The following is a 144,179-nucleotide window of genomic DNA, read 5'->3' as shown; positions in this document are numbered from 1 at the left end:
AAAAGGCATTTCCTCATATTGAACTTTTGGTTTCACCTATTTATTTTCCAAAGGGCTGAAAATAGATTCTGGGATACTGCCTATTCCTGCTGAGAAGTAACCTTAGTTAATTTTTTTTGTTTTATTTCATTTTTGTTTTAGTTTCTATCATAACATTTTTATTTATAAATCAGCACTCCTTTGCAGTAACTAAACTTACATTCTGCATTGGATCCTTTTAAAATAAATTGAATTTCTGAGATTATGGTCATCAAGGTATACAATTATGTGAATAATTATAATGAATATAAGTATATATTGACCATCAAGGACTAATAATTGTATCTGTTGTGAAAATAGATATTTTCATAGTCTCCATGACTTTTTTATTTATATCATTTTGGAGTGATTTTTTTAATAATACACTTTTTTAACAAAGAATGTGACACATCAGTCATTTTTAAGGCAGAGTAATTTTTAAGCTTGTCCCTGCAACTGACACAAGTTACATCCCTAGGCTCACCTACAGTCAGTTTTGACAGTTCATCTGTGGCCACTGGGACAATTGTAGATTCTCTTTCTAGAGAATGAATCATTCTTCTTTTGTCCCTGAATCCTTACCTTTCACTCTAGTTCTTTTGAAAATTTCATCTCACCATGGCTTATAGACACTGAGATGTCTGAATGGGGAGGTTTCTGTTGGTGGATTCAATACATTTATTCCAATTTGAAAAAAAAATCTCTTGACTTGGAAACCCAATTTTGAAAAAAACCTCATTTAGGTAACCTTTCTGTGCTATTTCTCTGTGACCAGGCCAATGATGACGGCATGTGACCCAAAACCAAATTTCTCTAACAATATATTGCCTGTTCATATATATTGCATGGTGTACCTCCAGGGGAAGAATTCAATGCTGGGGTAAAGGGAGGTAGGGGGAGCACAATCTCTTTCCTGCATTATCAAGCTCAATTTTGCAGTTTTTATTCTAGACAGTAAATTTCTTGAAGGAAAAGGTTGTATCATATTCATCTTTATATTTATCCTAGTATCTGATATCCATCATGAGGCATAGCTAAACAGAATGTATTTTATCACCTCAAAAATTGAGATAACTAGAATTAGAATATTCTATTAAGGAAAAGGATTAAGGATGTCATTACAGAACAGAAAATTATAAAACATAAACATACATATTTAGGATAGGCAGATACAGTTTTGAATCATGACTCTTTTTATTACCTGTCTGACCTTGGGCCACTTATTGAACCTCTTTGAAGCTTCAGATTTCTTAGTTACTGAGGTGGGAATATCAATACATGGCAACAGTTGAGGACCAGACATTATATCATTTATCTAATACTAAGTTACAAAAAATGAAAACTCACTTCCAGGTTTCCTGATTTTTACTGTGTAACACTGAAATTGTCATTCGATACTTTAGGTACTTACAGAGTAAAGGCAGGGATAAGAAAACTCCACACTAGTTGTGATAATCCAGTTCCAGGGTGACATAGGGAAAGGAAAAAAGATAATGCTGGGAAGTTCATTCTGAAAGCAAATTTAAATGTCTTAATATTTGTGTCCCCTCCAGATCTATTTGTTGAAATCCTAATTGATGATGTGAAAGTATTTGGAGGTGGGACCTTTGTGAATAAGATCGGTCCTTTTATAAAAGAGAATCCAGAGATCTTTCTAGCCCCTTCCACCACATAAGGATATAGTAAGTCTGTACTCCAGAAGACTTCCCTCACCCAGTTAGTTATGCTGCCACCCCGATCAGGGACTGCAAGCTTTCAGAACTGGGAGAAACGAATGTTATTTATAAGCCACCCAGATAATGCTGTTCTGTTGTAATGTTACAGAACACACACACACAGGACCAAGGGGGGGTACCATATACTATTACTGAAAGGACCCCCCACTAGGTTTGCACTGTCTGCCACCAGAGGAAAGATGTCTCTCAATGCTAGAGATTTGTGAAAAGGAAAGGAAATGTTTATTTAAAGCTATACAGACTTAAAGTAGTGACCTAATGTCTTCATTAAAATATTAAAGTCTTTTAAGATACCAGCAGACACACTCACAGCCCTTCCTTCTCTCTCTGCCCTTATCTGGGGTACTGTACGGCAGGAAAAGTTGCAGTTTGTGATTCAGGCTCCTGGCACCATCAGCTGTGTTGCCGTCAGGATCTCCAATTAATCCAGAGCTATGTGGCACCTTCTCATTGTCCACCAACAAAAGTCCTTGTACTCCTTTTCTTCCAGGCAAAGTCTCTCCTGCTTCCTACACCAAATGGCAAGAGAGAGTACCCCAAAGCCGCGTGGTCCTCATTCTCGTCAAAGCTGAGTGGTTCTCTCTGCACTGCCACAGCCACATGGTGATTCTTCTCAATGGCTGCCGAATCCGGGTTTAAATCCCCCAGTCAGTCTTCTTTTGCAGCCTCATTTCCCACTCCTCCTACAATCAGTTACACCTGCCAGCATTTCTGTATTTCGAGTTTACTGGGCTGCCATAATGAGTCTGGGCAGGTGTGGCCCCTTGTCATGGAGCCAATCTCCTCCAAGCTCTCACTCAGGTGCTGTAACCTGGGGGAGCTGCCCCCCAGTAACATCTTGGGTGGAAGTCACTTCCATCCCCCTGGCTCAAAGCATGGCCACAGCTATTTACATATCTGTGAAACCAAAAAGGTTAAAGGTTATAGATATGTTAAATGACCATGCCATGGATTAGCTGCAAAGCTGTTGCTGTACGAAACAGCTCTGCATGTTCCTGCTCCTGTGTCTCTTCCCTCAACTCACACCTGTGTGGGGAAGGGGTGAGGACATCCTATATATCTTTCTAATATTTTCTGACACCTTGAGTTCTGGACCCTATTCCAAATCCCTATTTTGGGGCCCCCCTCTTGGCTAAACCCCGTTTCATAACAGCTCAGAAGAACTAAGGTAGACCCAGAAAAGAATTTAAAAAATTGAAGGCAATGTAATTAGATGTTTAATACTATATCAGTTGGTAAATAAGAATTCATATTAGGGAAAAATTCAGTGCAAAAATAATATGGAAAGGTAACAGATTTTGAAAGGACCAAATCAGAGAGATTATTTTAAAATTAAATTAAATGACATAGATATATACCAAAGTCAAATCTATGAAATAATTTTTAGTAAGCATGGAGAAAATAAATGATTGAAATTGTTAAAGCAGTTTAAAGCAATTAGTAATGTTCTTCAAATGGTTAAACACTTTTTCTAGAATTAAAAAATTTGATGCAGATGTGATGTTGATTTAATTACACTCAGGATTGGTGCTGGCTTTACCTAGGATTCAGCCTTGAGTATGAAAATATAATGCATGTTGATTTTTTTAAATCAAAAGTTTAAGGTAGAAAGTTTATTTTTCCACTGCTTATCAAAAATAAGAGGAACTTTACCTTATTGTATATAAAATTATAAACTTCAAAGTAAGTTACCCAAGAGCCCATTTAATTATTATTCTGTTCATTAAATGTCTCTTTCTTTTTGCAAAATTCATCACAGTAATGAGGAATAGTACAGGTATACAATAACAATGATGGTTGAAGACAAAAGTAGTGTTAAGACCCATGGCTATAGTACTATTTAAGAGAATGACCAGGATTTACTATTTGATTATTATCCTAATCTGCAGACTACTGTATCAAACGGCATTCCAAGGATTGCTTTATTTTAGGCTCTACCTAGTATCTTTTGGGCCTTTGCAAATCTTTGTGTTACACTGCAAAAAGCTAGGCTTACAAGATATTTTGTTCAAACTGTACTATAAAAACAGAGGAAGTAGTAGCTCAGGCACTATCTTTGTCAGAACTCTTCTTGTGATATTATTGTAGGAGTTTCCTAATTAAAAGTTTAATTATAGCCCAGGTTCAATTCGACCCATTAAAATGGTTTATGGTTTAGGGTAGTTTATCAGACTTATATTTCCTTGCTTTCTTCCTTTCTTCCTTCCTTCCTCCCTCCCTCCCTCCCTCCTTCCTTCCTTCTTTCCTTATTTTCATTACCCAAGGGCATTTTTTTTTTTTTTCATTGCTTTTAGAGAGACAGGGAAGGAGAGCTAGAAACATCAGTGTGAGAGAGAAGCATCTATTGCTTGGCTCCTCTGTGAGCCCAGACTTGAGGATCCTAAGCTTTGGGACTGGGTGGGGGAGGGGTTGCATGCAGGCCCTCGCACCTGGACAGGGGATTGAACCTGTAACCCAGGTATGTGCCCTGACTGGGAATCAAACCTGCAACCTTTCATTTACAGGATGATGCTCCAACCAATTGAGGTACACTGGTCAGGGCTCTATTCTTTCTTATCCCAAAGAGAGTTGGGATAATATTGACAACCAAAGCTCTCTTCTTTTAAACTTTGTTGGGATAATCTCATACCAAATTTAAAAGAGGAGAGCTTTGATTGTCAAAGAGATCTTTTTGCATCTACTGTTTTGGGGCTTTCAATAAAATTTTTTCTGTATGGCTTTCAGTCAGTTGTACCAGTCATTTATTTCTTCAGAATTTCTCTTGATCAGTAGTGCTCGTAATACCAGAAAGAGAAAGGGAATCTTGCTATACAGTAGGAATGGAATCATTGTTTAAAGCTGTATCTGGTTGCTGGCCCGAATTTTTGAAGTACTCCATCTTTTCTAATTTTTTTTTACATCAAGAATGTGTATTTTTATGGTGGAAGTGGGTATAAAGGGAGGTAAATGGTACTTGAAAAAAAGTGCAATAAAAATAAACTGTTAAAAATCACATACATATGTTTAGAATAAAAACTTGGGCAGAAATATAATGGAATGTGAACAGTTAAAAAAGTATGTATATTTTTATGGTAGCGTTTTATTATTTTTTGAAAATGTTATGACTCTTCTGGTTAGTAAGGACTCAAAGTATCGATTGTTAAATAATTTTCTTACAGAACACCAAACTTACAGAAATATTGGAAGTCTGGTACAAATAATGATTTTCTCCTTGAACCATTTATAAGTTACTGATTTGATTCCCTATTATCTCTAAGTACTTTAGTGTTTAAACCCTATAAATAAGGACATTCTCTTACATAATCACAATGCCACCATCAAAACTAAAAAAATCAACTTTGATACATCTTAAGAAGTCTCAAATTTTATTTGTTTTCTCATATTTCCCAAATGCATTCTTTATAAGAAAAGATCCAGTTCAAAATCACATACCACATTTTGTTGTTTTGCCTTTTTTATATATATATTCAGTCTAGAACATTTCCACAATTTTTTTTCCCCTTTATGACCTTGACGCGTTTGAAGATTGCAGGCCAATTACTTTGCACAGTGTTCCCTCAGTAGGAATTCATATGATGTTTTCTCGTGACTACACTCAGATGAGCCATCTTTTTCAGGAAACCACAGAAAGAATGCTTTGTTCTTTTCATTGCATTTTGTTAGGCATTGCATTATTTCAATTTGTTTTATTACTAATGCTGTTGACTTTGATTATTTGATTAAGGTGGTGTCTGCTAGATTTCTTCACTTGTAAAGTAACGCTTTTCCCTGTGGGAAGTAATAAATATTTTGTGGGAGAGTACTTTGGAACTATGTAAATATCCTATTCCTCAAAAATCTGTTTCTTAATTTGCTAATTTTGATCTATATAAGCTAAAGGCTTTCAGTGGTATTTTTGTGCTCTAATTGTCCCTGACCTGACAGCACTATCCCACTTAAGCTGGCTTTTCTGTTCTTTGGGTATATTCCATTATTTGAGTACTTCTTTACTTTGTAGTATCCTTTACATTTTCCCCAGCTTTATTGAAGTATGATTGAAAAATTTTTAAAAATGTGTATATTTAAATTGTACATGATATTTTATACACGTGTGTTGTGAAATGATTACCACAGTTAAGCTAATGAAAATATCCATGCCTTGCTGTTAACATTTTTGTCCTCTTTGTTTGTGGTGAAACTTAAGATCTACTCTCATAGCAAATTTCAAGTGTGAAATATATTATTAAGTATTGTCACCATTTTATACAGTAGATCCCCAGAACTTCCTTGACAACTGTCCTGTGACCAGCACCTCCCCATCTTCCCTGTGGCTCCAGGTCTGGCAACCACTTTTCTACTCTGCATCTCTGTGGATTTGACACTTTAGATTCCATATGTAAGTGAGATCATGCACAACGGTATTTCTGTGTCTGTGTCTGGCTTTTCTCACTCCGGAGAATGTCCTCCGGGTTTTCCTGGTTTCTCCTAGGACATACAGGGCCTGGCACAAATAATGCCTCTTTTTCATTATAAAATCTTTTATTGTAAAATCATAAGCATATAATTCTGTAACATAACAATATCACACTCAAGCACACTATAGGATATTTTAGGTGAAGTGTTCAAATTAGAACTATAAATTATTAAACTGGTATTATTCCTCTACCAACCACACTCAAGCAGGCCTTACTTCTGTGGGACCCTGTATGTTATCTTTAATGCACCAATGTCGCATCTTCTCTTTTAACTCATCCACCACATGGGTGCACTTTTCACCCTGTTCCAACTCTGCTGCGCCATGTGTGGATGTCCTCTTCATTCCACTTGGGATCTTACACCCTATTTGAAGTCACTCTCCAAGACGACCTTCTCACCCTGCTCAGACTTGGACATCCAGTGCTAGGCTGCTCTCCCTTACATATGTCCTGTTGGCTCCAGTTTTTAAAAAATATTTTTTATTTTAATTGTTGTTGCAGTATAATTTTCTATCTTTTACTCCCATCCTAACCCACCCACCCAGCCCTCCCCACCTCCCTCCCATTTCCACCCACCCCTAGTTTTTATCCATGTGTCCTTTATACTTCTTCCTGTAAACCCTTCCCCTTTTCCCCTGAAATTCTCCTGAAATTCCCTCCCCTCTCCCCTCTGGTCATTGTTAGACTGTTCCCTATTCAGTGCCTTTGGTTATATTTTGCTTGTTTCTTTGTTTTGTTGTTTAGGTTCCTGTTAAAGGTGAGATCATATGGTATTTGTCTTTCACTGCCTGGCTTATTTTGCTTAGCATAATGCTTTCCAGTTGCATCCATGCTGTTGCAAAGGGTAGGAGCTTCTTCTTTCTTTCTGCTACATAGAATTCCATTGTGTAAATGTACCTTAACTTTTTGATCCATTCATTTACTGATGGGCATCTAGGTTGCTTCCAACACTTGGCTATTGTAAACTGTGCTGCTGTGAACATTGGGGTGCATAGGTTCTTTTGGATTGGTGTTTCAGGGTTCTTAGGATATAATCCTAGCAGTGGAATTGCTGGGTCAAAAGGCAGATCCATTTTTAGTTTTTTGAGAAAATTCCATACTGTTTTCCACAGTGGTTGTACCAGCCTGCAATCCCACCAACAGTGCACTAGGGTCCCCTTTTCTCCACAACGTCTCCAACACTTGTTGTTTGTTGCTTTGTTTATGATGGCCATTCTGACTGGTGTAAAGTGGTATCTCATTGTGGTTTTAATTTGTATCTCTATGATAGCTAGTGATACTGAGCATCTTTTCGTGTGTCTCTGGATCCTCTTGTATGTCCTCCTCTACTCCATTTAAACTCTTGGTTCTCCCTGATGGACCAGACTGCACACAAGAAGATCATTCTCACCTTGGAGCTCTTGACACCTTCCACTAGGCCACACCCATGAATGGACGCCTTCTTCATCTTGCTTAAGTACTGACATCTCACATCAGATCCCCTTTCCTTAGGGATCACTACTTATTCTACTTGGTTCTGAATACCTATGTTAGTCTTTGCCTCTTCTCTCTTGTTTGGATGCCTTCCCAGCTTAGGGCTCACTCCATTTCGCCCCTTCATGTTGATGCCCTCTTCACTGAGTTCAGACTCTGACAATCCATCATAAGGAGACTCCGTCTGTGGGCACCCTCCTCACTTCACCTGGGCTCTTGTGTACTTTCTGAATTACTGTGGGTACCCCTGTCACAGCTGGCAGACACAACTGCTTTGCTGTCTTCTACCTGTTTGTTTTTTTCAATTCCTATTTTAGAAAATAAAAAAAAAAGCTTTCTTAAGAGAACAGGACAGAAAATTATGTTTGAAATGATGGAAGTCAAGTGATCTTCTCTTTATAGAGTAACCAAAAGATTATTTCAATATTACCAGTCTGTATATTTAACCTATTATTTTGTTTATAAAAATTTGATCTTAACCTTTTTTTGTAGCACATAGATTTGCCCTATTAGTATCTCTTAGACACTCATTAATTTATCTTTAGGCATTAGTACAATTAGCAGAATTGTATTTTGTAAACTCCCTTTTTAAAAGATTATCATATTAAGTCTACTTTGTGTCCATGTATAACTAGTGTGTTTCCAGCAATGAAACACACACACACACACACACAGGAGGTAATAGGAAAGAAAAATACTGTAGGCAGTATATTCCATGACAACAAACAGCTTATGATTCTACTCGGACTTGCCTTAGTTCCAAAGGAGGAACAATGTAGTACATCATATAAATGTTATGGCATTATATATTCAGATAGTAAGTATAGTAGAATTTCAGGGAATACTATGACTTGTGGGCTGGAGCAGTTGAAAATTTTTATAGGATTCATGACACTTCAGTTGGCCCTGGAAGATAGATAGGATTTGGTCAGCTGAAGTGACGGGGGAGAAAGAGGAGGTGAATGTCAGGAAAAGCACTGAGGCAGAATAAACAGTAGTGCGTGGGGGATGCAAAGGAACTCACTTTGATATAAATAGTAGGCTTGCCATAGGAGGTTAGATTGGTAACTAAAACAGGACACTATTTCCTGGGCCTGGAGCCTATCAGGGTAAGACATGTGGACTTTTTTCATAGTCACCAGAACAGCAGAAATACCTTGAGCAGCACTGGGACATGATGAATGTGGTGTTTTAGGAAATTTAATCTAGAGGGTGTTTGGGCTGTGGGTGGAAGGTGGTGTGATGTAGGCAGTTAAAAATGACCTGTGTTTGGGGCCTAGAATTAGGCTAGAATACTGAGGATTAAAAAGATAGAATAAGTCAGAGCTCTTTCCTGGGACAGCTGAGAATAAGATGAGACAAACAAAAAAGTGGAAGGTTTAAAAATGGCTCCAGAAAATTGGCAAAATGAGTGGGCATTGCATTCTCCAGAAGAAACATCATAGAATCTAATATTTTGCATTTGTCTTTGAATTCAAAAATTCTTTCTTTAATTTCCTTGTTTTGTAATTATTTTTCTAATTTTGTAATTAGAAAATTTTGTAGTTTTCTAATTTCTAAATTTGTAATTTCCTGACATCTCCTGAAAATTTACAAAATGCCCAATAAAAAAGCAAAACAAAGGGAAAAATTACAAAGAAGAATTAGTAATGAATGCTTAGGAATACACATTTTTGGCAGATGGCTCTACATGCAGTGCAGTAGTTACCAATAGGCAGGTTCTAGATGTTATGCAGCCTTGGTTCCCAGCCATAGTCCCAGAAGCAAAGGAGAAATTTGAAGTATTTTTCATAAAAGGTATTGATTGGGAAGCAGGAATGAGCCTGTAATTTTCAGAGAATGCTCAGACCAGCTGGTAACCACAGATATATATCAGATAGGGAGTGCTTTGCTTAAACAATGGTATGGTAATTTCTTTGTATAAACAGACACATAACAGAAGAAAAGTATAGAACTTCCTGTGTCAGTCTTAGAAGATGCACACAAATATCAGTGTTGAGGAAATTTCCAGAAATCATTTGCAAGATTTACAGGCAATTGGCCAATTTATTTTCCTGGTATTTTTAAACCATCATATATAGATCTACATAGACCAAAAAATACTCTGCTTTCAGAATGCATCAGGGACTATATAAAACCTACATATGAACACATAAACTTCATTTTGAAATATGATTAATAATAGCTGAGATACATTTTGCTCTTGGAACAAAAAACCATACAAAATAGAATCAATATGATTGGCTATATATTCTTTGGTAGTTACAGAAACGGAATATAAAGTGAAGATCAGATGGGTTTCAGCTTGTTTTTTAGTTTTGCACATTTTCAGTTGCAACTGAAAAAATACATTGCCAGTGACGATTTCAGGGGTGAAATTCTACTCACCGCTTCATTCCTTTGGGATCTTCTTGTGCCTTCACTGTAACTAAAAATATCTGAGCCTTGCCTTTAGTATATTTTGTGAATCTTAAAAGTATCACAGATTTAAGCAAATTCTGACATTTTTCTCCCTCCAAGCTACGTTGCTCACTTACATAAAACATAGAATTGAATCTTGGATTTTGGTTATATGCTGTCATTTATGGATTGACTTCAGTTTCCACAGAAATCTGAGCTGGTTTTATGGACCAATTCACTTCAATACATTCAGTTAAAAAAACAAGATGGAAAAGCTGAAGTTCACAGATTAAGAAAAGCCTTGCTTAAATTTGATTTGGAATACAAAGTAGATTTTAATCTGAAACAAATATATTTTCCTCTTTATTGTCCTTAATATTTCAGTGCATTTACCTACTAAACATCAGTTTTAGTCCCCTGATACTTTGAGCAACAGAATTGGCTGTGGCTTAAATAATGAAGGAAATGATAATACTTCTATTAACAAATAACAGCAAAATGTATTGAACTGCTACCATATTCTAAGTTTCTACTTTAATTAATTCATATTTAATTAAGTTATCACCAAAGCCCTATGAGGTAGGCAGCATTGCTATCCCAATTTAAACACGGAATGGAAAAGATGAAAACATGGACTCAGGCTCTGACACTGTATCTGAGTTCATTTCCCGAACCCTATACCATGCTCTATTGATATAATTTATGAAGAATTACCTTCCTGAGATAGAAAACAAACAAACAAGGATATGTATTCCTGAAAGCCAGATAAGGGAATCAAGGCTACAAAAATATCAGTTCACACACAAAATATCAAAACTATCAGACAGACCTCTTAGATGATCATATTTAATGAAGAGTTCTTTACTCATTCCCATCGCCTGGCACTTTTTCCAAAGGAAGAAACCTTCTCTATGATCACAGAGCTTCTAAAATGTCAGATTCATAATTTGAACATAGATCTCTGACTTCTAAAATCTATGTTCCTCTCAGGAACCCAAGAGTCAAAAAAGGAGTTGAAAGGAGCAGCTGAGTCGCGATTGGGAGAAATGGGAAAACTGTACTGTGATGAGGGCAGGAAGAGAAAGGAGGAAGGAGGTAGGGCTGGGTCTGGATGTTAAGCTGAAGACATCACTGGCAGGAAGTGACCATATTTCTGGTAAGAGACAAAAGCTTTCAGCAACCTTGACTCATTTATGGAGCCCTTTCATTGAATGTTGTATTATTCCTCATCATACTCATCCACGTACATTAGGGAAAATGCACCACTATCCCTGAAAGAACATTTTTTTCCACCTTAAGTCAGCAGATCTAAATTTGAGGTTCTGGCTCTACCAACTACTGGATGAATAATAGAGGAATATCACACAAACACACTGAGCAGCATTCATCTCTCAAAGTTGTGATAAGGAAAACTCAATGATGTTTGTGAAATGGCTTCATAAAAGTGGGTCAGTCCTGTTCTACATGTTAGTTACTGTTTCGACTAGTTACCTCGATTTCCAGCCTTTTCCTTCCTGTTATATCTGCAGAGCAGGACATTTCTATGTCAATTGCTAAAGGCTAAGGCCCTGATTATCAGTTCTTACAACCCCTGGCACCCAGACAAACATATAGATGTCTCTGTGTGCACATGTGCACGTGCATACACACACACACTCACCCCATCTTCAGGAATTGGGGAAGCAGAACTGTATTGTTTGAAAAAGTCTCCTGTCCCCAGAATAGTCTAATTTTTCTGAGGTGTGCCAGCCTGCATTAACCAAATAATTAGGTCAGGTTTAACTTTAAGATGCAGTATTTTAAAGCTTTAGAAAAATCTTTATATTTTGCTTCTTCTGTAATGTTTAAAATGTATTTAATATAGAGCTAATCTTTTCATGAATAAAAATGCTTGAAACCCACATGCTGCTTGAGTTAGTATATTAAAATATCTTAAAATATAAGTGATGTTACTGTTATAAAGGGAAGCGGAGTTCTTGTGGGGTTGCAAGGAAAGAAATTTCTTGAGACCCAATGGGAGGATGGGGTTTTGTGGTAAACGTTATTGACCATGTAAAGTTAAGGGGGTTCCCCTCCTGACTTGCCAGTGTCCCATATGCGTTTGTCTTGCTATGGAAATGGTCCAATCTTGTTTTTAGTAGGGCCAGAATGAAGGCTGCTGCCCAGAGTCTTTGCTCCATATTATGGGCCAGCACAGAATCTGACTAGCTTATTATGTTTCCATTTGCATAAATTGTGCTGCAGTATTCAGGCTCACTCCTTGACTCTGTGTGTGAAGTCTGCATGGCCATGGGCCATGCGACTGCTAGGGCCACAAGGCTGTGGAGGGGACAGGCGAGTGCACTGTACAAGTGACGGTCACTGGGCAAGAAACAGAGAGTTTCTCTGCTCTTCTGGGATTATTTTAGCTTGGGCTTGGAATGGACCAGGTGCTTTTTTAAAAAGCGCCAGTCTACTTCCTCAGTTTTCACAGGCTTCATAGGTCCATACCGGCTAGTTAGACTGACAGGTCAATGGTCCAGCACTTTTTATCCCTGTGCTCCCCCAATACTCCGCTACAGGAGGTGGACGGGAGGAGTGTTAATCCCCTTGGCAGAGCAATGCCATGATCTCCTGAGGTGTAAAACTAGCTTCCTGGTGAAGCGAGCAGATTCATGCTCCCAAGTTTATTAAGCTCAATGTCTAGTTTCCTTTGCTCTTTTTCCTTATCAATAATTAGCTAGCAGTGACTGTGACACTGCTATAGTTTATCACTTTGTTGGGAAGTTGGGGTCAAGGGGAGAGAGGTGTGGTAAAGATAATGAACAAGTGACATTTCTGTGTCCCAAATGTAATTAGCATTCTCTTTCCTTCCCACCCATGTAAAGGCCATTTGTTCTGTGTGAACATTGCTACAATTCTACCCAACTCTTCACCAACCCTAGCTGATTCCTACATTTTCTTTAGGTCTCAGTGTACAGTTTAGTGGCTTTGGGAAGCCTTCCTGCTTCCTTAAATCTGAGAAGGTGAGATCGATCCTACCAAGCTCTTGTACTCAAATCATCTTTTACAACTTGAGTATTTCAATTTTAATTGCCTAATAATGTCTCTGTGTCTTTCACTGGATTTTATGTCTTTGTGGGAAGGTCTTGTGTTTTGCTCACTGTTGTGATCTTGACCCAGATGTATATAGGTTGGGAGGGAGGATGTGCAGATGGTTATTATTAGGTTTTGGTTTATAAGTTAATTTTAAAACTGAACTAAAATTTAAAATATCAAGATATTTTACATTTAATAAAACCAGCTTTCCAGTTCCTTTTGTAGAAAATAAATATCAGAGGTTCTAACAACGGGGCCATCTCTCCAAAGCTAGTTCAAGATAGATAACCTTATTCATGTTTGATACCACTTTTAAATTTCCCACAAAGGAAGGCTGTTTTAATGGAGATAATACAGTTTGGGTTTTTAAAGGAATCAGTCATCTATTTTTTGTGGTTTGAAACTAACCATTATTTAGGAATGTGGATTAGTTTCTTCACAGTGATCAAGCCACCTTTTAACTCCTATGTGGAGTAGATAATATGATAATGTTCTTTGGGATGCTGTAGTAAGATATTTTATATGGAAACTGAGTAATCCTTAGATGAAATGAATAATGTAATTATGGATAATTTATCTAGAAAGGACACTAATTTTTCTTTGAAATAGTGGATAACTGTATTTTGGAGTTGTGTTTGGATGTCTGAATAGGAGGCCAGCACGTTAAATTTTCTCATGTGTCCACATGATTTTTCCTCATTAATTATTATCAAAATCAGTGTCTGTTAGGAAAATGGGTATTGCTGATCATTGTTTGACACTAGAGATTGGCATGTAATAGAAAAAAGCAGTTTTTTTAAAGGTTACTAGTTTTTACTGTTCTGTTTTGTGGTGAAGGTTAAATTAAGTATTATTCATATTTTTTTATATAATCCACTTTCCCTGGTTTGTCTGATATGAAATGTCTACTGTGACCAGGCCAGTTTCCAAGCTATTCTCTAAAAATATCATACTCATTCCTTCCTTTTGGACTTCACATATTGTCTCTAACTAAAACCATTTCATATCACCTCTTTGGTTGCCCAGATCTTACCTAACCTCTCAGGTCTAACATAAAGTTCTCTTTTCACACACCCTTCTTTGATAGAAGTAGTGTTTATATGAGAAAGGATGTGGACATTGGAGTTGTATAAACCTGGTTTGAAGCCAAATATTTTTATGTGGCTGTGTAGACATTATTTAGCTTCCCTGATCTTCAAATTTCCCATAAAATTGTCAAAATTGGAGTTTTTATGAGAAAAGAATGTTATAGCATGTTAAACATCTGATGTATCTTAAAGTGCCAACAAGTGTTTTTCTACAACACTTAATAAACCAAAGATTGTAAACAGCCCATAGATGTATACACCTCAGTGGTGTATCTGTTTGATTTACACAATGTGTTAAATAGTTTCCAACCCTAAAAAAAATGAAATTTCATGTAAATATGTAAATTCTGGTTTCTGCTTAGAAAATCAGAACATCCCAGAAACCTGGACTCCCGTTCCCAAATAAAGAATAATCATGGGCGCTGAGTAGGCAGCTTTTCTGAGAATCATGCTTCACTTTGGCACAGTATCTAACTTGCCTTTTGCATTTATTTTCTTGGCCTTTTTTGGACCTGCTAACTATATGAATTTATGATCCTGGAGTTAAAAAATGTATTTTTGTATTTGAATACTTTCTACTTTTATTTTTTTAACTGTGTGTACCTTATTCTATGATTATATAAATCTCATGTATTTCATTTTATATATAATCTCTATATATGTTTATATTCTCTAGATAGAATATATACAAACATATATATGTGTATATATGTGTGTATATGGTCTGTCCTGAAAGAGTCCAGTCGTGTACTATGAAGAATAGAGACATTTATTGAAGAAGATATAAGATACAAGAAACATTGTGCATAGGACAATGATGCCTCACTCCCCTTCAGAGTAGGCACCTTGGGACCTCACACAGTTCTCCCAATTACTGTCAGCTTGAATCTAATCAAAGGTCTGAAATCTCTTCCCTTTCAAAGGTGATTTTAGTTTGTGGAAAAGCTCGAAGTTGCAAGGTGCCAAATCTGAGTCACGTGGGTGATTTGATGTTTCACCAAAAACCTCTGCAGGAGACATGACACATGAACGGGTGTGTTGTCATAATGAAGTTGCCAATCACCTGTTGCCCATAGGTGTAGCCTTCTGAATCATTCAAATAGTTTCTGTGGAGGAATCTTCGAGCTTAACACAAAATTTGGTGAAGAATTATTCTTCTATTTGCTCAGTCATTTTGAATGCAACAGCCACACAGTACACATGCTCACTCAACAGTGTCTACAGCCCCCACTGACTAGTCCAGTGAAGTCATCATTGTTCATGCATGTGCATTCCAATTCAATCTCCTTAGCTGCCAGGTTACATTGATGTTGTATAAACCATTCTTGTTATATTAACAATGGCTGTACTTTTGCTGGACAGACCTCAGGTAAAGAGACTCCTTGAGGGCAGACATGTGATTTTTAAAAATTTTATGAATATCCCCATTATCTACTAATAGTTACACCACATTTTAAGTTAATAAATAGTAGTAAATTAGAATATGAGGTGAAAAGGTATATCTGTATCAGTGGAATTCATTTTATGTTTTATTAGTATTTCTTCCATCTCTCAATGAGACCATAAAGGAGGAAAAATGAAGAGAAAAGGCAGGGGGAAAAGCAGCTTCTCTTATTCTTTCTTATTCCCTGTGCTTTTTCCAACTCAGGACTGGTTTTTCAGGGCCATTCTTCTGTTCATGGAAACTTTGGTACTACATACATTCTGAGAACTCTTTGTTTTGATCAGTTTTTACTTCTGTAGCTCTCCCCCTGGGAAACTGTACTCTCCCTTTGTTTAATTTAGCTGTTAACATAAATATGTTGAAAAGCTCCAGTATTTCAGTTCCTGCTGTGAAAATATTTTGTAAGCAGCAGGATTAAAACACGTTTTTTTTCTCCCAGCTGTATAGATCATAGGAATTTGAAAGCAGCAAGCGAACGTGTAAAACTTATGCAGTATACCACTCAGGCTTAGAAAAGAGAACCGTGTGCCTACAGTTTTACCTCAAGGTAGAAGAACCTCAGTTAGGACTTAGCATTTGTGACTCCAAATTAATGTTTAAATTTTAAATAGAAATTCGGTTTTTGTGATGTTTGTAAACAAAATAAAATGGATTCCACTGAAGTAATGTTCTCCACCTTACAATCCAAATCAACTTGTACTTATTAAACTTAGTATGTGGGATAAGTTTATTCCCCCTAAAGCCGTATGGGGTATTATTATTATCCTCCCTTTATAGTAGGGGAATCTGAGGTCTATAATGTTTAAGTAACTTGTTGAGGGCTAGATGGCTGGTGATGGTGAGGTTTTTACTTCTGCTCCTGTGTCCTTAACCTCTTGGCTGCAAGCTTTATCATCATGTGCTTGTCTTCCATACCCTGTTTTATGTTTGTCATGCCCGTGCATAAGAACTGGTATGATGTTGACAGCATTTTTAGTCGCTGTACCTCTGATTGCTTGAAGTTTAATGATTACACAGTTATAGCAACCTATATCTCCATTGTTCAAAGTATTTCTATTCTTCTTCATCATTTCATCTTATTTGTGAAATTCTGAAGTTACTATAGTTATGATTTGCTTCCATTGAATATATCCCTTACTGATTCTTGCCTCTTAAACAAATAAACAAACACACACTTCAGCTATGATGACTTTGAATCAGTAAAAAAATATTCTCTTAGTAACTTTGCCTCAAGACATTTCTCAATTATTCAAAATATCTCTTTTCTATAACAGTACTTAGGTCTTCAACTATTAATTTTGCCCTTTCTACTTAAAGGGTATCTGCTAGTATGAAAAACTGTACTTTCTTTCTATTCAAGCAATAATTTTTTAATTTTTTTTCAGATTTTATTCATCTATTTTTAGAAAGAGAAGGGAGGGAGAGAGATAGAGAGATAGAGATAGAGAGAGAGAGAAAGGAACATCAATGTGAATGTGTGGTTGCTGGGGGCTGTGGCCTGCAACCCAGGCATGTGTCCTGACTGGGAATCGAACCCGCAACACTTTGGTTTGCAGCCTGCGCTCAATCCACTGAGCTACGCCAGCCAGGGCTAAGAAAGAATTTTTTGTTCAACATTTTTAACACTATTGGCAGGAGGCAAAAAGGTTGGAAATTGGACTTTGTGATTGAAAAGAACACAAACAACATGGCAAACAGTGAGTCCATGTAAGGTGACCTTGAGCAGTGAAAGGCAATGGAGCCGAGGCGAGTGTGTGGAGAGAAGAGTGTTTGAGCCAGGTGATGCTAGTAGGCTACGGCTTTGGAAATCAGTCCTGTCTAGTCCTCGTCCTGGAGTCACATCCACTGCCTGGTCCTTTCATTCCACAGTGATCTGTAGAAAATTGGAAGAAGCAGATAATTCATATCTTGGGGCTATTTTTGGTATAATATTTTATATTCTCTGATAAACCAAACATGACTGTGAATATTTCAAAAGTATATAAAAGTGTGAACAAAAGTATTGTTACCCCCACACCTAGAGAAATCCATTGTAAATATAGTTAATTATCTATTTCTCTGGGTCCATGTATTTAACTGTCTAAACAACTTTTTGTTGTCTCTATATGATATAAGTTCAACAGATTTAGGATCAGATTGCCTAGGTAATTTTCAGCTTATTTTTTCTCACTGAATTATCAAAGTAGCACATAAATCAAAGTAGCACAATATACATGACAAATTTGCCATATGTTTAATATTGTTCAAAAGCCTGTTTTAATGCTTTTGTTTTGTTTTCTTCTGTGATGATTAGCATATTTTGTTATTCTCCTGTCACCCTGTTCTTTATTTTAATTAGGAATAAGTATTGAACATTCTTATAGAGAAAACTTTGATTTTTTAATAATGAAGTAAAACATATATAATTACTTTGCTAAGTAATATTTCTTAATTTCTTTAGGAATCAACCCTAGATGTAGGCTTTATAAGTTACATGTATGAGCTTTAAAAAGCAAACGACACACATTTTTCTTTCATTTTCTTATGAGAAAAATAAAACACAATAATATAAAAGCTTTAAAAACAGCAAATTGATAAAATGAAAAAATACAATCAAATGACTAGATTTTACTCTAACTCTTGGTGTGTATAGTTTCATAATTATTTCTTATTAAAATATTACTATGGCTTATTTCACTTAGCTATAGAACATGACTTTCTCTCTGAGTCATTACTTTTTCTCTGTACTTCTTAAGTGGCTTTATAATATTCCATCATAAGAATATTATTATTTTGATGACTGCATGTTATTGAATACACAAGTTATTTACAATGTCTTATAAAATTTTATAATAAATACCTGTTCTTATTTATTGACAGATTTTGTTCCTGATACTAACTTACACTTGTTCCTTTCACAGATATGTTTGGAGTGATTACTGTTTGTTAAGGCACTATGCTGGCACAGGAAAAATAGCCACTAGCCTCATGGAATTTACAGTATAGAACAGCACTACGTAGTAGAACTTTCTGTGATGATGGAAATGTCTGCCTCATTAAATGAAGTTATTTTATTTTAACTAATTTAAATTTAAATAGTGACTTCTGGCTCATGGCCATTATCTTGGATAGGGCAAGTATAGAATTTACCTGTTCATATTATCAAATCTGCCAGGTATCTTGACTGTTGTGTACTGTTAGAACTTTCGTAGAATCTGTACTAAGATATTTTTTCATATATACTGTGAAGAGAAATATTTTGTATTATTTTATTGCAGAGGTTTTACTAAATTTAGTAATACTTTTAAAATATTGCAAATACAATTGTGTGAAAGGAAAACTAAACTGATAGGTCTTTTATTATATATTTTTCCATTACTATTCACTCCCCTTATATCCTAGCCTCCCCATAATCATCACACTGTTTCTATGCCCATGAGTCCTTTTTCCTTTTTGCTTAGTCCCTCCACCGCCAATCTCCCACCTGCCTTAGCTGTCATCCTGCTTCTATCTAGAAAATAGGTAGTTTTGCTTGTTTAGTTCAGTTCATTTGTTTCTAAATATGAGTGAAATCATTTGGTATTTGTCTTTCTTTGGCTTATTTCACTTAGCATAATGTTCTCCAGGTCCATCCATACTGTTGCAAAGGGGAAATTTTTCTTCTCTTTTATAGCTGAGTAGTATTCCATTGTATAAATATCCCATAGTTGTTTTATTCACTCATCTGTTGATGGACACTTGGGCTGCTTCCATACCTTGATGATTATAAATAATGATGTAATGAAGAGAGGGGTGCTTATGTTCTTCTGAGTTAGTGATTTGGGTACCTTTGGATATATTCCCAGGAGTGGGATTGCTGGGTCAAAAGGTAGATCCATTTTTATTTTTGAGGTATCTCTATATTGCTTTCCACAGTGGCTGCACCAATCTGTATTCCCACTAATAGTGCAAAAGAGTTCCCCTTTCTGCACATCCTTGCCAGCACTTGTTTGTTGATTTGTTGATGATAGCCATTCTGACAGGTGTGATAATATCTCATTGTGGTTTTGTATGCGTTTCTCTGACAGTTGATAATTAAGAAGAACCAAGATTAAACTTCAGGTGATATACCACTAACATAGTTTTTTCTCCTTCCATCCAAACATCTTTTATAAAGATAAATTTTTATCGTAAATATCAACCATTAGGTCAATAATAATTTTAAAAACTCAAATGTTTTACTTTAAGATAACTATCTTAAAGTAAATGTGAAGAACTTAAAAAGCTGTTTGTTGATACCTGTTGGTGCATATGTTAATATAGATTGTGCTATATTTCTCCCAAATTATTAACAGGAACTAACATTTTAATTAGTGGTCTAAATTTAAAAAGAATCACTCTACATTCTACTCAGCATAGCTTGCTGTTTTGTGATTTATGTGATTAAAATAGTTTTAAAGAAGGAAAGGTCACTTGAATTACCTACAGTTAAAGCATTTGATTATTTTATTTTTCAGTTTTCTCATTCCATTTATATGAAAACACATAATTACGTAGAACTGCATGTAACATACTTGTTCTAGAATTGATATGGAGAACATTTAAATTCACAATTTGTAAATAACACAGAATCAATTGAAGTAAAAAATATCATTAATAACACTTGTGTAACTTTTTGTATAACTCTGACTTTGGAATTATAGTAATGTTTTCTATATCCCCTAAATAAACAATTGTACAATTAAAACACCTAAGGAAATGGGAAAAGCAATAATACAAAGTTTAAAAAATAAAACTGTATTATAAGTGAATAATGTAGCCACACTAAATAAAGTAGGGATAATAATAACTAATTACTGTGAGGAACAGAAACTTAACTGGATGCTTTATGGATGAAGACAAAATGTTGTACATAAATGTAATTAGTAAAAGTGTTTCTAACAGGATTGGGTTAACACAACATGTGTTTTATACACACATTATGTATACTAGAATTTTTATGTATATACTACATTTCAACAAGTAAATAAATATACTTTAGGTAATGAGATACAGGCTTGTCCTAGTTGCAGAAAGAAGTATAAGTAAAGAAAGGTGAGGAAGCTAAAATGAGTCCTGTGGCATTGGATTAGAATCAGAGGTACCAATATAAAATCATTGTTTTAATATATGTAAAGATCGAGAATATAGTCGGTTTTTGTTACTCAAAATAATTGTGATCTATGAAGTCATCACCATTAATGAGCTAGAGAAAGCAAATCATTACCACTTGGGAAAACACGGTTGGTTTCCTTTGAGCCTCTGTTTACAATATTTTCATCAACCAATCAATACATATGTAGCCCTGTTTAATGTGTGTTTCTGTTTAAAGACGTCTATTTAGTATATATTACTGATTTGTTACAGTACAAAAGGGGGTCCAAGGGCAGCTGAGGCAATATACTATTACCTGAAAGGAACCCCCCAGGTTTGTCATGTCTGCCGCCAGAGGAAAGACATCTCTCAAGGCCGGAGATTCATGAAAAGGAAAGGAATTTATTATTCATTTGAAATAACACAAACTAAAGTTCGCCACAGATGCACATAGTCCTCCCAGCACCCTCTATGTAGCAAAAGGGAGCACTTCCAAAGCCTCATGGTCCTGACTCTCACCCAAGCCTCATGGTCCCAACCAAGACATCAAAGCTGCGTGGTCCTAAACAGATGTGTGGCCCCCAAAAGAGAGACGCCCATGGCTGCTGTGCCTCCGTTTAAATCCCAGCGCTAATCTTCCTCTGCAGCCCCATTTCCGGCTCCTTTCACAATTGGCCACAGCTGCCAGCATTCTGGGTGGGTGTGGCCCTGTGGTGTGCAGCCAATTATCTCCAAGCTCTTCTGGACCCTATTACAAATCCCTATTTGGGGCTCCCCTCTTGGCTGCACCCTGTTACAGATTCATTAACAGACTCATGAACAGAGTATTATAAATGTGAGGTATACATACATTTAAGAAAGATTAATAAAAACAAGTAAGATAAATATTTTCCAACCCACTTATTCATGGGTGGCCAGAGACTATCCCTGCAGCTTAGGGCACCAGGAGGACACTGACTTTTTAAAAATCTGCCCCTGAGGACATCTTAGAGAGGTAGGGAGAGAGGGAAGCATTGATGTGAGAGAAACATCGATTGGTTGCTGCATACATTCCCTGAGTGGGGATGGAACCCGCAACCTAGGTGTGTGCCCTGATTGGAATCTAAACTTCAGCCTTTAGGTTATGGGACAATGCTCAAATCAACTGAGCCACAAGGGGCAGAGCTTTTTAAAAAAAAATTCTCACTCAAGGATATGTTCATTGGTTTGAAACGAAAGAGAGAGAGAGAGAGAGAGAAACGTTTTGAGTGAGAAACATAAATTGGTTGCCTCTTGTACGTGCCACAACTGGGGATTGAACCCAAAACCTAGTTAGGTACCCTGATGTGGGGGACCTTTGTCCTCAGAGCCCCCTGTCCACCACGGATGAGAATAAGTCTACCAAGACATGATCTGCTTGGGGAGGAAAGGTGGCCCATCTCTCACAGGAGAAGGACCTAGAGCCTGTTCCTCAATGGGCTTTTATTGAGTTTGTTTACACAAGAATTCAGGTAAAGCTCATTAATCATTGCCAGGCAGTAAGGATCAAACAATAGATAACAAAGAAGTCTCAGGGCCTATTTTGAGTCAGGGTCAGATAGCTAAAGGGCTGTAAAAATTTGAGGAACAAACTTACTTCTTGCTGGGACACTTATCATTTCATTGAGAGCATTCTAAACAAAGCAGGTTTCACAGGATTTTACATATTCTTTCTTAGGCCTGATCACCCGGGGAACCCGCCCTTTCCAGCACAGGGCTGTACCACCCTCTGTCTTTGTTTCAGGCTTAGGTGGAGCAAGGGAAGTAAGGCTGCCAGGAGATTAGGAGCTTTCTTGCAGACAGAATGAGGACTCAGGCTTTGTCAAAGCCGAGGGGTGAGGGTCCATCACCCCCTTTTGCTGTAGCCCCCAAAGTCCTTCCTTGGGGGCCTCCCACATGATCGTGCCTGTCTTAGATCATTCCCCCCTTGGGGAATCTTACCCGTCATTGGCTAACCGACCAAGCATTGGGGGCCAAGTAGGGTGAAGTAAAAGGAGCAGAGGGGGTGCTCCTGCTAGGGAGATAAGCTTTTGTCTCCTTGGTGGCTTACAGTCCAAAGGTCGCTCCCTCAGCCTTAGCCTTGGCGGGGGGTTACAGCTTCTGAAACCAGGCAGGGCGGTTCCCAACACCCTGACCAGGAATCAAATATGCAGCCTTTTGGTGTATGGGATGTAGCTCCAATCAGCTGATCCACTGAGCCAGGTGTAACCTACTCTTGACAGGATGCCTTTTCATCACAGGGTGCACTCACACACACACACACTCATCACAGAACAATTTAAACATGCTAATTCTACTGTGTACCTACCTCTTTTGGTATGGGAGAAAAGTGGAGTACTAAGGGAAACCCCACACAGACATGGGAAGAACATGCAAACTCCACACAGACAGTGGTTCCAGCCTGGAATCAATTTTTTTCTCACCAACATTATAACAAAATGATGTTGAATAAAATGATGCTATTCAAGGAACGGCTGTATTTTATATTTTATGTAAGCTACTTCAATTATTTTGGAAGTGGCTAATCAGTCAAATAATGCATATTGACCACATACTATGTGCTAAAAGGTGTATCAGTGCAAAGCTAATAGGAATCTCTTTTATGGAGGAGTTTATATTCAAGTGAGGATCCGCAGAAAAAAGATGAATAGAAAAGCTGTTAATAATAACATAAGTTGAAAATTTCTCCATGCCTTGATTCAGTCTTATACTTTTCTTTGCCTCACAATGCCAAGGACTGTACTGAGAATAATTAAGAATGCTAAACAGAATGAACTGAAATATAGGAGCAATTTATTTTATCTTTTAGCATTTTAATGGAGCAAAACTGGGGAAAAGCTGATTGATGGTTCAAGAGGCAGGGCAGTATTGCTACGTTAAGCAGAATATATGCACATATACCCACAACTGAGCCTTGAATAACACAAGTTTGAACTGCATGGTCAACTTATATGTAGATTTTTAAAATAAATACTGTTGGCTCTCTGTATCTGAGGGTTAGATTCAGCTAACCAGTGATCTAAAACAAAATCCACAGATGTGAAGGGCAGCCTGTATGCACTGTTCTACATTGTATTATGTAAGGGACTTGAACATCTGCAAATTTATGTAACCACAGCGAGTCCCAGAACCAATCCCTTACAGATACTGAGGGAGAGTCAACTGTAGTTAACTGTTTTTGGGAGTCAAAGTTTATACTCAGTTCTTCAACTGTTTGGGTATTCACAGTCCTTACCCCTATGTTCAACGGTCAATTGTATATCTTCACACACACACGTGAAGGATATTGAGGACATAAAGGAAAAGGGACTAATATTGGATAATATAATTATTATAAAACAGGAACTTTATTATTATTTTTTAATTTAAGATTGTATTTTCAGCTTTGGGTTAATTAACATTAAAAGGAAATATTTTTTCGTTTTTATTGAATTTATTGGGTTGACACTGGTTAACAAATTACACAGGTTTCTGGTGCATAATTCTACAATGCATTATCTGTATTGACTACATGTTAGGACACAAAACAAGTCTCAATAAATTTAATAAGACTGAAATCATATCAAGCATCTTCTCTGACCATAATGGTATGAAACTAGAAATCAAGCACAAGAAAAAAAAAAGGAAAACAGAAACATGGATGCCAAGTAACATGTTACTAAACAATGAATGGGTGAACAATGAGATCGAGGAAGAAGTTAAAAGATACCCTGAAACAAATGAGAATGAGAGCACAACAACCCAGAATCTGTGGGACACAGCAAAAGCAGTCTTAAGAGGGAAATTCAAGGGATCATAGGCCTATCTCAAGAAACAAGAAAAATCTAGAATAAACAAACTTGACACTTAAAGGAACTTGAAAAAAGCAATAAAGCCCAAAGTGAATAAAAGTAAAGAAATAATGAAGATCAGAGCCAAAATAAACCAAATAGACTCTAAAAACACAGTAAAAAAGATTAATGTAAGCAAGAGCTGATTCTTTGTAAAGATAAACAAGATTGACAAAGTTTTAACTGGACTCATCAAGAAAAAAAGAGAGGACCCAGATAAATTAAATCATAAATGAAAGAGAAGTAACACCTGACACCAAATAATTACAAAGGATTGTAAGAAAATACTATGAACAGGCTATGTATAAACAAATTGAGCAATCTGGACAAAATGAATAGATTCCTAGAACGGGGACTTTAAATACTTGTTCATTATTTATATCCCATTTTCCCCTCTATGTAACTCAATGCTCAATACAACTTCATTGAGTGAATGGGGAAAAAATGATCTGGAAGCATTTTAGGAAAAAAAGAATGCTCACTCTTGATAACTCTAGATAAAAGCTGAATACTAATCACATTAGGGCATGATACAGTCTTTTATTGTGTCATAGTGCTTTATTTGCATACAAATTATAGATGAAAAGCAGCGGGGCAGCATCTTTCCCTGAGTTATACCTAGTTAATTCAGAACCTTGCACATAATGCATGCTAATTAGATTTGGTTGTATTGATTAAAAAGTGAATTAAATGCCAATCTAAACATGTGTAACAACAATGAAAAGTTTAGTAATTAAAATGAGCTGACTTTTATTAAGTATGAGCCAGTTTTGAAATCCCAACTTTCAAAGTCTTATAAATAGTAAAAGTGACACTACTCTGGCACTAATTGGGTGTCCCAGGAGCATAGCTGCATTGTATGCCACTTACTTAGCTTTGTATATTAACCTCTTCCTCCTCTTAAGGAGACCGGAATGAAGGTGACTAGACCTGGCTTTTCTTTTCTCTTTTAAAGGTCATATCCTGTTAGCTGGCTAGATTATAAGAACCCTCTGTCTCAAAAAAATCTTCAGGGAAATTCATCCTTGCTAAAAAAACAGCCTTAACTCTTTCAGTGCAAGGACTGGTATTGTCAGTGAATGACCATCTAGAGCAGAAAGAGCTGAATGATTTCCAGCATCTAGCAATTTCCATACAGAATCACTGCCTTTTATCCCTTTCTCCTAGGAAGGGGCACAGTCGAGGACCCAAAAGTTGAAATTGGGTTGTTCCTACTTGGTTTCTCGAGTCCTGTTCAGTCAAGGTTACCTGTAAGCCTTTAGTAAGTCAGCAGATTCAACTTTCCCTTTTCTCTTTATCATCTCTTTCAGATTTTTCTGAGGAAGCTGAAGATAAGCCTCTCAGAAGAATGTGTTCCTTGTGGTTTTCCTTTACCTCACTGGCCTCTCTTTCGTGGTCTTTTTTTCCTGGCTCTTCCATATCTCCTTGGCCTCTAAATATTGTAGTAACCTGGGGCTTGCACTACTTTTCTGTTGGTACATAACAAGTTAACACAAGTTTAGTGATTCCAAACAAGACTTTATTTCAGAGTCTCTTTGGATTAAAAGCCTGGGCACAGCGTAACTGGGTCTTCTACAAGACTGCAGTGGTCACGGTGTCACATGGTGCTTGGGGTATCATTTGAGTGCTTGACTGCAGAAGGTTTATTTCCAAGCTTAACTCATGTTGTTGGCAGAATTTATTTTCTTGTGGCTATTGTATGGAGGTCTTTGCTTTCTTGTTGGTTGGAGGTTGGAGACATTACAAGATGCCAGGTACAGACTACCCTTAGTTCTTTGCCAAGTGTGTTCTTAACACAGGTGCTTGCTTCCCCGAAGTCAGCTAGTGAAGGAAAAACTCCAGCAAGATGGATGCTGTAGTCTTGTGTAATAATGTGATCACACAGTGTATTTCATATGTATCCTATCTGTTGGTCAGAACCCAGTTACAGGTCCTGCCTGTACAGTAGGGAATGTGATTTATACAAGGACATGACAACCAGGAGGCAGGAATAATGGAGCCACCAAGGAGTCTTATCTGTCCTAGGGTAGTCTTTTGCCCTATATCTTCTCTGTCTGCACTCAATTGTTGTATCTCATGGATTTAAATACTATCAATGAGTGGACAATGCTTCATTTTTATATTTAGAACTTGATATCCATATTTAAACTCCATACTAATACAGTCACTGAAATGTTTATATGTTCTACTTGGGTGTGTCTGATGGACATTTCCAAATTTACATATCAAAAGTCAATATAATTATTTACCCCAGTAATCTGCTTTTTTCATATTTTCCCAGTCCTGCTTAATGGCAGCCTTATCCTTTCAGTTGTTCAGATTACAAAGCTTTGTGTCATCCTTGACTGTTTTATTCTCTCATACCCAACATACAATTTATCAAACCTTTTTAAAAAATTACCATTTCTTGGTTACTATCTTTATATTCAGGTAGCACTAGGACCTGATTTAAAATATAGGTCACTTGGCAGCTCTCTGACAGTCATTCCAGTCCTAATGGGGAGTACACTCTATCTGCAATTTTTAGCAACTGGCTCAGAGCCTTCTTCTAACAGGATGAATCACATGGAAACCAAATACCACTGCTCTCTGATTTTGCTGTTGATCAAAACTTACATAGCTTTTCTTTACCATATACCAATTGCTTCCTATCAGATGTTGCCTTCTCACCAAACAAGGCTGCATTTGCTTTAATGAACCTCTTGGTACTTGTTTTACTCTAAGGACCTAGGTGTAACACATATAATGGTAGTCACTAGACTCCTCTGCTAACAGACAAGGTCTGTCCAGAAGTATCCAGCCATATGGTATGAAAGATAGATATCTATTGAACAAGATACAAGAAACATTGTACATAGGACAATGACACCTCAGTCCCTTCAAAGTAGGTATCTTGGGACCTCACACAGTTCTCCCAGCTGCTATCGGCTGTCTCATCATATTTTCTTGAATCTCTTCTACAGTCTGAAATCTCTCCCTTTCAAAGGTGATTTTTAGTTTTGGGAAAAGCCAGAAGTTGCAGGGTGCCAAATCTGGGCTGCAGGGGGACTGAGTCATCTGGGTGATTTGATGTTTCACCAAAAAACTGCACCAAACGTGATGGATGAGTGATCACATTGTCATGATATAGCTGCCAATTACCAGTTACCCATAGCTGCGAACTTATGAATCATCCTAATAGTTTCTGTGGAGGGATGTTGAAACTTAACACAAAATTTCATGCAGATTTGTTGCTCCATTCTCTCAGTTGTTTTGAATGTGACGGCCACACAGTACACATGTTCATTCAATGACATCTACCACCCTTACTGACTAGTACAGTGAAGTTGTCATTGTTCACACATGTGCATTCTAGGCCACTCTCCTTGGCTGCCAGGTTACATCCATGTTGCACAAACTGTTCTTGTTGTATTAATAGTGGCTGGACTTTTTCTGGGCAGGCTTCATACCTTCTGTGAAGTTTTCTCCTCTGTGGCATGTCTTTTCATCCTGTGTTTTTACCTTCCTTTTTCCCTATATCCTTAAAAACTGTTAAAATATGTTTCTAGATAGGTAAGGTATGGCTTTCCATCATTCATGTACACTTTGGTCTAACATAGTTAATAAATGTATTATTTTCTCTAGGTATATTTTTACTTTGTACCATTACTCTTATTACAAAATGAATTTTTTCTATCAGCAGGATTTGAGACATTCATATGCTTGTTAACTTGATTTAGGGCACAGACAGTAGAGGGGTGAACCTTGGCTAGAACCATCCCTATTGTAGCTTAGGCACAGGTGGAGGGTATCTCATGGAGGCAGTTGATAGGAAAAAAGTGATCTCATCTACACTGGTTGAGAAAAGTTTATAAACTCATTCTCTACCACTGTAGAAAAACTTGTAGCTCTGTCCTCCTCTTTTCACATGCTTGGAATTCTTCCCTTTCAACTTTGTTATGTGTTAAGTTTATTAAGCAAACATTATTTGTCATTTACCTTCATGTCTCAGTAATTTAACTCACACTTACCTTTTGCCTTTTTCTATTTTTTTTGAATTCTCACACTAATTTTCTGATTATATTTTTAGGAATCCAAATCTTGAAATTTTGGAAGAGAGCATTTGAACCTCACAATTTCTACCAGGTAATGAGAAAATATGAAAAAGGCCCATACTGACCAGATTAGAATTTCACTTTTGGATGATTTCCAGAATCCCTCCTTTTTTTATTAAAGAAAAAGAAAAAAAGTTGAAGTTCCAGTAGGAAATTTTGTAAGAAGTAAAATTGACAATGAGACCATTTTAAAAAGTTGTATGTACTCTTAAGCACTCTATTATTCAGAATTATCCCAGCAACAGAAAGAGTAAGATAGATACCAGGCTAAAGAGGGAAATGTTTCCAAAATAAGATACCTAATATCAGAAAATGTTTTACTTGATTAGACCTAAGGGTAGTCTTAACGTAAACAATTGAATGCAAAAGAGAATTGTGTATTATTGCTAGCAGAAATTTTGGAGATAAGGACTTGATGAAAGTACTACATGCATAGAAAAACCTTTTGATTTGGCCAGCTGTTACACCATGTGTTGTAAAATGTCATCCATCATTTCAGTGTTAAGATCGCCCCCTGGTGTGAATACAATCACACCATATGTTTATGAGAAATGTTTATGAGAAATTTAGACATCGTTTTTAGAATCTCATTTTGCTGTTAGTTGGTGATGGGCACTTTTTTTAATGCTATTTTGATTTGGTCAGTAAGGTGTGTGACTATCACCATAAGTAAGCAAAAATATAAGTAAAGTTTTTTTCTTGCCTTTATCCATTGGTATATCTGTAATCAGTGGTCAGCTTAAAAGTAGAATTTGGGAATACATAGTTTCGAATCTTTTTGTTTAAGTTAATAAGTAATATGTTACTTAGTACATGTGAAATTATATGCTGAGTTAAAATATTACAGGATAATCAGTTTGGTGGTAATAACTTTGTTAACTGTCAAATTGCTGTGAACAGTTTCTTTTTTGGTAAACTCATGGCACTTTAATAACTAAACATGAAAATTCAGATGTTACATTTTATTTTTTAAATATTCATGGTGCGAAAAAAGTAATTCAAGCTTTGACAATTTCTTACAACCTAGCAGCCCCCCCATAGCCACAGAACTTGCAAAAATAATGTGATCTCTTTTAATCATAAATAGAGTTCTTATCTACCCCTTAAAATGACCCCCACCTCCATAGATTCTCATTCAACACTGGCAGCAGAGTAACTATTTCGTAACTGTCATTTTTCCTTGCATTAAAGTTTTAGTTCTTTAGGAATCATTAAACTATCTTTACAAAGTAAAAGCATGCATAATATTTTAAACTATATTCCTGTAAATTTGATTATTGAAATTATATTTCCCTTTGTTGTCTCTTCTCCACACTGAATTATCTTGATAGTTTTAACTGTTTAGCATAGGTTCTAGGTTCTAAACGTGATCATTTGCTGGTTTATAATACTGAGTTGTTTGCAATAGACTGAATTTACTTCATTTTCTTCTGTATGCTCTTTCATTTAACTCTGAAGCCTCACATTAAGCACAATATTTATATTAAATCCCAGCTTGTGGAAAGAATATCTTCTAAAATGTAGAAAACAAACAAAAAATCGGAGCACTGCCATAGTAGACATGTTTGAATTCTCGTTCTCATAGTTACTAGCACCGTGACTGGACCAGTCACTGACCCTCTCAGACCTCCAGTCTCTTCTGTAAAATGGAAATGCAAATCCTACTTCACAGGATATTGTAAACTCATTCTTTGCGTTAATACATATTTAAGAGTTACTCTCGGTCAGATTTGGGGCTGCGTGCCCCATGGACATTTACTTTCACAACAATTCTGTGAACTACATGCTAGGATTTCTATTTTATTGATAAGCCTTAGAGAAACCTGGTAAGTGCAAAAGCCAAGATTCTAATCAAGGTCTTTCTAACATAAAGTAAACTCATAACCACTCTGCTATGTATTTGTTTTAATTATACTTACTCATTTCTGCTGCTTTGTTGTTTTCATTGTTCTGAAGGTCAAATAATTTCCCAATGCATAAACATAGAGAAACAAATCTTTTGAAAAAGTGGAGGTAGATCCTTTAATAAGGATGTTCTTTTCGTCCAGAAACCAGAGTGACTTTGGGTATTCATTCTATACAATTTCTTTATACCAGGCAGTACATTAAGAAATTCCTTGTTATTAGCATGGTTGAGATGGTAACAGCAGTGACAAGGACTATTGGGTTAGTGAACCCTAAGGCACCTTTATGTAAAATATAAAGGCAGGGTAATAAAAGGCTAATTATAGAAACTCTTGAATGCTACTAACCATTTCTATTGGTTTTCTCTGGACGTGGGGCCATACTCTCTTCCTATTTGCCTAGTATTTAATTACTTGCATTGACTCTGTGAACCCTGCATTATTTTCCTTATGATTTAAGATTTTTTCCTGCTATTTTAGATAATAGCTTTTATTCTTTAATTGCTATAGAGGCCAATGTAATAAGTTTCTCATTTTGCTAATGATTCATTTTGAAGTCTACTAAGTAACTCACCATGAAAACATGGTAGGATCAGGCCTGTTTTTTGCTTGTAATATCTGATGTTTCATATTATTCCCTTCGTCCTTGAGATTTGCTCTAGGAAGTAGGTTGTTTAACCATGATTCAAGAATACATTGAATGCCACTTGGTTCAGTGGCATCAGTTTCAATGGCTGAATGACTCTCTTCCTGTTGATTTTGTCTCCTGTTACTCTTGGATTAGGTGTATAGGCATAAATATGAACAAGTGTGTGTATGATTATATCTTACTTATGTAGCACCTTACCCCAAACACACACTATTCTTAGGAAAGTTGGCTCACTTATCATGATTGAATTAATGAATGAATAAAGCAATAAGAATCATCTTAGATTTCCTTCCTTATTGTTTGCCCCATCACGACACTTGTTCCCCATGCCTGCCCACGACACACAAACAGTATTTCTTTTTTTTACCGCAATATTTCTTGAATGTGTTCTTTAACTTACTTAATGTTTGTGGAATTAGTCCCTATTTTACCCAAATCCTCTGATTTTTTTGGGTTAGGCCTTCATTTTTCACTTGAACAATTGGAATAGTCCTTTAACTGAGTTCTCTCTCCAATGTTACCTCCATCCGATGGAGATGTTACCTCTCTCCAGTAAGTTTTTCTCAGTGGGACAGGATAATTTTCCTAAAGCTGAGAACTAATAACAACTTAAATCCATTCAGTGTCGTTTTTTGTTGAAAATGATCCTTTGGTTCTTGCTTACCTCTCTTATAATTTGCCTCACTACCATTGTCATCACTCTTTGCATCCTGTACTTTGTGCCACTGAAAAAAATTGTACATCCCAGAATGCTTTTTACTTTCCCTTCCTGTGCCTTTATGCACTAATGCTGTATGCCACTAGCACCCTTCTGCACATTTGGTGTGCTCCATTTTCTTTTAGGACAATCTTTACCAACCAAACTCCCACTCCACAAGGACACAGGCAGTCTGAGTTAGTGCTTCTTTAGTGGACCACTGCAAAACCCTGTGCTCAGTTATGTCACTGCAAAATTAGGTTTAAAGTGGGCCCATGAAGGCAAGTGTTATGTTATATTACTCTTTCTATCACAGTGCCAGACACAGAAAATGCTTGGGAAAACTTTATTTATGAAGCCCATGAAGAGGCTGAATGGGGTTAGAATTCCCGTGAAGCCCATGCCTCAATCAGGCTTTAAAACTTATAGATCAGAATGCCTGTTTCCTGTCAGCCATACTGGGCAGGATGGTGAGGCAACCATTAGTTGACATCATATGCTCTCTCATCTACACTGACTCTTACATTTACATTTTCATTTACATTGATTTTCCCAGTATTCATATACTCACTACCGCTCTGCAACAGATTCACTGTGATTCACTCAATGGTCATTTTCCTCTCCTTCTTACTTGAGAAGTCCTGATATTGTTGCAGGCAAAGAAAAGAGAGAGAAAGAGAAAGCAAAAGAGAAAACATAAGCCCCCCATTTTCTCATCCTTCTTGTTGTTAGGGGAGACAATTTACCATAATTATGTCCAGTAAAAGATAAGGAGAAACCTGATAGACTGTCTGGGAAGGTTTTGCTTTCTTGATATAGATGTCGCCTTATCTTCCTTCCGGTCCTTTCTCATTCTTGAAACTCACACGTGGTGGCTGGAACTGGGGCAGCTACTTTGCAACATTAAAAGGCTAGGATGTTAACTGAGAGTTTAGTGATGATATCCTTGAACTTCCAAATTGATAACCAGTAATTTCCTTTCTTTAGACTTCTCTTTACATGAGAAAAATTTATCATGTTGTGTTTAAGCCATTGTTATTTGGATATTCTGTTTCATTGACTTAGTTTTCTAATTATTACTTGTTAGTATGACAGTTAAAATGAATTCATTAGAAGTGTAACTCTCTGAGATCTCTACCTGCATTTTATGTTTGTTGACAACCATGTATTTAGACCTGCTGTCACCATGTACTATCCTAGGTCCTAAGATACAGGGACTGGAACACTATTCCTATGTAGATGGCTTACAATCTCATGTCGGGGGGTATAGAAACATAAAATTAAGTACAACGTACAATACAAAGTAAGATATATAAGCAACATTCCAGTGTATGCAGATAATCTAAGGGTAAGCAGAAAAGAGTATTTGCAATTCAATTAAGCTCTCTTAAAATACTAAAATTTTTGAAATCAGAGACATAAGTCTCTCGTTTGGAATTTCAGGCACTCTTGATCCTTGTGCCTTTTCAGTGACACAGTGTAGGTGGTCCCTTACTTTTATGTGTCAGCCTTTGCTGCCTCTTAGTAATAATTAAAATGAACAGCCTAGGATACCAGAGATAGAATCCACACTTTGAACTGCTGACAGGCTATCTTTGAAAAGACAAATTGGTGAAAAGCAATCTGTGGAGAAGGAGGGGCAAGAAATGACACAGGAAGTTGCTAAGTATTCTGTTGACACACAGAGTAAAGCAGGAAGCCAAGAGCTGTGACCAGAAAGGCAGTAAACAAGAAACTGCCGCTCAGTGGTTGAAAAGCAAGTTAGTGGAGAGAGACATGAAAACATCAGGCAGCCCGCGGCCCTGAAACAAACTCACAATGAATGAGAGAGGGAACAAAGCTCTTGAAGAGAGCACAGAAATAGGCTGCTCTACTCCTGCACTTTTGACAGCGTCTGTGGGGAAAGCCAGAAGCAGACCATAATAAGGACACTATCTATAAAATCATAGAGACTTAAGGGAGTTAAAATGAGAAAGTGGTCTCAAAATAAAGCATAAAAATTCTAATCGGTTGATGTTTTAAAAAGGCACTAAATACTCTAGGAATTTGATTGAAAAAGAGGGTCCAGGAACATTGGCATTGCTTTCAGTACTTGATCTTGTGATATTTTGGGTACAGATTTTGAAATGGAAAAAAAAAAGGAAAGGAAAAGTCAACATGGAATAAAATTGCATGGGACTGGGCCAGATGCCATTCAGAATTGTCAGTACTTGGGATAAAGAGTAGAAGGAAATTTGAGCATATTACCATTTCTTCTAAGTGTGACACATAGGGTTTTCCCAGATGAAATGAAAGGAAAGCTGCCAGCGATCCAGGTTTGAATGATAAGGGCTTAATGTCTCCAGGACGCCAAAAACTTTGAGGGAAGCTATGAATACCAGTAAGGCATCAATACATGTTTGCGTGATCACAAAATACTCCCTACTTTCACTCTATGCAGGAATAATGAACTGAGATATCCTTTAATGTATGACCGCTGAGGTCTGATAGAGAATTATAGATACTCTTCTATGACATAGGTCCAATTTTCATGATAAAACAGAGAGCAACTAACATAGATAACAGGTGTTTTGGCTTCTATGACCATATTCCATTTACACTCTTCATCTGCTGAGGAATGCTGATTAACTCACCTAACTAAATTTGACTTGAATGGTTTTCTGAAATAAATATTATATTGTTTGCATTTTTACATATTTTCTATCTATGTTAGATCATGTATAATATTACAATGTATAATATAGTATTGTAAATTATTTAAATTATTTTCAATGTAAGGCACATAAGTAGTTCATTCATGATTTTTTACTTTGCAAATGCTACCTCCAAGGCAGCATAATTATTCTGAATCGTGTCAAATGCCGTAAAATAGGGATGTGACCTAATACGGTGTGGTACCTTAGTACTTGTTGTTAATTTGCCCCAGAACTCGTGATAAGCGCCTAAATGAAGAGTATCCAATGATGAAGCATTTTCTCTTTTGGGGGGTGGGGTGGGGGGTAGGGAGCATCATGACTCATACAAGTTCTATCAAGTGCTGACTCCCAAGCCAGCACCGAGTGCTGAAACATTTTTTCTGGTCAAAATGTGACCAGTACAGGGTTTGCCGAGTTCTGAAGCTGATGAGTGCTGAGGTGTGACTCCACCTTTTAACTTTCCTTCATAATTTGATGCTGATCTAGTATGTATAAATTTATCTAAATTTTTTGAAACAATTTTTCGTGTAGTTGGCAGGCTGCTTTGCTTCATCTGTGAAACATAGTAATATACTTTCAAAGAGGGTAATGTTTTCTAGATTTATTTTCTAGCCATCTAGGATTTTCCTGTGTTTACACTATTCATGTAATCTTTGTAATATTTCAGCCTCAGAATGAGGAGTACTGACCTCCTTTACCTTTCTTCATTTATAAATAATAATAATGGTTTATTATTATTAATGTTCTTCTCCATACATTACCTTGTTACTTGGTATTTCTGAAATTTGACAACAAACAGCATGAGGCAGTATAAGAATACATAAAACAGAATGTTACAAAAAAAAACCCTTTTGGGGTATTTAATTGTCATTATTTTTTCTAAGAGCCCCATCTCATCCTTGTGATGAATTGTATTCCCAAAATCATACATTCTTGATTTTCATTAACAAATGTATGGTTATAGTGAACAATTAATATTTGATGAATATGACTTGATGATTACATTAGAGATCCAAAGAGATTAGGGGCACATAATAATCAAGAATTAGTTATGCATTTGCAAAGGAATTTGATTTAAAGTGGTGCTTTTCAATTTTCCAATATCCTCATAAGATTATTTATACAGGAAGAGGTTTTTTTGCTAATAGTTTTCATATATAGAGAAGCCAAGTTAATTGCTTAATAATTTATATGTGTACTTCTATGTTTGGATTATATTTCATTTTTATGTTACACAGGGTCCCCCAGGTGAGTCCCATGCATAGCAGTATACGAGAACATTAAAAAATATTCAATAATATTGTGCACAGTGACAATTTTTATGATGAGATGATTCATGGAAATGGGTTTAAGGTTCTGTGTTGAATTCAAATTAAATATAATTGCAGAGTCTGTGCTGTGGGATGAATGTTTGTTTCCTTAAAGTTCATGTGTTAAAATCCTGACCTCCAATGTGATTTATTAGGAGGTGGGGCTTAACTTTAGTGGAGGTCATGATGTTGGAACTCCCATAATGAAATTCTTATTAGAAAAATTATAACTACAATCAGTATAAGAAGAGGATGAGACTAGAGTTCTGTGTGAGGACACAATGAGATAGGAAACACAGCGAGCCAGGAAGAGGGCTTTCACTAAGAGCCAGTTCTGTCAGCACTTTGGTCTCAGGTTTTCAGCCTCCAGAACTCTGAAATAGATTTCTGTTGTTTAAGCAACAAAGTCTATGGTGTTTTGTTGTAGTGGGCTGAGCAGATTAATGCAGTATGAATTAGAAGCCAGGAACAATTTGAAAAACTTCAGATCTGTTTGTAAGGTTGGTTACTAAACTCACAACCACTTTCAAGTACCACCTTCAGTAAAGCTGGTAACCAAATAATTGGTGGTAGGCATTACTGAAAATATGATCTGTTAAGAAATAAAATGTTTCGGAAAATGTAGTGCAGATATTTTTTACAACTAAATTTTAGTATGGTAAAAACATGGTTAAATAGAATGCCTAGAGAACAGTTTTCTAATTAATTGGATCTTTGATCAGAGTTGAGCTGAATTTCCTTTGTGATTCAATCATTGTTGAAAATGTTCTTCAAGTAATGCTGTCCTTCTTTCCCTTAATATCAATCATAAGTGAATCTTTTGTACATTTGAAAATTTCTACTCTGAAGCAGATTTCTCATTCTATAGTATTATAAAGGGATTAAGATGAAAATGTGCATTTATTTGCAATAGAATTCTTTAATATCATTTTTTGCATGTGTGTCACTTGCCATTCTGTGTCATTAATGGAATATAGAAAATTCTAGATAACCAAAGTTTTCAATTCATATTTTACTGGAAAAAAAACTACAGGTGTATTTCAAATCTCACTTGTTAAATGTATTTTTCAGTAGTTCAATTTACAATGAAGAAATTGACAATTTCATCATAGTACTCATTAGTCTGGGGAAAGTATGTAAAACAGAATTTAAGAAATTGACACAGGCTAAAATAAACCATATGATTTTACTTATATATGGAAGCTAAATGAACAAAATAAAACAAAATAGAAACAGACTCATAGTTGCACAGCATAGACTCACAGCTGTCAGAGGGGAGAGGTTTTGGGGCCTAGGTGAAAAAGGTGAAGGTATGAAACAGTACAGATTCGTACTTGCAGAATAGCCACAGAGATGCAGTAACGTTGAGATAATGGAGTATGAGACCAGGTGGGTGCCTGAGGCAGCAGAAAGATCACTCTGTCGAGTTCATAGTTTCTAGCCACTTTGATGTGCTTCTAAAACTGGTACAAAATGGTATTGAATGTAAACTGTGGTTGAGAAAAAAAGATGTATTTGTGTATCTCAAAACAGCTACTTCATTTTTTTTATGATTGTAAAAGCAATCCATTTTCATCATAGGATGTTTACAAAGTTGAGGATCATGTGTTTGCTAATTTTGCTGTAATAAACAATGCTGCATCAAAGAACTTTGTACATACCATTGTGTCTGTGCGCAGACATACCTTAAAGTAGAAATTACATGCATTTGTAATTTTGATAGATGCTTCCAAATTTTCCTGTAAGTTATACTGTCATACACATTTCCACTAGCAATATGTGAGAACACCCATTTCCTAACATCATCCTCCTTCAACGCAGTGCGTTTCTAATTTCTGGAGTCTTTACCAATCTCTTGAGGGGGGAAACAGATGTTTTCATTATACTCTTGACTTTATTTCTCTTATTATGATTGAGAATTTGTTCACGTTTAAGAATAATTCGTATTTTCATTTTGATGAATTAATAGTTTATATACTTGCCCATTTTTGAAGGATTTTTAAAAAGGATCTGGAGATTTGTACATTGCTTGTAATATTAGTCGCCATTACTTTTTTTGAAATTTGCTTGTCTTTTGATATTATATACCTGTAGGATTTTGCCATTCATTACTTTTTAATTTAAAAGTCTATGTTTAGTGGACAGAATCCTTCTAAGTGAGATTATTTAAATTTTTCGTGGCTTCTTTTAGTAACTTTATGGACATTTATTTTATAGACTTAAGTCTTTGAGTTATTGAGAATTTATACTGTTGAACTAATGAGGCAGAGTCATAATCAAGGTGAAAAAGAAAAGGGTTGGAAGAAAAGTTAGAGTAAAATACTTGTGAAAGAAAGATGGGTGAAAGCATGCAGGTTGGCAACCTAGTTGTCCTGACATCTTTCATTTAAAAATTCCATCTTTTCACATGAATTTGCAGTGCCACCTTTGTCATATATATAGCTTCCAAACAGATAATTTATTTTCAGACTTTTTTATGCTTTTGACGTTATATGTATTCATGCTTAGCACTACACTGATTTAGTTATTGTAGCTGAAAACATTTTAATGTTTGAGAAACTGCTATTCACATATTTTTTCTTGTCTTTTAAAATAAATTTCCCAGATTCTTTCTTGTTAGTTTTACCATCTGAACTCTAGAAGTAGCATATCTAACTCTCTAAAACAAAACAAAACTTTTTGGCATTTTATAATTGAGATCATATTACATTGTAGTTTGACTTAGAAATAATGATGTTTATGATACGGAGTACCCCAGAATATGTGTATATCTTTGCATATTTTGTTTTCAATCATTTTAATATTTTCTTCATAAACAAGTCACATATTCTTTGTGAGGAAATTTTTCTTGTCCATTAATTGTTTTTTCTAGATTTCTTATGCATTTTACTTCAGTTATTCTCCCAACTTTTTGTCACCTTCCCTGTGACCTTGCTTGTCAGACTACAGTTTATAGCTACATAATTCTGCCCCTCTTTTGAACTGGATTTTTTTTTCATACTGAAAATATTTTCATGGAATTCCAATTTGCCAACCAAACAACGTATCTTTACCATTCAGCATTATTTTGGTGCACACTTCTCTCATTTTTCTTAAACTGTTATCTATAATGATGACTATCAACATGGACAGAAGTTTCTCACAATTTACTTATTTTATCACTTTTCATACAGTTTCTCTTCCAAGACTGTTAAATTCACATGATTATGAAGTAACATAATCATCTCATAGTTATCAGTTCTCATCAGTTTTTCTGTATCTTCCTCTACTTTACCCTGCTCTTCATAATTTGATGAGCTTTATTACTTCTTTCTTGAATCTTTCCATTATGTTTAGTGTTTTTGAGTGTTTCTCCTGAATCTTAGTGCAAAACGTATATAATTTCTAGTATTCTGTATTTTGACTCCACTCTTTCTTTACTCTCTTACGCAGCTTCAGCTTTTCTTATGAATTCTTTTTATTTAAGAATATGCCTCCCACTGCCCAGAGAAACAGTGGGAGCCGTGTGTTAAAGATGGTAGAAACTCTTTGGCCAAAGCTCCAAAATTTCTGCAGAGAAGACCATCCCCTCTATCCTACACCCTTACTAAGCTTTCCATGAGCAAGTAATAAACATTTTGTGTTAAACCACTTAGATGCCAAGGTTTTCCTGTTATAGCAGCTAGCGTTACTTTAACAAATACCATTGTCTTTTGAACATTTCCTTTTAAATGTATCTTAGGCACTTCACACTCATTATGTCCAGAATATATTTGTTTTATCTTCTGCCTACCCTGATTTCTGGAAAGGAAGCATTCACCTGTTTCCTCTCTACTACTGTTCTGGATACCAAATGTGTGGGCTATTTTTTCCGAGCACAATTTACTTTTTCAACACAAACTCAGTGGCCTGTAGTTCAATTCAATTCTGAAACTAACCAGAGTTAGCATAGACCCCATAGGCTAAAGATTCAGTCCCACAAGACTGTCCCCCAATTCAGAAGTTGATTAATAGCCAGATGAATAGACAGAAAGGGCAATACAGGGAGAGGTCCAGAAGGGTGTAGCTGCCGTTCCCGTGGACTTTGGGTGTACCACCCTCTGGACAGGTAGATGTGCTCACCAACCTGGACAATCTCCAAACTTTTTACTTTTGAGATCTTTATGGAGGGTTTATCATGTAGGTGTGATCCATTATTAACTCAGCTTCATTCCCTCTCTCTTTTCCAGAGAATGGGGGGTTGGTGTGAAGTTCCAAGACTAATCTAACTTGGTCTTGTGACCCCCTCCCATCCAAGAGCCCACTAAAAGTCAACTTACTAGAACCAAAGATGTTTCTTTCAATCATTCCAAGGGGTTTATTAGGAACTCTGTGTTAGGAATTAAGATCAAAGACCAAATATTAACAGGAACCAGGGGTAGAGACCAATATACATATTATTTCACACCAGATCTTTCTCCTTTTTTTCTTCCTATTAATAAAAATTGTGTACTACCAGTCACTTAGACTAACAAAATTAGGCACTTTGACATATTTCTTATCTCCTTCACCCACCTGCTTCCCATTTCCTAGAAAATCATCCTCTCCATTTTCCTAGCATCTCTATTTCGGCTTTCATTACGTCTTAATAGGACTGTTGTCATAAACATTTTATTCCATTCTTTTCCAAGCTTTTCTCATGCAACTGATTATATTCTTGTTTCTGATATGCCATTACTTTTTACCCAAGTTCAAATTAAATTCTTTTATCTGTGATCTGCCTTCCAACTTAATTTTGCTGTCTTACTTCATACAGCTCCCCTATTGGACAGTATAGTGTGTGAACTAAAGTAAGTACTTGCAGTTCCTTTGCTCACTCTTTATTTTCCTACCTCCTGTTGTTCTCTTTACTTGGAGTATCTTGCCTCTCCATCTCAGAAAATCTGAATCCTCCATAACTTTAAAGTTTAGTTCAAATGTTATTTCTATCAAAAAGCTTCTTTGATCCCCATCTTTAATAATTTATTCATCCTCCAAAGCATGGCATGTCATTTATAACACATTGTTTTCTTACAGTTATTGTGTGTCTTACCTCCTCCAGTGAAGAAAGAGCTTTACGATGACACTCTTCCCTTAAACAATTTTGAATAGTATTTTACCTGGAAATAAAGTGAACATGCAAATATATGTGTCGGTAAATTTTTTGCAAAAGAGTTAAAAGTGGGGGCATGTTGTAGTAGAAAATAGATCTTCAAAGGATTTGTAAATAGCTTATTCACAGACACCAGGACATACACTTACTCCATGGTCACCAAATGATTATTATGAAGTGAGAAACATTGTTACTTCATAATGTTCAAAAAATGAATCGTAATTCTTGACATATTTTTCGATTTAAAACAAGATGTGTCTTGGCAATATGTTACACATCATGAAAAATAAATAATATCCTCTTCAGAGGGGAAAAAAGTAGTGATGAAATGATCCTTTGATGTTCCCCAAGGAATGCTGTATCCATTTTGATGGGCAGAAAGACAGTAATCCCAAGCACATGCTCGGAATACTGCTGATGTCCTCGTATTTCAGACTGTTGCTTGGGGAAGGAGCGATAGTTCAGATATAAGATATATGGACACAACATTGCAAAAATGTTGAGAAGCATAGATACATGTAAACACAATTTTTCCCCTCATGTACAGAGAATTAATTTTCTCTGATGTCAATCTATTCAAGACCTCTCTTTTTATTTTTGCACAAATACTTCTTTTACTTGATTTCTCCTCTCCACTGATCTTCCTCTCCACTCATACTCATGTTAGATTTTGAGTTAAATGTACACTTGAAAATTTTATAATGTTACTCTGTATATGTATGTGTCAGTAAGTTTGTAGTTTATGTAAAGGACTTTGAATCACTTCATTCTTTTTAATAGGTTTCAACTAAATACTATTTTTCTTATGATTTATTAATTGTAGTCTGTGCATCTAATTTTATTTTTCTGATTGTTGCCTTGACTTCCATCTCATTCATATACCTCATTTTACTCATCTTATCTCTTATGATTAACAGAGGAGAGTTTTGTATGTCATAGGTACATACAGTTTCACTAAGTCTTTTCTGGTTGCTTTGTAGAATCAGTTTACAGTCCTAGAAGCAAAACCTGGCATCTTAATTTCACCTACTGTGTTCTCTCTCTCTCTCTCTCTCTCTCACTGCAGTTTCTCTGGAGAATCTAATACACAGATCTTGCATATATTTGGATAATTTATATGTAAATTTTGGGGTACTGTTTCAAATGGGGTACTCTTTAAAATTTCATTGATTCTATTCACTCTTTCATATTAAACTTTGTCCTTAAACCTTGCTAAACTCAGCAGTATTAGGATTCTTGTAGTTAGGTTCTTTGGGGTTTCTTCCACAGACACTCATGTATTGGTGAATGGAGGCAGTTTTATTTATCCCTTTCCAATTAATTGTATGCCTTTTACTTCTTTTTTTTTTTTTGGCATATTGCAATTGGGCAGGACTTCAATCAGCAAAGAATAGGAGTGGTGAGAGAAGATATACTTGTCTTTTTCCTCATTTTAGGAACAAAAATTCAGTCTTTCATAATTTTGTACTGTTAAGTGAAAGTTTTCATATGTTTGTTTCATTAAATTAAGGAAGTTCCTGTCTTTTCCTAGTTTGCTTAATTTTTTTTTAAAAATTATGGATGGGTATTGAATTTCATTGAATTTTTTTTATATTTATTGAGGTAATTATATTTTTTTACATATTTAGTCTACTAACATGATAAATTACAGTGATCCATATTTGAGTATTGAATTAACCTGAAATTAATGGAATGAACTTTATTTACTTGTAATGTGTTACCCATTTTATATATCACTGGATTTGATTTACAAATACCTGTTAATCATTTTCCCGTCTATACTTATGAGAGAGATCTGTCTAGAATTGTATTTTCTTGAAATATATTTGTCTTATTTTCGTGTTAGGATAATGCTGTCCTCATAAATTAAACTAGAACTTTTTTTCATATTCTGAAAGATATGGTGTATAATTGCTTTTATTTCTTCTTTGAATGTTTGGAAGAATATATCATTGGAAATTTCTAGGCCTAAAGTTTTCGTTTTGGAAGTTTTATTCCCTATAAATTTGTTCACTAAACATAGGATTATTTGGGTTATCTGTTTTGCATTCAGTGAGTTTTGAGTTTGAGTATTTTAAGGAATTGGTTAATTTCATTGGAGTTGTTGAATTTCTGGGTATAGAGTTTTGTAATGTTTCCTTATTGTCTTTGAATGGCCTGTTGTATCAGTACTGATGTCCCCATTTTCATTCGTGATGCTGGTAATTTGAGTCTTCTCTCTTTTTTCTTTGTCAAACTTGCTATAGGTTTTTCTATTTTATTATATTTCCTAAGAACCTGTGGTTTGTTCTTTATTTTTTTATTGTTTTCTGCTTTACTTTTATTGGATTTTGCTTTAATCCTCATACTTTCATTTCTTCTGGCTTTATATTTAATTTTCTCCTCTTTAGTTTCTTAAGGTAGAAACTTAGGTTGCTGATTGTATATATATATATTTTTTGTAAGCATTTAATGCTTTAAATTTCCCTCTGGTCCCCGCTTTAGCCGTGTCTCATATATTTTCATATGCCTATTTTTATTATGTTTTAGTCCATCATTTAAAAAAATTCTCTTGAGAATTCCTTTTTTGGTTTATTAATTATTATAAATGTGTTGTTTCAATTCCAAATATTTGGGGATTTTCTAGGTATCTTTCTGTTACAAGGGTTAAGTTTGATTCCTTTGTGGTCTGTAAATGTACTTTGTTTTATTCCTATTTTTAAAACATTTGTTCAAGTTTAATATATGGAATATGATATTTTTAATGTTTCAAGTGCTCTTGAGAAAAATGTGTAATCTATTTTTTGTGAATTATTTTATACATATCTATTAGGGCTGAGTGGTTTATAGTGCTTTTAAAGTTATTTATATACTTAAAGATTTCCTGGTTAATTATTTTCTGTATTACTGAGAGAAGAGTGTTGCAGTTTCCAAGCATAATTATGAATTTTTAATATTTTCCTTTCAGGTTTATTAGTCTGTATTTTACATATTTTGAAATTTTCTTGTTTGGTTCATGTACATTTAGAATTGTTTCATCTTCTCAGAGAATTGATAATTATGGGATGTTTCTCCTCATATCAGATAATTTCCCTAGTCCTTAAGACTATGTTGAAATTAAAAAGGCTACAACAGCTTCTTTTATATTTTGTTTTCATGGTACACCTTTCCCCATCATTTTAGTTTTAGACTATCTAAGACTTAATTTTTAAATTGGCTTTCTTGTGGATAACATACAGTTAACTGGGTTTAGCTTTTTCTCCCCAATCTGATAATACCCATCATTTTACTGCTTTTTAAAAACCATTCATATTTCAAGTGATTTTATATATAGTTGAATCAAAATCTACCATCATGCTAGCTGTTTTCTAATTATTATATTTGGTCTTTGTTTGATTTTTATCTCTTATTGATTATCTACCCTTCTCCTCCTTCCTCTCCTTTCCTTTCTCTGTTACATTTTTTGTCTTAGTATTTATAATATACACTTAAAAATAATCTGTGTCTGTCTTCACGTACAGTATGTCACCTCATGTGCAGTGTGAGGACCTTGGACTAGTATATTCCCAGTTCCTCCCTCCCATCCCTTGTGCTATTTGTCACACATTTCTTTTGTACATATACTATTAAACACATACTATATTCTCGCTATCATTGGTTTAAATAGTTACCTTTTTTTTAATTTGTTTTTTTTTTTAAGATTTTTATGTATTTATTTTATTTTTAGAGAGGAAAAGGAGGGAGGAGGAGAGAGACAGAGACAGAGAGAGAGAGAGAGAGAGAGATCAATGTGCGGTTGCTGGGGGTCATGGCCTGCAACCCAGGCATGTACCCTGACTGGGAATCAAACCTACGACATTTTGGTTGGCAGCCCGCGCTCAATACACTGAACTACACCAGCCAAGGCAAATAGTTACCTTTTAACACGAATAAGAAACATAATAAAGCACAGAACATTCCTATGTCTCTAGGTCCTCAGGGACTTCACACTTCAATGCTGTCCCACTGCTGGCCTTTAGGATTTGTTAAATATTTCTGGTGGACACTTCTTAACCAACTTACGTGGCATAGGATCATGTCTGTACCAGGTAAACAAATGTTGGTCTTTGTTTCTCCCTGCAGGCACCTATTTCTCTCCAGGGTTTGAATGTGTTGTTTGTATTGAGACCGCAGTTCTCTGATAGGTTAAAGAAAATTGTTAATGTGCAGTTTGTTGAACTTTTGCTTTTGTTGCATAAAAGCAGGAGTGAAGATCTCTCTAGTTCTATTCATTGCTCAGCTGTTATTTTTAATGTATTATTGTATTCCGTTATCTGATAATTTATCTCTGCATTTATGAACATTCTTCATTTAGTTTTAGAGTCTATGTTTTACTAAACCCATGAAATAAGTGGGGTAGCATCATTTCTTTTCCTATGGCAATTTATATGAGATAGATATTGCCTGTTTTTTTAAAAAAATACAATTGTTTACAAAAATCCAGATATTTTTATAAAGGAAAATAAAAGGCAGGCAGTTTCAGTAAAGGAAGGCAGTTTATAAAATATAATCTCAGTTTATTTATTTGTTTATTTTTATCTAGTTAATTTTTTAATCTCCATGTGAATTTTGCATGGTGCTGTTTTCCTGCCTGTGACTATGAGTGAGCTCAAATTCATCTAGGTCATGAAAGGAGAAAAAATTCACCAATAGAAAATAAGGTACTTTTCCCCTACCTTGTATCCCACAGCTCTCATCCCACCTGCATTCTTTTCATGTTATATTTTGTTTCCTTAGGGGTTTCTCAGAGTTTGTATGTTGTGTTTTGGGCTTTTTTAGTGAAACCCTCACACTTTTGAGTCATGTTCTATATTGTGTGTGAAAGGAATTCAGTTCATGGTCATGGCCTCTTCTTGAGGAACAGAAGCTCCCATATTTTTTACTAAAAGCAATCGAAGGAATTGAGTTGAGTACTTAAAGTGCACTAAACACTTGGCAATGAAAAGGAGGTATAAGACATGATTTCTGTTTCCTAAGCTTAGTTTATAATATAGTTAATCAACAAAGACTCTACCCATGATAAGCCCAATAATTGACATTTGTCACAATGATTATTACTTAACTTACACATTTGAAGGACATTTCAGAGTTTATGTTGTTTATGCTCATTATTCAAATCATTCTCCTTTCTGTAAGTGTGGTGTAGTTTATTGTCCAAATATCAAAGATTAGGGATCCTGGTGTTCCAATGGGTTAAGTGATCTGCTGAATATAAAAAAGTAAATGGTAGAGCTACCCACCAGATCTGCATATTCCAAATCCAGTTCTTGTGTCACTAAAAGCATGACTGCATTTGATCACTCTTTTTGCTTATTGCGTTGTGTGTTAATTTACATATAGCCTATAACATGTAAAAGCAAATATATTTAAGGTTAGTTTTGGGTTTACTGAAAACTTCAAAGATTGTTGCTGCCAAATATAGTTCATGTTTTCCTCTAGGAAAGTAATTTCTGTCAGAAGAAATTATCTTTGTTAACTGGTATTATTTTCTTTGATGAGAATGGCTGAATCATCTCTAGAGCATCGTTCAAAGTGCCTCTTATGGCTTTTAGCTCATGATTTTCTATTGAGGTTATGTGAAACTTTGTTAAAAATAATTAATTGATAATCCATACTTGAGTTGATTTCATAGCAAAAGAGTGTCAACTAAACAACCAGGTACGCAATGCAGAGGTTTTTGAGTAAACAAGGTCAAAATAAGGTAGTGGCCCTAACCTTCGTATGCATAAAGCCTACTTGAAAGAACTTGTTAAAAATCAGATTTCAGGCTTCAATTGTATTAATTCTGGTGTACTTTGTGTAATAGACCATTGAATAAAATTAACTTTTACCTTAGATTAGACTACCCCTTGAGACACATTGCTTAAATGCTGTTATATTTTATCAGGAAGCAAATCATCAGATTCATTAGAGGATTATTTTGGTCTGAGTACCTAGTAGTCAACCTTGAAAAAACGGTGCAATTGCCTGTTGGAATGAAGGCAGTTAATGGAAAGATCTGGAATTTGGCCCTGATCATCCTAGTCCCTATTTGGGACTGGATTGGGATATCCTGTCACAACTCTGCTTTAGTTTAGCATTTAACCATGGCTTGTAATTTTTATTTGTTGCTTTTATTGATTTGTTTCCCTCTGGACTATAAGCTTCCTGAGATTGATGTGCTACTCTACTTCCAGCCCTTAGTACCGCTGCTTAATGAACATATGAAGCAAGAATGAATGGAGTGTGAACCTGAAGTGGTATTGCAAAAGGGGCTTTTGATGAACAAAGGTAGATCTGGAAGTTCTCCAAATCACTTTTTTTTTTTACAGTTTTTTTTTTCCCTGTGAGAAGTGGTCATTTCAAATCCCTGTTATTACAAAAAACTATATCATTTGTCAGCCAAAAGAAGCTAATGTGTTTTTAAAAGGCTTTGTTTTCAAAAGGGCAAAATTTGGGGTGGTTGTGAACATGCCAAGCAACTCTGAAAACATTTTATTTATTTAATCATTCATTAAAAATAGTTATTGAATATCTGTAATATATAAAGCACCAAATATACATTAGTAGGTAGAAATCACAGTCTCTATTTTTGAAACTTTCAGTGTTTGGGGAAGAAAGAGAGCCAGGTAGGTAATTAAAACACAATGAGTGCTGTCCACAACAATGGCACGTCTGAAGTGGTTAGTATAGGACAGAGGGTCTGTGTTTGTGGTACAGACAAGGTGGATTTGCCATTGGTGGTACATTTTGATAACAACAAATATGTGTATCTTGTTAGAGTGCATTAATCTAGTAATGAGCACATTTTTATTATTTTGGTTTTCCATTCTACTGAAAGTTGGTTAAAATCTAGGAATCTGTCTTTTGTGCAAAGTATTCTTTACAACATTCTTTACAAAGTTCACTGCAGTACTTTAAACATAGTGGACATTTAACAACAACAGAAAAAATGTTGAAAAATTGATCCTTTCTACATTCTGGATGTGCCAAAGATTAATAAATCAGTTGATTCAATAAAGGCTACTGAGTACATGCAGGGGCATTGAACAATTGAGAAATGACATATAATTTTTCCCTTTACTCATCCAAACTTGTCCAGCCATTCTGGATGTTTTCATACAGTCCGTTCTGGCAGGGATGTTGATGCAGTTCCCCTCCCTGGAAGCCGCTGCACAGTACTTTGTGAAGAAATCTCCCTTTTGCAATTTTGAATGTTTCTGAAATTTAAATTTCTAATCAGGTCTTGTCTATTTTCTGCTAAGAAAGTCGTAGGTTTCAAAGAGTCATTCAAACGTCTCATAGACAAAGCAAGTTCTGAAACTGAGGGAGAAAACGGGTTTGAAGGAGGTCTTTGGTAGGGTGACAGCTCTTCTCAACAGCAAAGATCTAATCCATGGACGTGATTTGAAAATCCAGCCTCTTCCAGCTGCCCTGGTTTGAGAGTTTTTCCTCATCTTGTTTTTCTTTAAATTTAGTGAGCCTGACTCTGCAACTGGATTTTAAGCTTTTCACGCTCTTTTGCTTCAACTTGTTCATGTTTCTGCAAGAGGGGAAAGTATTTCATAAAGTGCTATTTACTTTGTGACCAAGGATTATGCCTTGATTAGGCAACTACTCAGAATGTTTAGAACCTGTAGTTATATAGTGAATTAAAGTTACCCAGTTAAAGAGTGTCAGAAGAAAAAAAATGTACAGTGAAAATGTCAATATTGAGTTTATTCACCATGTTGTAGTGGAGAGGTCATAGACTTAGGGGACTGATGGGCTGAAATGTGAACTTTGGCTTGGCTATTGACGTTGTAGCTACATACTTAAATCCTCAGTCTGTTTCCTCATCAACAGAAAAGGATCATGATTCTACCTGTACTACAAAGCGATGTTAGAATGAAATAAAATAATTCATGCAAATCACTTAGGAGAATGCCTGGCTCTTAGTAAACATTTAAATAAGTGTTGGTTACTTTCTTTTTCTATTTTCCATCCATACACATGTCAAACAAAATAGACTCTAGCAAGAAAGGTAATATGTTATTCGTTCACTATTTAATCTGTATAATTGAGATTTAAAATGTGTTGCTTTCCTTCTATACCCATTTTCCTGTCTTTCTGTTCTTTTAACTTCCCACTCAGGAGCTGCTGTCAGAGGTAAGGTTGAATCACTCTTTGTCTCCATTACACTAAATCTAAAAGGCAAAAGAAGCAAAATATGGATTCTACCATACACTTTTAAAAGGTTCAAAAATAAGCTACAAGGCCTTCAGAGGAGGATCTCAATCAGTAAATTGTGACAGTGCAGCAACTTATTACCTGGATGCCTCTTACTGTACATAGGCAGTTCTAGTCCACACGCAGCAGGATTAGAGTGAAAACAAATCATTGAGATATGTGATAGTCTCTCCAAGTGAATACTGTGAGAATTTGTGATTTCTTTACCAAATTATAGTGTATTATTTTCTGCCTGTGAAAAACCATCCTAATGCAAATAGAATATCATTTTAAAATTAAATATTTTTGAAATAATGTTTTCAAAATTTGATTGAGTTCCTACTGTGTATAGGATATTTTGTTATGAATTGCAGAGGCCTGAAAAAGAACCAAACACCAATCATCATGTCAAAATGATTACAATATAGTAACAGATATAATAAATACTAAATTATAACAGAGATCATTTTAAGAATTTCTAATAAAACAGTGTGAGAATTCAGAGAAGAACATGATTACTTAAGGAAGGGTACAATTTTTTTGAAAGATGGTGACATTTAAGATGGCCATCAAAGTATGATAGATATAGAGAAATGAATAGGAAAAAAATGGCATTCTAGGCAAGGGAACAACCAAAGCAAAAAACTGGAGGCTAGAGATGATGAAGCATATGCTAACTAAGGTAAAGATTTAAGCATGAAGCTTGGTGGAAGAATATGATCTAAGGTTTGACTGTATTATAAGGGCATTGAGTATTAAGCAATAATTTTTTTCACATGCATTTATGACTGCATTAATTCTACATATTGTAGTAGCAGAATGTAATTGTTCATACTTATTCTGTAACATTGATTGATTATAACCCCATCATTTAAAGAGTAGTTCAACTTCAGCCCTAGCTGGATAAATTTTTATTTACTATTTGAATAATTTGCGTACCTTTGAGTGACATTTTCTTAAAGCAAATATAATTTTTTTGGAATATACTGAAAAAAGAATAAGATTGTTAGAATTTTTTGTTACGAACACATACAAATTCACTACCATCTAAAATATTAAACTCTTGGTGCATTCATAAGTAATGCTAATAACTTTCAACTAGCGTCCAGTGACGTTTATCTCATCAGTAATACATAATGTAAAAAAATTGACAAATCTTACATTGTGTTCTGTCAAAACTGTAACAGAACCATTGGGTTTTATTGTTCTGGGTTCCAGTGATTGCCATCGATAAGAACTGTGATTCCCAATGCCAGGGTCTTATGAAAAGGAAAGGAAATTATTTCTTTAAAAGTTATACAGGTTTAGAAGAATGGCAGAATTCTGCCATTAAATCTCACTCACTTTAGAAACTGAAAAAAACACCTGCAATCACACAGTCTTGCCCTGTCTTACCAAACCAGGCCAATCAGAGGTACTATCTCTCAGGAAAAGAAATAGAAGTCTGCAGCTTAGCTGGGTGGATTCCCATCTATATCCTGGTTTCCTCCAGTTATCTCCTCAGCTAGCTAGACTCCTGCTTTTAATCCCAAACTGCATCCTCATGGTGGGCTGGGGAATCCTTCTGCATCCTTTCAAACTGTGTGGCCAAGACCCTGCATTGCTCCTACTTGGTCAAGAGGCTTGTTCCCCAGCTGCATGGTGAAGAGCGTGCATGAGAGGGAGACCCTTTCATGGCTCTCCTACTCTCCTTCCCCCATGCACCAGAGCTCCAGCATGGCTGAAAGACAGAGTGTGGCTAAGAGAGAGTTCCCTATCCACTCTCAAACCGCATGGTTAAGCTCCAGTATGGCTGCCTGGGTTTTAAATTCGGCAATGGATCTCCCTCTGTAACCACATCTCTGACTCCTCCCACACTGGGTTACACCTGCTAGCAGTCTGGTTTCTTCTTCCTTTCTCTGTTGCCATTGTTTGTCTGAGCAAGTGCGGCCCCTTGATGCAGAAGCCACCTCAAAGTTGCTCTTGCAAGAACAAGTTGCCCCTCCAGCTACATAGCATTATAGCTTAGAGTCATACTCATCTCCTTGGCTCTGAGCAGGCACAGCTTTTAACATTACTAAAACATTGGCTATGTTCTCCAGATATGCAAAATTACCCTCAATGGCTCTGCTCTGCTTCCCTCATCCATCTCCCCATTTTGGGGGAACTCTAGCTCAGTATCCCATTGCAAAACCATTAATTGTTAAGAACCTTATTATAGCTCATCATCATTTATTAGTATGAGTCATAACTCTTACTTCACATACACATCTTTAAAGAGGGAAACTTTTCTAAGGTGCTTGGATTTAAAAAATAGTTCATTTCCTAAAGGGCACCTTTTGTTTTACAAATGTTCTATAGTTTGCACTCAAGTCAACTATGCATTTAGTAACTTTTATAGATGATTGCATCCAGGAAAGAAACAGTTAAAGAGACCCATTACAGATCTATCCACCTGGTCTATCCACCTAAAAGAAAGTGGAATCATATTTTTACTTCACACAGGGAAGATTATCCAGTGAACTGGAGAAAGCAATATGGAAGTCTAATTCTGAAATAAGCTGTGCTTCACAAGTATGGTATCAAATGACAGACCAAGAGTTAGGCAAATAAGGAGTATTTTTTTAAGTTTGTCATATGACTAAGGAAATATCAAATTTACTTCAAAGTTCAAATTCAACCAGTCATTTGTTATGGAGATTGCTGATTGCTGGTTGCTGGCCAAAATTCATGTTCTAGTCTTCTTTCTGGTTATACTGGTAGATATTTGCCAAGCTGTCTTACTAAAAAGCATGGCTGTGTGACTGAGTGCCAGCAAATTCAATGGGAACAAAAGTGACTCATGCTACTCACAGACCTAAAAAAGAAATAATACTTCTTATGTGTGTGTCTCCATGCTCATTGGTCCTCTTGGTGTCCTGGAATTGAGACTATATTTTGCACGAGGGAGGTCAGTCTCACTGTTTACTGCCCAGTGCGTTCAACTGGGCAAGAAATAAGTTGCTAATGTGTTTAACTCACATTATATTTTGGAGTGTTTGGTTATAACCAATAGGCTACCCTAACTAACGGATGCTTATTATAATAATTGGATAGAATGCTATTCTGATTCAATACTGAAAACAGGGAATCCATATAATTTAGGTACACATTTATTAAAAATAAGAAAAAAAAACAAAAAGTGAAACCAACTCATGCTGGTTACCTGAAGCTATGGAAGGGTATTTATTTGATTTTATTTTTTATCCTATGGAAGTCAGTCCTTAGCATTGTGACTTTACCCTTCCATTTAGAGGCCCTCAGTCATGCTTATTGCCATTGGACTCTGTTGGCTATATGAATATAGGCATGAATTAAAGGAGGATAATTAAGACTACTACATTAAAAGCCAGTATGAATTCAAGTAACATACAGTAGCAACAAAGAAATAAAGTGAATACACAGTGATAAGAAGAATGAATTTGAACCAAACAGTTATTTCTTAGGCAAATTACAAAGGCACTGACAATGCCTCTTATATGTGTGTGTGCATGTGCACATGCCTGTCCATATGAATTACATATACATGCTCTGCCAAGGATTAGGAAGCTAGAGATGAATAAGAAGACCTGGACCCCAGGTGAACAAATTATAAGGAGAGTTAAGGGCTTATGTCTTCCCATCCACTGAAATATTCAGAGGTTACATGGAAGGGTATCCTTTCTGAGGTATTTTCTTAAAGCAACATCTATTAGAAGCAGAAAGGAGTGACAGTATATAAAACATCCCATTAATTATGAAAATCCAAAAAGTACCTGAGAGTATGGGGGGAAGGAAAACATTGTGTGAAGGGAAATGGAGAACCAAACAGGACAAAGAGAAGAACAAAAGTTAACATCATTAATGTACTAGATTTGAAAGTTTTTTAAATCTGGGTTCAACCCATATATTTCCCATTTGCTTGCCATAATGGTGCACTTCATCAGTCTTAATTTTAGAATTCTCATCTGTGAAAAAAGAGTAAGCATTCTTGATGTATTTACCTTACAGGATTGTAAAGCATGTAGAGTAATAGATGTGAAATAACTTTGCAGCGGAAAAAAACAGTCTCACATACACTTAAATAGTTTTGGAATTATATTTAAGTTATATTTTGAGTCTTTTTAGAAGGATATGTGGATGATGTTTTTCTTACAGAGAGCTCAAAAGTAGCAAAGGCAAGATTCAATAGAGAAGGTAGCTTTAGAAGGTCTCATTCATCTCATTCTAATTTTTTTTAAATGAGGAGGGTTTAAACTCTAATAAATATTTGAATTTCTTTATGAACAACTTTATCTCTTGGAAAGCAGATAAAGTAACTGCCCTGACTGGCGTGTCTCAGTTGGTTGTACATTGTCCCACAGGGTGAAAGGTCACTGGTTCTACTCCCATTTGGGGCACATATCTGGGTTGTGGGTTCAGTTCCCTTTTGGGGCCCATAGAAGAAGCAAGCACTGATGTTTCTCACATTGATGTTTCTCTCCCTCACTTTCTCCTTCCCTTCTCTTTCTAAAAATGAATAAATAAAATCTTTTTTAAAAAGTAACACAGGTTTAATTTTGGCCAGTGAACAATAACATTGCCATATCAAAGCACTGGGAACATGAAAAAATGTGTCCAAGTTACCTGAAATAATGACATTATATTTATAAGTGCTAAATATTTTTGTAAGGGGATTGGGAGAAAATGTAAAAGTATGATTGTATGGTCTGAGAATTTTAAAGGAACATTGGCTCAAGACAGGTGAGAATCTTAAAAATATTGAATCCAGTGAAATAAAATATTTGGGGAAGTTGCAAGCATAATAACTGGATCATGGTAACAGGACAAGGAGCACTAATTGAACTCAGATTTTTAATAAAGGATTTAAAGAAAAGATGAAAGGAGGCTCAGTTACCACAGAGTATCATGAAGGAAGCAAACAGCCCATAATGAGCTACAATTTGAGAAAAGTGCTAAATACAAAAAAGCAGAGAATTTTTATCTGTAATAAGAAACGTTGGACAGGATCCTAGCTAGGTAAGGATGTTGTGATGTTAACATATGAAAACAAGAAGTTAGATGCATGTTGTGGTCTTATATGAACTGCATCTTCTCCAACAAGTAGAAATTGGTTGAAAGTCAGATTCTCTTAACTCCACATAGCATATTTGGAACCACTAGAAAAATTACATCTAGGCAGATACAGGTGCAATGAAAGGTGGGACATGCTAGAGATTTGTAATAACTAAACATCTGATGGTTTGGCTCAGGAGGTATTAAAACGTTCATTGCTAGAAGTGCCCAAGTAAAGGTTGTGTTTATAGTCTCGTTAATTTTATCCAATATAACTGAGTGGAAGCTTGAGTTAGAGTATATTTAAATTTCCTGCCAATGCTAAGATTCTGCAGTTCTAATTGAGATTAAGGTCAGTTTATTCTAGAGTAGTTTTGCCAGATTTATCAAGTAAAAATATAGGATACCTGATTAAATTTGAATTTTAGATAAGCAATGAATAATTTTTTAGTATAAATGTATCCAAAATATTTTATCTGGCAACACTTTTCTAGAGGGCAGCATGACATTTTTTCAATAAATCTCTGGTTTGATTTTCGCTTTTTCCTAAGGATATAAGGAATCGTGAATGAAGAAATTACCAGCACAGCCCAGATCTCCTCAGAGACCTGACTTCAGTGGCTTTGTCAAGATTATTAAGTGCTAGAATCCATAGAATCACAAGACTGAAAGAAACCCCTCTGTGACATCTGGGCAATTTCTTAATTTTAAAAGCAAAATGGACTATTTACTTTTTTTTTAAGATGGAGCATAATGAAATAGAAAGTTATTTGCCACACAAAAGAAGTTTATGGAACCTTCTTTATTATAGGTCATTCAAAACCACATAAAAATAATCCTACCAATGCATGAAGGAGTGGAAGGCAGGCTACTCAAGTTACCTTTTAAATCTGGAAACCTAATTTTTTGCCCCACCAGAATCCCCCCCAAGTATTGCATAATCCCTTCCCAAGTTTATGAGACTAAATTCTTCAGCTCATCAGTCCCTGATGTTCCAGTAATTTCACTACAGATAGTTGTGGGGATAATTGAAGCAAGCCCCATAGTCCTCCAATTTCCTCTCCCACAATTTCTCTACAAAATAACTCAAGCATGAGGCACTTTGCAAATGTGACAGCCTAGTTTTCAGCCTCTCCTGTGGTTAGAAACTTGTGGCTAACCTTTGGAGAACTAACTCAAAGTAGGAGTCCCTCAAATAGATCGTTTCTTGAGTAACTTAGATGAAATGACAATAATGTTGGAGTTGGTGATTACCTGAATTATAATTAGAGTTGTGTGCCCAAAAAGGCCATGGATGAAAGCCTGTAAAATTCTCTATTCATGATTTTTTCAACATCAGCACTTTTGTAAAACCAGTGTTCATTTGACATTTTATGAAAGAAGCCACAGAAACTAGCTAAATAAACATGTTCTTGTCATATTGAAGGACACCTTCCAAGAAATGTCCTGCATATTCAGCCTAAGTTTCTTGTCTATTCCTGTATTTCTCCTTTAGACCAGTAGACCTGCTCATTTATCATGCAGCCTAAGCAACTTATTATAACCCCAACAATTTTTTGGGCTTCTGGGATTCTGCTCCTCACCTAAGCACTGGGCCTTTACACCAGGGCTGTTAAACTCATTTTCACCTGGGGCCACATCAGCCTTGTGGTTGCCTTCAAAGGGCCAAAATAATTTTAGGACCGTATAAAGTTAACTACTCCTTAACTGTTAAGGAGTTGAAATTACATTCGGCCCTTTGAAGGCAACAGGCTGATGTGGCCCCTGGTGAAAATGAGTTTGACACCCGACTTTAGACTGACACTGACATACCACACTTCCCTGGTTTACTCTAGTCACAAAATGGAAACCACCTCAGACTGAACTTTCTTTACAGCGGTTCCTTTGCTGATGGTTGTTGGCTATTAAAGGGTTTCCAGGAAAGTGCCGTCTATACTCTGTTGACATTGGGCCTGGAGCTCACTTTTCTAAGAGTAAGTATATCTGCTCTAAGCTCTAAAGCCCTGTGCATACAAATCATGCATTTAGAGCTTCTTGAGGCAAATTTTATATAAGTCCCTCAATCTTCCCGGCAAAGGTGCAGTACTTCTGTGTATTAGTATTAGGTCCTTAATTTGGGGCCTCGGTGGTTCCTCAGTCTGCTCACACTTACTCATTTTCAATCTAATCTGTCAGATGGAGTGGGGAAAATTAGAAAATCCACTAAACTAGAGTTCCAAGGTGAATCTAACTCATTGATAAATGAGAGCAATGAATGTTAAAGAGAGCATTTATGATCTGGTTTGGGTGACTTCACTGCCAAATGCTTCATTTGGGTTGTGCAATCCCATTATACCAATGCCTAATGAATCATATTCTCTTTGGCTTCCTGGAATCTGGAATGGGAGTAATTGATCTTGAGAACTTCTTGCAAAAATACCTGGTTCAAATAATATAGAAGTAACTTACTGACATCTAATCTTGGTGTAGGCCCCTTATTAGATTCTTGGTTAGCGTCTGAAGGTCAGGGTCTTAGACAATCTAGTTGAGAACCTAGTAGAATCTGAGCAAAAGTATTTACTATCTTAAAGCATCCTTGATCTTTCAAGGACACAATAGGAATTCTTACTACAGATGTGGAAACCTAATTCTGGAAATTAGGCATGTTTACTTGGATCTTTGTGCTGAAATATTTCAGGAATTTAAGATACTCTTTGGTTCTGTACACATTTGAACTATATTGTATTATTTGATCAGTATATACTAAAGGCAGAATTGAAAATAGCTGTTAATTATAATACCATCTTTTTTCATAGCGTGTAGTAAAGAGTTGGGTGTATACCAATAAGCTGGAACTTGCAGGCAGGAGGGGCAGCAGATAGAGAGGTCCCCTTTTCTTTCAGTGTCCTGTGGAAAGGAACACTTGGGTAATAGTGCAGCTATTTGCTCCATGAGTTTGGGTTCCAGGAGAGGGATTCCAACACCTGTTGCTTTCTTGAAATAGGGCAAATATGAAAATGACGTTTTATAGGAAAAAGTGAACAGTTTGGGCTTAGGTGCTAGCTATTTAATTAGCATTAGAAAACCTGTTGTCCAGCACTTGGAGATTTTTGAGAGTCCCAATCCCTTTGGGAGTTTAGTTTTGAAGAAAGTGAGTGCTTGGTGCTAGCTAGCAAACGGAAAAGGAGTCCCGAGGAAGGTCCCAAGGCTGTTTCCTAGACAATTATATCCAATGTGAAGTAAAAGAGACAAATTGGAAATTTGAAGGTTAGTCAAAAGTTACCCACAAATCTATTTAAAACCATCACCTTCATTCAAAATAGCATTATCTTGTTAACATTAGAATTATAAAATGCTGTGTATTCTTGATACTATTTCTATTCAAAACCTGGATAGTTTTGATAATTATCCAAAACCAGGATAATTAGTACAAAATATTCAGACTTCAGACATTAGTTGGGGCTAATGCAAAGTTTATAATAGAATTCCACTCCCATTAAGGAAGTTATGGAGAAAAAAAGAATCAGAAAAATGAGAATAGGCTACAGTTTGACTTATAAGCAAGAAGAATCAGGTGTTTGTCAACAGAGTATGGAATTGATAAATGGTTCCAAATGATGGTCAAGTGTGTGTGTCCAAAGGTCGCCTGCTCGTGTTTACCTTAGCAGACCCCAGGAGACTGCCAATGCATTGTTTTCTTTAAACAGATTTGTCTCAGGAATAGTAAGAGACTTAGCTTGAAAGTGCCCTGAGGATATAGAGAACTAGAATAGGTTGGGGTGACTCTGACCATCTTTATCTGACCTGGCACAACCTTGAAGTGGGGTAGTAGTGACAATGAAAAAGGAAAAAAAAGTAAGATAAACATAGCAATGATAAAGTGATAAATTACCTATGCACCTAAATTTGAGTTTTGACAGTTAAGTGATCCAAATTATTGATAAAAATATTCAAAACACTTCAAATGTTATATGTATGAATAAAAGACTCAGGAGTCTGATTCTTCAGGAGCTATTTAGCTGACCCCCTCCAAATGAAATAAAATTCATACATTTAGGGCACAAACTATGAATCATCTATAGAACCTAGCCTTAAGCTAGGGCTTAATAAACACTTGCCCAGTTAGAATCACAAAGAATAGACCTAATACTGAGAAATTGCATACTCTCTTCCTGCCTCAAATATCCCTCTTTCTTTATTGTCAAGTGATGTTGTTGGTCCAAATATGTGATTAGATGACAGATACAAAAATTATAGACATATCTTTTCACATAAAGTTACTTTGATTTTAAGATGTCATTGTCAAAACCAGAATTGTTTTTTGCTGTCCTTTTAAAGACAGACTTAACAAAAAAAACCTTTTGATGAAAAATGTACAATAACCTTATTTTCTTTAAAATTTCATCAAGTGTCACCTGCATTGGTATTGTGTGCTAAACCTGAACTTTCAGAACACTAGTAGGATACACTTTAAATGGATCTATAAAAATAATTCTCCGAAGAGTATATACTCTGACCAGTTTACAGAAACCAATTCAGGATTTACAGAGAGAAAAAATAAAAGTCTGAAAGTGATGTCTTCTCTTAATGTTCAGTAGGGAAAGACTGAGGAATGAGGCTTTAGTGGTTCATTTGGATGACAGTTGATTTTTTCCCCCTTGGGTTGGGATAAATTTATAATCCTACATTATTTTATGTATTTTTCTTCAGTGTTCCAAGATCATGACATTACAGTAAAATGCTCACCAGAAACAGCTCATTCTAAGATTTCTATAGTAATGCTAAGCAGTGGTAGATTAATGAAATTGACAGATAATGCGGTGGCATTTGCTCATTCTATAAACAATTTTAGCATTCTATGAGATTTAGTATTCTTCATTTTTAACTGATTTTTGTTTTGAGATTTTTTTGGTAATTGTTGGTTTTAACCAGCACTCACATAACAAGTTGGAGAGGCACAATATTCATCTGTTACATTCTGTGATTCAATAGTCTTATTTACTTGTTTGCTTTTGAACTTTTCTATAGCTGGGTCTTACCTGGTAGAAGTGCAGGTAGACAATTGACTAGTTAGAGGAGAAGCAAGCAACAAAAGGAACAGAAGTAAATGGCCTCAATAATCTTTACACTAGGTAAACAACCTCCTAATTTTTGAGCATTGATTGGATTCACAGGTCATGAAATGGAGTCTTGTAAGGTTTTTCTGTATAAGCCTGAACTTAATTTTGCTTCCCAGTTAAAAAAAAAAGAAACCACATACTAAGAACACACCCCTGGGGTGACTTAGCTGAGTCAACATGGTGCTTGTTAGATATGGTAGCCTCCACACCTAAGACCTAAGTTTCTCTCTCGTTCTGAGGATAAATAATTTTGTTCCATGGATCGTTCATGGGCTGACTTAGGTCAATACACTTTTTTGCTTTGCACTAAGATTGATAAAAACCGTATTTTCTGTGAATTTCTCATAGTTTTCTGCAATATTTCATTAACTGGGAAAATATTAATTTAGTATTGGCTTTGCTTTAATTTTAATATTTCTTTTTTGTGACAGTTCTGTCATGACAGATAGTGATTCTCATGACTCAGTGGGTGTTTACTAGTAAGTGTTGACTACTTAGCCTTACCTGTACTGTCATCTAGAAGAGCTACTCATACACAGTGTTTGATTTCATATTCTATGTCCCCCAACCAGACTGTGAGGCAGGGGCTGTGCTATTCACTTCTGCATCACATAACCTGCTGTGTAGTTGGGGGTGTGAATGCATAGTACATGATAGTCACAGACTTAGGGAAAGCTTTTCGGCTTTAGTCACAGCTGAGTTTTGTTATTGGAGTTACCATATTCTAGCCATGTAACCATGGGTAGTCATTGAATCTAATCAAACTTATTAAATTCTTACTTGGGTAGTGTGAAGAATTACATGTAGTGATGTAAGTAAACTTCTAATAACAGTCTGTGCATATAAGTTTTAAATGAATTGCAGGTAGTAATATCTGTTATTCAGTTGTCGTTTCTGAATTGTTATGTGAATGACTTCTGGGCTATTCTTGGTAAAAGTTATTCTTTTTGTCAAAAGAGTTATATCAATGAGTGTATGTATTTCCAGTATTTACAATGCAAGAGTAACATCTAATATGTGTTTTACATTGTAGCTTTGAATATATGTAATTATGAAAACTTAGTATAATAAGAACATATGCATGCTACCTTAAATATTATTTGAAAAGAATGGGAGTATACAAATAAATAAACTAGGCAAAGGGGCTGTTGAAATATTACAGTGAAAATTTAGTCCCATTGATTATTCTGCTGGCTGAACTAACCGATGCTAAAAATACTAGCAGATATTTTAATGCTGATGGAGCTAATTGATACATCAACTCATTCAATGGATCATCAGCTGATATGATTAAATATGCAAGACATAAGTTATATTTAAAAAATGTCTACTGATTCTATATGCTTCATTTAATGCATTTGCATAAAAAGCACATTTTTTAATTTGAGTGTAACGGTAGGAAATTGTTTAAGTAGGTCACTCATAATTGAACTTGATATACGGTGTTTATTTAATTTTTTTGTTCTAGTCATCAAACATTTTGGTTGGGTAGTTATGAAAAATAATGAAACTCAAGGTCTGCATGCCTTTACCTGTAACTGCAGTCTGAACGGAGAAAATACTGATACCATAGAGAATTCAGAAAATAATCTGATTTTCAAATGCATGGTTATTGTGTACTAAGAAAGGAAAATTAATGAGAGTAAGAGGCATTGTAAATCATTTTAGGAGAAATATAAACAGAAATGATAGAGACAGGAAAGTTTCTAGAATTGTTCATGGATACTCTGCAGAATGCATCTGGAAATAGTCAAAGTAAGTGTTAGAGAATTTGATTTTTAAATCACACCTGTCACACATGCCTTTTCCCCATTGGACACCGACGTTAACCACAGGGAAGTGTTCCTTGGGAGAGATCTTTTGCCCCCCAAATCAATGAATGACAATGGTGTCAAAATTAGTAAGTGGTGACAATAATAATAGGTCACATTTATTGAACATGTACTATATTCCAGGTACCATGTAAGTACTTTTCTGGTTTATTTATTCATTATTAATTGTTTGCCTACTGAGTCTTGAACACTTACATGCCTACTTAGTCTTGAATACTTAAACCCTAAAGACATAACATAAAAAAGAAAAAAAAGGTGGAAATCATTGTCCTCATGGAGCTTATATTTTATTGGGGGGAGATAGGTAACATCATGTCATTTAAACCTTTGGTTTTTGAATCAACTTTATGAAGTTGGCTCCAGTATTACCGCCATCTGCCACTGAAGAAATTGAGACATGAAGAAGTGCAGTAATTTGCTTTAAGTCATATGGCTAGGTAACACCCTGCAATATCTTAGTCTACGAAATTATTCTGCTTTTCCTAGTCTACTGCTTCTTAATTTATAAGTCTATGAATTTCTTCAGAAAACTGAAGCTATCTGCCTGCCAGCATTTGTACCCACATATTATACCTTCATTATTATAATGCATATGAATTCTCTATGTATCACTCTGAGGAGAGCCCCTCCATTTGTACCTTGGATCCCTTTCTTGTCTAGTCAAAGACCTTGTTCTAGCAATTTTCTCCATTTATCTTCTACATTAGTTTTTCCTCTCTCTCTACTAGAACTTTCCCCATCAGAGGACATACATGTTATTATTCCTTATTATTGAAATCAGTCAATCAATCCATCTCTTTATGAGTTATCTATACTACTATATCCAGTCATACTTCACTTTTTCTTTAAATCATTGCATTTAGACTCTTTTTCCCCTTTTCTCCACTGAAATTTCCTTGACTAAGTCCAAGGGATTCTATATTGCTAAACCTATCAGTCATTGTTAGTTCCTATTAACTTATTAATAGTTTACACAAATAATAACACCCTTCTCCTTGAATTCCTTCTATATTTGTCTTCCAGTTGACCCCATTCTTCTTTTTTATTTTACCAATAGGTTCCTTTCAATCTCCTTCATCAGTTTTTCCTTATCTAGTCACTCTTCTAATGACAGAATAATGCATAGCCCAGTGCTTGATAATTTCTGCTTTGCTATGTTCACCTATTGGTGATTTCATCTAGTTTTAGATTTTAAATACTTTTTATATAATCTCTGATAGATTACACCATTGTACTCAGTCATTCATCCCCTGTGTTCCTGTAACAAGACTTTGCATTCTTTTCTCTTGCAGTGTGACTAGCACTGAACATTGTCTCCCTGTAGGTGGAGTATATGTCCTTTCTCTGGCTTGATAATGTGATTGACTGGGTTAGGCCAAAGAAATGTGAATGGAAGCAACAATATGGGAGTTCTAAGCAGAAACTTGATGTGTAAACAGTTTGCACTCTTGTGTTTTTCATAAGAAATAAGATTAGTATATCCTTCTGCTGGGATGCTGAAATAGAAAACAGAAACAGAAGTGCAGCATGAAGCCCATAGAGCTACCAAGAAGTAATGTGAGTGAGACATAAATATTTGTTGTTTTAACCCAATGAGGTTTGGGGGAATAGGTTTGTCACTGTAGCAGAGCTCCCTAAGTGCTATATTTAGCTAAAACTTTCTTTTCTCCACACCTACAATATTCAAACATTTACTGAACAATTTTTAACTGGATGAGTATTAGACGTCTCAAACCTCACATACACAAAACCAAATTCCTGTCCTTACCTCAACATTCTCCCAGCCCCTCTCCCATGGATGCTACCCTTTCACTTGCTCAGGCAGAAACATTGGCTTAACCTTGATTCTTCTCTTTATCGTTACCCTCACCTTCCAATCAAGAATCACTGTTAGCTTTACTTTGAAAGTATATTCATAACTCTGCCATTTCTTAACTATCCAAGTCTAAACCACAATTATTTATTTCCTGGGTTTGAAAGAACCTCCTTGGTTCTATCTTTACTCCTCAGCCTCTTTTCACAGAGCAGTATAGTGCGAAATTGTCATTCTTTTGCCCTTACTATTCATTAGCTCCGCATCTCATTCAGAAGTAGACCAAAATCTTTAAAATGACAAAAACATGAATATGAATTGAAGGGGGCAGAGATAGGATTAAATGAAGGAAGACTGACAGGCTCCATGTATTTGACAGGATGATATGATTAAGTTATTCTCCTGCTGTGGGGCAGTATTCTTCAAGAAGAAGGAAAAATGACCCAAGGTATTTCAGAGATGGGCTACTGCCTTGGTTTCAACAGACCAAATGACCTCCAATTGAAGCCTTGGGGCAAGGACCGCCCTGGATAACCTTAGGGCAGACCGTGGAGACATTACTGCAGCTCCAGTGTGGATCCTGAGGGCAGAACATCAAATCAAAGAGGATTATTCTTGAGCCTTAAAATCTGGTGGAATCACCTTGCTAGGTTTTAGACTTTTCCTTAAAGCTATCTTCCTTTCCTTCATTCTTATTTTTTTCTTTTGCGGTGAGAATATATATCCAATATCTGTCCCACAATTGTATTTGGAAAGAAGATAACTTGTTTGGTTTTATAGTTTTACAGCTAGAGAGGAATTTTGCTTCAGGATAAGTTATAACTCAAGTCTCATTCATATCTGATTTAGGTGATCTTTAGATAAAACTTTGGACTGAAGACTTTAGAGTTGATAGTAGAACAAGTTAAGATTTGTAGGCTGTTTGGTTGGAATGAATATATACTTTATGTGAGAAGGACAAATTTTGGGGGGCAAGGATGCAGAATAGATGGAATTTTCATGTTTCCTCCAAATCCATATGTTGAAACATTAATGCCAATATGACAGTTCTTGGAGTCGGGGACCTTTGGGAGGTTAATAACATTTAGACGATGTCATCAGGGTGGGGCCTCCCTGATGGGAATAAAATCCTTTTAAGAAGAGGAGAAACCAGAGTACAGACAGTGAGAATAGGCCTAAAAGAGGACTCGAACCAGAAAGTGGGACAGCCAGCACCTAGTTCTTGGACTTTTCAGCCTCCAGAACTGTGAGAAATCAATGTCTTATTTTAAGCCACCTAATTTATGGTATTGTGTTATAAACTAAGACGTATATTTTCTTAAACTGTAATGAAACTCCACATCATCTTTTAAGTCCCCAAAATGTTTTTCAGAGTTTGTTCTTACCTTGCTTGAGGATAAATTTCAGGAAAGTATCACTTCCAAATCAGTATATTTTGACACATCAAGCAGAGATATCCTGGAAACTCTTGATGTTTAATCATGTAGACATCAAGTTGAGCTACTACATAACCTTTTCTTTCAGCCTAGCAGATGGATATCTTTGTGCATCGGAACAAGTATCCTTTAATGCTAGGGTAATTATATTAAAAATTTATGGTTTTTCCCCCTTGGAGTAAATTTTCCAAAAAATAATTCTTATTGCCATAAAATGCATTTTTCAGATAGGTTAGTGTCTTTAGTTCTATATATAGTACTCCCCTTTCTTCATGGTTAAGCATACTAACAAATATACACATCATGTTCACTCTACACAATGCAGCAGTCTTTCTGTGCCTTTAAAATGTTAGTATTTAATATGCATCCAGTGGAAGAACAAAAATGCTAAGCGGAAATTGGGGTGTCAACTTAAAAATAAGGTTGACTAAGACTACCATATTGTGATCTGTTACAGATTATTTGTTTTAATGTGAAGGTTAAAAGAAGGAAAACAGTGTATAATACTTAATTTTAAACTAGCTATTGTATGGTGATCAAGAAAAACCCTGTATCTATGAGATAGAATTCTTGGAGATCCTCTTCTGCTTTGCTAGAGGAAGAAATGGGTATGGTTCACAATCTTTACTGAGTTGTTCCTGGTGCAGCAAGTCCAATGGCTTGTTTAATTGCTCCATCTCCAATTGCTAAATGAATTGGTTGAAGAAAGGAGGCAGAAGTCCAAGAAGCATTATTGTTACAGGTGGGCACAAGTAACCAGGTTCTTGGTGATTGGGACAAAGACTGAATTGAGCACACAGAGTTTATAGCAGAGGACATGGGAGCAGGCCAAGTCCAAGCAGAGGTTGACCTCATGGGCTGGAGGGATTCTATTATTATAGGGTAGACTGTTCCTGGCTAATTTTGGCCGGCTTTTATTGCACCTATACAAGCAGTTGTATTGCTTTCAAGCTACTGCACATGTGGTCTCCCATGATTTTCCTTGATTGGCCACCAGAGAAGGGGTCACACAGTGCTACTGAATGGATCCCCCCTTTTCCTGGGGTCTCCCTGTATTCAGTTCACCTTGCTCACCACCAGGGAATTATAACTTTCAATGTCAGAGATTGGTGAAAAGGAATTACTTTTTCAAAAGTTATACAGCCTTAAGAGTAATGACTTAATGTCTTCATTAAAATCCCAAAGTCTCTTAAAATACCCACAAACACACACAATCCTTCCTCCCCCCCCCCCCCTTTCCCTTGTCTGGGGTACCATATCTCAGAAAAAGAAATAGAGGTCTGTGGCTCAGATAGCCCCCAGTTCTTCCCAGTAGTCTGTGCTTGGATGGTAGGCCTCCCTCGGTTCCCAGCACCATCAGCTGTGTCACCAAGATCTCTAGTTCTTAATCCAAAACCACATTGTACCTTCTCATGGCCCACCAGCAAGAGGCCTTTCACCCCTTTCCTTCCAGCAGCATCTCTCCTGCATTCTTCCAAACTGCTAAGAGAGAGCTCTGCATCACTGCTACATCTTGCTTTCTGGCTTCCTAAGCTGTGTGGCAGAGGGAAGCCCAAAGCCACGTGGTTCTCCCCTGCCAATCTATGTGGTTCTTCTTGTCATGGTTGCCATGCCCAGGTTTAAATCCCAGTGCCAGTCTTCCTCTGTAGCCCCATTTCTGACTCCTTTCACAATCGGTTACACCTGCCAGTATTCCTGTATTTTTTTCAGCTTTTCTGAGCTGCTGTAGTAAGTCTCGGCAGGCGTGGCCCTGTGGCACAGCATGACCCTGTGGCACTCTAAGCTCTTACACAGGCTCTGTAACCTGTGTTGCCTCCCAGTTACATCTTGGGTCGAAGTCACTTCCATCTCCTTGTCTCAAAGCATGGCCAGAGCTATTTAACATATCCATGAAACTGGTCAAAAGTTATAGTATATTAAAGGACCATTCTAGAGGTTATTTGCAAAACTGTTGCTATGCAAGACAACCCTCAGTGGCCCTGCTCCATGTGTCCCATCCCCTCGTTCAGACTTGTGGGGGTGAGGACATCCCATATTTTAATATTTCCTGGACACCCTGAGTTCTGGAATTCATTACAAATCCTTCTTTGTGGGGGTCTCCTGGCTGCATCCTCTTACATTATTACTTACTCTTTTATCTTTCTTCTCTGTAACTAATCAGTCACCAAATTCAGGAAAGGCTAATAGTTCTTGATCTTCTCCCCTTTTCTGGATTCCCATTACTACTACCTTAAACTCTTAATCACTTCCCACTGAGTTTACTGCAGTGTTCATCTTACTTCCCTGTCTACCCTTTTTCATGTTGTGCATACAGTTATCTTTCTGTAACACATACATATTATCAGACTCCTCTCCAGCTTGAGATTTTGTAGTGGCCCTTTGTGGCCATCAGGATCTGGTCCAAACACCCTGACAGGAAATGGTGAAATAAGTCCCCTAAAGTTCTGTTTTTGCCAACATGACTACATTGCTGTTTTATATCACATGCAAATCCTTTTGAAAGCATCTTATCTCCCCCCACCGCCCCTCAGGTTTCTTAATGCTGCAAGCATGAACCTTTGTCTTTCTACCAGATAATCCTTCACTGCCCCACAGTCTTTCAGAATCAGGGCATACGCTTTCAACCTGTCTGTAGTTGTCTCTTGTCAGGTTTCTCCAAAGGGGTAAGTATAAGCTTTGCGAAGTAAGAATAGTATGTATGTCTTATTCACTGTTTTATCTTTGGAGCACAGGAAAATTCCCTACACACAAAAATATATGCTCAGATAAATATTTTCAAATTTAAATAAATATTCTACAGCCTTTGCTAAAATTTCCAATTATTTTCATATGGGAGAAACTCCCAGAAACTCAGTTTTTCCAAGCAATGCAGTGAAGAATTATAGACCAGAGAGTCTCCTAAGGTGCAAACGGTGTGTTGGTGATATGTTCTCATGGGGACTTCCGGCAAGATGGAGGAATAGGTGGGCGCACCGTACCTCCTTGCACAACCAAGAACAGAACCACAGTAATTTACAACAATGATTTGCAGTCATAATATCAGAACTGTCAGAGGATTTATCTAAATGGAAGTTGGACAGCCTAGAAGTTGAAGTAGACCCGTACATCCAGACTGGTAGGGGACTACGAGCCGAGCGAGCAGGCGTGGGGCTGGCGCGGATCGCAGGCGCGCGTAGGTCGGGGGAAATTTGGCGCAAAATCGGCGCGACAGCAATCCGGGGTGCGGGAGCCCAGCGGTGCAGCAGTGATCCCTGTATACGCAAGCAGCGGCTGGGGGAATCAGTGGGGCAGCGACTGGGGATCAGGGCAGAGCTCACAGCCCAGAAGCCCAGGGAAGTGTCTGACTCCAGGAGAACGGAAGGGTCACCATTGATCCCTCCTGTCCCCGCTCCCACCCCTGCCCCCACATATAACGTCACAAGCTAGCGACTGGGGCGCCCAGCCCCGGTGAACACCTAAGGCTCCGCCCCCCACCGTAACAAGAGTGACCAGACCAGAGAAAAAATAAATAAATAAGTAAAATAATAGGAGAGATGGGGAAAGACGTAAGACATGTTTCCAGCAGAACAGATCAGACCCCCAGGACTCATCCTTTTGAGTGACCAAGAAATAGCCAATCTATCAGATGCACAGTTCAAAACACTGGTGATCAGGAAGCTCATGGAACTGGTGGATTTTGGATCCAAATTACATGAAAAAATGCAGATTACCATAAACGGGATGCAGGAAGACACACGGAGAAGAACCAATTGTGAAAGGAAGGAGTCTGAATCTCAAAACAACACAGTGGACCAGAAGGAAGATAGAATCAACCAAGCAGGAGAGCATGATGAAATAAGAATTAAAAAAATCGAAGAAAAGCTTAAGACCATCGAGGACACCTTTAAACGTTCCAACATCCGAATTATAGGGGTACCAGAAGGGGAGGACCAACAAGTGGAAAAGTTATTTGAACAAATAATAAAGGAGAACTTCCCCAAACTGGCAAAGGGAACAGTCTTCCAAGAAATCCAAGGAGCGCAGAGAGCCCCAAAGAAGTTGGACCCAAGAAGAAACACACCAAGGCACATCATAATTACACTAGCCAAGGTAAAAACGAAGGAGAGAATCCTAGAAGCAGCAAGAGATAAGGGGACAGTAACCTACAAAGGAGTTCCCATCAGACTGTCAGCTGATTTCTCCAAAGAGACCTTACAGGCAAGAAGGGGCTGGAAAGAAATATTCCAAGTCATGAAAGACAAGGACCTACATCCCAGATTGCTCTATCTAGCAAAGCTCTCATTTAGAATGGAAGAGAAGATAAAGTGCTTTTCAGATAAGGTCAAATTAAAGGAGTTCATCATCACCAAGCCCTTACTTTATGAAATGCTAAAGGGACTTATCTAAGAAAAGAAGATAAAGAAAAGACATGTATAGTAAAAGGACAGCAAACTCACAATTATTAACAACCACACCTAAAGCAAAACCAAAAGAAACTAAGTAAACAACTAGAATAGGAACAGAACCACAGAAATAGAGGGCACAAGGGGGGGCTAGCAGTAGGGGTGGGAGGAGGAGAGAGGGGGAAAAGGTATAGAGAATAAGTAGCATAGAATGTAGGTTGAAAATAGATAGGGGGAGGGCAAGAATAGTACAGGAAATGTAGAAGCTAAAGAACTCATAAGTATGACATATGGACATGGACTAAAGGGGGGGAAGGTGGGTGGGAGAGGGGGCACAGGGTGGAGGGGAGTGAAGGGGGAAATGGGACAACTGTAATAGCATAATCAATATAATATATTAAAAAAATAAGTCAGATATGTTCTCATGGAAGAGAATGAGTTATGGGAGGGCAGGGGTGGCAAGAGTAAGAGAGCAAGAACAAGAGCAAGAGCCTTTATTCTGAGGACTTATGTAGTTGGTGGGATGGGGGAGGGGAAAAAAGTTACATCGATTGATAGGTAAAGGTGGTGTCAGCCTTCCAGGATGGGAAGAGAGTAACCAAAGGTATTAATGGGCTTCTTCCTGTAGACACTGTGGGCCCTTTTGGGCCTTTCAGGCCTTGGGATGAAAGCACAGTTTCAAAGGCTTTCTCTCCCAGATAATGGAAAAATATGTAGAATTTTAATGACTGCTGAGTCAGTGGGTGGGACAGGTATCCCTCTTCCTCCCTGCCTGTGTTTCCCCTTTGGCTGCTCGTTTTACCATAACAATCTCACCTTTTGAAGGGAACTTGGAGATAATATTGACTGTTGTCCTGCCTATTATTTGGAATTTCCACTGTTATCAAGCCTCTTTGAAACACCTCACATAACAGGGATCTCTCCCTTCCCAGGGAAGGCTGTTCTTTTATAAGACAGCTTTAATATTTATAGTCTTTTTCATGTTGAGCCAAAATCTACCTCTATAGTTCTATTATAACTTGTCTTATTTTTGCCCCATTGAACCCCATCTGCTCTTCTTGCAGACATCATAAATAATGGAAGGTTTTTGGTCTCTATGTATCTTGCTAGTATCACAGATTTTATTTTGTATGTGGCAAAAAAAGAAGACATTCAGGAGCTTCCTATTATACACCCATACCTAATGCAAGGGGTTCTTCACTGCAGTATTGCCCAATTAGACAAAAGCATTTAAACAACATATTTATCACTGAACAGTAAAATATTATGCTAATAAAAGTAGTGCACAGTAATGTGCATTATACTTCAGGGAAATATAAAATTTTGAAAAGTGGGCATTATGCTTTCCATGATGAAAGATTTAAAGTCATCCTAAAATACAATGACTTTCTGCATTTGCATTACAACACCAAACTGAATAGAAATGATTCTTTTAACAATATATAACTAAAACACTAAAATTTGGCTTCATAAACCCTGATGCTCTGGTTTGCAAAATTCAGTTTTATAAGATAATGCTTTCCATAACATACTGGAAGTCATATTTGTACCTCCCTATAAAGAATACAACATCTTTTTTTTAAGTCATTATCTTAAATAATACTAAAGAATCTGGTTAACCATGTATACTTGCAGCTTAAGTATCAATCAGTAACATATATTGTTTAGGGTTGCAGTAATTATGTGGTTGAGGTATCAAAGCAGAATACTAAAATTTATAGAAACCTAATTTTATTTCAAAGCCATGGAAGTCAGTTATCTATTTGAAAAATTGAATAGTGGATCTTTATTTATATTTCAAAGTAAAAGTAAGCTGTCTTTGCATATAGTGCCTTACGTTTCTGATTAATGATTTGCTATGTGAAGTGAGTGGTGAAAAATGAAAATTTTACGTTTAGGTAAAACTCTGATACATTTAAATTGTTTCTGTTTTCTAGTCAGGATCGGCCTTAGGAAAAATGGTTCCTTTAGCACAAACAAGTTTATAATCAGCTACCATCGTTACCTACCAACAGTAAGAGTTGGGGGGATGATAGGTCCAGGTAAATACTGAGCTTTCAAGATCATGGAGGGATAAAAGACGAGCAGGATGTATAACACAAGAGGAGAAAAGAGAAACAATGGGTAGACTCTATACAGCCATCAATCCAAACAAATGGTACTTTATACATGGAATTAGAGGAAATAGACAACAGTTTACTAATGGAAAAAGAGTAAGAGAGATCACTTTCCCTTTAAAGTCAAGTATGCCACTTCGTGCCAATACAGTAAAACTAGCCACAAAAGATTTAGAGTGGAGAGTTGGTAATATACATGAAAAATTAATAAAACTAGAACACAGGAATAGTGCTGAATATAGTCAGATAGGGAGTTAGTATAATTTCTCTGACTTTGAATAAAAGGTCAGGCAAATTGAAAAGCCAACAGAGTCATGAAAGTGTTATGAATGTGTTGCTAGCCAAGGCAAGTAAGGAAGATGATGTTTTCTAAGAGAATCACTTGTAAAAATGGCAAGCCCCTTCCTACAAGGGAATAATGGCTATTTTAAGCTATTGAAATCATTAAAAGGGTGAACCTCTTGACTGAAAAGTAACCACTGCAAGAATAAAATAACCAATTCTGGATCCGATTTTCTAGAAAGAAACTGTTGATGGGCTGTCCACGAATTCCTGAAAATCCAGAGACTGAGAGCAAAATCCAGGCTAGCCCAAAGAGAACAACTGAATGAAGTTAGGAGGCCACATGTTTCCAGTTACTGTAGGATGTATAGCTTTTTCTGGGTCATGAAATTAAGTTTAAACATTATCTTGCTGCAACATCTATCTTAGTCTTTTTAGGATGCTTTAATCAAATACCACACAACGAGTCAGCTGTAGTCAACAGTTCTGGAAGCTGGAAGTCCAGCATTTGTCTCCCAGAGTTCTGAGATCAGAGTGCTGACACGGTCAGGTGAGGGCCCTCTTCTGGGTTGCAGACTGCGGACTTCTCATGGTGACCCATATGGTGAAAGAGTTTAGGAGTCTCTCTGGAATCTCTTTCATAAGACATTATCTCATTCTTGAGGGCTCCACCTTCATGACTTAAACACCTCCCCAATGTTTCCATCTCCTAGGACCATTACCTTTGGGGTTAGGATCTCAGCCTACAGATTTGGCGGGGGGAAACACAAACACTCAGGCCATAACAGTGTTCTTCTAGGTAAGAATTTTACGGAAGCAGTCCTTTGAGTGAACGGGGCCCCCAGATGTGTTCCGTTTGCCTCATTTTTGGAAACTAAATCTACTCCTTTAAAATCAGGAGTTTTACATTTGTATTCCAGATGTTCAGTTTCTCCTAAAAAATTAGATCCAGAAACCCAATTCAAAATCCAACAAGGTGATGGTTAAGCATAGTTGCTTTTTGTGGAAAGAAAATTATTTCATTAGTCTACCATGGTTTCCAACATAGCTTATATCATCTCCTAGGCACTAAAGCTGTGGGCCAGTTCTCTTCTTTATTGTGCTTACACCATGTGGGTTTTTATTGTTGTTGTTGTTGTTATTGTAGTGGAGTATTTCTCTGTGCCTATGTCTCTATTTAGAATGGAAAAATCAAATCAACTTAAAAATATGTTTTGTATTTCATGTGTCTCAAGAAAATAGAGGATATCTATATTTTTGTTTAAGTGTAAGCATTTTCTACATAATTCTTATGAAAACCTTCAACCAATTTACCATTTTTCTATTACTTTTTTAGCTTCTGCAGACATTAAATCCATGTCCCATGCTGTAGACTTATTGATCCAAAATTAAAACAAAACAAAAATCCCTCTTATTTAAAGCTCATTACACAAGCTTCTTAAGTGATTTGGTTTCCTAAGGCCTCAGAGGAGATGTGCACCCTGAATATGGCACCAGCAGTAAATCATCCTGGTGTCCAAGAGTCGGAGTTTGGACAGTATGATTTGAACATCTGAAACCTAAACAACCTGCACAAGTTGTTGGAAACAAATAATAAACCTCTGTGAGGATAAAGATCAGGTACTAGACTGTGATCCCTCCACTCAAACACCTAAAGTAGCTGACTGTTCTGTCCTTTGGCATTTAAGTGAGAGAAAAAGAACTTCGGTGGTTTTATTTTTTTTCATTTTAGCACTTCTGAAAGCAAAATTATCAGATAACCTGTATATATTTAATGTGGCAGTATATTCTTTATGAGTTTCTACATCAATGTTATTAAGTTGATAGCATCTAATCAACAAAACAAGCAAATGAGCAAATACAGAACCAGAGACTTGGAAATAAAGAACAAATTATAGTGATCAAAGTGGATGGGGGAGAAGGATAACAGGGCAAAGAAGGGGAAAGGGCAAGTCAAGGAGCATGAATAGAGGACTCATGGACATGGACAATGTGGGGGGATTGACTGTGGGAGTGGGGGGAGGGGGAGAGTAGAGCAGTGGGGAAAAGGTGGGACAACTGGAACTGAACAACAATAAAAAAATTGATAGCATCTAAAAAAGAGGAAATTGGGAAATATTCATTGCCTGAGTATATACACTAAAAATAAAAAAAAAAAGCTAAATAATTCTGGCATAGTAGCACTTTGAGGAAAGAAACCAGTCTGGAAACGTAATCTCTGAGATCAGTTCAGTTCAGTCATGAGGCTGACCTGAGTGTGTTGTCACTGGCCATGTTTTTCATTTCACACTATTTTCTGTCTTCTCCAATATACTGCCAGACTTTGAATTACCTTCCTCATGAGACTGAAATATTGGCTTAAATAAAACTTGGACAGAGACTCCATTTGCTGCTGGTGTCATCAGTCATTTGTCTGATTTGTGTGTGTGTGTGATGACTCCACTCAAGCACCTAAAGCAGCTGACTACTCTGTTTTTGGCATTTCTTTAAATGAAAAAAATACATTGTATTATTTCTAAATTTTCCATGCCAGCATTTTGGAGATCAGAATTATCTGACAACCAATATAAACACTTAATGTGGCAGTTTTTTAAAAATCTCTAAATAAATGTTCTTAAATTGCATATAAGTTTATATATTCATACATACGTGTATGCAACTTTGTATATAAATATTTGAATTCTCTGATGGTTTCATCTTCAGTTTATCTAATTGAAGCTTTGGTTTTCCACCTAAGAGACCATATAGAACATACACTCCATACCTGCTTTGTGCTGTATCTGTTGCCTCTTAAATTCATAGGACTTGCAAGGGTTGGAAGGTTACTGTGTAAGTACATGTCAGGTATGTTTAAATAGAGGCTAAATTTGGCTGAATAATGATCATATTCATGAACTAATAGAAGCAATATGAGAGTCCTCAATGCATGACAATTTAAATGTAGTTCTCTGGAAAATATATTAAAGAAAAATGTTAAGACCAACTAGACCACCTGGGCCACCATTAGTAGGAAGAGGATTCTACCTTGGGTCTGCTCTAAGACCATCTGACACAAAGATAACACACACACACAAAATAAAAAAGAAGAGGAAATGTCTTTCCCTCTATGTTTATGAAGTTATACCCTTTATAGAAAGGGAAATTGAAACAATCAATTTATATATACAGCAGTGGGCAAAAGTAGGTTTCCCTTTATATGTATATGTTTCCCTTTAACTGATATGACACATGAAAACTGTATAACTTTCTTTTTATTCCCCATTCCCTTATCATCTCTATTATGGCCCTATAGCTGGAAATCTATTTTCACTTAACTCTATCAGAATTTATTCACTCAGCAAACATTTATTGAGAACTTTTATTGATAAGTTATACCAAAGGAGTTAGGGATTCAAATATGAATGAGAGAGTCCCTATTCTTAATAAATTTATGATTAAGTGGAAACAATCAGAGGGCCAGCATTGTTAATAAAGTTTAGTGTACACAATTATAGAGCTAAGAGAGCCTTTTTGTTCTCTCCTGTACACTGTATTCCTCTGTTACCTATTGTACACTCCTACTCCTATTAAACCTTTTATAAACCATTTATTCTTAGACTGCAATAATAATTATTATCCTTATTTACATATGATGAAAATGAAGCTAAGAGATTTTGCATCCTGCCCATGGTCACACATTAATTGAAGAGCTAAGACTAGAATTTCCTGGATCTACATCCAGGATCAAACTGTTCACATGGTTATTTGTAGTCTTGCCAGAATGTTTTAAAAGATATAGACGGTAGATGAATAGATGACAGTTGTGATGAAAGAGATCGGTAAAGTGCCTTAATGGATGATGGAATTTTTAGGTCTCTTATAATTCACTCTTCTCAACAAATTCTGACCTATAGTTGGAATTTCTGATTTCTCCTGGGCTCTCTTGATTTTTAATCCCTAATATGTCCAAAGGTCTGAGAAGGGTGTAAGAAAAAGCAATTCATCATATTGGCCAGCAGAGATCCATATTTCCCTGGAGCCAAGCAATGAATCTTTGAGTTTCAAATATCTAGGATATTGAGTCTAAACATTCAAATTTCAGGCATAAAACTAAAAGGAACTAGTAGTCCCCAGAAAATGCATTTTCAACCTAATTCTTTCCATAATTTCATAGTAAGAAACAGTGGTGCCATAACACATCCAGGAACAGTTCAGCTCTCTCTGTCCTGGGACAAGGAGGACACAGTAGGAGTGATTGACCAATTAAAGCAATATAATCTATACATGGAAGGAAGAGGAGACTGTGTATTTAGTAAAGGCCACTTCTAATGTGCATCTGGAATCTGTGCCAGCTCTTTAATGGACACCTTGGCAGCAGGGAAATGGCAGGAAACTATACTGCACTCCAGATGCTGCCATTTAGGTGGCCCTCTGCTACTGGCTCTGCTGACAAGCCAGTTGAACACACAGAAGCAAGGGCTATTTTTTAGGGAGCTCTGGCTTCTGCTGGCACAGCATCCTTTTTAAAATTTTTTTCCTACTCACTTAGAAGACTCTGATTGAGAAAGAGCTGAGGCCTTGCTAAGAGAACACTTAGCTTGCTCTGTAAGTAACACACCTGCCTTCCAAGACTTTTTCCTGTGTTTGATTTGCAGCCTGCTTGAGTGACTGAGAAATTAAGCCAGAGTGGTTGTAAGGATCAAAAGAAGGAAGAAATATCTAAGAGGCCCTGTTGGAAGACATATTTTACTGTAATTTGCTACCATTTACACTCACCGGTGTAATTCTGCATTTTCTCCTAGGCATCTGAACACATCAAAACCCTTTTTCCATAATTTTTCTTTGTTTCTCTCTACTGAATTTTGAAGAATTTCTTCTTAGTTACCCTGCTTTTCACTAACTCTTTAGTCATGACATACTGCCATTAAATGCATTTGCTGTATTTTTAATTTTAATATTTATAGAAATTATTTTTGGTTTCTTTTCTTTTATAAAATTTTATTTTATTATTTTGTATTTTTTCCATTGCCATTTAGTCCCCTTATACGCCCCTCCCCCAGCAGTCAACAGTGTTGCCCATGCACATGAGTTCGTTTTTCTTTTTGCTCAATCCTTCCCTCCCCAACCTCCCCTCTCCACCTTAGTGTCATCCTGCTCTCTATGAGTCTGTCTTTGTTTTCCTTGTTAGTCAGTTTGTTCCTGAGATTACACATATACATGTAATCATATGGTATTTGTCTTTCCCTTACTGGCTTGATTCACTTAGCATAATGTTCTCCATGTCTGTCCATACTGTTGCAAATAGTACATTTTTGCTTTTTTATGGCCAAGTAGTATTCTGTTATGTAAATGCCCCATAGTTGTTTTATCCACTCATTTGCTGATGGACACTTGGGCTGCTTCCACAACTTGTACTGGTAGATAACACTGCAGTGAACATAAAGGTGCTTAATGTTCTTTCAAGTTACCTTTTGGGGTTCCTTCAGCTATATTCCCAGAAGTGGAATTGCTAGGTCAAAAGGCAGATCCATTTTTAATTTTTTGAAGTATCTCCATACTGCTTTCCACAGTGGCTGTACTAATCTGCGTTCCCACCAACAGTGCAACACATTGCTCATAGCAATATTTTGTCAAAAAAACAGATAAGCAAATGGGACTATATCACACTAATAAGTTTTTGCACAGCAAAGGAAAACATCAACAAAATAAAAAGACAATCCATAGAATGGGAGAACATAACCCCTGATAATGGGTTAATATCCAAAATTTATACAAAACTTACAAAACTCAACACCAAAAAAAAAAGAAAAAAATTAAAAATAGGGCAAAGGGCCTGAATAAACATTCACCAAAGAGGACATACAGATGACCAATAGACATATGAAAATATGCTCAATGTCATTAATCATTAGAGAAATGCAAATTAAAACCACTCTGAGGTATCATCTCACACCTGTCAGATGGGTTTCTTTTCAAACCTTCCTAGTCATTCTTTACAGTTTCTACTTAACAGGGTATATATTAAGGCTTTTAAGTAGCCTTTAAATGTGACAAATATGTTTAATTTGGAGACAGTCTGTGATAATTCCATTATGTGAAGTATTTAGGATTGAGTTTCTTCTGTTACTTCATTTGGTTCTTGCTGGTGGTGACCTGTTTCCTTTGCGTTTGGTACTTTTGTCCATGAGCTTTGCATTTCCCTTAGACTTTTAATTGTGAGATCCACTGAGATTTGAGATAAAAGTTTATTCTTCTATGGCTCTGGGATCTTTAGATTATATTCTCAATTTGAAGGTTTTCAGACTATCAAGACAGCATGAAGTGGGTTGTAAACTTGGAGGAGGGCTAGCTTGTGATTCAAAATAGTAATTATTTTTAACCAGTGTCCTCTAGATACTTTCAAGTTTTGAAGGAGTTGTTTTTTTGTTTTTTGTTTTTTGGGTTTTTTTTTTGCTGTTTTCTGCAAAATGGGTTATTTCTGATCCACCCTTTCCCTGAAGACAACCCTTTGGCATCTCTGATGTAAGAAGATAAATTTCCTGCTTGGAGAGTGTTGGGCTTTGGTTGCTATCTTCACACAACATGAAACCATGAACACTGAAGTTCAAAATCATCTTTTGGGGAAGAGACCTCAGAATAAATGCTGTCTGAACTATGGTTATTTGGGTTCCTCTGTCACTAAACCTCTGCTTTGAGAAAAAAATATAAATATATATATACACACTTTCATTTATATGTATACACACATACATACACACACACACTTTCACATGGATCCTGCCACATTATTATAAATAGAAATCTTAATCAGAAAGACTCAAGGAAACACATTTGGATTTATATACAGCTGTTATTCCAATTTATTTTTTTTGCTGAGGTAAAATGTCTCTTTATTCTTTTCTCCAGGTAATATCAGCTTTACTACCTGCACTTATGGGGATAAAAATATATAAAACTTTCATCAGTAAAAAATACATAGAGATTATCTGAACACTTTGGCACTTACCATGATGCAGAGACATAAATTCACTCTCATCCATCACCTGCCAAAATATGACTGAGATGATGGCTAATTGAGAAAGACCGGGAGACTCTCTCCAAGGGCATGCCAACCACCCACTTCTCTTGATTTGTTTACAATAGTCAAGACGTGGAAATAATTTGTGTCAGTTGGCAAATTAATCCGTAAAGACAATGTGGTGTATATCTGTTCATCGGTAGATTATTCAGCCACAGCAAAGAAAATAAATCCTGCCACTTGGGACAACATGGAAGAATCTGGAGGGCATTCTGCTAAGTGTGAAAAGTCAGACAGAGAAAGATAAATCCTCATGATCTTGTTTTTATGTGGAATAAAATTTAAAAACCCTGAACTCATAGAAATAAAGAGTAGATTGGTTTTTGCCAGGGGCAGGAGATGCGGGGAGAGGGAGCTGTTGGTAAAAAGGTACACAGTTTTCAGTTTATACGATAAGTTCCTGCTGAAGCATGGCTACTATTTATTTTCCCAGAATTAATTCCAAGATTTTCTTAGTTATTCTCTCTGGTTCTTTAATGTAAATTACAGAGTTATAGGTGATACTGCAACATTATGAATTCTGAAGTGAATGTGGGAAATGGCTTCACTTTATATATTATTAATTCTAAAAACAATTAAATTCTAACTATCTTAACTCTGATTATTTTGTGCCTATTGAGTCGTAAAAATTGGGTACATTTGCTCTCAAACAAGTATGTGGGTTATCTGCTATTATTCTTAGTAACATTAAAAAGAGATTTTTATGACTACAATATTATGTTCAAGAATAATGAAAATGTATTATAGAATTGGCAAAAAGCCAGAAGGAGCTTTATTTCAGCGTGATGCTTACATGCCACCATTACATGTGCTGTTGTTACGAATGTGCCACTAGAGTCTCTTGATTTATACATGATCGAACCTGAAGGTCATCTTCAAAGATTAAGTGTTTGAAAAACTAAATTTCAGCCTTGGTAGTTACAGAAAAGCCCTTCATAAACCTTTCCACTCCCACTTCTTTTTATCTGGTTATGCCTGATTAAGAACTTAGCTTATTCACTCATTGCTCCAAGGAAGCTCTCAAAAGCTCTTTGGGTGGGAAAGGTGCCTCTTATCTTTGGACATGTGGCATCCTGATATCATATATTTTATAACATTTTTCACACTGAAACCTTATGATTATCTGTCTATCTCTCCTGCTAACTGAGCATTTCTGGATAGAAAACTAGCATTTTTAGCAGAATGCAGTCACATAATAGGAGTTTAATTGAATCATGTTTAAACAACAAAATAGCTGCAGTGGTATTTAGGGTTTCCTAGAGAGTCTTCATTATTCAAAAAGCTTGAAAGGGTAACTTACTGCTTTAGCCTTTCAATAAGTAGCAGAAAGAAGAATACACATTGGCCCATCCTCACACAATACTGGTTGCTCCTTGCACTGACTTCTCTGGGCCAGTGAAACACATTTATTGGAAACTGTTAATATAGAAACAAAACATTGGAGATGGAAATAACTAGAGAGAATCTAATCCACTGGTCCCTATCATTTAATGAATAAATCTTTGTTTTCTTCACTCCCAGTGGACCTTAAATTAGATAGAATTTTTCTTTCAGTATAATGGACATCTTTTTTTCCCCATTCACTATGCATTCCTCCTTCTCCTGGGAAGAGCATCCTGCTGCTCTTAGGAAGCTAGCCATCTTCTATTCTCAATTATTTTCCTGATTCTAGAGCAAAGGAAAGGATTCAGGTCTCTCACCTCTTTCTAAATATAGATCTCTGTGCCTCTTTTATAACTGACTTGCCTTAGAAGAATGCATATATATGTATATATATGTTTGGTTCTTCACCTCTCCCTCAATTAGAATGCGAATTTAAGAAAGGAGTAGTGGGATCTACATACTTACTATCTTCTCTCCATCTTTCTGTTTCTACCCATGTTCTTGCTCATCATGTTTATAATATCAAGTCATAAGTGAATGGTGACCAAAAGATGACTGGAAATGTTAAGGGCAATTTAAAGCAATGCCTGGCTCTTTCAGATCTTATGACTTGGATTACATGAATGTGATAAGGTACATTATCTATATAAAGAAGTCGCCAGTGCCTTGGCCAGGTTGGATCTGTTGCTTGGAGCATTTTCCTGTACACCAAAATGTTGTGGGTTTGATTCTCACCTAGAATGTGGGTTCAATCCCCAGTTGGGGCACATATGGGAAAATGTTTTTCTCTCACATCCATGTTTCTCTCTCTCTCTCCCCGCCCCTTTCTTACTAAAATTAACATATCCTAGGTGAGGAATTAAAAAGGAAGAAGCCCACAGTTCCATCATCAGCAGTGTTCTAAGTTCTGTAAATTGTATGTGTAATCAAAATTTTGGCCTATTTGCATAGAAATCGTACTTTTCCAATTAAGAAATATTCAAGTGGTTATATTATGCTAATTTAGTTTAAGAATGCCCTTTTCATCTATGAAATTTTAGACTCCATTTAAAAAAAGAGAAACTGGAGATAACCTCTTTGATAGTAGAATTTTAATTGGCAATTTTAGGATTTCAGCACAAGGATCTGTGTTCTGAATTTCTGTTTAGATGTGTTTAGATGGGTAACCTTTCTCAGGCTTGCTTTCTTCTTTAGCATCCTTCCCTCAGGAACCTAAAAACTAACATGAGATAATCCGTTCACTAAAGTAGGCACTCTGCTCCAAGGTTTGGCAAAGTGCATGCTGCCTCTTTTTCTTCTGCGGTACCTACAAAGAAAAAAAAAGTAGTTTACCAAAGTCAGACCCTCTGGCAAAAGTCTTTCTCACTTCCAGATAATGATTCTAAATTGGAAGGAAAAAAAAGGTAAAACACCAACATCTTGTTAAAAGTTTTTTAAAAGTTTCTACAAGTTATGAAAGTGAAAAGAAAAACAATTACACTGAAACACAGAACTGGCTTGGTAAAACAACTTGCAGAGCTATTACGGTTACTACTTCAGGGCTCTAAATTGTTCTCATCAAATGGAATTTCTCTGGAAATGCTCCATAAGTTGCCCAGGTGATGACAACAACAAAAGACTTACTCGTAAAGGTTTTATTTACAGCTATATTTTGAGCAGAGCTTAGGAGGAGAGAGATAGTCCAAGTTGGAAATGAAAAATCTGTAGACTTCAGAAACAAGGAGAAAAGAATTATTTTGCAGCACTAAATATTTCATCTGAATTTGGAATCTGAGCAGTAGTAACTCGGGAATAGACCATTACTAGCCTGATTTCTGGTTAGAAATAGCAAACAGTTTTCATGAAAAATGGAAATATTTTATATTACATGTGTCTTTCAGAATTAACATGTCTTTGATATCTAGAAGTTAAGCATTTTAATTTTAAACACTGATACATAAATCTACCAGTGACATACTAAGATGAAAGGCAGAAATTGGTTGTACATTTTCAATTCAAGATTTAAATGAAAGTTTCAAATTATGCAATTAGAGGTCATCTATTCAAATGTAATGACCACTGAAGAAACATGCAATCTTTCTATTCATAGAGTGTTTAATGAGTAAAGGTAGATGCGGAGAGGGGAGAAATATCTGCACAAATATTAAGACTGCAGAAATTAGAATCTCATAATGAAGGCCAGAGTTAATTTCTCCTGTGAGTGTTGTTACCACTCTGTACTCCTTGAGTCATACGTTAAATGTCCCCACAAGGACACGATTAGTTTGTGAAATACCTCCTGGAACTATTAAGCCACTGGAAATGAGTACAGTGATGTTACAGCATTGAGAACAGAGACACCCTTTGGAATTCCCCAAAGTGTGTTCTGGAAAACACTAATTCAGACATATGTCCTCGGGTTGGGGGGAAGTAAGGCATGTTGAGCTAAGTTTGGAAGGCAGGACATGCCATCCTTCTCAGACAGTCACTGTGTACACAAAGAGGCATGGAAAATAGCTTATTAAAGGAAAAATTTCACTTTGTTACCTGTATATTTCTCAAATTTGGATGAAATTGAAGCCCCCTTCTTTTTTAAGTAACACCCATTAACATCAAACAGAGCTAGTGAGGTAGAACATCTTTGGGGAAGTACTGATATAAGGCGATGTTATGATTGGAATGATGTGAAGCTAGTAAAGCTAACAGATGGATTATGTATTTCAGTCACTGGAATGGAATATCCTTTTTAAATTAATAAACTGAATTCCGACATTTTAGTTAATATATGAGGTTCTGAGAGTTCCATTGGCATGAGGTGGATTCTCAGAGGCTGTTACCATTCGACGCCCACACAAGAGCAACGTGGTTTGTCTGTGAAGCTGAGGATTGGATGCAGAAATACGGTGACTGAAGAAATTAAGGACTGGCTCATTTTAAGACCTTACTGGATGAACTGTTCAAGTGCAAGTCCTTATTGTTTCTCAGTGGAGCGTTTCCAGCATTGCCCTGCAAAACATTCCCCACACTCATACCGGAGTAATGTCTAAATTGCGAATTGGACCATGTAACTCACATTCCTAATGTCTTTTAATGACTCCATATCATTTTTTTGATAAAATTTTTAAAGATTCTAGAATTTATCATATCCATGATCTCATTCTTTTCCAAAATTAGGTTGTAGAAAATGTGCATTTATCCAGATATTTTGACTTGCTGGATTCACCCTTCTAGCGGGACCTGACTGTGCATCAATCCTGTGCCATTGAATGTAGCCAATTTCCTCAGAGCAGATGTCCATATTATTTTTACATTCCCATCCATTTCAAACGTTGGGAATTGGTGACCCTGTTATTTCAGGCAATGTGTTAATTTTTAGAAAGAGGGCTGTTGTGGTTACTCTTGTGAAGAAATTTGCTGGGCCTGCTAAAGTTTAATAGAAAACAAACTAAGAATTATTGCACAGTAATGCCACTGACTTGTAATGTGACAGGAAGAAAAGCCTATAGAGGGAGAAAATGACACAGCTGAAAGCACTTTGTGACTAAAGAAAATATAATGGGTACTTAATGAGTGAACCACATTAATGTGATAAGGTTCATATAAGAAACTGCCTGAATGAGTGTTGTGATTATTCCCAGGATGGGGATTATTGAACACTGTCAGCATTCTACACAAGATAGAAACTGCCTGTTCATTTAAACTTTCTGGGAAAAATGTGAGGGAGAGGACATACTTCTGTCCCATCATTTTTCAGGCAACATTTGCCGTTTGAGGACAACTCACAAGGTGTTCATTCTGTTATTTCTCCCTCCTGGCATTACAATTCACCACTGTGATCTGCCTTTTTATTAGTTCAGATAGCATCCATTTATGCAACTTTCTAGGCTTAATAAAGTGACATAATACACAGCCTTAAGCAAATGGCTGCACCATCCATCAATTTAGTGACTCAGGAGATGAAGCCATTACATATGAAATAGAACCATTGTTCGGCATTTCCACCAGCAGCACTGCTTCTTGCAGGGTTCCCATATTTCCCGATATGAAAAGGCTGAAGGCTTAAGTAGTCCTGATGTGAGCCACTTTGCACTGTGTACACTTAATCCCTTCTTGAGCAGCCTAGTCTTCTGAGAAATACATAAATGGATGGAAGACACTGCAGGTTTGTGCCTTTTCATTTCAAGAAGATTGCCTTTTTCTTGTTTCTATTTTGTGTCGATATTCAGAAGCTGTAAAAAGAAGAGTAGAAATAAAAGCAGGTGGAAATGCTTTTATTACAATTGAGCTATGAAGCATGGGAGCCTTAGCTTTCCACGTGCATCATTCATTATACAGCCAAATACCAATATAAGTAGTGCTTTTAATGCTTTTAAATGTTGCCAAATGTTTCTGTTGACTAACATTCCCAAGGGACCCATATAACTCTTTCAGGTCACTCAGGTACTGCTTTCTAAATTACCATGGTGGTGAATTCAATTACTACTGTACTTCTTCAGTGGCCTGAAAGAATAAATGGCCTTCCTAAAATATTTCTTTTATCTTTGGAAAGGTCTAGAGTGTTAAAGAGTCAGATAGGACCTTAGAGAATATCTGATGCAGAATTTGATAAACTTGTCCGATGAAAAGACTTTCCTGAGAACTTGTTTTAAAAATACAGATTCTCAGGCTACTTCCCTGGATTTTCTGTTACTGTCAGTTTGACATGAAGCCCAGGAATCTATATTTTGATTCCAGATGACACAGGATCAGACAGGTTTAGGAATAGCTAAATTCCACTTTTTTTGGTTTATGGACGAGGGAGCAGATGCTCTAATAGATTAAGTAATTAATTCATCTAAATTGCGCTGCAAATATTTTTGAGATTAGTTTAGGAAAAAAATCTGATGGGATCTTTTATGCATCCCATGGCTGGGAATGGGAGAGTGTGTGCTCTAAGAATTTAAACCTTTTGTATTGAATAGAACAATGCCATTTCAAAGATTGTGGGGAAAGTTGACAGGGGACACTGTTCTGTATACAACAGCGGTTCTTAACAAGGGATGAGTTGGCTCTCAGGTGATGTTTGGCAATGTCTGCAGATGTACTTCTGGTGTCACAACTGAGTTAGGTGCTCTTGGCATGCAGTGCACAGAGGTGGGATGCTGCTACACACCCTGCAGTGCAGAGGACAGTCATCTGAGACAAAGAATGACCCAGACCAAATGTCAGGAGTGCACAGGTCAGGAAATTCTGATATTCACTCAATCCCTTCTTAACCATCACCTCCTTGCGAGATACTGCATATCTCATATGTGGGCACATTTGAGAAGTAGGACACACTTTGTTCTTTTCTTCCTGAAGTTATGTAAACAGCTTATATCAAAGCTAAGCAGGTCAGTGTTAAGCTATACTTAGATTGGATGAAGTTGATTTTTTCCCCTTAGAACCATACAGTAAATACTTTTAGGATTCCTTCCCCTTCTACTTAAGTATCTACACCTACCTAATCCTGGAGGACCTCGATGGTGTTTGCTTTGAACTTGCTGTAGTTTCTACTTAGTTTACCCAACCTCTAATTCCCTGGAGGTAGCTACAAGCTATGGTGTCAATGCTGCTGATTTTTAACACAACCTGAGACAGAGTTTTTGGCCAAATCTTAGCCCAGAGGTTAAGTGAATGGAATGTTCAGTTTACTTAGAGTAACTCTTTTTCCTAAACAGTCTGATTTTATTTTCTAATATTTATAATTCTGTCTCCTTTCCGTGTCTTTTGCCAGTACTTAATTCAGATCCTCCTCATCTTTTTCATGAACATTTGAAGCAAACACTTAGCTGACCTACTAACTTTTATGCCACTTTTGTTGTCTTCCTGCCCATTCTCCACCGACCAACTATCTTTGTAAAGTGCTTGTCCTCCCATATTTTTCCCCACTGCAGACATTTCCTGATTTAATTGATTGATAATGTCTCCTTATCTATAAGAGTGTTTCTCAAACTTGGATTACATATGGTATATTTTTAAGGGGAAAACAAATTATTTCCTAACACTTTTACCATTTTAAGTTATTATATTATAAAATCACTTATATGTGTGAACATAAAAAATTCATTCTATTTATGTTTAATACAACTATGAAACCAAAACATATTTTCAAATGAAAAATGAACCAAACTGTGTAACAAAGAAAACTCAAATATGCAGTATTAACTCAATATGACAGTTCATACTGTCTTGAAACTGTAACACTGCCTGCAGTGGCATACATATAGTGAACGTGGCATGATTTGATTGGTCTAATTCTTCATTTGGTCTCTGGCATGGACACGTGATGTAAATATAAAAGCTTCCTCCATTCTTCTCACAGCCTCAGGGCAAGGGAATGTTATGCACTAAGTACAACAAAAATGCAGGACAAAAATAAAAACAGGCACTAGAAACTAATAAGCTACATAGTCCAGGTCTCACATTATTTCATTATATTTTTTTATATATATAATTAAAGTAAAAACAAATTAAGAATTCTTATTGTTAACTCACAGGAAAGGCTGCATTTGAGTGGTGTTTTCTCAAAAATGAGAAAAGCTGACCTATAGAATTGAGTCCAAATGCCATGGCAAGGCATATAGAGTTCTAATGCACTGTCCTTTCCTTGTCCCTCCAGGCTCATCCTTGGGCATTTGCTCCTTCGACACCTACAACCACCAGTGTTAGTGACCTCACTGGATGGCCTGCCCCATTCTAAAACCGAGTTCTCTGAGTTTTTGCTTGTGTTACATCATCTACGTATATTCTTCCAGTTTTGTGTTTTCTGTTTCTTAATTATCCTTCAGAGTCCAGCCTAGCTTCATGCCCTCTAAAAGCATTACTGGAGCTCCAGGTTGAAATGTACCTGGTACTCTGTGGACTATGGGCATGCCATGCCCATCTCTAGCCCATATTCTCCCTTAGGAAAGGGGATCCATTCCTTTCCTCATTCTATCAAGCTTCTCAAGAGCAGGCATGGTACTGGTGGCAGCCAGCCCAGGCCCTGATGCATAGCAGTCATTCAATAAATATAGAGTAAATTGAACCGAACCATTTTCAAATAAAAAGCCATCTCTGGCAACCACACTGGGTGATTTTTTATTGTTTTGTTTGTTTGTTTCCAGTACTCAGAATTGAATATACTTTAAGAAAACATGACCCAATTGACAAGTACACTGGATTTAGATTCAAAAGACTTGAATCCCCGTCTTGTCCTGTAATCTGTCTTTTTATATAAAGTGCAGATACATGATTCTCATTTCACACCACTTTTGCAGATGTGCGAAATTCTGACATGTATTCAGTAAATACTACTTTTCTTTCTGTGTTACTGCTTTACTTTCTGTATTACTGCTCTACTTCTTTACTTTTATGGCCTTTAGTGATTTGAAATTATTATTGTTACCAGTGAAGCTTCATATCTATAAACTTCCTTATTACAGTTAGATTGAGGTCTAGTAGTAGTTGTTTTTCCTGAAATGAGCTTCAAAATTACCTACAAATAGATGACACAATCAGTCTTTCCTTTTCATCCCTATACGTTAGTCCACTTCCTTGAACTGTTTATATTTATTCAGTGCACATTTCTTTTATTACCACAGGCATGAGAGGACCTTTACTTTGTTCTTATTACTTAGAGATATCTCTCTTCTGCTATCTGTTTGTAGTCTGTTTTCATCAGAAAGCATCTACATTAGGAAATTGTGGCTGATACCGGCCAGCAGTATCTATCTCTGCTGCAGATGCTCGTCGAAACACGAGAAAAACATACACAGAGACAACCAGGTCCTGTGGGGAAATAGGGACAGAATGGCCACTCTCTCTAGTGGGGAGCACCCCGTATCCATTCCCAAGCAGATTTTTATTGAGAATACAGACTTAGTTTGTGGATTCACAGTTTGGCAGAAAAGATCAAAAGAAGTAGGTGACTTACAAAGGTGCGGACACAGCCCCCACTGTGATTCTGGGCAGAGTTTGGAGTTTTATCACTACAGGACCTAAAAGGCTAATCTCGTTTCCTGCTTGTGCCTTCATATTCTAATTTAATAGCATCCTCCAGCAAACAGATCTCACAGGATCTTGCATATTCTATGTCCCAGGCCTGATTACCCCGGGGTCCCGCCGGGGTCTGGTCTGGGCTGCACTGCCCCTGCTATTTCTGCAGGCCTGAGTTAATAGAGAAGACAAAGGCAGCCAGGAGACTTGGATTTCTCACATCTAAGAACAAGGACTCAGGCTTTGACGAGACCGAGGGGGCAAGGGTTGATGTCCATCGCCCCTTCATTTCCACAGCCCTGAGTCTCTTCCCAGAGGCATCTTTGTGATCGTGCCTGTCTTAGGTGATTCCCTCCGTGGGAAATCTTACCCGTCATTGGCTAACTGATCAAGCTTAGGAGGTCAGGCACAGAACAGGCAGCATTCATGCCAGAGAAATAAGTTTTGTCTCCTTAGTGGCTCCTGGTCTGGAGGTCTCTCACTCAGCCTAAGTCACAGGGGGTTATAGCTTCCTGAGACCAGGCAAGGTGGCCCCCAATAGGAAATACTTTTTTACCTGCATTTTTTAGTGAATTTCTCCTTTTCATGCTTCCGTATGGCTATTATAACCCGTTGCTTCAGTTCTTTCAGTAATAGGCTTAGGGCTTTCTAATAACACAAAAATTGTTGAAGTAAGTTATGTGGAGTTCAGCAATGTGGACTGTTTTACCGGTGGGTTCTAACCGGTGGGTTCCTAGCTCATAGGTGTGTGTTAAACAAAAGTATGAGGTAGGTATAAAAGCAACAGAGACAGATGTAGCTAGTGCTGACAAAGAAAAACAAAACAAAAAAAGAATGAAAAGCCTGTATTTTGATTATTATACAATGAAATGGCAACTACAAATGACAGAAAGCATTGTTAAAGGAAAATTCTAAGTAATGGGCATTTATTGGTACAAGAAAATTCAGACTAGATAGAAAAGAAAAAGATGCTCAGATATGGGAATAGCCAAAGGATGAACTAAGCTATGAAAGGATGTGATCAGTTTCAACTTAACATTTTGAGGATAGGCATAATGAAATCAATTTGTCATAAAGCAGCAGACATGAGTCAATGACCCAGAAGAGATCCCTGTTATCGCACATCATTCTCTGGCTATGTGTCATCCTAAAGACTGAAGCGACGTGTGGAACGAGTGTGTTTGTATTGGTTAAGGCTGCACCTGCTGTACACTGACCCAATTCGCCTTCGACCCACCCTCTGAATTCAGTACAAATTTAAAACCTTGGCATCTTCTGGTGGAGAGATTCGTGATTAACAGGAAAAACTCTGAATATTTGGAACCTCAGAAGAAATACGTTTGTGGTTTTTTGTTTCGTTTTGTTCTGTTTTTGCTCTGTTGGTCATAATCACGAAGAGTACCATTTTACGATCTGGTGGGAAATAAAGGAGAACCTTAGGGTCTTGTTTTCTAAGTTGGGAGTAAAATTATTTGAGTTGGCAAATCGTGGTGAACAGTCATAAGTTTACAGGAACTGACCTCGGGCCCTTTTGTATCTATGTTGCTTGCATGTGGGCTATAGTTAACATATGTCATTGCTAGAGACAGAGCACTTTTTGACAGCTTGCACAAAGAAGAGACACTGACAGATCTTCTCCATTCGTTTTTTGCTTCTAGATCTCTCTCTCTATATGAATCTTTAAACAGATATAACTATTTACAAATAAAATTACTAGGGCTATTATAACATGTACATTGACTTTGCAGCTTTTAACTGGTTCTCAGTGTTTAACTTTTCATGAAGATACCAAATTTATTTATATTTCTCATTGATTCAGAAAAGTTGTTTCCATGCTTCGTGTCTATGACTGCTCATGCAAACTTAGATCCCTTGCTCTGGAAGACCTTACAGTCTACTGGAGGAGAATATAAAGATAATTCCTAAAAGAATGACAAGGCAAGCCACAGGCTGGGAGAACATATTTGCAAAAGACATACCTGTTCAAGGACTGCTATGTAGTTCATTGATCATAACAAATGCACTCCTCTGGTACAGGAGGGTAAAGCTATGCATATGTGAAGTCAGGGTGTACATGGGGACTCTCTGTACTTTCCATTCAGTTATGCTGAGAACCCAAACTGCTCTACAAAATAAACATTTTAAAAAATAATGAAGCCCTGCCAGGGCGGCTCAGTTGGTTGGAGCATTGTCCTGCACACGGAAAGGTTGTAGTCTGATCCCTGGTTGCAGTGTGTACAGGAGGCAGCCCACCCCTCTCCTCTCTCACATCTGTGTTCCTCTCTCTCCCTGCCCCCTTCCTTTTTCTTTAAAAACAATAAGCATATCCTAGGGTGAGGATTAAATAATAATAATAATAATAATAATATAATAATGCAGTGTATCATTCTGTGTAAGAAGAGAGGATTTTAAGAAGAGTAGTAGTCTAGAAAAGAGGAGGCTTATCTAGCCTAAAGAAGTTTTGGAGAAAAATTCATAGAAGCCATGACTTTAGACAGGGATTTAAGGGACAGGTAGAATCTTACTTGTGGGTAGGTGCAGGGCAAGAAAAATTTTAGGTACAGAAGGAAGGAATAGAAGAAAGGGATTAGTAGGAAGGGAGAAAAGGAGGAGGAAAGGAGGCAGAGTATGACAATCTGTGAATGCTTTGTAATTCTGACTGAAGTTAGGATTTATTGAGACATAGGCATACCATTGGACTAGTGGGACAAGTTGGGGATGTTAGCCACTTTATCAGCCATGCTGGAGTTTCTCTCTGGAGCAAGCCATTGGCTATTTGCAAAGAATAGAAAAGCTAACACGTATTATGTGCATGCTTTGTGGTTATTTTGTTGTGGATTATCACATATAATCCTCACTACACCCCTTGGAGTTAAACATTATTGTCTTAGTTTGCCACTGAAGAAACTAAGGCGAAGAGAGGTTGAATAACTGCCCTAGTACACAGGGGCAGAGCTGAGCCTCAAATGCAGACATCATGATATCAAAACTCAGATGCTGGCCACTCTTGGAGAGGTAGTGTGGGACAAATGTTCAAGGAGGGAGGAAAAGAATGCAGATCAGATTTCATTGCTCATCCTTTGTCTTTTCAGGTCTCTCTACAAGGAAATTGACCAGTATCTGCAATCAACTGCAATCTTGTCACACCTTCATGATGTTGCCGTTGACTAGAAATATACTAAGAAGTCTCAAGAATCAAAGCATTCAGCAAATTAGGGCAAAACACAGCCATGGAAACCACTCCCCAGATTTTCATGACCAATATGGTAATACTATACTAGTCGTGGAACCACTTTCTGTGCTGTTGCATGGTTTTTACCAAACACACAGATTGGAATAGAATGGAACCTGTTCCCTTTGGCAGAGTTACCCCCCAAGAGTGGAAGGATCAGTAACCATCACTGTTTGTAATACGAATTGTTTCAAAATCAATCTGTCATTTAAGCACTCCACTGCTCATGTAACTATGACATAATTTAAAAATTAAAATACATTTGAAACTTTTAAAACTCATTGAAAGTGCTCATTATAATGTCTGGAAATGCTTTAAAGAGTGGGTATAAATCACAGAAAATTATGAGTAACAGATATGTGAAAATAGAATTAATATAGCATGTGTTCTGCTGGTTTAATGATTTATACTAGGTATCCTTCAGTAGATGTACACACATGTACTTTATTAATTAATCATCTGGTGGTTCTATTGAATCTTCCTTAAAACATATTCATGATCTGACAATTATTCACATCTTTAATCTTTTTCTTCCTGGTCTGAACCACCATCTCTCACTGGGATTAGTATAAAAACTCTTCTAGCTGGTCTCCTTGCTTCTATACTTAATGTCCCCCTACACCTGCCTCATCTACCCTGCCACACACAGTCTTTCTAAGCATAGCAACACAGTAACCAGAATGATCATTAAATACTAGCGTAGTGATATTACTCCTGTTTTTCTAAACCCACTTTGTTTTCACTGCAGAGTTACAGGTAACATCCTTCAAAAGGTACAACAAGGCCCTTTAAATTCTGCGCTGGTCAGTTCAACTCCTGCATCAAGACTTTTCCACTTTGCTTTTCCTTCTGATTGGAATGCACTTCCTCCAGAAGTACTCACACTCTATCACACTTCTCAGGGTCTTGTTCATATATCATCTTTTTAGAGAAAGCTTGGCTACTCTTTTAAAATTGCAGCCCCTGCTTAGGCTGGGCTTTGTTTATCCTGGTAACTTGCTTTATCTCTGTAGAAAGTATCATCATCTGGCACACAATATATTTTATTGTTTATTGCCTGTGTCCAAAACTCCATAAAGCATAGACTGAGGATGTCTTTTTTTATGACTTCATCCCTATAGCAGACAGAGCCTGAGAGATTAGGCTTTCAGTAATTATTGGTTGAATTAATGGGTACCTTTAAATAACTCTGAGTTTCTCTTAGGGTGAAAATGATGAACTTGTTTACCACCATAGGTTGCAATGATTATAAGGGGTCATATTAGTTAGTTACCTATTGCTATCTTACAAATCACCCCAAACTCTGGCTTAAAACGATAAGCATTAGTTCACAGTTTCTGTTTGTCAAGAATCTGAGGATGACTTCGCTGGATGTCTCTGGCACAGGATCTCCCACTTCCGCAATCCGTGTGTCAGACAGGCCTGTAACATCTCAAGACACAGCCCATGGAGGGTCCACATCCAAACTCTCTAGCTGGCTATTGACGGGCCTCAGGACCTCACTGGATATTGGGCTGGAAATACCCGTTCCTTGTTATGTGGGTCTTTTCATAGGGGAGCTCACAATGTACCAGCTGGCACTCCTCAAAGGGAGAGTGGGTACCAAAGCAAGAAGTCATAGTCTTTATAGCCTAATCTTTCAATTGACATTTCATCATCTCCACCACTTGAAGTGAATTTTTCTTTTTCCACTAGAAATGAGCTATTAAACCAAGGCCATACAAAAGGGGAGGATTTTATACAAGGGTTTGATTACCTGAAAGCAAGGACCATTGGGGATTATTTTATAGGCTGCCAGTCACAGTTGACTGTGAAGACCAACTGCTTGCCTAAATGACTAACTTCATGGTAATTGTGTTGTTCCTCGATCTCATATGTATTACATATTCCTATCATTATTCTCTAGAACATTACATGTTCTTACCCACTTTACTATGTGAAAATTTTTTAGGGTTCTTCCTGAGAATAGAATTTGCAGGTCTTAAGGAATACCCATATGTAGTTTTGTAAGTATTGCTAGTTATAGTGGTTAAAATAGTTTACATTCTCACAAGCAATGTGTACAATTTACTCTTGCTATACATCCAAGCTCAGTCTTAGAATTTTCATCATTTTAATAATTGCTACTTTTATGACTGTGCAATAGTAGCTTTATTTGCTTTATGCTTTGATTTGTAGTTCCCGATCACTGAAGAGGTTGAACATCCTCTGTTAGGTTTATTTTTTTTTATTTTATGTGACTTTTTTGTTTCTTTTCCATTTTTCTATTCAGTTGTTTTTCTTGCTTATTTGTATAAGCTTTTTATGTATTCTGCATACTAATTATATTAGGGTTTACTATGGTATGAGCATTATCGAATACAGATCAATTACTGGAATTAGACCTAATGCTTAACTAAGTTGACACTTAGAAGCCACAGTAATCTACCTCTTGTCAATGTAAACTGACATCAATGTATATATTTTTTCTAATCATACTTATATTTCAAATGAAGACAATAGCAAAAACATGCTTTCACCTAACATGATGCAACTTTTCCTTATAAAACAGCTCACTGATTTTATCTCCCAGAGAGCACACGAAGTCCCTTTCCCATGGAAAGGTGGCACTCTCAACTTAAATGGAAGCATTGCTGTGCTTCCTAAGACTTGCACAGCAGCAAAGCCCAAAGTCATGGGAACAGAAAGTGAAATATTTCTGTAGTGGATCACTAGGGGTAATTGTGGAGCAGCCACACTGAATCTGAGTCCTATAAATCTGGCTTGGGGAAAAATAGCACCATATATTTGTTGGTTATTTAGAGCATGTCCAGCATCTTAGAAGACACTGCCTCTGCCTTGCAAGGTGATGCTATCCAGCCATTGCTGCAACTAATATTTCAGAAGGTCATTCTACCACTCAATCAGTGATGGGAAGCATGGTGAAGTCAGTGACTCCCATAAACAAGAGCCCATTAATGCTCATAATAAACATGAGCCATTTAACTGCTGCAAAATAAGTCTCTTGGTCAGAATCTGCTCTGTTGTACGCCATGGTGTTAAGTCATTTTGCAAATTTGTGATGATGATATTCACAGAAAATTCACAGGGAGAGAAGATAAATTTACATTGTTAGTAACTGTATATTCGAATGAGACCAAAGTGACACCTTTCCCATGATGGAAATGGTCCAGTGAAATCAACCTGGTACTGATGCCTACCTGCTTCCTTTCCCTCCCCCAAGGAATGCTGCAAGTGGAGGTACAGGATTGGTGTGTCCATTTGGTAGAATGGGCACTCAACAGTGATGTAGGCAGACTATTCTTTATGAGTGCAAATCTACCTTGTTGAGCCCACATAACCTCCATTCCTGCTGTCCAGAGCATTTTATCTCTGAGCAATTGTGAAGCTCAGTGCTGAGATATAAAGTGATAGCCATAAGAATACATTATCTTGTGCACGTGATGATCGGTACTCCTCTGCTCAGTATCCTTTTGGTGAATATTTAGATGATACATGAATATCTTTTCACTCTGTGTTCATTTAGAGGAGTCTCTTTTTTTCTAGACTCCTTGTCACCAATTTTCCAATAGCATTTCTCCTCATTCCTTGAACAACCTGCCAAGCCTTTAGCAGCTATTTATTATGTGGTATAGAATTGTACCTCTGGACATTTCTTCTTCCAAGCAAATGAGCAACTACATACACTATTCAACCTACTGCCCACCAGGCAGATTTCCCCTCTTCTTCAGGGTCAACCTGGAATTAAGTTGTTTTTGAAACTGCTCACTTTCAGCTATGGTCAGCATGTTTTGTAGACACAGATCTGATTTCTGTCTTCCACAGTCACCTGTTAATAGGAAACTTTCTGTGGGGCTATAGGTTTACATACCAATAAACCGTAAGTTTAAAGTGATATGCAACTTTTCCCAACATACGACTTGTGAACAGTGGAGCCAAGAGTCACACTTTAGAACCTGTTAACTTTACTCCCAAGCCAGACTGTGTTTAGTCTTTCTTCAGGCACAAAGGTTGGACTTTCTGGAGAAGGGTTCAAGCTGAAGCTAGAGAGGATAGGAAGCCATTAAAGGTTATTGTGAAACCACAGCAGGGAAAACATCATCAAGAGAGCATATCAGTGACGAAGTAGGGATAGGGGATGCATGTGGTATGTGTGAGTATTTAAAAGAGCAGTTTCTTTCTTTCTTACCTTCCCTCTAAATTTTCTGATTTGAAATGAAGATCAAAGTCTACCTATTTAAGTTTATGTATGTATATCTAAGTGTGTGTGCATGTTTGGAGAGACAGAATGTGTATGTGTGTATGTAATACATAATCTATACAGATAAAGAATAGCTATACACTCACATACACATTTTTAATAGCATAATTTATTTTAGGGAATATATGTATACACATATATGCTTAAAACTGTTATTAAAATTTATGGCCACTGCTTTCTTATGATAAATTTAAATATTGAATCTTTTACTATTTCTAAATTTCTCACTAGGTGTTATATTTTGATCATGATCATATGAAAAACATCAGATACAAGGTATTTTGTTGTTCTCTGTGTGTCCTAAAATTAACTTTGAATACACACTTCTTGGAAAATTATATATTATTATTATAAGGGAAATATTAGCTGGCAATTAGTGTATACATTACCTTACTGTCAGAAGAGAAGTAGTTCATTTTGATACATATTACTCTTTTTTTGGAAAAACTGAAGTACTAGAGCTACATTTTCCTACTGGACTGTGAATATGTATAAATAGTAAGTGAATAATGAATAATTAAAGTTTTTTATTCTGTGTGCTTTAACTTAATAAAGGATTGAATATTTTTCTCATGTGAAGCTTATAATAATTCTGTGGAGTCCATGGGCTGGTCATATATTATATAGAATAGATGTTTACCCAAGATTATCATGGATTTGGTTAAGTGACATGGAAGTCACTTAAAAATTAAGTAGAAACAATCCACATTGCTAGGCTTTTGGTCTGCTGCTGTTCCACTGAGAATTCCACCTGCTTTCTTAGATAAGACATCCCTGATCTTATCCCAAGTGTTGATGGTCAGTTGGTGAGTAAATGGTGGCTGCATGCAGACAAATGGAGGGGTTTGTAAGTAAGAGTCAGGCTGCACAAGAGGGCCAAAGGGTGTGTGTGTATGATCAGTCTAATTTACATGCAGGCACTTTAGTCTAATTTAAATATCAGGTCTAGTGTTTACTAGTTGTTGCTTCATGATACAACCTTTAGATCATAACAATGACAAGAACTGTAAAAAAAAACGATAAATTCTTAGCTATAATGAATAACTTTGTGAGAGTCTTTACTCATGTCCTTAACTGATTTAACAGATGCACTGTATGGTATCTTTAAAGATGTGATATAAAAATGCAGGGAGATTGCACACCAGTTATTAGCAACCTTGTTAAAAAGAGATTTCAACTATGAATTCACTGTTTCTAAGATAAGTTCCTGCTAATTGTGGAAATTGTTGAAATACCATGATAGTTCCTCATTTGCTACAAGTATAGAAAAGTGCGTAGATGTACAACATCACGAAATTTTTCATGTTTTGCAGTAACAGCAGTTGCTTTCCTGGGGAATTGACATTAATTTGAGCAGTATCTCTTATTTTCCAATAACCTTTTACATTACAAAAAAATCTGCAACTTCATTTTCTTTCCCTATCTGGAAACCATAGAAACCAATGTGAAATTATAGCTAAGAAGTTCGTCACTGGGCTATCTCAAGCTGATCTCCATGGAAACATTTCACATTTTCTTGAAATGAAAGATTTTCCAATCAGACACACACCCATAACTGATGGGTGTCTGACAAGTATAACAACAAAAAATATATGGATGTTTTATTAGATAATACATGCAGGAGTTTTAAATCTACTTCATAAATGAGAACATTTAAATGGTAAGTGTGATGTCAACTACAGACATACAGTTTTGAAAACAATGTTCTGTCACTCTTTAAATACTCTTCTTCCTTGATGTTTACAGTAAAAGCAAGTTCCTAAAAGAGTATGGACTTTCAGTTTGCAAAGATTGATATTCACAGTCTGGCTCTGCCTCTTTCAGCTGGCTCACCTCTCCCACTTCCTCCTCATAAAGTTGCGGGAAAGAACACCTGATATACAGAACTTGCAGATTAAAGGAGTTAAATGTTTAATTAAAATGATAAATTTGTATCAGGCAAAATGAGTAAATGAGTGATGGAAGTTTGATGATGAGGATTTGATCCCTTACTGAGTGGTTAAAGAATAGCACTGTTCTAGGTGATAGAGACTAAATAGGAATGCACATTCTTTAATGTCAAGAGCTGCCACTGTGATTTGCCTTTGCTAATACAGACAAAGACTAACCCTAGTTTAAAAATCGGATCTTAAAAAAATCTGATTTCATTTTTGAAATTGTTTGGAATTTGGGTCACATAAGTGGGCTGGTGGAGGGGTTCCATTGTATTGTAAGAGTGGGCTCTAAAATCTGTAAGGTAAAAATTGGATGTTCAAAATTATTTTAAATCACATAAAATAGTACTCATTTAATGTAGTGTTCTGTTATCTATGGAACGTATGCAGAAATATACATTTACCAAGACATATGCATGACAAATGCAGCTGTACAGTAGACCCCCACAGAGTGTGAGGACATGCCCTTTTGTGAGAGCAAAGGGGAAGTGAGAAACCTCGGAGGAGCATATAAACTTACGGAGCAGAGCAGTAGATGGAGTGTTCCTCCCTATATGCATTCTGTTATCTTTTTTTGTCTCTATCATTCTGTCTATGATCCAGTCTCAATATCTCCCCACCCCTGTCTCTGTTTACACTCTGTTTCTGTCACTCTGTTTCCAAGTCTATGTAGTTAAACCTGATTAGGTTAACTGCATATATGGCATGACTCCACCATATTACCATGTAAACAATATTAGGCAACATTTCAACTTTTTTGGCTGAAACACGTGCTGAATGATGAATTTATGACAAGTTTCTATGAATTCAGATTTTAATTCTTCCAAAAATAGAGAAAACAATAAGAACATACATATTTTCTGGGTTAAGAAGCCATATGTATTCATAAAAGTATTTTAAGCATACAAATTACATTGATTATAACATTTCTCAAAGTACTATGAAGGAAATAACTGAAGATTCATGAGCCATATGACAACTTATGTTTATCTCAGGGATGTTACAAAACTATGTTTAAAAACTTTTCTTTCCTCAGGTGGAGATAAGCTTGCAGTTCTATCACAATTTCAAGTGCATTGTATTTGGTCACACACATTTTACTCAAGGAAACACATTCAAATGCTAATATGTATAAGGGGCATATAATAGAAAAACACTTAAGTTCCAATTCCTTTTTTACTCTTTTATTATTTAACATTTTTATTGCAGTTACTAGTTTATCAAAATTATCAAGAAAAGCACAATTAGAGGCATAATTGGAAAGCAGGAGTTGACATCTGTTCGCAGGTGGTTGAATTAATATGTGGGAAACTGATAGAATTAATGGGGGAACTACAAATAATAAGATCATTTTAGGGTGATATCAGATTATACAAACAATATTCAAAAAGATGATAGGGATGAGTCAAGGGGAAAATAAATACATAGAATACATATATGAAAACTTAGGTCCAACAATGTATATGTGTCTATATGAACAAATGAAACACATACAGTATTCTTGGACAGCAAGACTTAATGTCATATAGAATTTAATCTTCCCTCAGGTAATTTATAACATTAAACTTCCCCCAAGGTAATATTTAAAAGCAATATCTCTTTGGAATTTGGCAGGTTAAGATAAAACTCATTTAGCAGACCAGTTAATAATTGGGACACGTGAAAATTCCAGAGACAGTGACTGACTGTAAGTTGCTAAAACATTTTCCAGAGTCTCTCTTTCTAAAGCATTATGATGTTGTGAACAAATGGAAGGAAAACCAATGTGAGAGAGTAGGGAATTTATAGATAGACCTTATTTTACAGAAATTTAATAAATGATAAAGACACTAAACTGGAGAAAAGGTGAACTTTTAATGAGTAGTGTTGGGATAACTAGGCAGCTATGGAAAAAAATAGATAAAGTGTCCATTTTTAACACTCAAGGTAAATTCAAATTGGTTTAGAGCTATAAATTTAAAAAATTAAATTATAAAGCAAGAAAACCTGGGGAATTTATAATGAGAAAAAATGTCCTAATTGTGAGTTAAAATCTATATGCATTAAGAAAAATTGTTGATAAATTTAACTATATTAAGTATAATAGCTTTGCATTGCAAAAATCCAGTAAGTAAAGTTAAAAATAAAATGACTAATCAGAAAAAGTGTTTTGAAATTAGGTCAGTGTAGAGAGTTACTATTCCTAATATATATAAAAGCCTTTTGAGGGAGAAAAATAAAGAACAGTGGACAAAAGAGATATGATCAGAGTTCACAGAAAATGAGATGCAAATTGCTCCTATATATGAAAATTCACAACTTTCCATAATAAAAGAAATGTGCTAATTAAAGCTAACTGATATATTCTTTCTCGCCAATCAGACTTGCAAATATCCCAAACTTTGACTGTATGTTGATGAGGCTGAAGGAAAACAGACACTGGCAAACATGGCTATTGGAAATGCAAAATAGTACATCTCCCTAGAGGAGAATCTGGCAATATTCTGCACTTACCCTTCGACCCAGCAATCTCATTTCTGGAAATCTGCCTTAAAATGCACTGGCAAATATGTGAAAGCATATATGCAGAATGCCGTTTATGGCAACACTCTTTTGTAATGCCCAAATATTGTATATAGCCAGTTACTAAACTCTTGTCTCTGGGCCTCTAGTGACACTTGTTTGCCTCCTTGCTTCTGTTAGTCTCCGCCTGCAGGTGGCACTACCGAGTACCCCGAGACTGGTGCTCTGAACGGGGAATGAAGGATGCTGGCCAGTTAGCCTTTCTGCTTACCTCTGCTCGCTTTGAGAATTACAACCGCAGCACCCCAGTGCCCGACCACAAGAGTTTGTTCCCTCCTGATTTAAATACTGCCTTTTATCGCGTACGAAATGCTTTTGTCAGGGGCTTGTCATGTTGCTTATACAATTCATTTGTAACATCTAGAAACATCTAGAAAAACCTGAACTTTTTAATAAGTAATGTTGGACTATTTAACCGTAGGAAAAGCAGATACATTGATTCCATTTCTGGCACTCTTCACAGGATCGGTTCCAAATTGCACTGAGATTTACATATTTTAAAATGAAATCATAGAAATGGAAAAAAGCAGACACTAACCTATCAAATGCATATAATAGGAAATGACAACCGTGACAAGGGAAAAAAAGGGGGAAAGTTTTAGTTATTGAAACTCAGAAGCATAAAGAGGGGTCAGCAGAATGGTACTTGGGCCTCTGAAGAACCAGCATTGCATGGTTGGTGCCGGCATCTTGGAGGTTGGAGTCTCGCAGAGCTGCTCAGACCTCCGATGAAGGGCAGTCAGCGGGCTTGTTATCTGATAGAGCATGACTACGAGTCTGTCTCTGAGAATTAGGAAAAAGTGCTTAGGGAATCCACTCCCTTTAGAGAACATTAGGAAATTATTTCAGTACTTGGAATACTAGAATATACGTAAAAAGAATCTAGCATTCATGCTGCTTCTCTATGAATTCTAACAGGATAAACAAATGGGGAGAAGTTTGTTTCTTTTTAGTATTATTCTAGCTTATAGTAAAAACAATGAGAATTAAAATACAGCCATTCCAATGCAAGAATGGCTTTAAGCAATAATTAGTGACTACTGATATCAAAACAAGGGAAAGTCAGACATTATGTCTGCTGGTGGAAGAATCCACACTGTCGATGAACTGCTATTGCCAAAGAAGAAAAAGATTACATATAAATCTACTAATTTACAGGAATAAGGAGACAGAGCAATATTTTGGATACCATGTGGCTACAGTAAAAAAAAAAAAAATGACTAGGAAACTCTTTTGACCAAATATCCATTTTCTTCTGCAAATAAATGTCAAAGAAAGACATAGTGTGTGGGAGTGTATATATGTGTAAAATGAAATGATAAAATGTCAATCTTATGGACCATCCTTGGAGTCTGATTCAAAGAAACAAACTAAAAACATAAGACAATAGGGAATTTGAATACTGACTGAACATGAGATGAGTTGAGATAATTGTTTTGGATGTAATGGTATGGCCGTGTTAAAAACAAAAGAATGTTCATATTGGAGAGATGCACCCGAGACATTTGTAAATACAATACTGTCTAGAATTCACTTCAGGACAGTCCAGTGTGTGTGTGAACGCTGGGCACAGAACGAAGTGAGAGTGCTTGTTTGTGGAAAATACTCAAATTTAGAATTGTGTGCATGGGATTTCATTTTCTATTCTATTTTGTATTTATAGCTTGCTTTTTAAATGTGCCACAATAAAAATAAATACATTTAGTACATTCTTTTATAGTATGCTTTGTTGGTAATCATAGTGATTACTAATGACGAAGTGCCTTTCATTTGAGTACTGTGATGTTTTGATCCCTGTAAATGCACTTCAAATGTATTATTTGTCTAAGCTTCCTCAGTAAGCATGTAATATTTTTATGATTTTCCCATTTGGTTTGATTTCAAAAGCCGTTACTCTTTCACTGCTTACTTTTCTGCCATTGTACTAATTAGTGGAAGAATGATAAAAAATTTCAGTTGCAACTTTATTAGTGAATGAGTACTTTTAATACTGATAGTTAATTATTAAATAACATTATTGTATGTCAAAGTTATGTCTCTCCTGTTAGATATATTAAGCCCTCCTTTGTTACTATTAGAAATAATATGATACTGTGTGAAGCAGCCTTATATGCAAATCTTGGACCTGCACCCTTTTAACTTGGATCTAGTACTTTTAAGTAGGGTTTTATGAGAGACATTATTAGGCATAATGGTATATATCATCAAAGTGCTTTTTAGAAAGATTTTGCCAGCTTCCACCATTTGCTCAAAACAGTTTTAGCATTATATGTGTTTAGTATACTTCAGTCACATTGGTAAGCTCATTTTTTAAAGAAACAAAATTAAAAACATGAAAAATGCCATTTCATTTGTATGTTTTCATTTACTTGATTAATGGTATCAGATATTTTAAATATAAGATTCTTTTATGTGAATGTGTGCATGTGTGTCTATGTACCATCCATATATTCTTACATGTCTTCTTTTGACATTCTTGTCTTTTTAAACAGTAAGACTTTTTTCATATAGCAAACTGCCAGTTCTGTTAGTAATATATCCTGCAAATGTTTTACTTTATTGTTTGCCTTTTAGATTTGTTCAGAATATTTTTTGACAGGTGAAATTTCATTTTTGATGCAATCATTTATCAATCATTTCCTTTGACCTTTTCCAGCGAGCTTCTTTGTTGGTGCAGTCTTTTGGGGTCACAATGTCAAAGAAACATTCACAGAGTTGTGCATTAGTTATGTTTTTGCGATATAGTTCACCCTTTTGTCCAAAATAGTCAGCTGATTTCCTTTCATACTCTTCAGTTTACCAAGCTCTGTGCCAACTTGGGTCAGGAAACGCAGGCTGTAGTGCTTGCGCTCTAAACGGTTCAAAGCTGGACCCCCTTGCCCAAAGCTATTTTGTAGGCTGAATTGGTGGAAGAATCCTGGCTGTCAAAGAACCTGACCTCAGCAGGAAATTCCTGGCATTGAGCTGAGGAGCATTGCACCATTGATCTGGGGCTGGGGACGTCAGTGTGTGACTAGAGACTCACGAGTGTCTTAACTGAGCAAACACACACGTGGCTTCGATGGAAACAGGCCATGGGTATGAAAGGGAGGGGGGTTTAATGAAAAGGCATCAATATTTTTTAAGCAGGATTTAATTTTTGTTGGTGTTTCTTTAACGATGGCATTAAAGATACTTAGCAAAATGCTTGAGGAATTTCATTCACAGTCATAGCTTATCTAAACCACTGAAATCCTGAAGCTTCCTCTCAATATTTAATTCACATAGAGTATGTATTTGACTACATTATTTCAATGACAACAAAATAAGTTATTCTCATTAATACTTCAGAATTAATTGCCATTTCATAAATTGCCATTTCAGTTTTTACTACTTACAGAGTGAGACTTAAAGCAAATGCAAATTTAGGAGCCTGACTTTTGTTTGGAAACCTTATTACATTTTGAAACACTTCTTGCTATTTTTGAAATTACTTTTATATGTAGTAAAATAATACAAGTACATGGTTTTTAAAACTCAAGCAGTGTAGAGAGGCTTGAAATAAAAACTATAGTCTCCCATACCACCTTCTCTCTTTAGAATCATTTCAGTTTTCTAATTGTTTTTCCATTTCCATTTCTTCTTGTATCTATACATCATAGATTTAGACTGGTATTTCTTGGTTGATCTAATTCAGTTATTATCTATGCATGTCTTTTTATGATAAATGAATATTTAGCAATTCCTTTCTTGTACTACCCTATCCTCATTTTGGGGATTGCAAAACCTTTTCAAACATTTGTGAGATGGAGTTAAAATTCTCTTTTTTTAAGTTGTCTTCAATTCTTTGATGATTGAAATTAACGCTGTGGTAACTTCTTCATATTTGTTTATCGTGATCTTTCTCTGAGTGTGACTGGCAATGCTGTGTCTACTGATGGGCCTCAGCAACAGTTCAATGCCAACAGGCTTAATTTGTGGTGGTGTGAAGAAGGAAACTTTATTCAGTGCAATTGTGACTTTGAATGGCTGTGAAAAGCAGCCCAGCTACAGAACAGATCAACTGTGATACAGTAAGGCTCTGAGGCAGCCCTGGGGCGGTGACTCTGGGGCCAGGTCCCGCTCCCACTAGATAGCCCTGCTCTGCTCAGTGGTCTGCTTTGAGCTGTGCTGTTCTCCATTCTTACCAGTCTGCCCTGGCCTGCTCTGGCAAGACATTTTGGTGTTTCAGTTCAACCAGGGAAAAGCAGCCTGCAGCCTGCAGTCTGGTTGAAAGGGGAAATGTGCTTCCAGAGCCAAGGGGGTCCTGATTTATGTCGACAGAAATCCCTGCCCCTGGTACCTGAGTGGTCTGTCATGCAAATGAGGACTCCAAATCTTTGCAGTTTGATTGGTCCAAAGGTACTATCTTGATTGGTCAGAATAAAGCCTTTCTGGTTAGTCAGAGCTGCATGACTCCAATTGGATGGAGGAGAGCCTCAGTCCTATAGATTGAAATAGGATTCCAGAAACCCCTTTGTAAGGGCTGGCTCTGATGGCAGAAACACAGCACAGGCAGGCAGTTCAGTGCAGGCTTCTCCCTGAAGGGCAGTTTGCATGAGAGACTCCTGTGTAGAAATGGCTGCCAGGCTGTGTTTTGGTTTTTGTTTAATTTTAGCCCAGTTAACCACCAGCAGCCCTCCTTAATAGGTGTCTTCTTTCTCAGGGTTCATAGATGGGTGTATGAGTGGAGCTTATCAGCTAGCAGACTTTAGAATAATTGACGAGGGTGGGAACTGGATTTTTTCTGAATTGTTAAATTTGACTAATTTTGCTTTTGAAGTAATACCACAACCCTTGTTTTCCGCAGAGGGGAGCTACTCAGGTTCATGAGGAAGCAGGCGCCCCCTTCCCCCCACCACTCAGAGGGATCGCAGGCCTAGAAGCTTGGGGTGAAGGGAGGGGAGGGCAGACCGTGGAAAAGTACACAGACATGTTATCTGGAAACGGGGCGGGCGCCCACCTCGGGGTTTCTGAAAGGCGGGGGTGGAGGGTTTCTGTTTCCATAGTTGTAAGTGGGTGGCGGAAAACCCTAGGCGACTTGAGTTGATTGGTGCACCCTAGACGGTTACGCGGAGCGCCCATTACGAGAACCGTGAGATGAGGGGAAAAAATACGTACTTAGCGTCCCTGAACCAGGAGCTACAAGTTACTTTTAAACCTAAATTGTATTGGTATTTTATTTTTGAAACAAATATACAATCATGAAGAAAACTAGTAGTACTCAGAAACGTATAAAAAAGAAAGTGGTCATCCACAATGACACCATTACCTATTATTTGTTTTTTTAAGTGATGTCTCCTTTTATTTCTGTAGTCTATAGCTCACATCCATCTTTGTATCTGACATTGATCTCAATATATAGTGAGAATTTTCCATGTGCATAATTACTTATAATAAACCTTAATTGAATTATAATTCTCAATTTATGCATGATTATATCATAATAAATTTTCTATTCCCTCATCATTTCAATTCTTCCCCATCACTGATAGATGTAATGCTACAATGTGAATTCTTTACATAAATCTTTACTCTCATCCCTAATTATTTCCTTGGGATTTTGTTTTAAAAGTAAACATTCTTAAAGACCTTACAAAATATAAAATTTCACAATTTATGTGCCAAGTTTCTCTTCAAAAAATATCAATCAGTAGTATGTAAGGGGTCCTCCTCATTAACCACTCTACCTAATATAGTACCAATTTTAAATGCCAATATTATAGATAAAAATTGCACCTTGTTTTAGTTGATTTTTATTTAATAATAAACTAGGTTGAAGCTTTTACATTTTATTTAGCTGTTTTTGTTTCTTTCATGAATTATTTTCTCGGATCTTTTGCTGATTTTTGCAAACATGTATGTTGGTTACATGTTAGAATTCTGTATCAAACTAGAATTTGTCCCATGTAGCAATACTCCTATACAACACTAGTTTTTTTTGTAAATTTTGTTGTATATCACCTGCCTGAAATGTCCAGTTAGCTTTTAAATTTTCTGTGGGTACTGTTCATAATCTGCATATAGTTATGCACATTGGCAAAATTTTAAAAAGAAGCCATAAACACAATTGAAGCATAAAAAAAGAAACACATCAAGATCATAATAGTTACATTGTTCTCACAAGAGAGAAATCATTGGAAGACAATTGCAAGAATGCAAAGAAGTGCAGTATCTAGTAGGGCACTTGGTGAGAGGCTGTCACCCCATAAATCCTTCCTGAGTGCATGGGCCAGGGGACTCTGCAGACACAGCTGGTGATGGATCTCCTCCTTCCCTCAGCCTTGTCTGCCGCCTGGTAAGTAAATGCCACCGATTTCCCTTTGTTTTAGTTTTCCTGTTTACTGAAGATAGTTGTATCTACAATGAATGCTCCTTCAAGGTGATGTACTTATTAACTGATGCTGTTAAAATGGTCTAAACTCTTCAGATTAGAGTTAGACAAATACAGGCAGTTCTTACAAAGTTCTCACACACTGTGAAGGTTATGAATTCACATTTAAGGCAGATACAGTGCAAATGTTAGTGCTTCTTTAAGTAAAAGGTGGTATAAAATACTTCAAAGTGTTTTAAAGTTACTTTTTTGGCAAGAATTCTTTTCAAAAACATTAAATCATAAAATCACTATAAGAGTCATATTAAAGAAATTTTGAAAAAAAAGGGGAACAAAGTTTTTGCAAGGCCTGACCATTCATTTACATTGCATTTTCTTTAAAAAAAAAAGATTTTATTTCTTTATTTTTAGAGAGGGAAGAGAGAGGAGAGAGGGAGAAAGAGAGAGAGAGAGAAACATCAATGTGTGGTTGCTGGTGGCCATGGCCTGCAATCCAGGCATGTGCCCTGACTGGGAATCGAACCTGCGATGCTTTGGTTCGCAGCCCACGCTCAATCCACTGAGCGCCAGCCAGGGCTTACATTGCATTTTCTTAACTGTGAATGGATATCTGTTTGTTGAAGGCTTGTGGATAGCTCAAACTAGGTCTGAGAGTTAGTAAACTTTCAGTAAATTTGAACTGTATGTGCAAAAATAAATATGACAAAAATAATGAGGTAAAGGATAATTTTAATTGTCAAAATTTATTATATGAGCTTTTTTTGAGAACTTATTAAGCTACGAGGACAGTACCTATGATATTTGTATCTTGTGTGCATTCTTACCTTTGGGCAAATTCCTCTCCACTCTATGTAAAATTTCTGGCTCCATGAGAAGGAACACAATCTAGCCTGACCTGGAAGAATAGTCCTCACTTTTAGGAACAGTAACAACTACAGAACTTTCCAAGGGACTAATATAGATGTTGGTGAAAAAGGGATTATAGTTTTTTGTGGCACTTACATATCCATGCTGATAGATTAACTATAGAATTAAACTGTGATTTTTATATAATAGTGTTGGCAAGTATGAAAGATAGGTAAATTTAATTATTATAATTTCTAGTGTCTTGGTTAGCAATTTTTATGAAATCAAGAGCTTAAGAACTAAAATGTAATTGTAGTTGAAGTTATATAATTTAATACATTTTCAATAAAATGGTAAATTTAATTAAACTTGAGAAGTTACTATTCTATTTTTTGGAAAGATGTTCCTTCAAGCAATGTGAGCTATCTATTAAAATTAAGATGTAAAATGCAAACTATAATTAGTATCATAGTTTAAAATACAATTCCAGGATTTAACATTGGTTGCCAATGTAAAGAATTTTTACCATATTTCATGCATATTTCCTTTGGACCTTTATACATAAAATTTACAACAAATATGAATTTTTAATATTGCTAAATGTTCTACAGTCTCCTTTGAGAAGTCGGTAATATGACATTAATTCTTGAGTACCTCTGGAACTGCAAATTGGAACACGGAGGGAACAAGAAAATGGACGCTTGGCACTAATGAGAAATGCTGTTTCATTATTTCAAGTATGCATGCTATGTGAAAGGACATTTAACTTGACAAGTTCATTAATTTTTTTTATTTCCCTAAGTGTGTCCACAGTGTAAATCTTCATCATCCTCCACAGCAAGGTGCCTCCTTGAAGTCAGTAGTGACACAGTCTCCACATCTTCCCATCATTCAAATGTAGTTCCTTTTGTTCCCAAAATATAAGACAAGGGATATGAGAAACACACAGTTCGTCTTGTGCCAGTCTGAGTGCCAGATCAGACTGACAGAGATACCTGTGCCTTTCTTAAGAGCGTGTGCACTTTTGTTCTCGTGTGTGTGTGTGTGTGTGTGTGTGCAATATTCAGGGTTGTCTAAATTGTATGGTTTAGCACAGGGTTCCTCTTGACTCAGTCAGTAATGCTTGGAGGAACACTCATTGTTGTATTTTTACCTTATGTGTCCATGTTGCTGTTAACCAGTGCAGGGATTATCATAGTAAGAGGAATAGATTGAGGAGAACATCATAGGTTCAGTTTAGAACAAGTTACTTTGAGATGGTGGTGGTATATTCAAAGTCATAGATTTAGTTGAGTTAGAAATATAATCTCAGCCCCTGAATATACGATTGAGTTTGCAGTATAGACTTAAACTGTCATTTTGTAGTTTCTAGGGGAAAAGAGGATTTCAAGATTTTTCCCTCACCTTCTCCTCCTCCTTTCCCCTAGAGGAGAAACCTGTGTATCGATGTCAGAGACCAAAGAAGCTGTAACAAGCAGTAAGTGAAGTGAATCTGTGGGTTAAACGGCTAGCCCCCATTAAATTGCTCTCTCACGCTTCCTCGACTCGTACAGTTCAGTCGTGTGGCCATCTAAACAACCCAAGAGCCTCCTTTTCCTTTTTTTTTTTTTGCATACCTTGCTCTTCCTGCCATGAAATTAGAATGTAATAATACTTAAAAACCAACTTGTTTTAGATTGAGAAGGTGTGTGTGAGAGGAAAGTTTGAGTAAAATAGAGAAAGTGACTGGTCAATTTTCAAAGTTTATAACTTAAAAGTGTTACAAAATTTGAAGTTCAGGATCAAATATAGCTTCTGACTAAAGTACTTTCCCCCATTTGTCTTCTTTACTGTGTATAAATCTTAGGGGAGGCTGATGTAATTTAGGTTAAAATTTCAGTACTCTCGGCTAACCAGTCCTTCTGAGATAGTGAAACCCTGCCGTAATATTAAATGTCAAGATAATAGGTAGTAAAAGTCTTATACTTCCTTGCATTACTATTAATTAAATTAAATGCAAATGGTAACATTTGAACACATGTGCCATAAGAAGTTTCCATTCCAGTGTAGGCCCAGGTTCCGAATATCGACACGAATAGGAGCATTCCCTACGTATTGCTCAGCGCTTTGTGTCCCTCACCTAACAACATGCTGATGGAATACAACACTGTGAAACAATGTCAGTGCTATATTTTTGCATATAGGACGTATAATAGTAACTCCAAAAAGTAAAATTTCTAAACAAAACAAAAAGCACTTCTTACATTTCATTATTGCCAAATTGTTTTCCCAAAGAGGTTAAGGCAATTGGTTCCTTTCCCTACTGTATGAGAATGTTGTATTGATATTACTACTTTCACTTTCATTGACCTAGAAGGTAAAGACAGTATAAAATATTTTTTCAATTGCATTTTGTTGATTATGAGAGAGTTTATAAAGTAACACTTTATGTAATCTACTTATTTTCTAATGACTTGTTGAGTTATTCTTTTAATTCATAGAAATGCTGTATATCTTTAAGAAACAAAGTTCTATTATTAGTTTATTATTTGCCATTTTTCCTGTACTGACACTGAGTAATTTTGGTATATGCAACACTAACAATATTTGTTCTCTATGCATTCTTGGATGCCTGTTTCATGAAAAGTATCATTTCCTACTCTAAGAAAATGAATAAATATACTCATTTTTTCTATGTCCCGTGAGATTAATTTTTACATTTTCTACTTTGATCTCTCCAAAAAATATTTTCATAGAAGAATGATGTTGGGATAAGCTTTATTTTTTCCAAGTGGCTAACAGTCATTCTAAACACTTTAAGAAAAAAAATCCATCTTTTCTTTATTGAAGTGAAATGCCACATTTGCTCTTTGCTAAATCCCCAAATGCATTTGCTTTTATTCCTGATTTCTCTATCCTGTTACTTTGATCTGCCTACCTTTCTTATACCAAGAAAGATCAAGGGAACAAAAATTATGAAATACAAAAGATGTAAATTTCATTAATAAGATAGATTTTATATAAATATGTTTCCCTGTATACAAATATACATAAAACCAGCAAAGGTTATGCACAGTGTATAGAAGAAATGCAAATGCCTTATAAAATTTTAAACTATGCCCAACTGCAGGTAGAATCAAAAGCATGCCAGTTAACATTACGAAAGCATTTCATTTTTGCTCTATTGTGGTGGAAAAAATTGTTTTGTTTAACAGATACACCCTTACTGCTAATGGAATGTAAATTGGCACTTTTCTTTCATTAACCACTTGATAATAACTATCAAGACTGAAAGTGTACATATCTTTCAACCCAATAATTTCCTACAGATATACTGCTATACACTACAAAGTACATGCACCACATGGAGTATTATTTGTAATATCAAAACAGCAGGAATAGTCAGTGGCAAGGGATTTTTTTCAACAAAATATTGCATATTCATACAATGTAATGATATTGGCATGGTGAGTTAGATATCTGTTGATAAAGAAGAACCCTCCAATAACTGGAGGGTTTTTCTTTAAATTAAAAAAATTAATGATGTAAGCAAATACTGAAGAGTTTGCAAGCTAAATTTTTATGTATGTTAAAAGGTATACCTCTCATAAAAAAGGTATACATATAAGTGGCTGTTATGAATATAAAATTTCTCAAAGAATATGTGAGAAAATATGGTTATAAGGCAGTTCTACTTTCAATTTTTTTAACTCTGTACTGCTTTTCTACACTGGCTACACCAGTTTGCATTCTCACCAACAGTGCATGAGGGTTCCCTTTTTTCCACATCTTTGCCAGCACTGATGAGGGAAAGACAGGAGAGAGGGAGAGAGAGAGGGAAAACTCATGGATATGGATGACAACATAGTTATTGGTTATTGCGGGAGCTGTGTGGAGGTGGAAGAGGGTATAGGGGAGATTAATGGTGATGGAAAAATGAAATTAAAAAATATATAAGTAAGCGCGGGCTGCAAACCAAAGCATCGCAGGTTCGATTCCCAGTCAGGGCACATGCCTTGGTTGCAGGCCACGGCCCCCAGCAACCTCATACTGATGTTTCTCTCTTTCTCCCTCCTTTCCCTCTCTAAAATTAAATCAATAAAATATTTTAAAAATTTAAAAAATATATAAGTAAAAAAATACTAATAGCTGCCTCTGGTCAGCAGTGAGATGGGGTATTTCCAACATAATTGACAAAGAGTTAATTTATTTACTTATAAAAAGATTTTATAAGTAAGAGAGGATACCAACAACTTTTAGAACAGTGGACAAAGTAAACCAGCAAACAGTTCAGAGAGAAAAAAAGTGAGTTCACTTGGATAACTCTACAAATATGCATTAACATGACATTCTGCTTTCTATCGATGAGATTAGATGTTTGGCAGTACAAAGTGTTAGTAGATTTTCTTCATAGTTTGTAATTTGGGATTACTTTAGTTCCAAGAATAACTGAATAGATGTGTGCATATGATTTTGTCAACTTTAACCAGAAATCTTTGGCTTCCTGTCTGCCCCCACCCCAATCCAGACAGTTTCTCTGACCTTCCAGAAGGTCAGAGAAGTACACCTCCCGAGCTCTTTCTGCCAGTCAGATTTGACCAGAAGAAAGCCTTGAGATAAAGGGGGAGTAATCAGAGATTGAATCAGTTTCTTGTCCTACCTTCTACCCTACATGGCACTGTCCTACAGCAGTTGCTGAATCTCTCCACAGTGAAAGAACCTGCAAGTTGGACCCTCTTTCATAAGTCCATCTCTTTCTGAGCTTCAGGAACACTGTCTCCCTTTTGCCTCTCTGGCCCAGGGGTGATACTGGCTGCCCATTCTAGTGAGCTGCTGGGTTCCCTCTTTCTCTTGTTTGCTATCTTAACTCTTCTAACACTTCTGATAATATTCCCTTCAATAAATTCTCTTTATTTAGAACATTAAGACAGGACACACAAAAAGAAATTTGCAAATAAACACATGTGGAGGTACAGGCAAAACCATAAAGTATGTGTACACAAAAAAATGAAGAGAGAAATTACTAAACAGTTAATGATACCATTTGTCAATAGCATTAATAAATCTGGTGTTCAATACTAGGAGAACATGGGTGAGTTGGTGGTCTTTTTTATTGATTTTTAGAGAATGTAAGGAAGGGAGAGAGAGTGAAAAACATTGATTTGTTGTTTCATTTATTAATGCATTTTTATATGTGCCCTGACCAGGGATCGAACCTGCAACCTTGGTGTATTAAGACGACACTCTAACCAACTGAGCTACCTGGTAGGGCTATGAGTTGGAGGTCTTACTATGAATTATTTAAGCAGAAGATTAGGGGCAGAAGCAATAGACTGAGTTGGTGAATATCGGATTAGAAATGGTTAGTATAAATTACTCTCTTTAGAAACTTCAGTCAAAAAACTCTTTGTTGTATTTATTCCATATAAAACTGTGTAATCAGTTAACCTAGATCACTAAAATACTGCTCAGTTCATTGTTTTTGTTTGGATGTGACATATTATACTTTATCATTTGAAATTAAAGCCCCACTTATGGGATATAAAAGCAATAGAGGATATATTTAGAACATTTATCTTCAAGATTATTCTTAAACCACCAGTCACCAAACTGATTCTTAAATATATCTAGAAAAGGCTTTTGTATAATCACTCTATAATATAATTCCCTAATGTTCTTCCAAGACAGAACAGTGTCCCTGAAATTGTATTATCCTCTATAGAAATCATTCTGTTATTACGCCCCATATGAAATATTAATAACCATCTACCTTACTGTTTAATGGAATGATGTCAATATCTAAAAAAATCAAGCATCATTATAATATCTACATTAGAGTTGATAAATAAAACATAAACAAACAAGGTAATGGAACTAGCCAGTGTCAACACTTGCCAGGAAAAAAAAAAGGTTCAGTTTAATGGAGAGTCTAATATCTTTTTTAATGTTCCTGAGAGGAAAATTTTTGGATAGCATTTTATTTTGTTGAATTACAGCTGAGTCATGTCAATTTGTATACATTTTTCTGTACCAAAACTAATACGAAAATAGTTTTAAAATGTAGTGTTTTCTGGAAATTAAGCACTAAAAATAAAATGAAAACTTTTATAAGATCTTATGAAATGCAGACAAAATTCTAGATTCTGGCAATTTTTTTTCAGGTGTAAGTTTGAAGATTGTAAACATCAATTAACACCAGACTTTTCCAAACAATTCTAATTTGAATAAAGAGTCATTTCTATTTGTTTTTCTAAAATGAGTATTGAAATTATATTAATGGCAATTAGAATTATCATCAGATTTAGTAATGAAAAAAAGCATCCCTCTTCAGGGGAGAATCATTTCCCATATTACTTAACTCAAGCACAACATCAGAACATTGTGTTTCCACCATCCAAGTCACAAACATCATACCATTTTATGAAACCCAAGGGAGTATGAAATCCACAGGCAGAAACAGACGGGAAGATCACTTGACCAAAGTGACACTGAGGGAGTCAGGTAGAAAACAGAGCCCTGTTGCACGAGAAGGAGAAGAACATGAGACTGAAGAACACGTTTTCAGAATTATAAAAAGAGTTGAATCATGACCAATGGTTTGGTGATTCCATTCTGCCATAATGTGCCTACCCAGTCATCTAGATGTGGCATGGCCTGTTGTGTCAGAATGGAGAGTTTAACTTCCTGTGAAAACCTGACTAAAATTCTGGTGGGACTTGATCATTTTTCTGCCGAAAGGCATGGAAAGTAAGGTCATGCTTCCACGGAGTACAGGAGGTTTAGTTGGGAAAGAGCTTACAGACCTAATCTGTGCTTGAGACATGAAAACAAACCCAGAGTAACTCAGCACAGAAGGGCTATGCAACATAAATTATTGTAACAAAAGAGGAAACTTTTTTGAAACCTTGGATGGATGTTTAAATCTTACCTTAGTGCTGACAGTTCTGAGATAACTTCTGAGAAATTTTAACACTCTATTTCTCACTAGCTGTCCCTCAACGAAAAAAAAATGTTTATAATTCATCTCTTCTAAATCAAAATTTTGTCTAAGTTCTTCTGGGGGTGGGATTATGTATGATAATTGATTTCCTTTTTTGTGGTAACATTGAAAAATAAGCTATACTTCCAGGACATGAGTCCTAAGGACAGGTTCGTCAACCAGTTTAGCTGAAATTATCCTGGAGCAGCACTGTCCGATAAAAATATAATGTCGACCACACACATAGTTTTAAATATTTTGGTGACCATATATTTTTAAAAGTAAAAAGAATTGCAAATAAATTTAATAATAGACTTTATTTAACTCAATATATCTAAAATATTGTTTCAATATATGACCCATATAAAATTGTCAATGAAATACTTAAGATTCTTGTTTTCATAGAAAGTGTTTGAAATAACAGTATTTCTTTAAAGTTATGGCATATCTAATTCGGACTGGCCACACCTTGTGTGCCTAAGAGCTACTTGGAACTGATGATGGCTGCATTGCACAGCACAGCACAGGAGGGTCAGAGGCAAAGAGAGAAGAAAAGGAATAGTCTGATCTGGGCAACGGATGAAATCCTCCAGACTGTGAGGACTGAGGGGTGCCGGAAACCCGTTGGCTGTCTCTGTGTACTCAGTTATCTGGTGAGATTTCAGAGGCGGAAGGCTACACAACAGCTGCTGAGGGCTGTTGGCCAGGATAGTTTTATTTAAAATATGCTTTTTTTTTTGTATCTGATTGTTCTTGAACAATTCACACCTGTTGCATGAGTTTTCACCACTTCAAATAAAGAGATTTTTTAACTAAAATTTTTAAATAGAGTATTAGGCACTCGACACTTCAAATCCAAAACCCCTTACTTCTGGCTCAACCTGATGTGGCCTAAATTCTGGTTCTCGACTCCTGTTAAAATAACCTACACTAAGACAAAAAATGAGGAGATTACCTAAATCAGAGGAAGCTTCATTGTAAGAAATTCTCACAATTTCTTACAATACACAATTCCTTAAAATACATCCTGAAGAATGTATTTTATACTGTCTCTGCCACGGGTTCAGGAATTGGATTGGATTAGATCATTTTGGGTTATGTGGCCATTGGAGTGTGCAGTGGATGTTTTAGACTGTGTGCCTGCAGAAGTCACATTGGGAGAGACAGACGCACCCAGGAACGGCCTCTGCCTCATGTTAGTGCCCAGACCCAACTCACTGGTTCCGGACACTCACATAAAAAGCGGCTAGAGTGGCGGCACCTGTTTAGCAGCGGCGTGATGTACTGCGGCAAGAACGGGCTTTCAAATGAGGATACTTTGACGTGGCTCTGAACTCTGCAAATCTAGTTAGCTACCTTTGGGAAAGTCAGTTTTCTCCAAAAGGAAGTTAATGACAATACCCATGTCATGGGAATGTTGTGAAGCCCTTTTCTTCACTAAGTATGCTTTGGGACCATTAATGAGATTTTTAAGGACAAGGGCTATGACTTTTCTTCTTTCATACATATCTGGCACAGGTAATCAGCCCGTGTCAAAGCAAATTAAAAACCTGTGTGCTGGAATGTTACCAAGTATTACTTTTTTAATGTATTTCAAAGCAAAAAGGTAAATGAACTTTTTTTGGGTTGATCAAAGTAGAAGCTGTATTAGAACAAGACAAGTTACTGAAAATGACTTCTTTGAGTCGTTTCCAATTCTTTTTTTTCCTATGCAGCCTAAATAGAAAGGCAAAAAGGAAGGGACTTCCCATGACAATTTTCAGCAGGGATGCATCGGTAGTCGTGCGGTTGTTGTAAAATACAGCTTAGTATTTTATGGCAGCTTAATCCACTTTGCCTTTCATCTGTGCATCTGTGAAAAAACAGTGACAACATGGAAAATATTCTAAATCAAACATATGGAGTGCTGGAGACTGCAGCCAAATCCTGTCCTTACCAAACTGCTATTGAAAGAAAGTAGAAATTCCAAGGCTGGTTTTGAATGCTAGATGGTTGTAATGTACTCAGGTAGGCACTCCCTCAAGTTGATTATTTTTAAAATATCTCCCAAACAGAGATAGTCACATGAAGCATATTTTCTGATTTTACCAAATGTTCAAAAAAGGAAAGGACTTTCAATATATTCATATATAAAGAAACACTAGAGCACACATAGTTAAGAGTGTATCTGAGCATAAGTCAAGCTCCATAGATTCAAAAGTAAAAGAGGCTTAACATGAAAATGTGGAAACAAATTGAAGACATGCTGTCATGTTACAATTATTTATCTCAGTTTTTATTTGTATATGTGTGGTGTGTTCTGTTTTTAATGTGGTGTCTCATGAATACACAGAGAAGTGAAGATTGGAGTTGATGAACTGCTCCTAGCACCAGGACCATGGTGGTTTGTCAGTGGGAGTGTGACAAAGCATAATATACATCAGCAGAAGGGGCCAGCACATAGGTTATGATGTGAAGGGCACCCCTTGGGGTTGTGCACTGGAGAATCACTCAATCTAGAAAGATGTTGACATCAAATAAAGGACGAATAGTAAGAAGCTAGCAAAATTCTCTGGTAAGTAGAGTGGGAAACTGAGACAGCTAAACAGACAGCCCAGCAATTTACAGCCGGATAATAAATCACAAGACCTTATCTTCCCTAACCAGTGACAGTTAAAAGCAAATGGATTACACATTCCAGACCTTGCCAGAGCAGACCCTCAGTCCCGATCCCTCTTCTGTGATATTCTCTGAAGTTGAAAGTGACTCGAGAATTACCTTGATATGATCATTTTGTTGAATCATCATATTACAGGGTACACCTAGAAAGCTGATGAATATTCTATTGAGATCCTTCTTGAGACATTCTCTGAAATTCGTACCTTTAGAAAACAGATTAAAACTCTCAAGAGAAAGGATGCCAGCACACTCTCTCCTTGGAGCATGCCAGGGTCTTCCCCCACTCATGACTCAAGTATCTTTTCTCTCTTTCTCCTAAGCTCCAAGGGTCCCGACAAGGGTTGCAACCAGGGGAGCAGCAGGCAGTGACAGCTTAGCCTGGGCTAACCCCCTGAACTTGTCTCCAAGGGCCCTCCCTTTGCCTATGTGAGCCAAAAAGCAGCTCTGCCCAGGCTCACTTCCATTGCTTTGATCTTGCCTCTTCTAGCTTAGGCCCTTGCTTTGTTTCACTGTCCCCATTTTTAATAAGGATGCCCTTAAAATTACCTAGGCTTGTCTTGTGAAATCTTTCCTGCACCAAGTCAAGAACCCGCACATTCCAGAAGATGCTGGGGCAGACCTGCCTTGATCCTGGTCTCTTTCCAACGACAAAATGAATTTAAATGAGGGTGTTTTTTTTTTTTTTTTTTTTTTTTTTTGTGAAGAGACAGTGATGGAATCATTTAGAATGACCATATGGTGTAAATTATTTGATTTTCTATATCTGTTAATATGTGCATATTCAACAATCTTAGACTAATGTCCTCAAATGCTAGCTGCATTATAACCACTGGAAGTCTAATATTGGGGAAGAGACTGAGAACTAGTTTCTAGGTGATATGCATTCAGCTATTCTAGGCATTACACAATGAAAACCACTTTCCTTAGACTGATAATTGAAATAATATACATAAGCATAAATGGGTTAAACAACAGGATTATCTTTACATTTGTACTATTAGTTTTATAATCTCGGTGTAAATGCAAATATTTTTTATGTAATACTCTGAATAGAAAATGACAATGTTGGTTACTAGATGTTTTCTCTACCTAGCCTTAAATATCTAAATATTCGGCATCATGTAGACAATTGCTTTGATCCCCTTACATTTTATCTTTGTTATTGTTCAGATCAGCTTGCTCAGTATGAGGTCATATGTCTAATAAAGTTGTTCAAATGATCATTTTAAAACAAGTTGGACTGACTCAGTTTATTCTTTTTTTAAGTACTGTGCTTTGTATTTCAGGCTGTCACTTGGTGCCTGTTAAAGGTGTGTGGGCTTTGCAGTCAGGCTGTTTCCAGCCCTAGATTACTTAAGACATAGGTGAAACACAGAGGAATTGGCCTAACTTTTGCTCCCCTGTTAGGGAGAAATTCACACCTTTTGAAAAATATTTTAACACTTTAAGAAAATGCACCAAATGATATTCTGTATGTTTTTTTATAAGCAGAGAAACAAAACAAAATAAAGCGGTAACAATGACTTTATTATTTACCATATTGATTGTATTGTTTATTATCTCTGCTCAGCTTAATTCAATACAATAATTCTATTTTTAAAATATAGATAATCACATAAAATATACCAAAACAGAAAAATTCACATGAATTACACAGACAGCAGGATTATTGAACGTGTGATGTGTTTAGTCTTCAGGATCCTTTGGTCAATCTCTTTGGTGACTCCGGAGCAGAAATCCACTGAAGCTTTGCTCACATAAAGACAAGGACACACAGATTCCATAGAACGAACTCCACAGAGGCTGAACAGCTAGGCCTTAGAAAGTCAGGAATTGGGTTGGCTCTGTGTGCCCTGAAACTGGATTTTGTAGACCTTCACTCTAGTTTCTCTTATTTTCTTTTCACTTGATTCAAGGTTTTTGAGTTTTTTAACTATCTCTGGTTAGATATTGCACACACATTATTCGGAAAAACCATGTCCAGGGATTCTGGCATAGCTGAGTTAAAACATGAAGGCTAGATGGATACTACAAGCAAGTGATTTTTAGAAACATTCTTAGAGGAAGCCAGATTGGTTGAGCCTTTACACTGTAAGTAGAGCTGGTGATTCATGTGCTGACAGAGTACCTAGATTATAGAAGGAATACTAATGGGGAGTAAATGGCCTGTTGAGAATGGGATTAAAATTTAAACACATAAATTGATGAAATCACAAGTAACAGGAAATAAAGCACAGAATCCACGGGGAGAGCAAATGTGTCTTACAGTGAAGGAGTATTTCATATGGAGGGAAGTAGACAGGACTTCCTAGGAGAAATCAAATAAACTCAGTCCGTTGGAAATGCCTTGAGGTTTATGACAGATTTTTTACTTTTATACTTCACAGTAATATTGTGTTATAACTTTAATAATCCTATTATCAAATGAATAATTTAAACCCCATGTATAAGCCTACTGTTACAGAACCAGCCAATGATGTCCAGAACAGCTGGGGGGTTCGATTGGCCGCTGCCAAGAAGTGTGACTCCCAAGACGAGAGCTTGGTGAAAAAGGAAAGTGGTTGTTTATTTAAAGATTATGGAGTAGAATAATGGCAGATTTCTGCCCCCAAAACAAAATGATAAACCCTGCCTCCCTCTGGCAAACCAGACCAGTTTCAGAATAGGCCACTTAAAAGCACCATCCTTCAGAAAAGCGGAAGTCTGCAGCTCAGTGTTCCCTGCCGCATTTCAGCCCCCAGCATCTCTCATGGGTCTGTGCACCGGCCAGGCAGGTCCTCCACAGCACTGCCAACTCTGCCACCATCTTCTGTGAAAGAATGGCACTCAGGGTGTTTCCGACAGGGCTCCAGACCCCCGGACCTCTAGACATCATGGCAGATGGATGGACCCTATGGCTGGCCTCCAGACAGACCTCCATACCTCATGTGACTTGGCCCCCTTTCACTTTAAATGCTCGGCTCAGAAGTTGCTGGGTGGATGAACTTCTGGGTCTTCCCTATGGTGCATTAGTGTTTACCATTGTTGTCAGCTCCCCAGCATCTTTGACCCTCTTTTGGGTGCCATCTTTACTCAGGGCAAGGGTTCCCTGCCACATACAGGCATCCCAGGGTGGGCACCCTTGCAGCTCACGCAGGCACCATATAAGCTCGCCGCCCCTTTGTGTCATGAGTCACTCTGCTGGTGCACCCTTCCCACAGTCATGTACACAATTTTGCCCTAGAAAGCTTCTGCAGCTCTTCCCCTCAGGAAGGCATGGGCTGTCCATCTGCTTTTGTTATGCAGTGTGCCTCAAACACTGTACTTCATGCCTGGTCATTCTTCCCCCGCCCCCATCCACGTGCCATTTTGTAAAATTTGGGGGAGGTGGTGGGGTTCCCCTATGTTCAGAGGAGCTCTGTACCCCATTACACTATTAATATCATCTATGTTTGTCTGGTTACAAGTATCTTGTTAACTGCATTATATTTGCTATAGGAAGCTTCACATTTAGCAATATATGGATTTTTCTATATAAAAATTGAGCTTCAAATTCATACTACTGACCCATTTTTAACAGTCAAAGGAATAAAAGAAATATACCTTGTTAGCTATACTTTTCAATATCTAAAATTTAAGTATTTATTTGTTGGTGATTGAGAGTAATAATAAATATTGAAACTCACTAATTAAAAAAAACCTTTTTATGTAGTTTTAAAATCAGCTGATTTTAACCAATCCTCTTTATTGACTGTAATCATAATTTGTAATGAGAACGTGTTTGTTCACCAAGTGGAATTTTTTTCACCTAACAATCCATTTAGAATTATTGATTTATTTAGATAAATTAAATATTAAAGATTATGAATAATTTTCCATTCTCAGAAAAACAAACTTCCCTTTTCTATTATTTTCCTTAACCAATTTATATACTTCATTTCCAATATGTAACAATCTCTCTCTGTGATCCAGTGCCACATGTTACTCAACTGTCTACACTTTCTCATGCATTGGGTGGAGAAAGTGAAATAGAGGAAGAGAGAGAAGAAGGAAAGATAAGTTGAGGTCAAATTTCTAAATTACTTTGGACGCCCTTGTAAGATGTTTGTCCTTGAAATGTGTTGTGCCTCGCATTTTATTTTAAAATATTTTGGGTACTATGGCCTCATTCTAAAAACTCATATTAAAATGTTTCAAATGAGATCATGGAATCCAAAGGTTGAAGAATCAAATGATGCTTTTAAACTCCAGTATTTGAAAAAAAAACAACTATCTTTTTCAGTACAGAGTCGGTGAAGGTTTTTGAGCATGAAATATGAACAGAGGTATACTTCTGAGTTATCGGTTTTAGGACTTTAACATAAAAAGACAAGTTAGAAGATTGTTGCAAATAGCTAAGAATGACTTAATGAGGGTCTAAGTCAGGTCAATGGCAATGAGAATTAGAAAGAAGAAGACTCAGCAATTCAACAGATACTTAGTGAGTGCTTACTATAAGTCAGTCATTATTCCAGTTATTGAGAATATGGTGGAAAAATATACGTGTTAGCTTTGATTATGTTAACTTAACACACCCCAGTCTGAATCATTAGCAAGTGTGGGCCTTAATACCAAAGTATATAATAAATCCATTTGTTTATCTGCATCCCATCTGCCTACCCTAATCTAAGGCACTATAAGCTCTCACATGGACTCTTGCTCTAGTCCCCCAACTGACCTTGTTATTTCCAGTCTTGCCTTTACATAGCCTTTATCCATACACTCCATACCTTTTAATTTCTCTGCATCACACTTCAAAACCAAACTGTTTACCTGATATGGTTCTCTTCTCACACCTGATCTCAAACATTCTACTACTGGCTAGTAACACTTTATTGACTTTCTTTTTAATCAAGCATATTAAGCTTATTCCTACACTAAGGCATTTGCACTAGCTATTTATTCTGCCTGGAATGCTCCTCCTAATTCTGTGTCTGGCTGCTCCTTTCTTATTATTGAGAACTCAACATAAAAGTAACCCTCATAGACACCTTTCCTCATCATCAATGTAGAGTAGCAAGCCAGTCACTCTCATGATTTCATATTACTCTCTTTTTACTGCTTGTTTCTCATAGTATTAAGCAGTGTGAGATGTTATGATTAATTTATATTTCTTATTGATCTCTTTCAATAAAATAAAAGCTCTGTTCTGAGGATCATGTCTGTCTGTCTTGTTTATTGCCCCATCTGTAATGAAAAACTGGATGAAACACAATGTAAATGTTTGATAAATTTTATTAAAAGAATAAAAAGTGTTTTAAGAAAATATCTTTGATATTAGATTTTATTTGCTTCTCGAAGTAAGATAATTCATCTTATTCATCTTCAAAAGCCCTAGATGCCAAATAAATAGCACTTCACATAGCATTCAAAGGATGAGCTCATTGATATACTACTGTAATTTTCTTATATCTATTAAAATACTTCAGAATAGTCTAGGCTCAAATTTAAACATTCAAGTCATTTCTGCTGTCCCTCTTTCTGTCTCTATCCAAATATTAACAATGTTTTCTCTAGGTATTGAAATTATGATGTTTGTTTTTTTGTCACTGACTCTTTTATTTTGGGGGGAGGGTTGGATTTCTGTGGTGTAGAAACTTTCTTATTTAATACACTCGTGATCAGAGATGATAAATCAAAAATTAATTTAAGGCAGAATAATCAGAATGATGTATAAATGCTGCTTTAATCAGGGTGTGATTAGTTTACTAACAAACTATCAGGCATAGTCAGAAGGTCCCTCAGGAATAACTTTGACATTTCTATGGCTTCAGAAATTCCAAGAGTTTAAGAGGTTACTTCCTTGGAGCCCATGAGAGAGGCAAGAACTCTTTTGGCCAAGACCAAATTAATTATAATACAGATTGCAATCCCAGTTATATGCACATCTGACACAAATGATCTGGCAACCAGCACAACAGGTCTTTTGCATTCCTCTTGTACAATCCTTGAGGGCAAAAATATGTATGCGTCCTAGAAAATGCCTAATAGAGGGAGAATTCAGTTTGTGATTTTACTTTTAGGGAACATGTCAATGTGTTTAATGGCGATTGAGGAAATGCATAAATTGAAGTCATGAACATCTTTTTTGAATTTACAGTAAGTATGAATTCCTTGAATCATAAACATATATGGTAAAGAAAACTAATCGAAAGATTAAAAGGTACCCTGGCCAGTGTGACTTGGTTGGAGTCTTGTACTGAGACTAAAGGGTCATGGGTTTGACTCCTGGTCAGGTCACATATACAGGTTAGAGGTTCAGTCCCCCTTTAGGAATGTATGAGAAGGCAACCAATCAATGTTTCTCACATAAATTTTTTATGTCTCTCTTTCCCCACCTTTCTCTCTCTCTGAAAGCAATGAAAAAAAATGTCCTTTGATGAGAATAAAAAATAAAATAAATAAAACTTAAAAGGTAATTTTTCTGATTTTTTATTTGAATTACTGAGTAAGATTCAATATATATGGTTTTCCCTGAAAACAGCTTAGTTTTAATTGCTTGTAAAGCATCTTTCGCCTTGGCTGGTGTGGCTTAGTGGAGTGCAGGCCTGATATACAAAGAGTCACCAGTTTGATTCCCAGTCAAGGCACATGCCTAGTTTGCTCCCGCCAGGTCCCCAGTAGGGGGTGTGCGAGAGGCAACCACACATTGACATTTCTCTCCCTCTCTTTCTGCTTCCCTTCCCCTCTCTCTAAAAATAAATAAAAATAATATATTTAAAAAGTATCTTTCTTCTACTATTATTTATTATCTTACCTCCAAAATATGACAATTCATACTGTTTGATGTGGAAAGATCTAAAACCTTAGTTTAGACTCTCAATTTTTAGATGAGGAAACTAACTATAAGATATCAAATAACTTATTCAATGTCAAACAAATTCTGTAAGAGCCCTCGTTGCAGGTCATGGCTCCTGAATTCAGTGCAAGCCTTTTACGTAGAGTTGAAACAAAAAATTTATAGTAATTGTTCTGTCCTCATTGAGAGATAGCACGACACAGTAGAAACAGCTTCAGTTTTGAATCAGGTCTATAGTTATGTTTTACCTATGTTACCACTGGCTAGGTGCCCTTGATCAAATTACTTAACCTGTTTGAACTACAATTTCTTCCCAGTTTGGGGATTATTAAATGAGGTACATTCTAAATAAGACCCAGTATCGAGAGTCCTTCTATGAATATTTGTGTTATATGTGATTTAATTAATAAATGTCTAGTAATTTCAGACTTTCTACATTTGTGTGTGAGCTGGAATATGAGTAGATATTGTACATTTGAAATCTGAGCTCTTCTGATTTCCAAATCCAGCCATCTGGGTTCATGCTTTGCAGTTCATTGCTTCTTTAACTCTCCCATGACAACTGTTATTGCTGCATCATTCAAACTGCTGAAATAAGAGATTTCCATTCTTTTGGAGTATTTTAAAAATCACTGAGAAAATTTACTGAGGCCTAAGACCTTTCAAACATGCTCAAATATCAAGGCAGGTGTCTCATGTGATATCTGAATGCATCAAGGTATAATATGGAGGAGTGATGGAAAAGAAAGATAATATTGTTGCAATGATTTCTCAAATAGGATTCATGTGAAATAATCTCTTTCAGTTTTCAAAGAAGTACTTCAAAATTTTGGCTGAGCCTTTCATTTGAATGTCATTGTTTAAATTTATATACAAGGAATTTCATAATTTTAAGCTCTCACTTGTCTTGTGCTTCTTTGTAAGCCAAGGACTATTTAGCCAATGCCAATAAAATGGCATTGGTCTTGTCAAGATAGGAAAAAGTATACCAAACAAAATGACATCACTCATGTCAACCAAGATGGCTGCCAGTCAGCCATGACGCTTTGGATTGAGAAGGAAACTACCTAAGTCATAACAGACACATCTGGTAAGGAGGCACAACTAAGATGTCTGCACACATGACCAGAACAGCCATGTTTGCAGAGTGGGACCACCCATAAGGAGGCTCCTGAGGAAATTCCCCATTCGGTGGCAAGACACTCATCAAGAGACCCAAAAGGGTGGAGTACACCACTCCCGAGGGTATAAGTGAGGCAGGTTTCAGCCACTACTGAGACAACTGAGCTCCACAGGCCAGAGTGCTGCTATACGACTTGCTGAGCTCCCTTGGCATTGGCCACCGGAGGGTCTGCTCTGCTGGATCCAGACAATATCCTCTCTGACCTGACCTGTGAGACTGGTTCTTTCTTGCAAGATGCAGACAGCTCTTGTCTACAATGCTGTCTCCCAGACCAGTTTGCTGAGACTCTGGGACTCAGGTTCATTATCCCCCATTGATTGCTGTGTGCGTCTATTATACTTATTCCTCCTAGATCGTTACAGTGTGAGTAGGAAGTTAATGCATGTTGAGTTTCTACTTTGAGTGAACCTGCATTCAATAAACTCTGAGTGAATGCCATAGTTACTTTGTGTGATTCTTGTCTATTTCTTGGTACCGGTTGCTCTGTGGGAAGCTAGCCAAGCAGTTGCCTGACTGACCTATAGGAAAGACTATATCACAAAACATACACTCGTGACATTTTCTCTGAAAATATTTTTTCACCTTCACAGAAGAGATTGTTTCCTAAGGCACTGAAAGAGAAAGTAAGTGCTACCATAGTATAACTACCACAGAGTGGTATTCTGAGATTTAAACTGACATCCTTTTGTGTTACTCAAGAAGTTGTTTTGGGAATCGGGTAGATCCCTGGGCAGTGCTTCCAAGGACACCAATACTCAGATCATGTGACTCAGTCTAAAGACAAGGTTTAAACTATGCTCCTTTCCTGACAGACTTTTATTGAAACCAGGCACATAAAAAAATGTTGCCTCTTTTTCAATGTGAAAAAAATAATAAGGATGGAGGAAGGCATAAGTCAGGTACTCTCTGCTTTGATAGAAAAACCACAGACAATCTGAGGTGTGCCACATGACTGTGTTTCACAAAGAAAGCAGCAAAATTAGAGGGGTGGAGGTTTGCAGGAGCAGTGATCAAAGCAAAGTGAGAGCACATGAAAAGAAGAGTGCCAGGACTGTCACTGAGGGATTTCCAGAAGGTTAATTATGTAGCTGGAGCAAAGAATTACCAGGCTTAGGACAAGGGTCCTTGGACACACGTGTTTTAAAAGGAAAGAATAGCAATAATTAGAATTTAGCATGAATGAAAAATAAAAACAATGACTTTTATCAGCAAAAAACCAATTGAGATAGAATTTTAGATGGAGGTCATATCCCCTGTGACAAAAGTTATGAAGTGATAAAAGTGTATTGCTACTGGTGGATAATGACAAGGAAAAGTGGAATTAAATTTCTAATTACAAAAATCATGTGTTTATGCAAAGGTCTAGTCAATTTTTCTACAGTCAGAGCTCTGACTCACTCAACACAAAGCCAATTTTGCAATACATTTGGGAGATAAAAAAGCAATCAATTGTGGTTTGAAATTATAAAGGAAGTAATTGTGAACAATTTCCAAGTCTTTAGCTATGATTAAAAAAAGCAACACTTGAAATAAACAATTGAGTAAAAACTTAAGTTGTATTATGTTGTTTGTGAATTTCGTATTGTTTAAAGCATAAGTGAGAGACAAGGGCTCTATAAGAAATCTTAAATATATTGTTAAGCTCCTGGAGTAACTGAATGAAAAGAAAAATCCCTAGTTATTGTTTAAGGGTTATTTAAAAGGAAATGAGCTGAGAAATTTCATTTAAAATGTTTTTTAAAAAACTAAAATCTGGCTTACTCTAAAGAGAATTTGAAAATTATGCTTCTGCAAGAGGAAACTTAAAAAAAATTCAATTTAATGCTTGCTACAAGACCCATGGTTACAAATACTACACATGTTATGTGATGAGGATGTACAATTTCCTTCTCTATGATATTTAATACTGCTCAGTATAGGTGGAACAATAAAACATCTATGCTTTATTGAGATGAGAAAAAACGGCCTGATACTTGCTCAGCTGAATATAGACTGAAGCCAGTATAACAAGCAAACAAAACAGAAACGAATTCATAGATAAAAAACAGTTTCGCAGCTGTCAGAGGGCGTGTTGTGGGGCTGGATAAAATAAGTGAAGGGATTAAAAAAAAAAAGCTTATAAACACAGACAGGAGGTGATTACCAGAATGAAATGGGGGTGGGAACAGGTAGAAGAGGTTAAAGGGGGGTTTAAATGGTGATGGAAGGAAACTAGACTTTGGTGAACAAACAGGACAATATACAGATGATGTATTACAGAGTAGTACACATGAAACCTATAAAATTTTATTAACCAATGTAGCACAAAAATTCAATAAAAATTAAATAAAAAATAAAAGCAATAGAATATTAAACTCATGAGGAAAGGTCATGTCGGATTTGATTGCTTGTTGAGATGCTTAAAAATTTTCAATTTCATAATACTTTTAATGTTTAGAATATTTTATTCTGAGAAAAAATCTGCAAGATTTTTTTTTTTGTGTGTAGATCTGTTACCAGTGGAAGCAGGGCCCTTGTGGTATCTAAAGGAAAAAAATTTCCTGAGACCTGCACAGGAGGATGTGGCTCTGTGGTATGTTTTACTGATGGCATACAATTAAGGGGGTTCTCCCCCTGTCTTCCCAATGTCCCATCCCCACCCATCTCACAGTGGAAAAAGTCCCGTCCTGTCTTCAGTAGGGCCAAGAGGAAGACCCCAGCTGAGAGTTTACCTTCCATATCAAAGCACAGTCCAGTCCAGCATCCAATGAGCTTAGTGTGTGTTTCCAGCTGTTGTCCATATCCGGCTTCTGCCTGAGCCAGTTTTGGTAGTTGCACAGCGATGGGATATGTGGCTTCCAGGATGGCACGGCAAGAGAGAGACAGCTGCTTTGTTCCCCTAAGACTACAATAACTTGGATGTGTGATAGGCCAGATGCTTTCTGAAAATGACCAATCAACAACTTCCCAAACTTTCATGGGCTTTAGATAGGCCCACCTCCCAACAAACCTCTTCTCTCCCCAGGCTGGACTGACGGGTCCCTTTGGTCCAGCACCCCCTTCTGTGCCATTTTGACTTCTGCTGTGCATGTGCCTGCCTCCCCTACTCCTGCCTGATGATCTGGTAAAGATGGTGGAGGGGGAAGGGATGATGGTAATCCTCTTGGGAAAAGTGCTGTAATATCCTGGGGTGTGAGCTGTAGCTTCCTGGATAGCAGGCGGGCTTCTGCTTCCCAGTTTATTAAACTGAATGTCTAGTTCCCTTTGCTCCTCTTTTCTAGCTAAATACCGCTGGTAATGTAACTTCCTTTACATCTGTTCACAGTGTGTGGTAGATATGAGGTGGTTAAAACTGAAGAGAAAGTTTAAATCATGCTTTTTCCAGACAGAACTCTATTGGTACTGGGTATATATAAAAATTTGTCTCTTTTGTGATGTTAAAAAATAGTCAATAAGGATGAATGAGGCACAAAGGCAAAAGTCAGCTAGATCTTAAAGAGTGTTGTAAGACTTTTAAAACCTGCCTTGCTGTTTTCTCAGGCCTGCAACCAAGGACCACCAGTGTGTGACCCCAGTTCAAAGTGGAGAGAAAGCCGACTGTCACTGCTTCAGAAAGAGGTGATATGCTCGTGAACCCTGGTACCACCACTAAACTCATATTTTTTGTTTGGTTTTGCATGTAAGCAAATTATCATTTGTTTATTTTTATTTTTCATTGTTGTACAAATATAGTTGTTTCCATTTTCACCCCACCATGGCCCCCCGCTCCACCCATCCCCACCTCCCACCCTCAAACCTACTCCCTTTGGCTTTATCCATGTGTCCTTTATACATGTTGCGTGATGGAGCTTCCCCTATTTTCCCTCATTATCCCTCTCACCCCTCTCTTCTGGTCACTGTCACTTTGTTCTTAATTTCAATGTCTCAGGTTATATTTTGCTTATTTGTTTATTTTGTTGATTAGGTTACACTTATAGCTAAGATCATGTAGTATTTGTCTTTTACCGCTTGGCTTATTTCACTTAGCATAATTTTCTCCAGTTCCATCCATGCTGTCGTGAAGGGAAGGAGGCCCTCCTTTCTTTCTGTTGCATAGTGTTCCATTGTGTAAATGTACCACAGCTTTTTTTTTTATCCACTCATTTACTGGTGGGCACTTAGGTTGCTTCTGGCACTAGGTTGTTTCTCTCACTTGGCTATTGTAAATTGTGCTGCTATGAACATTGGGGTGCACAGGTTTTTTTGAACTGGTGCTTCAAGATTCTTAAGGTATAATCCCAGCAGTAGTACTGCCGAGTCAAAGGGCAGTTCCATCTTTAGTTTTTTGAGGAAATTCCATACTGTTTTCCACAGTGGCTGTACCAGTCTGCATTTCCACCAACAGTGCACTATGGTTCCCTTTTCTCCACAACCTCACCAGCGCTTGTTTGTTGATTTGTTTATGATCGCCATTCTGACTGGTGCGAAGAGGTGTCTCATCATGGTTTTAATTTGCATCTCTCTAATGGCTAGTGATACTAAGCACACTTTCATATGTCTCTGGGCCCTCTGTATGTCCTCCTTGGAGAAGTGTTTGTTGAAGCTCTTTGCCCATTTTTTAAATTGGGTTGTTTGTCTTCTTGGAGTGGAGTTGTGTGAGTTCTTTAAATATTTTGGAGATCATTCCCTCGTCCCAGGTATCATTGGAAAATATATTTTCCCATATGGTTGGTTCCCTTTTCATTTTACTGTTGCTTTCTTTAGCCGTGCAGAAGCTTTTTATTTTGAAGAGATCCCATTTGCTTATTCTTTCCTTTATTTCCCTTACTCTAGGGGACATACTGGTATATTACAAGGCCACAGTAATCAAAACTGCCTGGTACTGGCATAAGAACAGACACAGAGATCAACGGAACAGAATAGAGAGCCCAGAAATAAACCCATGTCTCTATGGTCAATTAATATTCAACAAAGGGGGCAGAAGTATAAAATGGAGTAAAAACAACCCCTTACACAAATGGTGTTGGGAGATCTGGACCGCTACATGGAAAAAAATGAAACTTGATCACCAATTTACACCATACACAAAAGTAAATTCAAGGTAGATAAAAGTTAAATATAAGTCAAGACACCATAAAAGTCCTAAAGGAGAACACAGGAAGGAAAATCTCAGCTTTTCCACACATGGAAGGAGTTTATTTTGAACATCTCAGAAAAAAGGAGCTGTTATCAGTCCCATCCAATCTAATCCTAAAATTGTATTTTAATGTTAATTCATCCATTGAGCTTATCTGTGAATTCTTATTTCTTTTTTTTAATAATAAACATTTTTTAAAGATTTTTAATTTATTTTTAGAGAGGGAAGGGAGGGAGAAAGAGAGATAGAGAAACATCAATGTGTGGTTGCTGGGGGCCGTGGCCTGCAACCCAGGCATGTGCCCTGACTGGGAATCGAACCTGCCATGCTTTGGTTCACAGCCCACACTCAATCCACTGAGCTATGCCAGCCAGGGCTGAATTCTTATTTCTTTTTAACCAATTTGTTACCTATATTGACTCCATTTCTTTGTGTGTTAGAGTCTACATTTGACCTGCCTCTTTTTCTGGTAGAAACTCTTTACCTCTTTAATTTACACTGTCCCTCATCTTGATTTACCCCTCAAGGCATTGCTTGCTTTTTGCTCATATCCAGCCATTAATTTTTTTGGTTCCATTAATTAAGGTCCTGCGAACAAATAGAACTCATCTTACTGAAAGAGTTATGTGTCCTGGCCATCAGGGGCTGTGTAGAAAAACAATGCAGAAATCCACTCTTTCCTTTTAAGCTGCACTATGGTGCACCTAGGAAAAGCGTGCTCAGGAACAATGTTTCAGTTCCTCTGAAAAGACATAATCGCACATCCTGGCATCTACAAGCAATCACAGAGGTTGCACAAACCCACTGTGGTAGAAAATGAAGGCCAAGGGGCCATTGCTGGGGACAGTGTGCCATGAGGGAAATGTTTTGGGCTGGAGGCGGCACAGAAAGCCTGAGTGTTGGCCATCTCTGACAGTAGCTTCCGGACCTAGAACTGGTCTATAGGCCAGTTTTTAGGCCTCACTATGCCTGTACACCATCGTGGATCTGGTGAAAATGCAGACTGCTTTTCACTAGGTATGGAGCGAGGTTTGCAGTTCTGTGTTTTTAACAGCCCCCTCATGCTGTTGTCTGTGGGCTGCATTTTGAGTGGCAGGACTCTTGGTTGTGTCTGTAAAATCAAAGAGCTGGGCCACAGGGCCTCTACAGTCTCGAAGTATGCTTGGGTTCTCTGTTTGTTTTTTCCCCCTAGAGCCAACACTTTTGGAACTGTATCTTATCCAGTTTGCATTTCTGAAAAAAATCATTTCTCTAAAACATCTCAGTGAAAATGGTACTCACTGAAGACCCAGGAAATGCTCATCCAGACCATTGGAGGGGGAGGAAGTTTACCCATGAGTATGTAATGTCTCACAAAGATATTAGTTTTCACATCACCGTGAGAGTACGAGGGATCTGAAATGTGGCTTATGGTTCGAAGGCACAGTGACATATTTAGGTGTTTGTTTCTTTCCTTCTGAGTGGTATTTCTTAGCTTTCTAAAATTTTTAAAGTTACCATTTTTTTTAAAGTTACATTTACATACACTACAAAAACTTATGTTCTAGTATAGCAGGGATATAAACTGACTTTTTTTTGATAAATCAGATAGATTCAGAAGGAAGTTACTAGATAGAAGAGGATAAGAATTATTATAGAAAGGGCACTGATCATAAGTGAGTGGTTTAAAAAGGGCTATCATCTCTTATCTCTTATAATGAGATGGACTCACTTTGAGTGGAACCTTGATATAAAGATATCAAAATTTAAAAATATTCATGAAAGGCAAAAAGCCAGGGGAAATAGTGGTCACAAAATTTTATGCAGTGCCAGAAGAAAGAAGAGCATATTATAAGAAAACATGGACATTAGATACGTAAGTATGTTGCTATGTTTTAGTAAGAGCAAATGTATCAACATTTCCCGAAATAAGGGTCAGTCTAAGAATGCATCAGGGCTGATGTTGAAGTATGACCCAGGGAAATGAGAAGCACATTAGAAAGTCCATTGTTTGGAAGATCTTTTCTTTAAGACATAGACATTTTTGATATGCCACTTGAACTTGTCAGGAGGCAAAACTAACAACCTTAATGTTTAACTTGTTATTTCTCAAAAATAAAACAGATAACAGTGCTAGCTAATAGGATTAACTATAAAGAAAATAATAGGAAGAGAGTCTGCCATAAAAGTGATAATTGTGACAATCATGATTTAAGCTGTTATCAAAAATTAAGAAAAGTTATAAAGGTGATCCCTTTGTCTTCCTATACATAGTTATCATACCCCTTGTCTATCCACCAGCTCAAGACAGAGAAAGGAGACAGCAGATCCATGGATGGAAGTAACCTGAGTGTGTGACTCACCACGTGGAGGAAAGCAGCAAGGAACGGAAGTGTAGAACTGCTGTATGACTGAGAAATATTTTTATACTCTGTTAGCCACTGGAATTCAGTGGCTATTTATTATAGTAGCTGGGTTACACTAACAAATATAGAGATTTATATTAGAAGTGGGGCACTACTATAAGAAAACACTAAAACTTGTGACTTGGTTAGCAGTCCCATTGTGGGCAGCAAAGATAGATGGAGATAAAGCTGGAGATTGTTGTTTACCATGGCAAAGGATTTGATGAAACTGTCACCTGGGATAAGTTGGAAGGTAGATCAAGGGCCTACTAAGCCTGTAGCTCTTAGGAAAGTTGTTGGAAAGAGCCAGGATATTAGGGTATGTTGGTTACCTCTTTTTGGAAAGAATAATTGACTAGCCTTCAAGCAGAAATCATAAGACAATCATTTCACACAACTATAAAAACTGATCAATAGTTTCCAGGGTCCAAATAATAGGACATTAAAGTGAAAAGGCATCGAAGGCGTAAGGAGCTCCACACTTCTCAATCATGGAACTACACAGGGTGGGGCCAAGAGGTTTACAGTTGTTCCTACGAAAAATAATATAATAATTAATAAATAGCCATACAAGAATAAACTCTGTTTTGCATACTCATAACTGTAAACCTGCTTTTGCCCTACCCTGTGTATGATAAGGGGAATTGCCTTTCACTGCAAGCCTATTATTTTAGCTTTCAGCAGCCCTCTAGGCACTAAGACTTGAGCTAGTTCTTTCTTTTTTTTAAGAATGGTGGTAGTGAAGAAAGTGATATGGGGGCAGGGGAGTCTTGAACTGTATCTAGGAAGGGTTTTTGAGTGCTGTTTCTGACCACGAGACTCATAAATAAGCAAGATTTTTGAGGGAACTATTTTTCCATTTTCTCTTCTTTTTTTTTTGACAGAACTGAATTGCTAAGAAAGCCGTGAATCTAGTGGAAAATACCTTGTGACTCTCAACCAACCCTTAGCCTACACCTCTAACTTGCTGTAACAGGAAAAGTTATGCAGATTTCCATGCCCCGAAGAGGGCAAACTCTCCTGCATTCTCCAAGTGGGCAGAGCCAAGGGCTCCGGAGTGCAATGGCCAGGGTGGTTCCTCCAAAATAACTAAATCCAGGTCCAAACCAAGCAGAGGATTCTTCAGCATGCCTACCTAGCAGGACCCTGTTATCACCAGGGATCAGGGACTGCTTTGTGCTTCCTATTTTCACTTCTTTGATTAGGAGTTTTTATTGTACACATCCTGTCCCTGCTCCATCATTGCATTGGCTTGTCTGTGTTCGTTGGAGAGGGAGCAAATTTGTCATTTTAATTTATATGTTACTGCGTTAGGACTAACAAAGAAAACTGCATATTACCCAGACTTTGAATTAGGTTCAGCAACTAGATGTGGTTTTGTATCGCTTCCTTTTCAGACAGGAGTAAGTGTTACCAAAGATTGAATGTTTATGTCTCTGTTACAGAAACACAACAAGGGGGGCCTGGGACAATATACTATTATTGAAAGAAAGGCCCCGGGTCCGTTATGTCTGCTGCCCTAGGAAAGACGTCTCTCAATGCCAGAGATTTGTGAAAAGGAAAGGAAATGTTTATTTAATGCTATACAAACTTCAAGTAGTGACCTAATGTCTTTATCAAAAATCCTAAAGTCCCTAAAAACACCCACAAACACACAGCCCTTCCTTCCTTCCTTCCCCCTTTGCCCAGTCCAGAGTACCATATCTCAGGAAAGGAAATAGAAGTCCATGGCTCAGGCAGTCCTCTGGTTCTTCCCAGTTAGTAATCCCTCTCGACTGGGAGACCTCCCAGGGCTCCCGGAACCCTCAGCTGAGTCGCCAGGATCTCTGCTAAAACCAGGTGGTGGTTCCCCCAGCTGCGGGGGTCCCCACTCTGGCAGAGGCATGTGGTCCTCTATCCCAGGTCCATGGGAGTGAAGAGTCCCCACTCTGTCAAGGCTGCGTGGTTCTCCCTCAATGGCTGCCGTGTCTGGGTTTAAATCCCCACGGCCAATGTTCCTCTGCAGCCCCATTTCCAACTCCTCCTACACTTGGGCATACTCGCCCTCAATCTGCTGTCTTCTCCAGCTTTTCTGGTCGCCATCGTGGGTCTGGGCAGGTGCCACCCCATGTCATGGAGCCAATCTTCTCCCAGCTCCCACGCAGGCACTGTAACTCAGGGGACCTGCCTCCCAGGTCCCATCTTGTGGGGGAGGTCCCTTTCCATCCCCCTAGCCTTGAGCAGGGCCATAGCTATTTAGCATATCTAAGTGACCAGCCAAAGGCTATAGGTATGCTAAATGACCATGCCATGGATTAGCTGCAAAGCTGCCCTGCATGTTCTTGCTCTGTGTGCCCCTTCTCCCAACTCACACCTGTGGGGGAAGGGGTGAAGACATCTTAAAATCTCCTGGACACCTTGAGTTCTGGACCCCATTTCAAATGCCTATTTGGGGTCCCCCCTCTTGGCTGCTCCCTGTAACATCTCCACAAAATAATTCGTATGTTGAAAACTAGTCCTCAATGTGAGGATATTTGGAAGTGGACCCTTTGGGAGATGATTAGGTATCATGAAAGCACAGAACCCTCAGGAATGAGATCAGTGCCCTTTAAAAAGCATTCTCAAATGCTTTCTTGCCCTTGTGCCATGACAGGACACAGTGAGAGCATGGCTGTCTGTGAGCTCGGAAGCAGGTCCTCAGCAGACACCCAGTCTGCCAGAGCTTTCATCTTGGACTTCCTGCCCCCAGAACAGTGAGAAGTAAATTTCTGTTACTATGTAAGCCACCCAGCCTATGGTATTTTTGTTATAGCAGCCCAATGAACCAAGGCAAGTATCTTCTAAGAACAGAAAGAAAGATGCAGTAGGCAATTGGTGTTAAGAAGGAAGATCTACAGCAAAAACTTTTACCAAGTTCACGTCTTCTTTTTCTTGAGGTCACAGGCTCCCTCGCAGTTAGGTAAACATGTGACACGGAGCTACAGCCAATGGGCTGTGAGCTGAAGTGACCTGCTCAGCTTAACAGAGAGAACCCTAAAAAATCTTATACACTTGAACCTTCAGCATCTTTCTCCTCTCAGCTGCTGGCCCTCTCGATCTTTGAGGACCTACAGGAGGGCAGAGGCAGTATGTTAAAGAAACCTGTGTTCTGAATTGCTGTGTGGACGGAAGTCCTCCACCCATGTACATTTGGAAGTAAAGGAAAATAGAGAATATTGTTTAAAAACATGGAGTTTTGATTTACACTTGAGTCTAATTCCCCCACTCACTATCTGTGTGAGTTCAAGCCAGTCAGTATCTTCTCTATACCTTTGTTTCCTTAAATGCAGAGTGGACATAATTGTAGTACCTATACTAAGGAATTGGCCTGAGGATTGTCACCCTGGAACCCATTATCTTCCATGTGTTACATTATTCATTCTGTGTGTTATCTGAAAGAACAGTGGAGCAGTCTGATTTTATTCACTGTTGTAACCCCAGAACCTGGAACAGGGTGTCACACACACTAATTGTATCATGGATATTTTAAAAATTTATAAGTAAGGCATGTAAAAGACTTATGGTATCTAGAGCATGACAGATTTAATGAGTATTACATAGCATCATTATTGAATCAAGATAATGTTATCTATTATAAAAAATACTCAGGTCTTAGTATTTTTTTATTTTGTAACATATTTTTATGGAATCACAATTGTTCATTATTATCCATTTCTGTTTGACTAGTTAGTGATATAAACATGAAAATAATTGATAAATGAATATGTTGTTTTTCATGGTTTAAGTTTGTTGAAATATAGTAAATAGTAATAGCAGTGAGGATTATCTTAATGTAATTAATAAAACTACATTAAAAATATAGACCTGGCTGGCATAACTCAGTGGATTGAGTGCGGGCTGTGAACCAAAGCATCGCAGGTTCGATTCCCAGCCAGGGCACATGCTGCGTTGCAGGCCACAGCCCCCAACAACTGCACATTGATGTTTCTCTCTCTCTCTTTCTCCCTCCCTTCCCTCTCTAAAAATAAATAAATAAATCTTAATAAAAAATATCATTGAGTGCAAAAGCGTGGTTCTAAGTTAATCCTATGACTATAATTATTAATTTCTGAAAGGTATTACTATATTTTGAAAAAGGTATATATTTTCAAGCTCCATCAAAGTGATATGGTTTTCTACAACAGAATCTGTCAACCGTGGCCTTGACATTTCGGGTGGACAGTTCTATTTTGAAGAGCTATTTTTGCAAGTAGAATGTTTAGCTAAATATCTGGCATCTACCTGCTAGTACGATTCCTCTGCCCCCATGTGACATGCACAAACATTTCTAGACATTCCCAAACATTCCTGGGAAGGGTAATCACTCTGGTTGAGAACCAGTGAGGTATTACTTTCATCCACTTATTTATCTAGTAATTAAAAACTATTTATTGAGCATTTACTTTGTGCCTGGTGTTATTCTAACACTATGGATATGATAATGAATAAAACAGAAAGTCTCTCCTCTAACGAAGTTTGTGTTTTGGAGGAATAGATTATAGAATAAACAAAATGATCCGTAATATAAGGTCAGGCAGTGAGAGATGATATAAAGCAAATAAAGCTAGGGGTAAGGACTGTATTAATTAGCCATGTTTTTTATTTTCTGAATTCTGATGTTTTGACATCTGGGACTTGTTGACTCTGGAAAGACTGTTCCTCCCCAATTAGTCAATTTCTAGAGGCAGTAGACATGTTGCCTGAGTACACGCTTTTTAGTTCAAACTAACCAATCCAGAGCACTTATCCTCAATGGCTTCCTCTAGGTTCTTACACTCCGGATTACTCTCCGGCTACAATCACACCAGGGGCAGGCACCAGACAGCTAGGGACAACTCTTATGCCCCAGAGACTGCTCAAGTTATTCAAACTAGCCAATCCTAGGGTTGTTTACCCTGCCCACCTTACCTGCCCCTTTCTAAGGAAACTACAGTAAAGCTGCTTGCTTACAGTCCACCTGCCCTTTCCCTTTGTCTTGTGACCAACGCTGGTGCTTCTCCGTGACAGCCCCCATGGTGTGGTGTGCCCCCTGCTGGGGGAGCTGTGAGTAAGAAAATAACTTTTCACTGACATCATCTCCTGATCTATTGGCTTTACTATGGCTATAAATATTTTTATTAATGCACTATATTTTAAGAAAGGATAAAGAGTAGCAGATTCAGGCATGAGGGGAGAATGCCCACAGGGCAGAAAGTACAGCTGTTGAGGCACATTGAATAACAAAGTCAGATTAACAGCCTGTTCCTTCCTGAGGGGAGGAGCTTGGAAGAAGGCCACTGCCCCAGGGCAAATGGTGTAAATGGCTGTGAGAAGGTGGGAAGGTGTGCTAGCAGAAGGACTCAGCAGAGTGACTGGTGGCATCACCCATTGGGGGCAGGGGAGAAGCTCACACTGCACCTGCGTGAGCTGCGGGTGCCCAGATGCCCATCCTGGATCCTTCTGCATGGCTGGGAACTCTTGCCCTGTCTAAAGATGGCAGCAGAAAGAAGGTCGAAGACACGGGTTTGACAAAAATGGCAGACACTAATGCATCACAGGAAGAGCCAGATATTTGGCTGCACAGGAAGTTCTGAGCCAAGCCTTTAAAATTGGAGCACACTGAGAATCACCAGGCCTGCCTGTTGGTTGGTCTGTGAATCTGTCTGTAGGGCTGGAGGTCTGGAGGCCCACTGGAAACAGCTTCAGCACCTCTCCTGAATGGAAGACATGACAGAGCTGGTGGGGCTGCAGGTGACCTGCCTGGCCAAGCACACAGACACTCTGGTGAGCTGATGGCTGGACTAAAGGCAGCTCCAGAGGACAGAAAGTGACACTGTGAGAGGGACTCAGGCTGATGCACACAGTCTCCTGAGGTGCTTGGAGCTGAACTGTGACTGGGGATGCTGAGCTGCAGACTTCTGTTTCTGAAAGACAGTATTTTTGAATGGTTAGTCCTGAAACTGGTCTGGCTTGGCAGAGGGAGGCAGACCTATTTGTTTTGGGGTGTTTTTAAAGGGAGTGGGACTTAAGCAAAAAGGCTCATGTTCTCTCTCTCTCTCTCAGGTTCTTGGTATGGAGAAGTTGCTCTCCTGGTGTGGGGGTTCTTGCTATGGGACTTTGAAGCTTGGTGCAAGCTCTCTCCCTCTGGGCTTTTGGAATTTGGATGTTCTGGGCCTCTGGCCTTGCTCCCTACATGGACATGAGTGCCTGTGGGATGAGGAGATATGGAGCCCACCAGGGGTTTAGATCCTACAGAGGATGGGAGCCCAGTCCTGGAGGCAGGGTCCCAGGAAAAGGTGCATGCCTCCCTGGGCTCCAGCACCTGGGATGCCATGACCCAGTGCAGCATGGTGCATGGTTCCTGGACCGATACAGGGAGACTGAGGACAGCGCATCGCAGATCCTGAAGGAGAGAGTCACTGCGAGAAGATGGTGACTTTGAAACCAACAGGTACACATTCCAGAGAGGATGGAGATCTGTTTGTGCAACTGGCTTGAGGACAGATAAGGAAATGGGAAACTTCTGGGCATGGTTTTGGCTTATAGCCTTTTTGGGAGCAAGGGAAGTTCTGGGTCTCATGGGAGAGCAAGGCTCTGAGCAGGAATGTTCTCAGCCCCCACAAGGTTGGAACCTTGTTGATAAAAACCTGTTTCCTTCAACACAAGTTGCTGAGTCATATATAAGGGCACCAAGTGGCCAAAACCCAGTTTGCATGGTTACAAGGAGGTTCCAGGCTATAGGATCCACAAAGGCAAGTCCTGAGGCAGAAACGTGATGTGTGTGTCCAAGGAAAAGCAAAGAGGCCAGTGTGACTTGGCCATAAGGTGTGAGAAGAATACAAAGTGGTAGAATTGGAGAAATATCCAGGAGCCAGGGCACATGGGACTCTGAAGGCCATTGTTAAGTTTCTGTCTGAGTGTGATGGGAAACTAATGTTGTAGGTCTAGTAGCAGGGAAGTACTTAATTTAACTTGCACCTTATAAAATGCCCTGTAGATGCTATTTAGAGAACAGATTTTAGAGGGGGAAAGAGTGGAAGCAAGGAGACCAGTTAGGAGGTCAGAAATCACTGTGACTTGAACTAGGGTTGTAGCCATTGGGGAATATACATTTTGAATGTAAAATCGATAAGATCAGTAGGATGTGCTATGTAAGAGAAGGATGTTTTGATCTGAGTAACTAAGGGAATAAATAGTAATACCATTTTCTGATATAAAGAACACTGTGGAAGTAGAACAGGTATGAGGGGGTAAAAGCAATATTCATTGTTAAGTTTTTGGTGCCTGTGCAACTTCTAAATACAGATGCTGAATAAGTAACAAGTATTTCTGTATATATGTATCACAGGTGTCTCAAGGAATGGGAGGGCTTGTATGATAAATTTTGGATTCACTAGTACATAGTATTTATTTTAGAGTTATTTATCTTAGAGACAGAAGAAGGAAAACAGCAAGAGAGAGAGGGAAACATTGATGTAAGGGGAAAATATCCATTGGTGGCCTCCTGTATACCCCCTGGTGAGAAACCAAATGGCAACCTAGGTATGTGCCCTGACCAGGAATGAAACTTGGAACCTTTCGGTGCATGGGAAGACACCTCAGCCAGCTGAGCCACTGAGATTGGTGAGATCCATTCATGACTATATGTTCTGATTATAGATATAAAACACTAAATAAAAATGAGTAGTATGTGTTTAGCCTTGGAAAATACGATGTATACAATGTTAGAAGTATACAATGTTACAAGCATAATAGAGAATAAAGAAGAGAAAAATTATATGGGATTTTTGGTAATTCCTAGGTAATTCACAATGAAGTTAAAAAAAAACTTTACTGCAGTGTTCTGCAGGCTGTTGACAGCTGTCACTTGATCTTTCTGCTTCTTAAAGTGCAGATTTATTGGAGGAGAGAAAAGATGTGGAATGGCAGTATTTTTCTTCCCTTTTTGTAGCTTTCACTCTATCATCTAAAATTTTAATTAATGAATTAATTTTAAACTCTTTGCCTGGCTCATTACTGACCCCTCCCCCTTTTTAAGCGTCTTCCTTTTGGTAGGATGCTAGACAACACAACTCGCACAGGTAATGCACAGAGCAATATGGATTCCAGTCGGTCTGTGTGGATTAGCATAATATGGTCCATCTGCTTACTCCTCTTAAAGCGCATTGCCAGCATAAACACTAATGAGTCCTTTGAAACCATTATTGTATAACTCTGTCTTGGCTAGACTGAATCAAACTCTCTGAGAATATAGTGCTAGTAAGTTCAGTTTGTATCTGAATCCTTTTTCTTGATCTATTCCTCTAGCTCTCGATAGCCTTGAATACTGAAAATACAAAAAATGTGAAAGTTGAACACATATATTACAAACATAAAATATATTTACTTACTATCTTTACTTACTTTACTATCTACTTACCTATCTAAGTACTCTTCTATTTATGTAATAAAAATGATGGAAAGATCATATGTGGGCATAGATTTTGAAAGATCAATTTTTTGAAGGCCTGGGCGGTAGTTAGGATGAGAGAAAATGACAGAGCGTTACTATACCCAACAAGGTTTCCTATTGGGCTAATAATTCCCAGTAGTGATGGAGAGTGGCAAACTGCAGAGGTGGGCTACCAAGAGTGCAGTGCATCAGACTGAAGACAAGTTGCCTATAAACTGAACAAAAAGCAGGACTCAGAGAAGGAAATCACGAGGGGTTAAAGCAAATGCACATTTGAGGACAGAAAGTAAAAGGTTATATAAAACATAAGAGAATAGTTTTATAACTATTTACAACAATCTGGAAAAGGTAGCTCGGCTTTAAACATAGTACTGGACAGAGAAATCTGATTTTCAAGAAACTAAAATTCAGCTGTGCTCACATGTGCGCAGACACACGCACACAGGAGTGCCTCTTGCTGTGCCAGGAGTCAGTAATTACAGAACACCTGGTCCAAGTGGCTCTCTCTGTGCTTTGCCAAGCAGAGGGGCATTTTAACTTCAATGTGGATATGGATGACGTTATCTCAGAGGAAAAAGCTACTGGAAAAAGTAGCTTTTTCTTAGAATCCTCTAGCTGAAGTCTCAGACTCTTGACTGGGTCTCTTGTTTTGCTGCATGTTTTTGTGATTAATTATTCTCAGGCAAAGTTTAGACATATTTGGGCTGGAGATGAAGATGTTTAATTTGCAAGTGAACTGATCTGGAAGAGATGAGGGGAGAATTTTTTCCTTTGCCCAAAGTCTTTACTCTGGCAGACATGTGTTTCCTCTAATTAGTTGCTAGCTCTAAGACCTGGTAAATTAAAAAGATCTTATCAAATCATCAAGAATGCCTTTGGTTTTCTTAAGGCAAAAACCCTATGGTCAATTGTTAAGCAATCCACTTAATCTTCAACTGATTTCATCCCATATAAATGCAGATACGTGTAAACCAATTTGCAGGTCCTCTTAATGTATGTAGCCCATTCTCCTCCCCCCACTTCTTTAACTCTTCTTGGTAATCGAACCAGACAGTAGGTTAATTATTAGTCCATTGCCACTCTTTTGTGTATGCGTGTTGTAATTATGGCACTATTATCCTTATGGATTGCTCTTATTATAATTAACGATTTCCATTACGGTGATCATTGTCCTAGATGACCCATAACATCTACTCTTGGTGTGTACAGAGTTAAATGCATATGGGGAAGGTCGAAGCTGGTTTATAATTAAACTTTTGAACATTATGTTTCTGCTAAAATTTTCCTCTTATGGGTGATTTAGGATTTCCTTTAGTCAGGGGTGAGCCTGAGAGAAGCAATACCTGAGCACAGATCTTAGGGACACAATTTACACAGAGGAGGCCTATCAATAGAAGTGCTACATGTCAATCGATATCTTCCACCAACATTGTCATGAAAAAATGTAAAATACATTCATTACTGGGCAGATGTATCAATTTTCTCCAATTCGAATGCTATATGCAAATTCACTGTAGGGTTTCTATAATAAATTGCCGTAATCTGAGTGGCTTACACAACAGAAAATTATTTTTTCACATATATGAAGTCCAGAAATAGAAGATCAAGGTATAGGGAGGGTGGATTTCTTCTGAAGCCCTTGGGGGAAGGATCTGTTCTATGTCTCTCTCCTTGGCTTATAGGTACTTCGTTTAGAGATGGCTTAGAGATTCTTTCCTGTGTCATTATTTTTGTTTCATCCAATCCAGAAAGGTGGATGGCTTCTGATTCACTACCACACATACAACAGTCATAGTGATAGAGTCAGCAGTTAGACAGATGTGAGCAGAGCAGGAACGATAGGCCCAGTACAGAACGTCACCAGAACAGAAAGCCCTTGGTGCCTACCAATGGGCAAAATTGAGAACACAAGTATTATAGGGTGGGCCCTCACCCAGGGTGACCTTTCCTCCCCAAGCTTATTGCTGGCCATGTGGCTTAGACCCCCTGACATTTCATATCGCTGGTCTGGAGTTCAGACCCTCCCCTGACTTTTCCTCCCCTGCCATGTCACCAGTCATGTGGTTTGGACCTAGTTAGAGGAAGAACAAGGGTACTGGAGAATATCCTTATGACTCCCTCACCTAACAACCTTCTTAAATATTAAGCCCTTGGGACAATGAAACTTTGATCCACAGCCTTAGGAACAAAGCCTCGGGGGTGTTGGCTACAGCAACAGACTTTCCATTAAACTCAAGATAACATCTAGGCCTCAGTTGTGCTTCAGTTCTAGGCCCAGGAAAGAAGCAAAGCCAGACAAAGTGGCACCATGGCTGACATCAGGGCCAGCTATGATGACTAATGACCCCCTGCTCTGGCACCAACCAATCAGTGGAGAACATGACCTTGATATGACACACCTGGAAAGCAGGTAGTCTATTGAGATCCGTCCTTTGGATTTCCCCTAGGGTCCTCCCCTTTGGAAAGCAAATAAAAGCCCTCAAGACCAAGGACTCAGGTGGCTCTCTCTCTCTCTGGAACATATTTGTGCCTCCCTCTGCTTTGTTTTCTCAGTGCCTCCCTCCGCCTCAGTATACCCATGGCTTTCCCCACCCATTTCTTTCCCCAGGCAAGCCCACACAACCACACAACCAAGCCTTTCCCCCTCTCCTTCCCCAGGCGTGTTTTCTTTGCCTTTCGTTCTCCTAATCTTCATGGGCCCTTTTATTGCCTCTCTAACTTGTTTCCTGAACCCATGCAGCCCACTTGGTTCCCTTCTTCTATGGCTGACTTCTTCTACCTCTGTGACTTTCTAAATAAACTTTCTCTTGTATTTGAGTCTTGGGTCTGAATTCTGTCTTAGCCAAACTCAAGGACCAAGGTCTAACAGCTGATGCCCTTTGCTGTTAAAAATAATTAATGAATTAGAGGAGGGGTCCCCAACTCCCTCCCTCACTCCAGCCATGGACCCATACAAGTTCATGGCCTGTTAGGAGCCAGGATGCACACCAGGAGGTAAGCAGCAGGCAGTGGATGAAGAAGCTTCATCTGTATTTACAGCTGCTCTCCATTGTTCACATTACTGCCTGAGCTCCACCTCCTGTCAGATCAGTGAGAGCATTAGATTCTTATAGGAGCTCAGACCCTACTGCTATGTATGCAAAGGATCTAGGTTGCATGTTCCTTACGAGAATCTAATGTCTGATGATCTGTGGTGGAACTGAGACCATGGTGCCAGCCCTGGGGAGCTGCTGCAAATACAGATTGTCATTAGCAGAGAGGTTTGACTGCACAGAGACCATAATAAAGCAATTGTTTGCAGACTCATATCAAAACCCTATCAGTGAGAGGCAAGTGACAATTAGGCAGGATCTAGTGGCAGGCTATAAAGCCATCCCTCTCCACCCCACACCCCCAGGTCCATGGAATAATTGTCTTCAATGGAATCAGTCCCTGGTGCCAAGACAGTTGGGGCTTCCGGGTTAGAGCCCTGGTTCTCGAAGCTTAGCGTGCATGAAACTCACCTGGAGAGCTTACTGAAACACAGATTGCCAGGTCCTTGTTTCAGAGCTTCTAATTTATTAGGTCAGAAGTTGCACCAGAGAACCTGCATTTCTAAGAAGTGCACAGTTAATGCTGCTACCGTTGATCAGGGAGCACACTTTGAGACCAGTTGAACACTCTTCCTTATGGAGTCTCAGAATTGTTTGCAACACAAAGTTCCATGCAATCAGCAATCAGAAT

The 144,179-nt window shown here is 37.2% G+C and overlaps 1 protein-coding gene across 1 annotated transcript; it reads left to right on the top strand.

Moving 5' to 3' along the window:
* Window positions 1-28,693: 28,693 nt before the first annotated feature.
* Window positions 28,694-91,222, top strand: LOC114493439 (cytochrome c oxidase subunit 7B2, mitochondrial). The gene is given in 4 exon segments (XM_028508317.2): window positions 28,694-28,755; window positions 90,818-91,006; window positions 91,009-91,074; window positions 91,077-91,222. Coding segments are annotated over 3 exon segments (240 nt in total). The 5' UTR covers window positions 28,694-28,755; window positions 90,818-90,876; the 3' UTR covers window positions 91,121-91,222.
* The last annotated feature ends 52,957 nt before the right edge of the window (window positions 91,223-144,179 follow it).

The sequence above is a fragment of the Phyllostomus discolor genome, chromosome 1 (assembly GCF_004126475.2).
Source record: "Phyllostomus discolor isolate MPI-MPIP mPhyDis1 chromosome 1, mPhyDis1.pri.v3, whole genome shotgun sequence".
Lineage (NCBI taxonomy): Eukaryota > Metazoa > Chordata > Mammalia > Chiroptera > Phyllostomidae > Phyllostomus > Phyllostomus discolor.
This window is presented reverse-complemented; position numbering and strand designations above follow the sequence as displayed.